The sequence below is a fragment of the Aethalodelphis obliquidens genome, unplaced genomic scaffold (assembly GCF_003676395.1).
Source record: "Aethalodelphis obliquidens isolate GAN/ISIS:26980383/991018 unplaced genomic scaffold, ASM367639v1 scaffold14, whole genome shotgun sequence".
Classification (NCBI taxonomy): Eukaryota; Metazoa; Chordata; class Mammalia; order Artiodactyla; family Delphinidae; genus Aethalodelphis; species Aethalodelphis obliquidens.
The window spans coordinates 25,455,827-25,599,585 of record NW_020837958.1 but is presented as its reverse complement, the minus strand read 5'-3'; the positions used below and the strand labels follow the sequence as shown (position 1 = coordinate 25,599,585).

Below are 143,759 nucleotides of genomic sequence, written 5' to 3'. Positions count from 1 at the left end.
TGTCACAGCCCCACATAAGCCCATCATATGCTCCAGCTCTACTGCTCATTTTTTAGCTAACTTTCCTGTCTTTTCTTCTTTGCTTTTATCTAAGGTATTCTTCTACCTAGGAAACTGTTTTTACCTCTTTCACTTGATGAATTCCACTTTTCCCTTTATGACCCAGCTTATTTCTGTAAATCTTTCCTCTTTGTCCTTAGAAGGTTAACTGCTCTGTTCTTCGTTCTTCCAGATCAATTCATGCATACATCTGTGTTAGAACATACCAGTGTGTAGGGTAAAGGGTTCTAATAGAAGATGAGTTGTTTGCCTCTCTCACCTCTTTTTTATCTGATGTAGTATTTGGCATATTAGAAATATCCTGCTGAACGAATGAATAAGTACAGTAATATGTGTTGTCATTGAAATTAATTTCCTCTCATCACTGTGGGTGACACACGCCAAGGGCATTTATCTAGCTCCTGTATTTGGTTGCCCCATTTTGTCAGCTCTGATGTTCTCAGAAGTTTCGGCATGGCTAAAGAGAGTTCTCTGTTGTTGAGTTAAAAAGTAGTTTTTGACTCTGTATGGCATGTAAAATTTTTAGATAAAATTAAATAAAGCCAGAAGTCTAATCAGGACAATTTGCTGTGTATGTACCGCTTATTTTACTGTCCAGAAAGTAATATGACAAGATTTTTTTAACAAATAAAATATTGTATACATAGCTGTACAGTTATTCTTCCGTGTGTGTGTGTGTGTGTGTGTGTGTGTGTGTGTGTGTGTGTGTTAATATCTTCAGTAATGATAAATCTTTTTTTGGGAATGGTAAATCTACCGTTGGGGGTAGACTGGATTTTTGGAAAGCAAGAAAAGACAGTGTGAATAGGGAATTTCTCAGACTAAGAATTTTACATTTGGCCAAAAGCACAAGGGAACTATAAAATGATGAGCCTAATTTGTTTTTGCTTCATTTTGGGTTTTTGTTGTTGTTGCTGTTTTCACAGCCTAGTTCTAACAATAGTTCCAAAAGAAGTACTCTACAACATTTGAGAACTTCCTGCATTGTGGGAGTTAAGAGACCAGACTTCCAGGATGAATACTTTTAAAGGATTTAAAGAACACTTACTTTAAATTCAGGATTTTTTTTTATTTGTTTTCCTTTAAAAATAATGTACAATTTTATTGTAAAAGCTTATGTGGCAGTATGTATTTTAAAAATTCAGATCTTTTTCTTGTGATTTGGCTTTGAAAAATATTATTAAAATCAGGCTGTTTAGTTCTCTTTATTATTAGTAAGGTCTTATGTGATGGAGAATCCATTTCTTTTTTTTTTTTCTTTCACTTTTTAACTCTAAGCTTTAATAGTGATAGTAATGATTTTTTATTTATCCCCCTTGTGGAGAAATGAAATTTTATTGCTCTGGAAGAAACTTAATTTTAAAAAACGACTAGGACAGAATTAAAATGAAATCAATTTTGTTCTTGATTGAACTGCACCGCTGCTTTGTGGTATACTAATAGCCGTCTGCCGATGATAAAAACAAAGTGATATAGCACAGTTCCATAGAGAGTGTCCTATTCAGCTCTCACCACAGTATACACACTTAACAGCATCAGTCATTTTATATCTATTTGACACTGATTAATTACTCTGATCTATTCTGGTATTATAGCCACTGACTTGGTACTTTAGTCAGGCTTGAACAATTGAAGTGAGTGCAGCAGTGTGAACTATGTATTTATTACTGTGACCCTTCGTGCTATTTAATTAACATAAATAAGTGCTGTTTGCACCCCCGTTTTGAAATTAAGGTTATTACAGAAATAGTTATTTTACTGGTATTTCATTTTAAGACATGAAAATTACAGCATCAGCTTATAAGACAATGTTATAACTTTTTAAAAAAAATAAATTTATTTATTTATTTTTGGCTGCGTTGGGTCTTCGTTGCTGTGCGCAGGCTTTCTCTAGTTGCGGCGAGCAGGGGCTACTCTTTGTTGGGGTGCACGGGCTTCTCATTGTGGTGACTTCTCTTGTTGCGAAGCACGGACTCTAGGCACTTGGGCTTCAGTAGTTGTGGCTCGCGGGCTCTAGAGCGCAGGCTCAGTAGTTGTGGCACACGGGCTTAGTTGCTCCGCAGCATGTGGGATCTTCCCGGACCATGGATCGAACCTGTGTCCCCTGCATTGGCAGGCGGATTCCCAACCACTGCGCCACCAGGGAAGTCCCTTAATGTTACAACTTTTTAATTATTCAGGTATTTTAATTTAACATTGGTGCTTAAAATTTTTTCTTTTGTGAAAATTTAACAAAATTATCCACTGCCAGTTCATCTTGAGTTGGGCTGTATTTTAAATTAAGGGGTACAAGACCACTTAAATATATTCTTTAAAGTTGAAATGCAGAATTAGATAACCTGCTTTATAGGCACCAGGGAACATTTCCATTTTGACCCTACGCTAAGGATTGAATAGGATAGTTACAAACTAGCCAACTTAACATTTTTTTTAACATGTCTAAAGCAACTTAAGGAGCAGCAACCATTAGGGCACATACACTGAAAAGAAATATTTGCAACAAAACCTCATATACATCAACAAGAAAATCACTAAAGGTAAATGCTCAGAGGATTTCTTTTTAGATGGTGGTTAAACATTTGAAATATTAATAATACCCATCACTACTGATAATCACTGAATTGCAAATCAAAGCAGATTCTGGTTGTTGTTTATCTAAATAACAAAGATGTTTTTATCATTTTCATTCTTTTTCTGTTGTTGCTTGGTTTCTAATAATGCTCAATATTGATGAAGATGGCAGGAGTGTAAAACTGGAACACACTTTATTCCTTTTTTTAAAAAGTATTCCACTTCTCATAATCCATCCTAAGGAATCGAGTGAAAATTTACTTTTTTAAAAAATCTTTGCTATTTTAAGCAGTGAAAGTAACGTTGTAATTTGCTTTTCTTTAAAGTATCTTTATAGAATTTTTTCATTTTTGTATAAACAAATCTTCAAACTTTTCCTTTTGGTTTCTGACTTTGGTTCCATACTAAAAAATTTTGTATTACTATATTTACACATTTCTCTTGACTCCTTTCCTCAGTGAGTTAAAATGCCCCATTTACCATGTACTGAATCTCCATAATGGATCTTTTGGTTTCTCTACTATATTCTGTTTATCTATGAATTTGTTCCTAAGCCACCACATTTTAAAAACAGCTTTATTTTATATCTACATACAGTAAAAATTCACACATTTTAGGGCTTCCCTGGTGGCGCAGTGGTTAAGAATATGCCTGCCAATGCAGGGGACACGGGTTCGAGCCCTGGTCCAGGAAGATCCCACATGCCGCGGAGCAACTAAGCCCGTGCGCCACAACTACTGAGCCTGCGCTCTAGAGCCCGTGAGCCACAGCTACTGAAGCCCGCGTGCCTAGAGCCCGTGCTCTGCAACAAGAGAAGCCACCTCAATGAGAAGACCGTGCACCACAACAAAGAGTAGCCCCCTCATTGCAACTAAAGAAAGCCCACGTGACAACAAAGACCCAACGCAGCACCCCCCAAAAAAATGTCCTCCTTCTAGAACTTGCAGTCTCTTAGAAAAAAAAAAAAATTCACACACTTTAATTGTACAGTTTAATGAATTTTGGCAAATGTATACCCCACCCTAGTTAAGACGTAGAATATTTATATCACTCTTAAAAGTTTCCTTGTTGATCCCCTCTGCAGGCAGTCATCCCCACTAGAGTTGGTCATCCCCAGCTTCAATTTCCAGACCAGGAGAACTACTGATCTGCTCTCTATCACTGTGTATTAGTATTACTAATAGTTAAGGCATTAGTATTCTTTTAGAATTTTATATCAAAGTTACTGTACAGAATATACTCCAGTTTCTTTGCTTTTAGCATATTTTAAAAATTCATTTGTGTATCAGTAGTTTGTTCCTTTTTATTGCCAAGTAGTATTCCTTTGTATGGACTTACCGTAATTTACATATGCATCCACTTGCTGCTAGACTTTTGGATCGTTTTCAGTTAGGCGCCATTATGGATAAAATAGCTATGGACATTCATGTAAAAGTTTTTGTGTGGGCATATGTTTTCATTTCTCCTGGGCAGATACCTAGGAGTGGGATTATTGAGTCTTATGGTAAATATATATTTAACTTTATAGGAAACTGGCATACTTCTTCACAGTGACTGTGCTTATTCAACATTCCTACCACTGTTGACGGTTCATTTGCTCCACATCTTTGTCAACACTTATATAAAAGGGCAGTCATTTTAAGTCATTCTATTACATGTATATGTAGTGACAGCTGTGTTTTTAATTTGCATTTGCCTTATGACTAATAATGTTGAGCATCTTCTCATATGTTTATTGATCATTTGTACATCTTTTTTTGGTGAGGTTTCTTTTAAAATATTTTGCTCAATTTTTGATTGGGTTGTCATCTTATTGAGTCATAAGGATCTTTATATATATGCATACAAGTTCTTTGTCAGATGTATGTGGTGCTAATATTTTTATTCCAGTTCCTAGTTTGTCTTTTCATTTTCTTAAGGTCTTTTGAAGTCTGTGCTTTTGTGTCCTAATTAAGAAATCTTTGCTATCTTAACATCAAAGTTTTTCCTTTATGGTTCCTGTAAAAATTTTATAATTTTGTCAGTACATCTAGGCCTATAATCTATTTCACGTTGATTTTAAAAATAATAGTTCATCTTTTCCCAAATGTGTATTAGGCTGTCTCATCATCATTTCTTGAAAAGACTATGCTTTTCTCATTTAATTATCCTGGCTCTTTTGTCAAAAATTAATTGACCATATATGCGTAAGTCCATTTCTGAGCTTTATTTGTTCCATTAATCTGTGTCTTTTCTTATGCCAGTAAGACACCTTCTTTGTAAGTTGATATAAGTCCTACTTTATTCTTTTTCAAAATTGTTTTCACTATTCTAGATCCCTTAAATTCCATATAAATTTAAAAATCAACTTATTAATTTCTGGCAAAAAAAAAATCCTACTAGGATTTTGGTAGGGATTGTGTTGAATCCATAGATTGCTCTGGGGAGAACTGACTTCTTAACAGTACTCTCATCCACAAGCAAAATGTATCTCCCCATTTACTTAGATCATCCTTAGCAGTGTTTCTTAGTTTGATGTAACTAAATGTTACATATATGTTGTTACATTTATCTCAAGTATTGCATGCTTTTTCAATGCTATTGTAAATGCTATTGTAGTTTTTTTATTACAATTTGTAATTCTTCATTGCTCACATGTAAAAATGCAATTAATTTTTTGTATTGATCTTATATCCTGAGATTGCTAATCCTTTCAGTTCTAGTAGCTTTATATTTTTGAATATTGCTTAAGGATTTTCTATTTGTTAAGACCATATAGTCTGCAAATAAAGACTGTTTTACTTTTTTTCCCCCAGTCTGTATATTTTTTTCTTCCCCCACATCTTAATGCTGTGACTAAGACATCCAACAGAATACTAATTAGAGGTGGTCAGAATGAGCATCCTTACCTCAGTCCCAGTCTTAGGAAGAAAGCATTCAGTTTTTCACCATTAATAATGATGTTATCTATAGTTTCTCATAGATTTTCTTTATCGGGTTGAAGAAGATTCCTTCTGTTCCTAGCTTACTGAAAGTTGTTAGAAATTAATTTTGTCACAATTTTACTCAAATAAAAAAAGAAATTAATTTTGTCAGATGCTTTTTCTACATTTGCGTGAGACAATCATGATTTTTCTCTTTTGTTCAAAGGATGTTTTTTTATTTCTTATGCAGCAAGTTCTTATTAGTTATCTATTTTATACATATTAGTGTATGTTCAAACGATTTTTGAATCTTTTTTCATAAGTGATATTTACCTGTAGTTTTCTTCTAATAAATTTATCTTCTTTTACACTAATATGTATAAAATGGATAACTAATAAGAACCTGCTATATAAAAAATAAATAAAATTTTAAAATTCAAAACAAAAAAAGTTATTTTAGTATCGGGATAATGCTGCCCTCAAAAGATGAGTTATGGAGTGTTCCCTCCTTTATTTTTTGTACATTTGGTATTACTTTTACTTAAATATTTGATAGAATTCCCCAACGAAGACCTTTGGGTCTGTCTTCTTTGTTTTCTAATATAAGCATTTCAAGTTATCAGTTTTTCCTCTAGGCACTGTTTTAGCTATCGGCCACTTGTTTTTACATGTTGTGTTTCATAATCATTCAAATCGAAATGCTGTCTAATTTTCTTTTAGATTTTTATTTTGATTTATGGAATATTTAGAAGTCTGTTTAATTTCTAAATATTTTGGGCTTTTTCAAGTATCTTTCTGTTACTGATTTTTTATTTCATTCAGTTTTCGTCAGAGAACATATTCTGTATGATGTCTATATGTTTATATGTATTAAGATTTGTTTTATGAACCAGTATATGATCCATCTTGGTTCTATAGATGTCAGCCAGGTCAGGTTGGTTAATAATGTTCAGGTCTTCCATATTCTTTCTGATTTTCTGTCTAGTTGTTATTATTATCAACAAAGGAGAGGCGAACTTTGCAATGATGATTGTGGATACGTCTGTTTCTTCTTATGGTTCTGTCAGGTTTGCGTCATGCATTTTGAAGCTCTGTAATTATATGCACACAGAAGTTTATGATGTCTCATTTATGAATTGAACAACTTATCAATTCGAAATGTCTTTATCTCTGGTTATTTTTTTTTTCCTTTAGTCAACTTTGTGTGAAAGTAATATAGCCATCCCAGCCTCTTTTATTTTGTGATACGCGGGCCTCTCACTGTTGTGGCCTCTCCCGTTGCGGAGCACAGGCTCCGGACGCGCAGGCTCAGCGGCCATGGCTCACGGGCCTGGCTGCTCCGCGGCATGTGGGATCTTCCCGGACCGGGGCACAAACCCGTGTCACCTGCATCGGCAGGCGGACTCTCAACCACTGCGCCACCAGGGAAGCCCTCCAGCCTCTTTTTGATTAATGTTTATGCAGACTATCCCTCACCTTACTATTACTTTTAACCTGTGACTTTATATTTTATTATTTCATTTTATCTCCTCCCTTGACTAATTAGCTATACACTTGGGTTTGTTTCTATAATGGTTGCTCTAGAGTTTCAAACATGCACCTGAAGCTTATCACAGACTAACATCAAATGATGTCATACCACTACATTTGTAGTTTTGACTCTTAAAACAATACTCTGCTGTTTACGCTCTCTGATCCTTTGTGCTATTTTTTTTTTTTTTTTTTTTTTTTTGCGGTACTCGGGCCTCCCACTGCCGTGGCCCCTCCCGTTGCAGAGCACAGGCTCCGGACGCGCAGGCCCAGCGGCCACAGCTCATGGGCCCAGCCGCTCCGCGGCATGCGGGATCTTCCCGGACCGGGACACAAACCCGCGTCCCCTGCATCGGCAGGTGGACTCCCAACCACTGCGCCACCAGGGAAGCCCCTTTGTGCTATTTTTATAAAAACATTTCACTTCCCCAAATGTTTTAAATCCCACAATACAGTGTTAATATTTTTGCTTTAAACAGTCAATTATCTATTAAATAAATTTTAAAAAGGAAAAAACATATTTACCACGTACTTACTATTTTCTAGCACTGTATTCCTTTGTGTAGATCCAGGTTTCTTTATGGTGTCATTTTCCTGCTGTCTGAAGAACTTCCTTTAACATTTCTTGTAGTGCAGGCCTCCTGGAAAAGAATTTCTTGCTTTTGTTTCTTTGAAAAAAGAATTTTTTTCTTATTTTTCATTTATTAACGATTTTTGCTGGATATAGAATTTTTAACAGGTTTTCTTTCATCACTTCAAAGATGTGTCCAGCTGATGAAAATTTTGAGATCACTCTTTTCTATCTTCCCTTATATGTAATATGTCTTTTTTTCTCTGAATATTTTACAGATTATTCTTTTCATCACTGGTTTTCAGGAAGTTAAGATGTGCCTTGATGTGTTTTTGTTATTGTTGTAACTTTTTTTTTCCTGCTTATAGGCCTCAATTTGCAGGGCTTTAAAAATCTATCCATTTTAAAAAGGATGTCAAACACTGGAAGCATTATTTTGCTGAATGTTTGGATTTTGGTTATTTTCTTTTAAAAAGTATGTGAAGTTTGCTTTGGCAGGCAACTAAGTTATTTAAAGATTACCTTGATCTTTACAAATGTTTTAAAGCTTTGTTAGAGAGCAGTGGTGTGGCCTTTACTCTTTGGGTGGTGTAATGCTAAAGCGTAATCTGGTGTCTCTAGTGAATCATCATAAGTGTTCAGCAGGTTCCTTCTATTCTGGCTGCTTGGAACTCAGACCTCCCAGCCTGTGTTAGCTCTGGGAATTGTTCGGCTAATTGCTCCCTAGGAGTTGTTCTTTGCTCAAAATCATGAAAGTTTACCATACACAAACAGAGATCAGTATTTAGTTAAAGTCTCAAGAGAACTCAATGAAGATTTATGGAACTCTTTCCCTGAAAATAACATTTGAAATTAGTTGTATCTCTTTTTTCCCCCGTAATAGTAGTACATCTGTATTCTTAATTTCTGTTTTATGTCATGTTGCATTGTGTAGAACATTCAAGAATAATGTTAAATAATGTAGTGATAGTGGTATTTTTGCTGTGTTCTCAATTTAATCTAAATGCTGCTGTTTGCTTTTTATCATATTTGCTCTCAGATTTTGATAAATATTCTCTCAATAAAGAAAGTTACACTTCTTATGTAGATAAGAGACTTTTTCTATGACTAGATGAAGTTTATTAGTAAAGGCCCATTTATCATTATATGGTAATTTGAGCATGTGTATGTCCTAAAATCCTGCAGTTTCCATCCTAGAGAAACTATTGTCTTATGGACACAACAGACATATATAACAGTAATCATAGCAGCATTATTTGTAATAAAAAAAACTAGAAATAATTTAATGGAAGAACAAATAAATAGCAGTCTATTGATACAGGATACATCTCTGTGAAGTGGAACTATTTTGAATAGGTAATGGTAACAAGAAATTAGAATCATGGTTACCAGTGGAGGTTGGAGAAGTGATGTGATTGGAGGGACATAATACGGGGTTTCAGTGGTTTGTGTAAGATTCCAGCCTGATGTTGGGTCTGTGGAGATCATTTCATTATTTTTATATCTCAAGTATACATTATCTGTCTTTTCATACATAGGAACTACTGTAAAGAAGCAACTAAATTAAGTAATTTACACTAAGACACATTGCTTATAAATAGGAAGGAATTAACAAGCCACTAATTTGTAAAATTCAACACTTGTTAACTTGTGTTGATAATTCAGTAACAGTAATTTAAACCTAATAACCAAGTTGGTAATTACTCTTTTCTGTCATATACTTACAAAACCAATAGCAGTTTATCATAGAGCAGCTACATTTCCAATTTTAGTATCAGTAAATGATAAGTTCAGGATATGACTGTTGGTATAAAATAACAATTTTTAAATGTTGGTAAAAAATAGAAACAAGAAAATATTGCCTATATATTCAAAAATGGAAAATCTCTTAGATTTGTTGAAGATACTTATGACTTCTTCCCTAGGTTAATGTCTTAATGGTCAAGAAAACATGTATTATAGCTTATTAAAGTTATAGAATAAAAATTATTATATAAAATTTAATATTAGTAAAATTTTTATAAAGTGGCTAAATGTTTTTACAAATAATGTCATAGAATAGTAAAATTTTGACTGTCTCATGTCCATTAAAGTGTATTAAAACTATAATAATCAATTTTCAGGTAGAGATAGGGAGGTACTAGACTGTAGTTGACGAACATGGGCTCTGGAATCAAAACTGCCTTGCTTAACATCCTGGTTCTTCCCTAACTGGTGGTATGACCTTGGGCAAATTGCTTAGCCTTCCTGAACCTTGTTTCTCATCTGTAAAGTGAGGGAAACGTACTTAACCTCACAGAGATACTTTGTAATCATTAAGTGAGATAAATCACATAAAGGCTTTAGAATAGGGCTAGCACAAAATAAATGTTAAATAAATATTAGCAATTATTGTCTAATAATTAACCTGAACTTTCTACAAAGTTTGTAGAACTACCTCACAGGTAATCTTTGTCAGGCTATTGATGAGCTTGGCGTGTGATGTAGTTTTTTTTTCATTTTCTTAGTAATAGAGGAATAGGTCAGATACAGAAGCCAAAGAAAGCCAGATGTACGTATTAACATAACACCCACACGTAAAATCACTGTTATATTAGGTTACATAGACTGCATCTTGGGCCACATTATTTTTTCCATGACTCTAATTCCTTAATTTTGTATTAAACTATATAAGCCTTGCCTTTTTTACAGGCTGTGTAGAATGTATCAGTAATGGAATCTTTATACTCTGAAGTATAACTATGAGGTGGTTCTGCTGTGTTTTACTGTGTTATTTCACTATCATATTGAAAAGCATTCAGATTCTTTAGCCCTTAATGTGGGGGATTTGATTTGCAGCGTTTTTTAAAATAAGATATTGATTCAGTATTTTGATAGTTTTATATAGATTCCACAATCATTTTATATGGAGCCTCACTGTATCCATCCAGATTTTCAAAGCTATACCTGATAGTATTTGCTGTGATTTTACTCTTATTAAAGCAAGGAATGGTGATCAGTTACAACTTAACAATCTTGTTTTTATTTTTAAATGGCTGTTGGTAAATAAATGAAAAAACTTAAAATGAGAAGTATCTATAATCAGAAAAGCATATAGATATAATTCCATTTTGGAGTGAAACAAAATTTGGAGCATACAGTATAAGTTTTTAGGGAATCATTCTTTGCCTTGTATTTTTTGTGTTCATTCTTTTACCTGTGTAAGCTCTGTTTTACGTTTACGGTGTGAGTACCTTAAAGGCCAACAGCCTTGTCATGTGCCTCTATAAAATACACATGTAAATTTTCGCAGCTCTAATTTTCATTTCCCCAAAATGCCATTCACCAAGGGCTCTCTATATGTGTTTTCTCTTCCTTAAAAGCTGCTCCATGTACACTCGTTAAGGTAACCTTGACTTTAGTCCTCAGATAATTCATCCATCAATTCTTGTGAAGCTTTGCCTTTTACTGCCTTCCGACCATCCCCAATCCTCACCTCCAGCACACTTTAGACACATACCTGTTGTATAATTGTTAATGTAGCTATTTCTCTTCACCCTTGACCATGAACTCTTTGAGGGCAGGGGCCATGTCTTTTTTTTTTATGCCCAGGACGCACCTTAAGGGCTCATATTGAGGAGTCCAGTAACACAGCCCCCAACCCTGCAGTGACCACTGTAGTTTTGCTTACTCTTTCACAAGCATTTGACACTTGTGCTGTGTAAGTTAGATCTGTTTTGTTCAAAAATTGAACGTAAAATTGCCCTAAAAAATTTTAAGTTAAAAAAAAATTAGTGAAACATTTCACACCAAAAAAGAGCAATACTAGGTCTACTCTTACTTTTCTGCTACACTGTATTCCTTGAATTCTGAAACACACTTTTTGCCTTTCTTCTATAGGTGAAGCCTTGAAGGGAAAGATCACAGTGCACAAGAATAAGAAGGATCCACGGTCTCTCATTGTGACCCTCACATTGGATAATTCAACTCAAACTTATGGTCTCCAGTGAAAAGGCCACAAAAGCACTACTTTGCAGTTTTTGTTGTAGGGGAGGGGTGGGGAGGGAGGGGAGGGAGGGTTTTATGTGAGCGCATGGATGATGGGTCCTTTCCTGAGCCTCCTCAGTAGGAGAGAAGAAGCATGGCAGGAATCTGAGGATGCAGCTAAGGAGGGCACTGCCTGATCCTGGTGATCCACCGCCTTAATCACATTCTTGGAAGTCTGGTCAGTGAGATTTAACCAAATGTAACCCCTACATTGAGTTTGCCTGTATTGAAAGTCATTTAAATTGGCCTAAATTTGGAACAGAGATAGTCTTTTGTTGTTTTAAATAAGTTTCTTACTATAAATTTTAAATACTGGTAATTGATTAGTTATTTGGATGTTGTTTTATTAAACTAGTAACTGTGTACAAGGTATTACATATTTTATTGCAGATTTCCTTTCTGAGGAGTAGTTTTAATTGTATTTGCTAGAATATCAGGCTATAATACATTAAAAGAGCAAGCATAAGGGACTAAAATATGGAAACGAGACCACACAAATTGTATTTGAAGACAGCTTAGTTGATTGCCACATAATTCTGTTCTCATTTTTTAGATTCTTCTCTCTTTGCAAATATTCTTGAGTCATATAGTTTTCTAGTATTGCCCAGGAAATCTAGTTTCAATGCATTTACCCTAGGTTTCATAAAAGTTTTTAAAGATTGGGATAAATATGTACTTATTTACTAATACTTTTTTCAAACTAGATTTATGTGCAAAGTTAAACATGTAACTGTTAATATACTTATATCACTATACAATTGTGTCATTTACAATTATTGACTCAGTTTGAAGCGCAGAACAGAAAACATTCAATTAAATATATACAACAACCATTAGCATTATAAAGTGACATTTCAATATATTAAAGCCTTTTATAAAATCAGAAGCATTTAAAACAAGTCTTAACAAAGGAATCATTTTTAAGATAACGGAAATTTTAAGGAGAAGTGGGTCACATGCTTCTTTTCAGTTCACCAGCTGGTTCTTTTTCAAAACAAGACACACACAAGGCAGCATAGTTAAGTGTTGAGAAGCATGCGCTCTGGAGCCAGTTCAGGCCTTGGCTGCAGCTCTTACTTCCCATGTAATCTTAGGTTCCTTAACCTCTCTCCCCCTCCATGAATGTTGCCAATTCATAAACTGATACATTTCAACTGTTGATACTTAGATCAGTGCCTGGCACATAGAAAACAGTCAGTACATGCTAGGTGATATTAATTATCATCATCATACAGAAGGGACCCCTTCCAAAGAATATATGACATCGACATTAGATCAGTTTGTGAATTGTCAACCTCATCAAATACTACGCTAGTATGTGTGTGGGAAGATTACAACAGAAATTAATATTTAATATAGGAAAAACTGTATCAAAAAGAAATTGTCTTTTGGTCTTTATTAGAAAATTGGACTTATAGCAATGGGAAGAATAACCCCTTCAAATTATGATATTTCAGATCTTAGTCTAAGTCTTCCTTCATAAGCATGATTTCTCTTGTCACTGGGCTAAACTAGTTAGCTTGTTTTCACCATGATTTGAATTCAGACCATTACTGGAAATGTGTAGTGCTGATAATATATAGCACAAAGTACTTTAAATTTTTGTCTGGAATGGCTTCACGTACAAATTTGAGTAGGGTGGGATGATAAAACAAAAATAAGCCCGTAAGATTTACCATTAAATTTTTAAAGTAACCAAAATTTACTTTTTTCTTTTTTATAAGTGCATAACAGATACTTTCTACTATTTAAAAGAATACTTCTCAAAAATGATTTCTTATTAAAACTCTTGTTTGATTTTTAGGGGATTTTCACCCAGTGGCTCTACTTATTTTCTTCTATTGGTTATAAGTAGTCCAACCATAGTTAGTGGATCTCTGTTCTTTTCAGTTAGCCTTTCCAGGCTGGAACATTCTAATTTGTGTAACTAAACATCTTATGAGATGTGAGAGTCCAAATAATAACTCTTTGATTAGAATTTCAGCCATTAAACTGTTGTGGAAAGTAAGTACTTTATAGCCCTTACAGTGATAAATGCAATTTTCTTTCATGCTGTGGCAGATGGGCATTTATGGTTAGCAGTTTGCTCTGTCCCAAGGATCTTATTCCCATTAAGAAAATACATTTTTCTCCTATTTTCCTTTGTGAAAACTAACATTATAATTTTGTAATGTGTGGGGTTCGCACGATTAGTCATCTCTGTTTAGTAGAGCAGTATTTTCTAAAAAGAGCATTTTGAAAGGAATGTTCCAAGAAAACAACTGAGAATGTACAGTGGTTGCACAGTGAAGGTGGTTAATACGTAGCCTCAACTGCTAGGAACACACTTTAGAATGAATCAGAGAGCTGTCAGATAACTTTGAAATAATTTCTGTTTGGGGAGGAGGGTAAGGCTCCACAGAATTATTTGCTTTCTTATCACTTAGTCTAGATTAACAGTCTGGTTCACCTGTGTCTCGCAGCATTCTACCTGTCACTTCTTTTCTTTTTTTTTTAAAGATTTGTTTATTATTATTTATTTTACTTATTTTTTGGCTGCATCGGGTCTTAGTTGTGGCACGCGGGATCTTAGTTGAGGCGTGCCGGATCCTTCGTTGCGGCACGTGGGCTCTTCGTTGCAGTGTGCGGGCTTCTCTGTAGTTGTGACAAGCGGGTTTTCTCTTCTCTAGTTGTGGCACACAGGCTCCAGGGTGTGTGAGCTCTGTAGTTGTGGTGCGCGGGGTCCAGAGTGCATCATGGGCTCTGTAGTTGGCAGCACACAGGCTGTCTAGTTGAGGCGCGCAAGCTCGGTAGTTGTGGCGTGCGGGCTTAGTTGCCCTGCAGCATGTGGGATCTTAGTTCTCTGACCAGGGATGGAACCCACCTCCCCTGCATTGTAAGGCTGATTCTTTACCACTGGACCACCAAGGAAGTCCCTACCTCTATCACTCCTTAAAAAGGAATATTTAGAATGTATTGTGTGACATTGCTGATTTGAGATCAGTCTAGACTAATCTCACCAATCAGGCTATCAAGTGGAGGAAGCAGGGTAACAGTACAGCTAAGATCATTCAACAGGAAAAATTAAAACAGGATGAGGCGCCACTTGGCTTCCACTGGCCATTTGGTAAGCTTCTAGGCCATAACATACCCAAAACGTCCAGGTGTTCAGATTTTCCTGTGTAGTAGAATATCTCAAAAATACATATCAAGTATGCAGTACTGTCATAGAGTTTCAATCCATTATGAAAGGCAGGGTAAGTAAGATAGCTGAAGTCAAGCATTGTCTACCTCAGGGTCGGTAAACTACAGCTTCAGTCTCAATATTAAGTATCATTCTCACTACCTATCTTTTATGCTCACTCTCTTTAGTATCCTAATTCCAGTAATCCTGCAACTGCACCAAGACCAAAATCCACTGATACAGATCACATTTTCACTGTCCCTCACCTCTTCATTTGTACATTTCCCACTTTGCCCACCTTAAAATCCATAATCCATCATTATAAGCACTGTTCTGCATGTCTCCCCTGTGTCATCAGGTTTTCCCTTTACTGCTCTGTGATCAACATACAAATAGGCTATTATTTATCCTACGTTAAAAAAAATTTCAACTCCACTTCTCCCTCCTGCTGTTGTGTCACTATTCTAGCTTCCCCTTTACATTGAGACCACTCAGAAAGACTTGTTGATGTTCACTGTTTTGTCTCTTCCCATTATTTTTAAGTATACAGTATAATGAGTTTTGACAAATGTATGCATACAATCAGCATTCTATTAATACTTAGAACATTTCCTTCACAGCAGAAAGTTTTCATGTGCCACTTTGCAGTCAATACTTAGCCCTACTCTCCTCCCTGGGCAAACACTAATCAGACTTCTATCAATATAAATTTGTTTTGCCTGCTTTAGAACTTCATATAAATGGAATCGTGTAGTAGGTACTCTTTCATTTCCAGCTTCTTTCAGCACAGTGTTTTTTGAGATTCATCCATGTTGATATGTGTCAGTAGTCTATTTTTTTATTACTGGATACTATTCCACTGTATAAATGGGATTCTGCTCATTTGTTTATCCATTCACCTGTTGTCGAACACTTAGACTGTTTCCAGGTTGAAGCTGTTACGAATAAAGCTGCTGTGAATATTTTTATAAAAATCTGTCTTGAGCCCACTCTCACCAGAACTTCTGCCTCCACAACTCCATTGCAACTGCTCCAAGGTCACCAGTGAACTACATGTTGCTGATTCCAGTGACCAGTTCTCAGCCCTCGTTTTACTTGCCTTACTAGCAGTACTCAATGCCGATGATCCCTCTCCTGGAAACGTGGGCTTGGCTTTCCCTTCCTCCTCCTTGGCTTTCTCTTCACCTTTGACATGTTGGCACCTTGGTCCTGGGATCTCTTTTCTGTCCATCTTCCCTCCCTTGGTGATTTCATCAAGTCTTATGGTTTTAAATACCAATATCTAAATGTGTATCTCCAGCCATCTTTCTTCCACTGCCGTCTGTATCCAGCTGCTCAGATGACGTCTCTAGGTGTCTCATGGGCATCTCAAAATTAACATTCAAAACTGAATTTCTGATCTTCCCCAAACCCTGCTGTCTTCCTCCATCTCAGTAATGGAACTTCATCTTTCAGCAGTAGCTCAGGCCAGAAAACTTGACCCCTTTCTTTCACTCCACATCCAAGCTGGGCAGCAAATCTTATAGAATCTTCCTTCAAAATACAGCCAGAACCAAAATAGATCTCACTACTTCCACTCCTGCCACGCTGGTCCAAACTGCTGTCATCTTTCATCTCGATCACTGGTTCTCAAAATGTGGTCAACACACCCCTAGTGACTCCAAAAAAACCTCTTACAGGAAGTCCAGGAGATCAAAACCGTTTTTGCAATAGTACTAAGACAGTGTTTGCCTTTTTCACTGTATTAATATTTACACTAATGGTGCAAAAGCAATTGTGGGTAAAATTGCTGGGCCCCTAGCACAAATCAAAGTACCAAACTATACTAGTAGTCACTGTATTCTTCACTACCACATGCTCTCATTAAAATGTCCTCATGAAGCTGTAAAAAATATTAATTTCATTAAATCTTGACCCTTGAGTACATGTCTTTTTAAATTCTATATGATACTAATAAAGCACTTTTATTGCATACTACAGTAACAATATTTGTCTGCAGGAAAAGCAGTTGTGTGATTGAGTTGTGAGCTGAACCAGTCACCTTTTTCATAGAACATCATTTTTACTTGAAAGAATGACTAAAAAGCTATGACAGATATTGTCCTGCAAAAGAAAAAAGTGAACTTACCACTTCAAATAAGACAACTGATAGGATTTGTTGCTAGTTTCAAGTTTTTAAGCTAAAATTAGAATTTTGGAAAACATTTATCTACCACCGTGAGCTTGAAGGCTTCCCAGTTCTTCCAGACTGAGATAAATGGTATAGGGAGGAAAACCTCTTTTTTCCTCTACCATTTTAAGTTCTCAACTGAGACTTCTGTAACAAAAGACAGATTAACAAGAGGAAAGCATATGAATGTATTTAATACAAGTTTTTATGAGACACACAAGCCTTCATAAGGAAGTAAATGAAGACCTTAAGAAACAATTAAACCTGAGTGTTTTTATGTTAGGTTTGATGAAGAGTGGGAAGCCTTGGGAAGATGTAGTAGGACAAAGGTGAGCTGAATTTAGTAAACCGGGAAACAGCAAGGCCCGATTGTTGGATTCTTCCGGGCAGCCCTGTGCCTTCAGAGATAAGGATGTGCCTTTCCTCTGGGTACAGGGAGGGCACCTATCACATGATGGTTTTATGACCTGCTTCAGGGGAAGGTCAGGAGGTCCTTCCTGAAGGTGGAAGAAATAAGAACAAATCAGTGTTTATTCTCATAGCCTCTGTTGAGCACTGTGGGTTCACCTGTTTGCTGAGAAGCAACAGGTCATAAGCAGACTAACAAAATAGAAAAGAAAAGAAAGAAAGAATCTTCCTTCACCTGCCATTTCTCAGATTTTTCAGCTTGAAATATTCACTGTGCCAAGGTGCCATATCTGGAGGCAGCGTGTTCTGAACCTGGACAGTGGTATAATGACTGATTTTTGACACTGTGTAATGAAATGTGTCAACATTTGGAAGAGCTGCATAATTCAGTGAACTAATATTCCCCACTCACCAAATTGCATAATGCTAATAATATCCATTCAAGGGGCAAGATAAACTACTTGTCATGTTTGGGTTTAGTATTGAAGATTATCTATGTGAGGCCATATTTTCTTCATATACCTCAACCAAAACAACATTTCATAGCAGGCTGAATGCAGAAGCCACTATGATAATCCAGCTATGTTATTCTAAACCAGATAATAGAGATTTGTAAACATGCTAAACAACACCACTCTTGTCACTAAATATTGTTTTGAAAAATATAGTTATTTTCATTAAAAAATGTTATTTCTGTGTGTGGGTTTATTATTCAGTGAATTAATCCAGGACTATAAATGTTTCTCAGTTTTAATTTCTAATATAATAGCTAGCAGTAGATGTAATCCACATAAACAAAAGCTCTCTGGGGTCCTTAATAATTTTTAAGAATGTAAGACCCTCCTGTTTTTTTCTGATTTTGACCCACCGCACCCTGCCCCTATCTGTTCTCAATACATCAGCTGAAGTAATTCTCTCAGGACGTAAATCAGATTGTTATTCCTTTACTCGAAACACTCCCAAGAAGCTTCTCATCTCCCTCAGAATAAAAGCATAAGTCCTTACATTCACCTGCAAAGCCCTACACAGCCTCACATCCCATCACTTACTTCTCTGAAGCATTCCCTACTGCTCCCCCATGGACCCACCTCCAGCCACCCTGGCCTTGCCCTCCTTCCTCACCCTCGTTCTCACGCTGGAAGGCACACTTCTGGCTGAGGCTCTTCCTTCTGCCTAAAAAGCTCTTCTCCCCAGTTGGTCCCCTGACTTATTCCCTTGTCTCCTTCAGGTCTGGCCTCAAAAGTCAGTTTCTCAACGAGACTTCTCTGGCCAGCCAATTTAAAGTTGTACAACTCACACTCACGCTCCCAATCCCCTCCCCCTCTTTTATTTTTCTCTTGGCTCTTATTGCCATCTAGTATACTATTTTACCAATTTATCTTTATTTTCTTTCTCCCTCTACTAGAATGTAAGCTCCAGGAGGACAGGGATTTTTGTCCGTTTTATTAACTGCTGTATTGTGCCCTGGCACATAGTAGGACCTCAGTAATTATCTGTTGGATTAAAAAATGAATGCAGGGAATTCCCTGGTGGTCCAATGGTTAAGACTTGGTGCTTTCACTGCTGAGGCCCAGGTTCAATTCCTGGTCAGGGAACAAAGATCCCGCAAGCCACACAGCCAAGAAAAAAAAGAAGAATGCAGCATTTACTGGCCAGTCATCTAAGACTGGTGGTTTGCTACAGTTAACCAATGATACAATGCTGGTTTATCCTAATTATTATCTATGAATTATTTTTGCCTTTCTGAGTTAGGAAACTTCTTGCATATCAGTTGTACATATTTAAATGTTTCTGTTTTTTCACCCACCCTGATGTTTTAAAATTTCAGAGCCTAAGACTATCATATGGTTTTGAGCCCACAGAAGAACCCTGGGTTTGCATAGGGATGAGTCATTTAGTTGACATATACACATTTACATAGTTTTTAATTGACTTGCATGTTCATCCTTTGCAAAAAGTACATAATTTTGTATATTTCAGAATTGTCAAAGACTAATTCTGCTGTTTGGTAAGTGTGTGGAAACTGCAGAGATATAGTTTAAACTTCTTTTAAAAGATCAAATTATTTCTAAAACAATGCTGTTTTCCTTATTTATGAATTAGTAGATACGGAAACAAGGACAAAATTATGAGTCACTCTCAAAATCTCTTCAATGCACGGCTACATAAACTAATAACATTCATAATAGGAATATTTTAGCTAATGAGAAATCTTGACCATAAATTTTCAAAATCTTACAGAGTTTTATAACAACAGTAACAGCAAGGATTTTTTCAAGTCATGTTTTTGTCTCCATCTCTATCCCAAAGGATGTTGAAAGAACAAAATGTCTTGTGTGGTTTAAGCAGTGCCTTTGGAATGTTTTCTGAAAGCAAACAGCACATTTTTCCCCATCGGTGACTGGAGCAGAGACCACATGAACGTGAATGTAGCCCCAGGTCATTCTTTCATTAGTGTGTGTGTGTCTCCAGTGACCCTCCTGCTGGGAACCCTAATAGGATTTCTTCCCCTTACACCTTTGTCTGCCCTGGCTTCTCACACTGTTCTATGGTGTTTGGTTTAATGAGGCAACTCCTGTGATTAGGGGGGTGGGGTGTGGGGGGGAGCCTTTTTCCTTAAATAGATACAAGGATAGCTGAGGGAATTCAAAATTATGTTCTGTGTTTCTTACCATTATATGTGACCCAGCATTTGATGACAGACCTGAGTATGCTGAACCAGGAAGATGACAGTAGTCACTTAATCTCAGGTCTCAGCCATGGCTGGGCAGGTTGCATGTCACAGAAGAGGCTCCATCTAGCCTTCATAATGTGGAAAGACAGAAGACTACCTGGGAGTGGAAAGAGGTGGGTGCAGAAAAGCAGAGGAGAAAGTAGGAACACTAACATTTTTCTGATGAAGTAAGAACTTGAAATACAATCTAGTGTCGATGGGATAAGCAATAAAATCTATGTGTAAGATGTCTGAAGTAACCAATTATGAAAATTGGAAGGGTAATAGATGCTGGGAAGGTTAGGGTAGTTTAAGTAAGTAAAACCCTCTTCTGCTGTAGAGAAAGGTAATAACAGATACTGCCTAAAATGGATGTATCAAAAATAGAGTTATAAATACATTATTTAAAGATTTAAAGGTGACGGCAAGAAAAATTTAAAACAAATTGTTTAACAAATTAAAAGAGGTTGGTTCTGGGGAGGAGGAGTGGGGTTGAAGAGGACTGGGAAAAGGGAATCTTGTTTTATTATGATCTCTTACAGTCTTTGATTTGATAACCAAGTATGTATGTGTAAATATATACATACATATCTGCTAAGTAATAAAAGTAAAACATTTGAAATTGAGCCACAACTAGTGACTTCTCTGATAGTCCGTGGAGAGGTGGAGCAGTGTCTGGGATGTCCAGCTCGGGTCTGATTCAGTACATCAGCTCCGGCTGTGAGCCTTGTTCAGATGTAAATGCTGCACAGAGGCTTCGAATGGCCTGCACTGATCCTGGTGTCTCAGCCTTGAGGTTGAGATTTGGATGAAAGACAAGTAAAAAAGGCTCATGATAGTAAAGAGCATTACTAAGTGCAATCTCAGAAAACTGAGTTATTTGCACATCCTTCGGATGGCCTAGAGAAATGGTCCTATCCTAGTTTGGTTACCTACAGAGAATTATGGACACAAAGTAGCTCTGGGGAGCAGGGAGACCCTTTCTCGGCCTCAGCTCTGTATCAAGTCCCACTTGGGAAAGAGAAATCTTGACTTTATGCTTGCTGCTTATGCTGGAGGTGGAAGAGAAACATAACTCTTCAGAGCTCGTTAGTCCAGAAATTTCCTTATTTTTTCCTGCTGGTGGTTTTAACCACTTGTTCCCAAATGCAGGTCCACGTGCCCTGGGGAGCTTTATTTAAAATGCAGATCCCTGGACATCACCCTGGAGATTCTCATGCTGTAGGTCTTGAGGAGCACTTGGGAATCTGTAGTGATTCTGATGTGCAGCCAGGTGTGAGAACAACTGCTTTAATCCAGTCTAGTTACGTAACCCTCACAAACCACCTGGAGAAATAGAAGATCAAAGTTCAAAGACATTGAGTCATTTTCTCAAAATTGCACTTACAGTGAAGTTAGTATTTTAAGCATATGTGTCTGCTGTGGTGTGCTGGTAAATGTTTAACAGCCAGTTCTACAAAAACAGACCTCCTCCCCTTCAAAAGAGCTCCGATTTGGAGCCCTTGACAAATTTTGGTGGTGTAAATACTCTTCCCATGGCTGACTTCAAGCTACCAACATGATGTCACTGAACTTGGAGGTGGGAAGAGATGCTTAAGAGATCCTAGATATTTTCACCATGTAGACACAACCTTAACATCAAGGACTTACTGTAAAAAATATATTTATCTATTTTAAATATAGCAGTATGTACATGGTAATCCCAAACTCCCAATCTATCCCTCCCTACTGTTGAGATTGGTATAGTGTAGGTCCTAAGAAGTGCTGAGGGAAAGAGACCTGATAACCCTGACCCAAAGTTTCCTTTTTTGTTTAACAGCATTCAGCTGATCCTGCAGAATCAGTGTTCCTTAGAATCCACTTGGGGACAAGCTGTGCATTTGGGGAAATTCTAGCAAATTGATTAAAGCACAGACTCTGGAGACAGACCACTTGAGTTTGAATCCTGACTCCACCATTAACTAGTTGTGGGTCCTTGGGCAAATATAACCTTCTTGTCTCACTTCCTCAGCCATAAAATAGGTATAATAATACAAGCACACCTTGGAGATACTGTGGGCTTGGTTCCATACCACTGCAATAAAGTAAGTCATATGAATATTTTGGTTTCCTAGTGCATAAAAAAGTTATGTTTACACCATACTGTAGTCTATTAAGTGTGCAATAGTATTATGTCTTAAAAAATGTGTATACCTTGATTTAAAAATACTTTATTGCTAAAAAATGCTAACCATTCTCTGAGCCTTCAGTAAGTTATAGGGGTAATATCAAAAATCAGTGCTCACAGATCACTATAACAAATATAATAATAATGAAAAAGCTTGAAATGTTGTGCGAATTACCAAAATGTGACACAGAGACACAAAGGAAACAAATGCTCTTGGTAAAATGGTGCCGATAGACTTCCTCAACACAGGTTACCCCGAACCTTCAATTTGTAAAAAAATGCAATCTCTTCGAAGTGCACTAAAGTGAAGTGCACTAACACAAGGTCTACCTGGAATACCTATTTCATGTGGTCGTTGCAAAGAGTAAATGAGTGAACGCACATGTAAAGTGCTTAGGGCAATGCCAGGCATCTAAAAAGCGATATGTAAATGCTTTTAGTGTCATGTTATTCTCATACCACTAGGCTTCCAGCCCAATCATTCCAGTCTCCCCAACTCTCAGGTTTCCTGTCAAGCAATCTGGAAGAAGGCAAAGGGATGGGAAGGAAGGGTCTCTTGACATCCTTTTCTGACATCAAAGCATCTCTAGCCACACTAGAGGGATATATGATTTGCCATTTTCTTCCCAGAACCTGCCAACTGGGACTGTGATTTTAGATGTACATGTATTTAAATAAAAATGCCCTTAACTAGAAACCATTTAGATATCCCATGACATTGGTTACAGAGAACTTTTCCCTTGCATTAAAAAGAATACTAGTGAGTTTGTACTAGGCCTCTTCCTTCTGAGTCAGCATCATCAGGAGCAGGAATTGTCACCCTTCACAGAAGACTGGTTCCAGGTTCCGACCTTCCGTAGCTATCTCACATCCGTAGCTTCTTCCCAGTCAGGTGAAGGGCATGAACCCTTCCATTTTTTTGCCTTCTTGCCAACTTAGCTGATTGTATTCTACTCAGTAAAGGGGATGGTGGTGAGGTAACAGCATACAGAATTCCATAAGAGTTGGCTTAAGAGAAGCTAGCAGTGACTTCATCCTACTTTTGTGAAAATCTGATTTTATTTGAAAAAGAGTGTGTTGAGGTTAAGAGCATGAAGAAGTTATTCAAAAAATATATATCTAAAAGACCAACAAACAAAAATATTTCTAACCTCACTAGTAATCAAAGAAATGTTAATAAAGTTAAGATGTCATATTTCTTCTATCAGAGCAAAGATTTTTTTTTAATTGTTAAAACCTAGTAGTGGCAAAAGTGAGGAAATAAGCACTTGATGCACTGTTATCCGGAGTATACAATCTTTTTGGAATAATATTAGATAATGTGCCTCAAGATGCGAAATGCATATGCACTTTGCCATAGCAATTTGACTTTAGAAATTTATCACAAGAAGGAATTGGACATGTAAACAAAAGTGTATGTTCAGAGAGATTCAGAATGGCTCATAATAATAAAAAACTGGAAAGGATACTAATTATCTATGTAATAGATTGAATGGTTGGTCTTCTTCACCCCAATCTGCACATGTCTTCATTGTAAGCAAAGTTTAGACTTGGCCACGTGGTAAGCTTTGGTCAATGGTACGTGGGCAGAAGTGACATTAAGCCTAAACTTTAAGAGACTTCAAGTGTTTCTGCTTTCCCTCCTGTGTTTTTGTATTCTCCCTAGCATGCCTCAGTTGGCTCTTTGGCCCCAGAAAGAGGATGAGAGACACATGGAGAAGAACCATCTTTGCCAGCCTATAGATAGAGCAGCTATAGACTGAAGCAGAACAGCCCAGCTGAGGCCAGGCTAGCTCAGCCAAACTCCAGCCAACCTGCAGACATGTGATATATGTATGGAATTTATATAGAATATGTATAATTTATATAGAATATGTATATTGCTTAAAATTGTTTTAAGCCACTGAGTTTGGGGATGATTTGTTATGTAGCAGTAGTTAACCAATACAGACCATCAGTAGACTGTAATATGTTATTATATGGTAAACCATACTACAAAACTGTTATAAATGGTGATATGATCTATATTTACTGACATGAAAAGATGTCTATTCAATATTGTTAAGTGAAAGAAATAAGATTTCAGAACACTATCTAGGCACAAATACACGCACAAACATACATAGATGTAAGAAAGGATGTTTTGCAGTGCTGACTTCTCGGGGGGGCAGTCAGGAATCAGGAAAAAATTGTTTTTCTTTTCTCTATAGTTTTGTTTATTGTTTGATTTTATTTTTCAAAGAGCATCCACCTGTTTTGTAATCGGAAATAGGGTAATGGCAATAAATATCATACGTACTGAGAGAACAAAAAGATGAGCCTTTGTAGAATAAAGAGAAATGCAGTTAGAGAGGAAAAGAGGAGCCCAGATTACATGCAGCCTTGAAAGGTGGCTAGAGTTCAGATTTGATGTATAAAGAATTAGAAGTAGACGTAATAATAGTTAGCATTGATTATTGCTTATGCTAAGTATGACGGTAAGTGTACTGTCTCACTTGGTCCTCATAGCAATCTTATGAGGTCAGAGTTTTAACTTTTCTTACTTTACAGAAAAAGAAACTGAGGTTCAGAGAGGGTAAATACTTTGCTGTGGCTCACACAGCTTGGATCTGAACCCAAGTCTGTGTCCAGAGCTCATCTTCTCTCCAGTATACACGCTTATTCTCACTGCATGGCTTTGAGTGGAAGGAGGACATGGAGGAGTGACCAGGAAGCACCAGGTATGGAATCCAAATACCCGAGGGACTGTGGGTAAAGGATAAGTAGAGAGTGTTAGAGGATATGTCACAGAATCAGCCAGAATGAGAGGTCAGATCCTACCGCTGCAGTTAGGAGCTGAGTAATTGTGCACCAGTTACTTAGGCCCCTCCAGCTCTGGCTCTATCCTTCCATGAAAACATAGAATAAATAATAAATGCCTTCTTCCTGCTCACAGGAATTACTTCAGTGCCTGGCATAGAAGACACCAATAAGTGATTGCTAATATTTTAACATAAGTAAAGGCACTTTGGAAACTGTAAAATGCCAGTCAGATACTAATAGTTGCTATCTGTAATTTGAATGATCACAATAGTTAAAGGAAATTGATCAAGTCGGCTGAGGAGAGATTGGAGTCGCCTGAGAGACGGCTCGCCTGACCTGTGAGTGTCCTGATGGGCTCGGGACGGGCTGGCAGTGGGGATGCCTGTCAGGCAGGGGAGACATTCCAGTGGAAGAATCCACAAGAATTGGCAACTGGCCGGTAACTGAAGATGCATGAATGTGACAAGTTTAAAAGGCTGCCAAGATTTCAAACCTGGAAAAATAGTGATGATCTTGATGAAGAAAGCTTCATTCTCAGTTTGTGGGAAATGTTTGAAAAGTCAGGGAAAAACTCTCTGTGAAGGATCTGTTCACTCATTCATTCATTCACAAATACGTATGGAGCAGTTGCCATGTGCCCGGCACTGTAGTGTACTCAAGCAGATTACGGTGTGTGGTAAGGGCGGCGGGGGACAAATATTAATCAAACAAGCACACAAATCAGTGTAAAATATGCCTCTGATACAGGGGGTGATGGAAGCACAGAGCTGGAAAATGTTTCCTGAGAAAGTGATGATTCAGCTGAGATCTGAAGGAGAGTAGAAATGTGAACAGAGTTTAGCTCAGGCTGTTACTTTGTAGATGCGCAGATCAGCTGTCCCAGAGGCCATTTACATCTTGCCGTGTAAATCAGAGGTTCTCAAACTTGAGTGTGCACTTGAATCCTGCTGAGGGCTTCTTAATACACCAGCTTCTGCGCCTTCCCCTCAAAGTTTCTGATTCCGTGGGTCTGGGTGGGGCCTGAACACGTGTGCATATCTAACAAATTCCCAGGTGATGGTGATGCAGCTGATCTGGGGGCCAGCCTTTGAGAACCGCAACGCTAAGTGAACAGCCACACCACCTCTTGCCAATTCATAGTTCAAAACATGAGCAACTTCTAACAAATGTTTCCCAGGTTGCTCACCACAAAAATCAATTTCCAAAGTCTTTGGGTTGAAATGTTTTTACACCAGGTTAAGCGTTAACATTACATGTTCAACCTTTCTCTTTACTGAAAAAAAATAAACAAAAAAACACGGCTGTAATCGTAGAATCACCCTGCAGTTAGCTCTGGGTGAACAAATGTCAAAGCCCTGCAAACAACTCTAATGGAATCTCTGAAGGGAGAAGATGAGTGCCTGGCCTCTGAGACCGTCCTGAGAGGCAGAGGGCTGTTTGAGTGCAGAGCCAGACAAGGCACATGCTGGGGGGAGTGGGCTGGTTTGGGATGATCCTGTAATTGATAGCGTAGGAGTTGTGTTCCTTGGAGGTTGGGAAAAGGGGAGCCTGCCAGCCACCAGCTACTCATATATTTTAATACTTAACAAAAAAAAACAGTCTTTAAGATTACACAAGTCATGCACAACTATGTCACCTTTCTGAAGAAACCAGAGCAGTAAAGATAAGGCCTCTCCAACACTGATTCTTCTCTCCCTTTCCCCAGAACTAATTTATATTGTCAATTTGGCATTTATGTTGCCAGGCTCTCTTCTATACAGTTTCTATGGGAACAATTGATTACTGTTTCCTGTGATGGTATCATACTCTCTTGTTTCACAACTTATCCTTTTTTCACCCATGGGTATGTGCTATGGATTTTTCCATGTCAGTACATATCTCCACCAGACTCTTCTTAATTTTTGCATATTACTGCATAACAGAACAAATGAGGTTTATTTATAGACCAGCATTGAAGTGGCTTCCTCTCCTTCCATTTTTTGTTGTTGTTTTGTCTTGTTTTTCAATGATGACAAACAGTGCCCGAGGCACCATTCTTTATGTGCCTCCCTATAGGCAGGTGTGGGTGTTCCTCTAAGGGACAGATTGGGAAAGAGAACCACTGAGTCCCAGTATTTGAAGGTTTTTTTAACCTTTTAACAGATACTGCCAAACTGCCTCCCCCTCCCAGTAACAGGGTCACTGCTTTTCCCTTCAGCGGGCTGCTCATGTCACCAGGTCTCACACAGTCCCATGAAAGCAGCTCTCCTAGCTTCTGCCTGTCCTGGAGGGCTCAGACCCGAGTCTGTGGGACCAGGCTGAGGATACAGAGCTGAGCAGACACACACCCCCTCACCTCCCCAACCCCGTTTTTCCCCTTCAACTCCAGCCACATTTCAGGATTAGGAAGCCCAGCTCATCCATTCATCACGTGGATAGCTGAATCCCATTTTTAGACTTTAGCTGAGACCTCTGGTGTACGTGACAGATAAAGGTGTCCCAGGAATTTCACTATTGCTGAGCCTGCACTTCAGAAAGAATCATTTTCACTGGGCCTGAGAGATAGCGCAGCGGTTCTCATTCATTCTCAGGACTTAGCCCTTGTGGCCCCGAAGACTTCCTGGCCTCCCTCCTCCAGGCAAGTCGAGAGCTCTTTTTGATCTTCAGACAGAGGATCTGTCTCCTGTCTGATTCGGTTGCAGCCATTTATAGTGCTGCTGCGCCCATCAGACTGGCTGAATCTTGAGAACAGATGATTCTGCCTGCCTTTAAATTCCCAGTTCACTGCCTGCCTTTAAATTCCCAGTTCACTGCCTGGCGCTTTTAGGCACACAGAAAATGTTTGTCCAGTGATTGAATGAGGCAATGAGACATTGAGACCTTCTGGAAAGTGGAACTATCACTAGCAGATGGGTTCAAGCACAAACCGGCTTGGCAAGGCAGGTAACATGGGGGCCTCTCAACGTGCGCCCTGGGTGATGTTTGTCCCTTTCTCGAGGCTGTGTGCTCGTGACAACAAAGACTCCTCCCTGCTTACTACTGTATCCCCATACCTAGAACAGAGCTTGGGACAGATAGGCCCTCCATCCGTATTTATTGAACAAATGAACGAACTCCAGGTGTATTTCCATCTGTCTTCTCTTTAGAGACACTAGCTTGATTTTCTGGTTTTCTTCCCCTCCTGGGTAGGAGGGCATGGAGCTAATATTTCTTCCCCCATCCTAACATGATGGTGTATTGCAGATGCATTTTTGCAGATGTAAGCTTGAACCTCAATGTAGGTAAACCAGAAGTACACCCCGGAGAGCTGTCAACCAGAGTCATGGTAAGCTGTCACCCGGAGTCACAGTGAGCTGTCACCCAGAGTCACAGTGAGCCGTCACCCAGTCACAGTGAGCTGTCACCCAGAGTCACAGTGAGCCGTCACCCAGAGTCACCGTGAGCCGTCACCCAGAGTCACAGTGAGCTGTAACCCAGAGTCACAGTGAGCCGTCACCCAGAGTCACAGTGCTACAGATAGGCTGAGGGCAGATGAGAATTTGGTCACTGAACTGAAACTGTAGGGCAGAAGGTAGAGGGTATTATGCTATATATATATATATTTTTTTTGATGTAGTGCTTTTGTAAGAAGTGGCCCATGTACCCAGAGAATGACGAAGATAATGTAAAAATCACTACAGATCCTGCACTCCTAAGGCAGCCACTGTTAACATGATGATGAACATCCTTGCAGGAATGTGTCTAGGCACATGCACGCCCGTGTGTGTGTGTGTGTTAGGTTATGTTTAGCTAACAATGACGGGCAACCAAAATAACGATGATGGAAACGTGATAGCAGCTCATTTCTCTCTCACCTGCAAGTCTGGGTGGGTGGTTGGGGACTGGCAAGGTTCTCCCTGGTGTCAGTCATCCAGTCGTATGCTATCTTGTCATTATATTGTATATGGCCTCCACCTCATGGTCCAAAGGACAGCATCTGCATTCTAGAAAGCAGAAGGAGGAAGGAACAAAAGAGAGAGAGGTTGAGAGAGAGAGAGAAATGCCAAAGGAATACACAATATTTCTGCTTATATCCAGTTGGCCGGAACTAAGGTACATGGCCATACCCAGCTGCAGGGGACTTTGGGAAATGTAGTCCTTGTTATAGCAGCCATGTGCCCAACTAGAAATCCTGTTACCATGAAAGAATGGAGAAATGGATATCCAGGGGTATCTGGCAGTCTCTGTCATAATGTTTATGCAACATTACTTAACAGGATCACAGAGACGGTAGAATATAGATTACAGGCTCTGAAGATGACTGCGGGCTGAAATCTGGCTTCACCACTTACTTTTCAGTTTACTTGTTTATAAATTAGGGATCATAACAGAATAAACCTATTTCATAGGACCAATGTGAGGACTGAATGAGCTAATGTATGTAAAAGGGCTTAGCATGGTACCTGACAGTAAGCTCTCAGCACGAGTTATTAATTAATCTCCTGCTTTTTCTTTTTAACGCTCACCAATATAATATGGATAAGGTTCTGTGTCATCACCTGTATATCTCCTTATATTATCCTTTTCAGTAGCTGCTCAGGATTTCATTATGTGGCGAGAACATAATTTATTTAACTAGTCCCTCATTGATCACCATCTTAGGTTGTTCTTAATTTTTTGCCTTTATCAACAGTTCTTGGATCCACATCATTTTGTACGTGCATGAATATCTCCTTAAAGTAAATTCCTAGATGTGGGATAGATGGGTCAAACTTAACGCATATTTTAAATGTATTGACATATCGCCAAATGTGGGTATCATTAACAGGTGATTTCTGAGGACACTGGAGTATTCCATTTTGACCACACGTTTTTGAGCACCTACTACATGCTGAGCCTTTTGCTAGTTGCTACAGAGAGCCCAGAGGTAAATAAAGCATGCCCTGCCATCGGCAAGGAAGTAACCAATCAGGATTTGTGGGTAGGAAATTCAGGATGCTACGAGTGCTGGTGACCAGGGCTTGAGAAGGTCTCCCTAGGGAAGTGCTATTTCACCTTGAACCTGAGGCCCAAAACATGTGTGGGTGTGGTGGGAAGGGGAGAATTGGAGAAGGAGAGCATGTTCTAGTGGAGAAGGAATGTGGGTTGAACAGTATAATGTAGAGGTGAAAAGCATGCATTCTACAGCTAGAGTGTCTTGGTCCAAGTCATGGCTCAGCCACTTATCACCTGAGAAAGACCTCTATGCCTCAGTTTCCTCATCTTTACAATAGAGATGATAGTAATAGTAGGGTGGTTACGAAGATTGAATAAGTAATGCACAGAAGTACTTAGAAGAGCTCCTGGCTGATAGAAAGCACACTGTGTCCCTTATTATTAATACTTTCATCCCACCTTTGCTTAAAAGTCTTAACCCAAGACTGTGAGAGTTCCAACAGTCAGCACCAAAGCCCCCTCTTCATTTTCCCCAATGTTGAACTCATCCATTCAACAAATATTACTGAACACCTCTAAGGGAGATGGTGTAAGCAAAATACTCCCAGACACAGGCTTCAAGGAACAAACTGTTTGGTGGTGAAGATATTTTAAATGAAAAATCCCATACAAACAGAAGCCCAGTTAGCTACAAAGCAATCTGTGCTGTTTCGAGAAGCACGGGGTGATCTGTAAGAGCCTGTCAGGGGCTTTTCCAGTGAGGATGTGACAAAATGACAAAGAAACCAAGACCAGGGGGTTGGGGAGGCTTCAGCCAAGTGGAGGGGTGAGGGGAGAGAATAGACCAGGCAGAGGGAGAGCTTATGGAAAGACCTTGAGGAGGGATGTCTAGCACATCAGAGGAAATAAGTAATTTTTTATTATTAAAAATTATAAATAATGTATAATAATTATTATAAATAATTATAATAATTATTATAATTATTTATAGGGGGAGGGTGGGGTGGAGGGAGTGAGGGTAATGGGCAGAGCGAGTGGGGGGAGAGGTCAAGGGTGAAGTGCAGAAGTAATCAGGGCTGGGTCACATGGGGTCTCCAGCTCTCAGACAGAGGCGATCCCTGGACTCTAACGGTGAGTATGGAGACTGAGTCCCCTCACGAACAAGTTTGTAGCCCCTCCAAGGTCTTAATTCCTGCCAGCCGAAAGGTACCTCCTGTCCAGTAGTTCCTCAAAACTTTTCTTGCCCTTGGCTCCCAAAGAATCCTGAGACTCAGCAGAAAAGTTCTCCACACCAGCACTTTTTCAGGAAAAAAAAAGAGCATTTAATGAACACCTATTATGGGCCAAGGAATGCCCTGAGCCTTTTACCCATCTTACCTCATTTACTGCCCAACAATCTGCAAGATAAGTAGTATTACCACGAAAACAGAGACTCAGCGTAAGTAACTTGTCCGAAGTCACACAGCTATCAAATAGTAGAGTCAGGTTTCTGAAGGCAAAGTCATGATTATTGACTCTGTGTTGCTGTGACCATGAGGCAGGCATGGCCTGTTTCACACCAGCTTCTTAGAGTCTCAGGAAGCCACTTCCCTGTGCAGTGTGATACATTTTCAGGCAGCAGTGAGCTGAAAATTACAGGAACCTCTCTTCAACCAATTGTAGAGTTCATTAAGCTGCAGGGAGCTCTTACTATCTTCAGATATTTCAAGGCAGCTCTCTGCTCCAGGAATAAAGGAAAGAACAAATACCCATCCCCAAAAAGGTGAATGAAAGCCTTTGCTAACTAAATACTGCAGATGAGCATCTTCCTCATTTGGCTACAATTACCTCAGTCCCAAGTTACATCATTGCTAGTGAAATGATTAACAAAAAATGGTAATGGCACCGATGGTAAATTAAATGGAAATAAAAGGAGCTCAGTGTACTGTTCAATTTCCCACTTGGAAAATTTCCTAAGTTGTGTTCTTCAGCTTCCCACCAGGAATTTTCACATGTAAATAAATAGGCCTGATTGAAACTGCAAACCCAGACCTCTGTGCGTGGCTAACACTGAACTGGAAGCCTGGGATCGCTTCTCTCCATCCCAAGGCTAATGTCAGTGAAGATGGATTTTCCCCTCGTGAAATGTTCTAATGAATTATGTAAATAGAGACAAACACCTTATAGGACTGACCTCTGCCATGGAATGTGACATCCTCCTGCCCTAGCCAAACCAAGTGGAACACTGGATTTAAAGAAGAATCAGGACTTCATGACAACTCAGATGCTTGTGGTGTCTGGGTTCTCGCTGCCACAAATCAACACCACCCACCAAGAGAAATTACCAACAGGTGTGACAAGGAATGGGCATGACAGCTGGGGTCCAGTTCAAGTCATCAGCAGACTCCTATCTCGTTAGAAGCCCCTTATTAGGGTTTTAGGCATAATTGTTAGTTTTTCTAATAGGACAACCTACAAGAAGAGTAAAAGCCCTGGGTTTAAAACCCAGCTCCTCCTCTTACTAACTGTGGGATTTGGGACATGTTACGCAAAAATCTTTCTGAGCGTCCATTTCCTCATCTTTAAGGTAAGGGTAATAATAGCACCTATTTATTTTTATTTATTTATTTTACATCTTTATTGGAGTATAATTGCTTTACAATGGTGTGTTAGTTTCTGCTTTATAACAAAGTGAATCAGCTATACATATGTTCCCATATCTCTTCCCTCTTGCATTTCCCTCCCTAATAGCACCTATTTATGATGTGGATTTGAGAATTAGAAAGAGAATGCATGTTGCACAGTGCCTGACCCAGACTGATTGCTCAAGAAATGGGATCTGTTCTTATCATTATTCGCCTCAAATGAAAGGTTGATTCCATTTCAGGATGAATATAAATTGGGTTTTAGACTCTGACTTTTTAACATAACTTGAGACCCTTTTGGTCTTGAAGTTAGATGTATTTCAGGTTGTACAAAATTAAACTGTTTTTTTAAAAATTACTTATCTGACACTTATTAGCAATGTAACTTGGAGCAAATCCTACCTTCACTGGGTCTTAGTTTCCTTGTTGGTTTAAATGAAATTATTGAAGCTAAAACTATAAAGCTCTTAGAAGAAAACGAAGGAGTGAATTTTCATGACCTAGGATTAGGCAATGATTTCTGAGATATGACCAAAAGTGTACAAGCAATAAAGGAGAAAGTTGACAAGTTGGACTATATCTGAATTGAAAACTTTTGTGCTTCAAAGGACACCATCAAGAAAGTGAAAGGACAACCCACAGAATGGTAGAAAATATTTGCAAATTATATATAGCAGATAAGAGGTGTGAATCCAGAATATATAAAGAACACTTACAATTCAACAACAAAAAGATGGGCAATCCAATTTAAAAATGAGCAGAAGACATTTGTATGGTCAGGCCATTCAAGATGGCTGTTCTCTTGCTCTCTGTACATCCCCTGCTTGACCAGTCCCGCTTCACTCACATGACTATCCCATTCTCTTAATTATAGAGCTTAATTAGTCCCTGGTAACTAATGATGAGCCCACCTGATGTCAATTCCCCCCGTAAATGGTAGCCTCCTTCTCCCCCAGTAGCGAAGACTGCTGCCATTCCTGCCCATGGTCTGCCACACACAGTGGGGTGTCCCTCCAGGACCATTTGTGTAAGATCCCCTGTCCCATGAACCACTGATGTTTCTGTTGCTGTCTCCAGGCTCTTTATTTGGTCTCAAGGCTCAGCAACTACTAAGGCGTGAAGGCCTGTGGAGTGCAGCCCAACAACATTTCTCCAAAGAAGTATACAGATGGCCAATACAAAAGCATATGAAAAGACGCTCAACATCATTAGCCATCAGGGAAATACAAATGAAAACCATAATGAGACAGCACTTTATACCCACCAGAATGACTATAATAAAAAAGACAATAACAAGTGTTGGTGAAGATGTGGAGAAATTGGAACCTTTGTACATTGCTAGTGTTAATGTAAAATGGTACAGACACTTTTGGAAAAGTCTGGCAGTTCCTCAAAGGATAAACATAGAGTTACCGTAAGACGCAGCAGTTCCAATCCTGGTACCTAAGAGAAATAAAAAAGTATGTCCACACAAAAACTTGTACATGGATATTCACAGCAGCAATATTCATAATAGCCAAAAAGTGGAAACAACCAAATGCCCATTGACTGATGATGAATCTTGAAAACATTAGGCTAAGTGAAAGTCAGTCATAAAAGACTACATATTATATGATTCTATTTTTATCAAATGTTTAGAATAGGCAAATCTATAGAGACAAGTAGATTAGTAGTTGCCTAAGGCTGGGGGTGCTGGGGGGGTGGGCAGGGAGGAACTGGGAAATGACTGCTCCTGGGTACAATTTTTGTGGGGTGGGGTGATGAAAATGATTCAAAATTAGATTATGGTGATGGTTGGTCAACTCTGAAAATACACTAAAAACCGTTGAATTATACACTTTAAAAACTAAATGGCCTGGACAAGATGATTTGTTTGGATCTTGCCCGATTTAACATTTTCTGGACGAGAAGCACATCTTGGAATGGAGCCAGGCCCTACTGGAAAAGAATGACCCTGCCCATGTAAGTGCACCAAGAAGGGAGAAGAGGTGGATAACTTCGCCTGTGCACGGTGACAGGATCCCATCCCTGGACCATAAACATGAGCTAATTCACAAGTTATCTGCTGCATATGCAAATTGGTGGTCACATGCTCAATAACCACTAATGCTTGATAGGATACTTGCCACATGCCTGGTCCTAAGCGCTTTCCATGGATCTCATTTAATCCTCACAACAGCCCTATTAAGCTTCAGATGAGAAACTGAGGATCGGAGGGTTACAAACACAGGAAGTTGAGGGACCAGAAGCAAATACAGTTTGACCAGTGGCCCAAGGCCTGTGGTCCTAACCTCTCTCCATCCTGCCCAGCTTTCTCTCTACATCCCCCTGGGTGTAAGGAAAACGTGTGCTTCATCAGCAGTGAGCAAATAATTGAGTTTAAAATAACCTTATCATTTCTTGCTACAGTTCTTAAAAGCAGGGGTTATGATCATTTCATTTTTTAAAAGCCCTGAATTCAGCTTTCTCGCTGCTCTGGCAGGTACTGCTGTTTGCTTTGCAAGACACACACTCCTGGCTTCCCAAGGCTAGATGTGCACCGCTTATCTAAACCAGGCTGACTGTTCTCTCTTCTTTTTCCTTTGCAAATGTCTGTAATCCAGCAGCTTCCTGGCAGGCTCCAGGAGCTCCGGATTGCTCTACACCTGGGAAGTTTGCTACGGAAGGCTTAAAGGAGCCAGATTTTGAAGCGCCTGCTATTTGTTTTTCCTCTCACCTCCAGCCATAACGCTTTATTTGCACCCTAATGATTGTACCACCGCCAGCGATTCCTCCATCATAAACAAGAAAATGAGTGGGAATGAGGAGAGCAGTAGGAGATGTGAGTTGTGCTGCCGGCCTTTGCCCCAGCTATCCTGACATCAGAGCCTGGGCTGCAGGGCACTTGCCTCTAGCCCGACTCTCCCTGCTCACACAGGTGGCCCAGCTCTCATGCTGCTATCAAGCGGGGCCCAGGCCAAAGTTCAAACCCAACAGAGGCTGCACAGAAAGACCTGAATGTCTGCTTATAACTGAGAAACACCTCTCAGTCCAGCTTTGGAGCTTGCCATGGATATATGGAAGGCTGGTGCCCAGGTCTCGGAAAGAACTGCCAGGCTCCATACAAGCATTTAGGCCTCCACCACGTGGACAGCCCCACAGGTGAGGCGAGGCTGCCATCCTGCCCAGATCCCCGCCCTCATCCCTGCGCAGCCGCGAGCTAGGAGCGCTCGCCGGTTGCCGGGGCTCAGTGGACTGCCATGGGCACCAGAGGCCCCTTCGGAATGATGCTTCCTTTTCAGATAACTAGTGCTTGTGTGAACGAATTGCCAAGGTCTGTGTTTTATAAAAATTCCCAAACCTGAAAACCAGAGTTGTATGATGACCTCACCTGGAGTATCAAAACTGCCCGGAGTGCTGGATCCCTGCCCCTCCACATACCCCACTTCCAGTGAGGGCCCCCTGGGGGTGCTGAGCCCAACCCTGGGATTCCCTGTCTACCACAGATCTAGGGGTGGTGGAGAGTCCCAGGGCCATGCTTGGGCTACCTTCCTGCATCGCCTGATCTCCCAGGGTCAGATTTACTTCTCCAATGAATGTTCCTTTCTTCTTTAGCAAGGAAGCCTGAAGAGTAAGTAGAGCCTGACTGGGCACAGAGCCAGATCCAAGGACAAATCTACTGTCTCCAGTCCCTGCAAGGAGGGCCAAGAAAGCAGCAATAAACTTAAGGGGATGGCGATCATTCTATTTTCCAGGACTCCATGGAGGTAAGGTAACAGGCATGCTCTGATAAACCGCCTAAAGTGGGTGCAGGTGGTGAGACCTTCCAAAAGCACTGCCTGAGTAACAACAGGTAAGTGCTGCCTTCTGAGCTGGAAGGGTCGGTGGGAAGAAAAGTCTGGGCCAGAGCTGCTTGGGTCAGGAAGGAGAGAGATGGAGCCCTGCTCTCCGTGCTCTCCGTCTCAGCCATTTCCTGCACGGCTCAGGCTCTTCTCTAAACGACTAAAGAATGTCTGATTGAAGAGGTGTCAATTTAATTATCAGACTCCCAGGATCCCCCAGGCCTGGTCTGGCTGTGTGGCTGGTCCCCACCCCCTGCTCCCAGCCCTTTTCCAGGCCTCCCTTTCTGCATGTGGAGAAGGTGGGGCTGGCCCACATGGGTCTCTCAGGGTCGGGCCTGCGGGGTCAGCCTGAGTCTTGCTGTGATTCACTCTGAAACCCAGGTTGAGTCATAGAATCTGAAGCTCTTCCTGTAATTTTCATGATGGTTCCCTTGGGTTTGTTTATCCGTCTCAGTCTCCCTGATTCTGGCCTGAATCTGAATCTAGGCCACAGTGTGATGAGCAAAGCAAATGGTGCAAGACAATTGCTTAGATTTGCTGTTTGCTTCAAATCTGGATTACAGTTGCCCTTCTAAGTAAGCCTCTGTGAGCACAGGGTTTAAAAACTCACAGGTGTCAAGGTCCTTAAAAATCACCAGTCCTTCCCAGTTGGTCCTGTGACTCCCTTTCTATAAAAAAAAAATTTTATAATACCCTCTTTGCTAACCTAAAGTGCAACTCATAAATAATATAAGCCACCTGTATACGTAATTTTTTAAAATCATTATTATATCCTTATTATATTATATAATAACGATCCATGGCCCAATGTGGATGAACCTCAAGAAACGTGCTAAGTGAAAGAAGAGAAACACAAAAGGCTATATATATTGTATGATCCTATTTATGTGAAATTTCTAGAAAAGACAAATCTGCAGAGACAGTAAACATATCAGTGGTTGCCTGGAGCTGGGGGTGGGCATGAGAATTGACTGCAAACAGACCCGAGGGAGCATTGAAGGAGGATGGAAATGTTCTGAAATTGCCTTGTGGTCATGGTCACCCAGCTTGTCAATTCTACCAAATCACTGAATTGATGAAAACCCTATCTGAATTGGACACTTTTAAAGCGAGTGAATTTTATATTATGTAAATCACAACTATTTTTTTCTTTCTTATTGAAATAGAGATGATTTATAATATTGTGTTAGTTTTGGAAATCACAACTATTTTTTTAAATGTACTTTATCCTTGATTTACATGGTAACTCAATTTTTAAAAAATTCAGTGTGTGTATACTGGTTGTGAAAAAAACAAATTGTGTTCACATTTAAAGCAGAGCTAGATTCCAGAGTCAGAGAACTAGGAACAAGTTCTTCATCTACATGAGTATCCAGTAGGACACGTGACAGTTGTGTAGGGTATGGGATAATTCTTCACTGTGAGGGATTGTCCTGGATACTGTAGGATATCTAACATTCTTGTCCCCTGCCTACTAAATTCCAGAAGCAGCCTCTAACCATTGTAACACTGAAAAATGCCCCTATAGAAGTCCAGATCACCCCCTAGGAAGTGGCTTCACCCCCACTGAGAATCCCCGATGTTGTCCAGCATCACATGGGGAGACTGAGGCCAAGCGAGGGGCAGAGACTTGCCTGGGGGCAGAGAGTGAGCTGGTGCTTAGCTGAAGTCAACCCAGACGTCCTAAATCAGACTTCAGAGCTCTTTGGCCTATACCAGGCCTTTTCACTCTTGCTTGTCTTTCTCTCCCAACTTCGCTGTCATTCTGGTACCTAACATGTAAACAGCTTCATCTCATTCAGAGCTATGGAAAAGGCAGACAGGGGGGCAGAGCTTGTCACTATTATGCTAGCTCATGAAATTCACCCACAGGGAATCCAAGCAATGGGGACAGCTGGTTCTGAGTCCCGAACATGAAGCCTCGGTGAGTGTGTGAGCCCAGGAATATCAAACATCCACTGTACAGACTGCTGTTCCCATCCCCTCCCATGGTAGATAGTGCTAATCACTGATGACGTGCTTGCTCTCTGAGATTGAACGCAGACTCTGCCTCTTTCTCAAGGCAGCCATTGTCAATTACCTGAAACTTGCAGAGAGAGAAATCAAGTTGCTGTCCTAGGGGTGCTGTGTCTAAAGAGAGGAAACAGGCGGGGTGCAGAGCTGAACAAAGAGCCACCTTAATCCAAGAAGTTCAGTGCAGGGGCGGCGGAGGAGGCTTCTGGGCGTGATGAACAAAGGAACAGGCCAAACCGAGAGGCCAGGCAAGGGCACTGGAAACAGCGCTTCAGGCTTTGGTTGAGACAGGCGGGTCCTAAGAGAACAGATGCTCAGTAACTGCTTGACGAATGACCCCTGAGAGAGGAACAGGGACTGTCTGCCCTGGCTTCATAGCAACCTCTCGGTCAGAGCCCAAGGAGGTGTGTGCTGCTCCCCAAAGTGAGGCTGGAGTCCGGAGGCCTCTGAAGCTGATCTCATGGGCTAGACTCTCTGGAGGGTCTTTGCCCCTTATTAGATGTAATTCATCCGGGGCCCAAGGCGTTCCCCAGCACAGCTGGAGGCGATCACAAGAACAGGTTCCTCTTAAAGGCAACCAGAGAGACTCACGCAGTGTCTAAAATTTGGAGAGTAGAGTCTAGTAGCCAAGTGCATGGGCTTTGGAGTCAGACAGACCTGGGTTTGGATCCCAGTGTTGCCAATTACTAGCTTTGGGATCTCAAATTGCTTGACTTCTTGGAGGTCATTTTTCTCTTCTCTCCGTGGGACCTAATTCACAGAGTTTTGTGAGGGTTAAATGAATAGACATTCATTTGGCTTTTCAATGTCCATTCATCTCTCTCACTGTTTAAAAGTAGCCATGCAGTTTAGTTAGGATGGCCTGCATCCTAGGTTCCAGGGATAGACCATCACTGATCTACCCATTCAGGATAATACCAGCCCTGTTGCTACACTGATTGGTTCAGGGATGAGTTACTTAGGCTATGCCAACCAACATGTGGTTTTCTCTTGGTTAGTTCAGTTTAGTTCTGTTAGAATAAATCCAGAAGTGTTGTTTGATGGTAGGAGGAGGTCTCTCTCCTTCTCTCTCTTTCTCTCTTTCTCCTCCTGGATATGAGTGAGGGATTGTGTGTCCTCAGCTTCTGCCAGAAGTCATTTCGCATCCAACTCATTTCGCAGTCCAGCCTGAGGAAAGCAAACACATGGAATAGGGCAGAGCCGAATCACAGAGAAACCAAGCCAGACCCCTGATCAAACTTTACCTGACCCAGTCTGATCTGTCCCTGAACGTTTTTTTTTTTTTTTTTTTTGCGGTACGCGGGCCTCTCACTGTTGTGGCCTCTCCCATTGCGGAGCACAGGCTCCGGACGTGCAGGCTCAGCGGCCATGGCTCACGGGCCCAGCCGCTCCATGGCATGTGGGATCTTCCCGGACCGGGGCATGAACCCGTGTCCCCTGCATCGGCAGGCGGACTCTCAATCACTGCGCCACCAGGGAAGCCCTGTCCCTGAACTTTTAAAGCAAAATTTGGGCTGGAATTCCTGTTACATTTAAGTGCTCAACAAATGGTAGCAGTCAATACTATTAGTATTATGATCAAAAGGATTACTAAGTAAAGCCAAAAAAAGGGTTTGACATTTTCATTACAAGATACAGTACAATTTTCCCAGTGGTATTCATTTATTTCACAAATTCATCAAACAAATTAATTCAACAAATAATGATTTATTTATCCTACTATGTGTCCCGCCTGGTGCTAGGTGCGAGGTTAGAGTGATGAGCAAGACAGGCTTGGTACTGCCAAATGCTCAGATCCCATCCCCACCCCTCGGAGAGGTCTCCTTCTTGCTGAGCTGGAAGGGAGGCTGCTTGTTCACAAACGTGTGCATATTTAAAAGGAAAGCCTTGCAAAATGGTCACACATGTAGAAGCTCTACATCAAAGGCAAGTGGTTCTCAGCGTGAAGATGGCAGGATTTACTCTTATCTCTTCCTGCCTTCACACACTCCACTTCAGCCAGGTACACCCTCCTCACCTTCCTCTGCCTTCAAGACCCCACCGGAAACTCTGTAAGAGGCTACCTGGCTGATGTAGATGCTTGCTTTCCTCCTCCTGGGACCTCACATCTGTTTCTCTTTACATCTCACCCTGCTCTAATCTTGTAGTCACTCAGGGTCTCCTAGCTGTCAGCTGCCCACTCTTCTAGGTGATCGTCGCCTTGCCTTGCCCTCCAGGCCCTGAATTCTTAGTTTGTGTTTACCACCATGATTTCCAACCTACTGCTCTGTCCCAAGGGCCTGCTGTAAACCTGCTGATAGTCCCACTTACTCAGAGGTGTTTATAGGTGATTTAGAGGTGATTTATCTGAAGATAATTCAATTCCTATGTTTGTTTGTTTGTTTAAGATTTTTTGATGTGGACCTTTTTTTTTTTTTTTGGCTGCGTTGGGTCTTCATTGCTGCGCGTGGGCTTTCTCTAGTTACGGCAAGTGGGGGCTACTCTTCGTTGCGGTGCACAGGCTTCTCATTGCGGTGGCTTCTCTTATTGCAGAGCATGGACTCTAGGCACACGGGCTTCAGTAGTTGTGGCACGCGGGCTCATTAGTTGTGGCACACGGGCTTTGTTGCTCCGCAGCATGTGGGATCTTCCCGGGCCAGGGCTCAAACCCGTGTCCCCTGCATTGGCAGGTGGATTCTTAACCACTGCGCCACCAGGGAAGCCCCTGGACCATTTTTTTTTTAAGTCTTTATTGAATTTGTTACAATATTGCTTCTGTTTTATGTTTTGGTTTCTTGGCGGGGAGGTATGTGGGATCTTAGCTCCCCGACCAGGGATCGAACCCACACCCCCTGCATTGGAAGGCAAAGTCTTAACCACCAGACTGCCAGGGAAGTCCCCTCAATTCCTATGTTTTTGTACCTAAATTCCTGACTTCTAGTTCCTGGCTCCTGGCCTTGACTTGCCTGGTGCCTAAATAAATTCCTACCATTAACTAAGGAACTAGTGCCTGGTCCTAACTCAAAAGTTACATTGTAAAAAGGTGAGAGGGGAAATGCTACACTGCTATCCCATCTTCCCCAGCACTGCTTTTCCTTTTATGATATCAATATATTTTTAAAGCAAAAAAGTAGCACATGCTTAGGGGGAAAACTCAAACAGTATAGCATTTGGTAAAGTGGAACGTGAAAGCCTTCCCTCCACTGGCCCTTAGTCCCTCACCCCAGAGGCAGCCATGCTACCAGTTGGCTGTGTTGCCCAGACCCAAGGTGGTCCCTGGGCTCCAAAGGCAGGTTGCCTATATTCAAACCCAGCTCCATCATTTATTAGCCACAGACGTTGAACAATTCAGCTAACCTCCCTGTGCCTTGGTATACTTATCTATAAAACTAGGATAATAACAGGACTTGCTTTTGAGGTTACTGGGGGAAAATATTTTTTAATTTCAGTAAAGCACTTAGAATAGTGATTGGCACATGGTTAAGTGCTTAATCAAAGTGAATTGTTATCTACCTCTTTTTAAATAACCGTTATTAGGGTTCTGTGGTGTGGATGTCTTTGTGGTTTATAGATTCACTAACTAGTTTCATGTGGTTTATAGATTCACTAACTAGATTCATGTGGTTTATGGATTCACTAACTAGTTTCTGCAAACTCAGGATCCAATACCGAGAAGTTGGGGCCACATGGAACATCAACAATGTGTGGTTTTGGTTTTCTAACTTGGAACCCAGTAACATCAGAGCTTGCAGGGGTTCACCTGCTGGCCTGAAGATACTGTAAGAAACCATTTTCTAGCTGGGGTCACTTCTTCATTCTTCTAGACCTAATGTTCTCAAACCAGACATCCTTTCCTTCCTCCCAAGTTCTGTGTCCGGGGTAACCAGCACCCTGGACGATGAGCTCTGCTCTGAGCTTAAATTGCTACCAGTTAGAATTAGAGCAGTTTTTCTCTCTCCTCTTCAACATGCTGGGCTGGCAATACTGTGGCTTCCCAGCAGGTTAAAGTGATCACAAGTATCTTGGAATAGATCTCTTTCCTGGAGAGAAAGAAGGGAAACAAGATAAACCAGATGGATCTAAATTGAACACGCTTTTCCTGGCACTTAATTTCCCAAAAGGCATTTTGGTGGCCTCCTGGGAATACTTCCCAAGCAATGCCTGGAGTTTTAACCATTTGACAGCTGTTAACCATGTTGAACCTCATGGGGCTTAACTCCCCACCCACCAGTGAAGAGCACCAGCAGAAACTACCGTTTGCCCTGGGAAAATGTCCTATAAGTAGCACCAACAAATCTTCCCCCAATAAGAGCAGGCCACAAGCAATGCTGACAACAGTGCTCAGCAGAGCCTTGATCTGAAAATGCCGAGGAGAAGAAAGAGAAAGACCCAAGCTAGCCCCTTGGAAGCAAATTTTCCATCTTCCTCAATTAAGATGTCCATGCCTCTGTTGTTCCTTTTTGTCGGTGGCACTATTGCATAGCACTCGGGGGGTTAAAGGCAGATCAGTAGGAGGCAGAATTCCCAGACATTGTTGTTCTTTCACCTCTCATGTCTAACTAATCAGCTATGGGTCAGGTCTGTTCAGTTATGGGTCTTCCATCCATCCCACCTTGTGCATTGCTAATGTGTATTTCCTGGTTCAACAGAGTGTATTGGAACTATTGGGACTTTGTTGATACTCAGCTAAGGGCACAAATTCTAACAATTGTTGACCTCCAGGAAGCCACTTAACTTTGCTGAGTCTTGGTCGCAACGGTTAAAGGAGGAAACCAAAGCTGAATGCGACATTATTGTAAAAGTGAGAGTCGCATTACAAGTGCCCAGTGCTGCTGGTACCTGCTAGATGCTCAAAAAATACCTGTCAGGCTGCTGAAGTAGAAGTGAACGGAGACTTCCAGTTAAATGTGGTGGAACTGACATGTATGTGCAATTTTACTGCTTCCCCAAACCACAATAAAATGGTAACACAGGGCTAAAAACAAGTGTAAACGTATAAGGACACAGAGAACGAAAACAGCATAGCCTTGATCTGTGTGACCTATAATTCAAAGGGAACAAAAAAGAAAGCTTCATTGTAACACCTCTGTATCAGTTATCACACTTGCATAACAAACCATTCCAAAACTTAATGGCTTAAAACAAATACCATTTTATTTGCTTACAGTTGTGAGTCAGTGATTTGGGCTGGGCTCATACAGGTGGATCTTCTGCTAGAATTAACTAGCTCACTCATTTGCAGTAAGCTGGGAGCTGGTATGACTTAGGGCTGGGCTCTGCTGGGATGGTTTATCTTCTCCCTGCACGTGGTCTCACCATCCAGGAGGCTGGCCTTTGCTTCTCCACTTGGTGGGCTCCGGGTTCCCAGCAGCCAGAGGATAAGACCCAATGCACTAGCCTCTGCATGCCTCAAATTTGCTAATACCTCATTGGCGAGTCACAGATTCAGTGGCCGAGCCCAGACTCAATGTGGGAGAGATCTACACAAGGTCACAGATACCTTGGTTCATTCCTGCAACAGTCTACGACAACCTCTGAAGCACGTTTACCATCTTTGCCAATTAAGATGATCATGTCTGTGTTGCCTCTTATTAATAGAGATGCTATTCAATGGTGCTGACAGAGTCAAAGCTAGATCAAAAGAGATAAAAAGCAGGTGGACAAGAAAGACCAACTTAGCAGACCAGAGAAAATGGAAACCAAAGCCTGAAGTGGGGGACTGAAGGAAGCTGGTTCATTCTACAGAACCCTAGAGATTCAGAAATTGAAGCTACCAAGTATCAATACATCTGAAATTCAGAGTACAGGTGGGGCTAAAAACAGAATAGGCTAAACGTCTGTGTAAGAGGCACTATCTCGACCCTCTGCATCTTTGTTCCTGCCCCACACAACCAAGTGAATACCTTTCTATATCCCAGGATTGAGGTATACTCTGTGGAGAGGTAAAAATGGAAAGATTCTTATCTTGGGATACCAGGCATTGCTAAAGGTGGGGACACCATACTGAAAACAGGGAGATTACCCAGTTGACAGTAAAAGAACATTAATGAGAAAATTAATTAATTCCACAATTGATTAGTAGGAATTCCAAAGAGCAAGAAGACACAGAAAAAGAGAAGTGAAAGTTATCAAAGACTTCAATACATTTCAGTAAAATTTCCCAGAACTTAAGTAAATGAGTTGGAAAAGACCCACTGAGTACTTTGTGGCATGAATTTAAAAAGAAAAAACAACTAAGGCGAATCATTGTGAAATTCAGGATATCAGGGATAAAGAGAAAATCCTAATGGCGTCCACAGAGAAAAGATCAAACAAACAACAACAATGAAAACAGGTGACATACAAAAGTTCAGAAATCTACATGGCATCAGACTTAATGGCCACAGGAGATGCTAGAAGATAATGGAGCAATGCGTTCAGAATAATGAGTGGAGAGGGGACCTTCAAGATGGCGGAGAACTAAGCCATGGAGATCACCTTCCCCCCAACAAATACATCAAAAATACATCTACATGTGGAACAATTCCTACAGAACACCCAGTGAACACGGGCAGAAGACCTCAGACTTCCCAAAAGGCAAGAAAATACCCACGTACCTGGGTAGGGCAAAAGAAAAACAGAAAAAACAGAGACGAAAGAATAGGGATGGGGGGCTTCCCTGGTGGTGCAGTGGTTGAGAGTCCGCCTGCCGATGCAGGGGGCACGGGTTTGTGCCCTGGTCCGGGAAGATCCCACATGCCGCGGAGCGGCTGGTCCTGTGAGCCACGGCCGCTGAGCCTGCACGTCCGGAGCCTGTGCTCTGCAACAGGAGAGGCCACAACAGTGAGAGGCCTAAGTACCTCAAAAAAAAAAAAAAGAATAGGGATGGGACCTCCACCTCTGGGAAGGAGCTGTGAAGGAGGAAACGTTTCCACATACTACGAAGCCCCATCACTGGCGGAGACAGCGGGGTGGGCGGGGGGGAAGCTTCAGAGCCATGGAGGAGAGCACAGCAACAGGGGTGCAGAGGGCAAAGCGGAGAGATTCCAGCACAGAGGATTGGGGCCAACCAGCACTCACCAGCCAGAGAGGCTTGTCTGCTCACCCGCCAGGGTGGGTGGGAGCTGGGAGCTGAGGCTCAGCCTTCCTAGGTCAGATCTCAGGGAGAGGACTGGGGTTGGCTGCGTGAACACAGCCTGAAAGGGGCTAGTGTGCCACAACTAGCCGGGAGGGAGTCCAGGAAAAAGTCTGGACCTGCCAAGAGGCAAAAGACCTTGTTTCGGGGCGCACGAGGAAGAGGATTCCTTCCCTGTCTGCCCACAGAAGGCAGAGCACCACCTAAGTGAGCTCTAGAGATGGGCGCGAGCCATGGCTATCAGCTCGGACCCCAGAGACGGGCATGAAACGCTAACAGTGCTGCTGCAGCCACCAAGAATCCTGCGTGCAAGCACAGGTCACTCTCCACACCTCTCTCCCGGGAGCCTGTGCAGCCCGCCACTGCCAGGGTCCTGTGATCCAGGGACAAATTCCCCGGGACAACACACGGTGCGCCTCAGGCTGTTGAAACGTCATGCTAGCCTCTGCCGCCACAGGCTCGCCCTGTATTCCAATTCTAACTACCGTACCCCTCCCTCCCCCAGTCCTGAATGAGTAAGAGCGGCCCTACCCAGTGGCTGCTCATGTCGGGGTGGGGAGCAACGGCCTGAGGGTGACCTACACTCAGGTGAGGCCAAAACGAAAGCTGAACCCCAGGAGCTGTGCGAACAAAGAAGAGAAAGGGAAATTTCTCCATGCAGCCTCAGGAGCAGCAGATTAAATCCCCACAATCAACTTGATGTACCCTGCATCTGTGGAATACCTGATTACACAACAAATTTTCCCAAAATTTAGGCAGTGGACTTTGGGAGCAACTGTAGACTTGGGGTTTACTCTCTGCAACTGATTTGTTTCTGATTTTTATGTTTATCTTAGTTTAGTGTTTAGGGCTTGTTATCATTGGTGCATTTGCTTATTGGTTTTGTTGCTCTCTTTTTTTTTTTTTTACATCTTTATTAGAATATAATTGCTTTACAATGGTGTATTAGTTTCTGCTTTATAACAAAGTGAATCAGTTATACATATACATATGTTCCCATATCTCCTCCCTCTTGCGTCTCCCTCCCTCCCACCCTCCCTATCCCACCCCTCCAGGCGGTCACAAAGCAACGAGCTGATCTCCCTGTGCTATGCAGCTGCTTCCCACTAGCTATCTACCTTACGTTTGGTAGTGTGTATATGTCCATGCCTCTCTCTTGCTTTGTCACAGCTTACCCTTCCCCCTCCCCATATCCTCAAGTCCATTCTCTAGTAGGTCCGTGTCTTTATTCCTGTCTTACCCCTAGGTTCTTCATGACATTTTTTTTTTCTTAAATTCCATATATATGTGTTAGCATACAGTATTTGTCTTTCTCTTTCTGACTTACTTCACTCTGTATGACAGACTCTAGGTCTATCCACCTCATTACAAATAGCTCAATTTCGTTTCTTCTTATGGCTGAGTAATATTCCATTGTATATATGTGCCACATCTTCTTTATCCATTCATCTGATGATGGACACTTAGGTTGTTTCCATATCCAGGCTATTGTAAATAGAGCTGCAATGAACATTTTGGTACATGACTCTTTTTGAATTCTGGTTTTCTCAGGGTATATGCCCAGTAGTGGGATTGCTGGGTCATATGTAGTTCTATTTGTAGTTTTTTAAGGAACCTCCATACTGTTCTCCATAGTGGCTGTACCAATTCACATTCCCATCAGGAGTGCAAGAGTGTTCCCTTTTCTCCACACCCTCTCCAGCATTTATTGTTTGTAGATTTTTTGATGATAGCCATTCTGACTGGTGTGAGATGATATCTTTGTACTTTTCAATTGCATTTCTCTAATGATCAATGATGCTGAGCATTCTTTCATGTGTTTGTTGGCAGTCTGTATATCTTCTTTGGAGAAATGTCTATTTAGGTCTTCTGCCCATTTTTGGATTGGGTTGTTTGTTTTTTTGTTATTGAGCTGCATGAGCTGCTTATAAATTTTGGAAATTAATCCTTTGTCAGTTGCTTCATTTGCAAATATTTTCTCCCATTCTGAGGGTTGTCTTTTGGTCTTGTTTATAGTTTCCTTTGCTGTGCAAAAGCTTCTAGGTTTCATTAGGTCCCATTTGTTTATTTTTGTTTTTATTTCCATTTCTCTAGGAGGTGGGTCAAAAAGGATCTTGCTGTGATTTATGTCATAGAGTGTTCTGCCTATGTTTATCAAACTAAGAGTTTGATAGTTTCTGGCCTTACATTTAAGTCTTTAATCCATTTTGAGCTTATTTTTGTGTATGGTGTTAGGGAGTGATCTAATCTCATACTTTTACATGTAGCTGTCCAGTTTTCCCAGCACCACTTATTGAAGAGGCTGTCCTTTCTCCACTGTACATTCCTGCCTCCTTTATCAAAGATAAGGTGACCATATGTGCGTGGGTTTATCTCTGGGCTTTCTATCCTGTTCCATTGATCTATCTTTCTGTTTTTGTGCCAGTACCATACTGCCTTGATGACTGTAGCTTTGTAGTATAGTCTGAAGTCAGGGAGCCTGATTCCTCCAGCTCCATTTTTCGTTCTCAAGATTGCTTTGGCTATTCGGGGTCTTTTGTGTTTCCATACAAATTGTGAAATTTTTTGTTCTAGTTCTGTGAAAAATGCCATTGGTAGTTTGATAGGGATTGCATTGAATCTGTATATTGCTTTGGATAGTATAGTCATTTTCACAATGTTGATTTTTCCAATCCAAGAACATGGTATATCTCTCCATCTATTTGTGTCATCTTTAATTTCTTTCATCAGTGGCTTATAATTTTCTGCATACAGGTCTTTTGTCTCCTTAGGTAGGTTTATTCCTAGATATTTTATTCTTTTTGTTGCAGTGGTAAATGGGAGTGTTTTCTTGATTTCACTTTCAGATTTTTCATCCTTAGTGTATAGGAATGCCAGAGATTTCTGTGCATTAATTTTTTATCCTGCTACTTTACCAAATTCATTAGTTAGCTCTAGTAGTTTTCTGGTAGCATCTTTAGGATTCTCTATGTATAGTATCATGTCACCTGCAAACAGTGACAGCTTTACTTCTTCTTTTCCGATTTGGATTCCTTTTATTTCCTTTTCTTCTCTGATTGCTGTCGCTAAAACTCCCGAAACTATGTTGAATAAGAGTGGTGAGAGTGGGCAACCTTGTCTTGTTCCTGGTCTTAGTGGAAATGCTTTCAGTTTTTCACCATTGAGGATGATGTTGGCTGTGGGTTTGTCATATATGGCCTTTATTATGTTGAGGAAAGTTTCATCTATGCCTACTTTCTGCAGCGTTTTTATCATAAATGGTGTTGAATTTTGTTGAAAGCTTTTTCTGCATCTATTGAGATGATCAATCATATGGTTTTTCTCCTTCAATTTGTTAATATGGTTTATCACATTGATTGATTTGCGTCTATTGAAGAATCCTTGCATTCCTGGAATAAACCCCACTTGATCATGGTGTATGATCCGTTTAATGTGCTGTTGGATTCTGTTTGCTAGTATTTTGTTGAGGATTTTTGCATCTATGTTCATCAGTGATATTGGCCTGTAGTTTTCTTTCTTTGTGACATCCTTGTCTGGTTTTGGTAACAGGGTGATGGTGGCCTCGTAGAATGAGTTAGGGAGTGTTCCTCCCTCTGCTATATTTTGGAAGAGTTTGAGAAGGATAGGTGTTAGCTCTTCTCTAAATGTTTGATAGAATTCACCTGTGAAGCCATCTGGTCCTGGGCTTTTGTTTGTTGGAAGATTTTTAATCACGGTTTCAATTTCAGTGCTTGTGATTGGTCTGTTCATATTTTCTATTTCTTCCTGATTCAGTCTTGGCAGGTTGTGCATTTCTAAGAATTTGTCCATTTCTTCCAGATTGTCCATTTTATTGGCATAGAGTTGCTTGTAGTAATCTCTCCTGATCTTTTGTATTTCTGCAGTGTCAGTTGTTACTTCTCCTTTTTCATTTCTAATTCTACTGATTTGGGTATTCTCCCTTTTTTTCTTGATGAGTCTGGCTAATGGTTTATCAAATTTGTTTATCTTCTCAAAGAACCAGCTTTTAGTTTTATTGATCTTTGCTATCGTTTCCTTCATTTCTTTTTCATTTATTTCTGATCTGATTTTTATGATTTCTTTCCTTCTGCTAACTTTGGGGTTTTTTTGTTCTTCTTTCTCTACTTGCTTTAGGTGCAAGGTTAGGTTGTTTATTCGAGATGTTTCCTGTTTCTTAAGGTAGGATTGTATTGCTATAAATCCATATTCTTGATGGGAAGAATCAACATTGTGAAAATGACTATACTACCCAAAGCAATATACAGATTCAATGCAATCCCTATCAAACTACCAATGGCATTTTTCACAAAACTAGAACAAAAAATTTCACAATTTATATGGAAACACAAAAGACCCCGAATAGCCAAAGCAATCTTGAGAAAGAAAAACAGAGCTGGAGGAATCAGGCTCCTGGACTTTAGACTATACTACAAAGCTACAGTAATGAAGACCGTATGAAAGACTGGCATGAAAACAGAAATATAGATCAATGGAACAGGATTCAAAGCCCAGAGATAAACCCATACACATATGGTCACCTTATTTTTGATAAAGGAGGCAAGAATATAAAACGGAGGAAAGACAGCCTCTTCAATAAGTAGTGCTGGGAAATCTGGACAGCTACATGTAAAAGAATGAAATTAGAGCACTCCCTGACACCATACACAAAAATAAACTCAAAATGGATTAAAGACCTAAATGTAAGGCCAGACACTATAAAACCCTTAGAGGAAAACATAGGCAGAACACTCTTTGACATAAATCACAGCAAGATCCATTTTGACCCACCTCCTAGAGACATGGAAATAAAAACAAAAATAAACAAATGGGACCTAATGAAACTTCAAAGCTTTTGCACAGCAAAGGAAACCATAAACAAGGTGAAAAGACAACCCCCAGAATGGGAGAAAGTTTTTGCAAACGAAGCAACTGACAAAGGATTAATCTCCAAAATATACAAGCAGCTCATGCAGCTCAATTTCAAAAAACAAACAACCCAATCCAAAAATGGGCAGAAGACCTAAATAGACATTTCTCCAAAGAAGATATACAGACTGCCAACAAACACATGAAAGGATGCTCAACATCACTAATCATTAGAGAAATGCAGATCAAAACTACAATGAGGTATCACCTAACACCGACCAGAATGGCCATCATCAAAAAATCTACTAATAGTAAATGCTGGAGAGAGTGTGGAGAAAAGGGAACCCTCTTGCACTGTTGGTGGGAATGTAAATTGATACAGCCACTATGGAGAACAGTATGGAGGTTCCTTAAAAAACTAAAAATCGAACTACCATATGACCCAACATTCCCACTACTGGGCATATACCCTAAGAAAACCGTAATTCAAAAAGAAGCATGTACCACAGTGTTCATTGCAGCACTGTTTACAATAGCCAGGACATGGAAGCAACCTAAGTGTCCATCTACAGATGAATGGATAGAGAAGATGTGACACATATATACAATGGAATACTACTCAGACATAAAAAGAAACGAAATTGAGTTATTTGTAGTGAGGTGGATAGACCTAGAGTCTGTCATACAGAGTGAAGTAAGTCAGAAAAAGACAAATAAGGGTAAGCTGGGACAAAGTGAGAGAGTGGCATGGACATATATACACTACCAAATATAAAATAGATAGCTAGTGGGAAGCAGCCGCATAGCACAGGGAGATCAGCTCGGTGCTTTGTGACCACCTAGAGTGGTGGGTTAGGGAGGGTGGGAGGGAGACACAAGAGGGAGGGGATATGGGGATGTATGTATACATATAGCTGATTCACTTTGTTTTACAGCAGAAACTAACACAACATTGTAAAGCAATTATACTCCAATAAAGACATTAAAAAATACTGTTACACAAAGTTTTTGTTATACAAGATGCGTAAGTTCTAGACATCTACTGTACAACATAATGAGTATAGTTAACAATGCTGTGTTATGCACTTCAATAAATGTTAAGAGGGTAAAAAAAAAAAGTGATGAGTGGAAATGAATTTCATACCAGAGTGCCACGCTCAGCCAAACTATAATTGTGATGGAAGGCTAAGGATATTTTAGACATTAAAGATCTGGAGAAATATACCTTACATGCATTCTTCCTTTGGGAGAAATGAGGAAGACCTAGAAATCAGAGCAAAGGTGTGCCAGTTATTAGCTAATTGCCCGTTAGCTGCAAACCTACACTTCTATACTCTGCTGTGTGATGCTGAGGCCAAGACTGTAAAAATCCCTTTCACCTTGGCCCACTGGCCCCCTGTTAAGCTCTCTAATGGGGAGAGATTACTAGAGGGCGACAGGAGGGCTGGAGAAGGGAGAAGGGACTTTCTCCTTCCTGTTGGATTCCTGTCTACTTGTGGTTCCTGAGAGCATCACACTGGCAACCCTTCACCCCACAGAAACAGCTCCTTCCTGTAGCAACAGTTGAGTCCAGTCTGCAGTTTTCTCAACACTTGCAGAAGCAACTTTTCTGGGCCCTTTAGAGATACCAGCACCAGCTATGTCACCTCCTTCACCCCCAGCACACGCAGTTAAAATAGCTGGCATGGTTTCTAAAGCCTGACTGATATACAGGGGATCCAACACAGGATAAAAAGTAAAAACTCCAAGGATGATAGTGAGAGGAGATTCCAGGGCAATAGCTATGCGTCAGACTGGTGGCTTGCTTGAACTGATAGCCCCAGTTCGTGACCTTCCTGTATCCATGTTCTTTGCAAAGTGACTTTTCAGATTCTTCCATCAAGACGTGGAGTCTATTTCTGTTCTCCTTGATTCTGGCCTTGTGACATGTTTGGCCAATAAAATATGATGGGAGTCATGGTGAGCCAGCTCCAATCCTAGCCTCAAGAAGCCTTGCATATTTCCTTTCTCTCTCTTGGATCCTTATTTCCATCCTGAAGTCTTGTCTAACCTGCTGGAGGATAAGAGACCATGAGGCACGCCATCCAGTAGCCAGCTACCCATCCCCTCCCCAGGCAGAGATGCAGTTAACTGCAGATGCCTGAGGAAGTCCTGCCGAGACCAGGGGGACCATCCAGCTGAATTCAGCCCCAAATGCCAACCTGCAGAATTGTGAGCTAAATAAATGATTGTCGTTTTTAACCACTAAATGTTTGGGTGATTTATTATGCAGAAACAGCTAACTGATCCACAGACTTAGAGAATAACCAGTCCACACCGGACCAGGAGGATTGAAGGCTCACAGATGGATGAATTCAAGAAGCAAAAGTGATATCATTAGGGAAGCTAATATGTTCTCTGGAGGGCAGTGGGGTGAGTTGGAGTAAAGGCTTGCAGCTTCTTCTTGTAAGCCTTGTAGAAATATTCAGTGTGACCTACGTATATGTATAACAGATAGAAATAAAATTCAAATTTACAAAAATGAACGGACTTTGTGGATTTCCTTCTGTAGTGAATGTCAACTCACGATCGTGGACTTGAATCCCAAGGCGTGGTTTCAGCAATCTTGTCTTTTCATGACTGCTGTTTTCACTCGTGGACATGCAGGCAATATTCATCAGCAGTACTCATCGTGCTGCTTGGGCCATCACTCCCAAATCCAATCATCATCTCTGCTTCTACCTCCTAAATATGGCGGTCCACCTCTCTCCATTGCCATGCCTCTGCAAGAGCTCAGGACACCATCTCTCTCTTGGACCATTACAGCAGCTTCTGAACTAGTGTCCCTGCCTCTCTTCTTTCTTTTTTTTTTTTTTTTTTTTTTTTTTGCGGTACACGGGCCTCTCACTGCTGTGGCCTCTCCCGTTGTGGAGCACAGGCTCCGGACGCGCAGGCCCAGTGGCCATGGCTCACGGGCTCAGCCGCTCTGCGGCACATGGGATCTTCCCGGACCAGGGCACGAACCCGCGTCCCCTGCATCGGCAGGCGGACTCTCAACCACTGCGCCACCAGGGAAGCGTCTCTCTTCTTTCTTGTTTCCTTCAAATAGTCTTCACTGAGCTTCCAGAATGATCTCTCTAAACAAGTCATCTCAGCCCATGGCCCTGTCTAAAATCCTTTATTGATTCCCCTTTGTCTACAGGACAAAGTGTAAACTCCTTAGGATGGCATACATGGCCCTTCTTGCTCTGGACTCTTGCCTTTCCAGATTCACCTCTTGCCAACTGTCAAGCTTGTCTCCAGCCTTACTGAGCCTCCTGCCACCCCTCATTTTTGTCATGCTCTGCTGTTCTGCCAAGTTTTTGCACATTGGATTCCCTCTGGCAGACTCTGTTGGCTGCCTACTCAAAACTCACTCTTTTATTTTTGCCTGCAGAATCCTAGAAATCCCTTGGTCTCAGGGAAGGTGAGCCTTAGCCCTAGTCTAGAGGTAGACATATACCCTAGTTCTGGCTAATTATTTGTAAGAGGAAGTCACTATGGAACATATGGAAAGTTTTTCCCTTCCTGATAAGAGGCAGGTATGCCAGTCAAAACTCTCAACCCCATGGTCCCCTAGCTTTCTTCCCCAGAACTTGGACCTCCTGTAGACCAGTAGGAGAAAGGAAAGGGATGCTGACTGGAACCCAGACTTCATAGAGCCTCTGCACCAATGCTAGAAACCAGTTACCACCAGACATTTTGTTATGTCAAGAAATAACTCCCTCTTTGTTTATGCCACTGTTCACTGGGCATTTCTTGAAGCTGAAAGCATTTATGCTGGACATTATCTACCTTCCCAAACTAAATCCTTCTCACCCTACAGGACTCAGCAAAGTCACTACCTGGACCAGATTTAAAAACTCTGTTCCCTAACCCTATGTACTAGAGCTTCTTTAAGTATTAACATAATGGCAAAAAACACCAGCTCTGAAGCCAGACTGTCTAGGTTCATAGCCTAGCTCTACTACCTACTAGTTGGTAACCTTGGACAAGTTATTTACCCTCTCTGTGCCTCAGTTTCCTATCTATTAAATGGGGGTGAGACTATTACTAACCTCATCTAATTGTCGTAAGCGTTTATTGAGTTCATGTATGTAATGTACTTTGTATCTGGCTCCTAATAATCATTCAATTAATATTTGCTGTTATTAATACAAGCTTCATCATTCTCTGTTACAATAGCCTAATAGTCCTGTCCCTGATAGATTAATGAATGAATTTCATTCATTGTATGAATAAGGTTAATGAATGCAGAGGTGCATCTGTCAAGTTTATTGCATTCCCAGGGATACCTGGCCTAGAGATACTGCCCACTAAATATTTACTGAATAGATAAACATATGTCACACAATGTGAACAGTATATGAAGAGTAAACCAAGTCAAACATTAACCCAGTTGGGATGGCTTTTTTCACATGAAGCCAGGGAAGGAGTTACAAATCAGCAACTTAGTGAGTTCTAGAAGGCTACTACAGGAAAAATTCCCATAGTTGGCTCAAAGGACAAATACCCATGTGCTCATAAAGCCCCTGGGTATCCAGCTTCACTCAATCAAGAAAAAAAATCACTAGATCAGCCAAGAGATACTCAACAGTCAGTGCTGGGCTGTAGCATTTTGCCTTGTCCTGGTCCAAATCTGGCCTTCTTGAGATGAAGCCTGTAATCAAAGGTAGAACGTAGGAGATAACAATGAATCAAAGCACGCTGATTCCATAATCGTTTCCCCAGTATCTTTCTTGTTTCAGTTTGAATTACAATGCTTTTTCTCTTGCCACTCACACTGTTAGCAGGGCAACTTCTACTCTCTGGACTTTCGGCTCATCCTTATTCTTCACTTGGGCTGGAACCTCATGACAAAGCTATTCTTTGTAGCGTGTGTACGTGCTACATGTGCAAGCGTGTGTATTTGTGTAAAAGTAGAGAAGGGAAACCTAGCACAAGAATGATTGCATACAAGTATTTTCTGGTGCGTGTGCAGTTTTATTCCCTCATGTCTGCTGACAAGTGACAGGGAAAATACTTGCTGGGTCTTCAGAAAGCTTCTATTATTGCCCTTCGTGATAATTTACTTTATCTCTTTCTTTTCCATTCACCTTGAGCCATTATGGCTTCTTTCTTTGCAGCTCAGTAATTGGAAAACTGGTTTACAAATCTACTTTTTCTTCACTAAAGGATTTTTTCCTCATCACACATAGAACCAAGGGAAAGAGAAGAGAAAGGGGGAAAAGAACACACTTTAGTGAGATCTAAAAAGGATGAAAATTGAATTTATTTACTATTCCCACATATTATTTTTCAGGAAAAATGGGAAAAGGACACAGGAATTTGATACTTTCGATAACACAATGCTAAAGCCACACAAGGGATATATTTTTTAATGTATTTAAAAATATTTGTAGCCTCTGGATCAAAGACTTTAAACTACCTTCGTGGGAGGATGTCAGCTCCAGAGATCACTCCATGACAGAGAAATAACAATGACAATAATAATATTAACAACAGCTCACCTTGATTAAGGATTGTGCTAAATACTTTATATATCATACTTCATTCACTCCCAGCAAACCCAGAGGTGGGTTCCATTATTACCTCATTTTCAAAAAAGGAAACTAAAGTTAAGAGAGGTTAAAAATAACTTACCTGAGGTCATGGAGCTAATACATGGAGAGGCTAAGACCTCAAACTAGGTCTGACTCCAAAGCCTACAATCTCAACCAGCCTGAGAATTTACATAGCATGCATGACCAGTATGGGAAGGGTTTCTGGACCCACCGCGAAACTACCTACATTTTGTCAGGGGTCTCCCATTCAAGTTCTTATGATTTGAGAAGCCTGGTTTTGATCAAAAGGGTAACCAAAGAGTGTAGGCAGGAGGTAAAAAGTACAGCTGGCACCTGTACTTTTGCTTGCTTGCTCCAGAAGTATTTTTAAAGACTACGTAATTAGGCAGGTCTTTTTAATTTGCAAAAACAACCAAATCCCCTATACCTTTCCCGGAGCCCCTGTAAATGCAGAGAACCTCTGTGGAGGTAGACGGTGCAGTCAGACTGCTGGGAACATCACCCTCATCTGCCTCTCACTAGCTGTATGATCTTCTGCAGTTTCTTCACCTCCTTTTTCTTATCTGTAAAGTGAATATAATAATAGCATCTGCCTCAAGTCCTCCAATCTAGAGAATCATCCACAAGCCTTGAAATCTAATGGAATTTGCCCCTTGGGTTTTGAAATTTTGCAAGGGTGACCTCTTTCTTCTTTACATTTTCTCCCTTTGGAATGGGAATGTCTGTAACTGCCTGTCCCACCATTGTATTCTGGAAGCAGATAACTGGTTTTCTAATTTCATAGGTTCACAGGTAGAGGGGGATTTTGGCCCAGGATGTTATCCTACAGAGTCTCACCCCCACTTGATTTAGATGATTTAAGTGATGAGATTTGGGACTTTTGAGCTGATATTTAGATGAGATTTTTGGACAGGTTGATGATTTAATGGGTTGAAATTTGGGGGAATGTAGGGATGTGGTGAATGTATTTTGCCTGTGGGAGAGAAATGAATCTTTGGGGCCCAGAGGACAGGTAACAATAGGCTGAATAATGCTCCCCTACAAAAGATATCCCTGTCCCAGTTCCTGTAACCTATGAATGTTATCATATGATGAGAGAGAAAGAGAAAGAGAGAGCTTTGCCGATGTGATTAGGAATTTTGAGATGGTGAGATTATCCTGGATTATCCAGGTGGGACCTAAATGCCTTTTGTTTGTTTGTTTTCGTTAGAATTATCATTATTATGGACATTGGAAGGCTTTCAGGAAATAGAACTTTGCAAGGGTCCTTCAGTAGGGGTCTGTGGATGTTCTGGGGTAAATTATAAATTCCCAGAATTTGTGTGTGAAATTTGGTGTGTATGTGCATCTAGTTAGTTGTTTATTCGTTTCCCAGGACAGCAGTAACACAGTATCGCAGGCTGGGTGGAAGAATCTGTTCTAAGCCTCCCTCTGGCCTGTGGATGGCTGTCTTCTCTACGTCTCTCACAGCATTGTCCCTCTATGTATGTCTGTCTACGTGTCCAATTTCTCCTTTTTTCTAAAAAAAAGGGATTCATTTATTATATATTTATTTTATTTTTGGCTGTGTGGGGTCTTAGTTGCGGTGCACGCGATCTTTCGTTGAGGTGAGCGGGCTTCTCTCTAGTTGTAGTGTGCGAGTTTTCTCTTCTCTAGTTGTGGCATGCGGTCTCCAGGGTGCGTGGGCTCTGTAGTTGTGACACATGGGTTCCAGAGTGCGAGGGCTCTGTAGTTTGAGGCACGCGGGCTCTAGTTGAGGCACGCAAGCTCAGTAGTTGTGGCGTGCAGGCTTAGTTGCCCCACGGCATGTGGGATCTTAGTTTCCTGACCAGGGATCGAACCCGTGCCCCCTGCATTGCAAAGTAGATTCTTTACCCCTGGACCACCAGGGAAGTCCCCAATTTCTCCTTTTTATAAGGACACAGGTCATATTGGACTAGGGCCACCCTCATTTTAACTTGATCGTCTCTGTTAAAGACTCTGTCTCCAAGTAAGACCACATTCTGAGGTACTGAGGCTTAGGAGTCCAACATATTTGGTGGGGCGGGGAGCTTAACGATGTGGATGTTTCCAGAGCTTTCATCAGATCTCAAAGCATCCAGTACACACATTCATGCTTGCACAGGCACACATGCTCACAAAGATTAAAACCCTCAGAAAGGATGAAAGCCCAGAGAGTGGGCAGCAGGTAGTGAATGGTGGTGGGGAAAGGCTTCCAGGCCCTTGGATTCTCATCTCAGTAGGCAGATGCCAGCTTTGCTAAGCAACATTAAACCGTGTTTTGAAGTAGGCAGTTTATTTGAAGGCAGTGCATGGAGTGGAGGAAGCACAGGCTGTAGAATGAGTCCAATCTGCCTTGACATCACCGAGGCTGTGTTTCTTCAGGGAACTCACTCAACCTCTCTGAGACTGTTTCTTGGTCTAAAAAATACCATGTACCCTAAGGCTATGGATATAAAGTACCAAACTCAGAGTCTGGATCCTAGCAAACATGCAAAGACCCGTTATCATTATGGGTGGGGTACAACTAATGAACACATATGCTGCTCTGCCTCTGGAAGCCTAGCTCAACAGCAGCACAGAATAAAGGAATAGTGGTGGTGACTCACGCTCTGCTTTCAATCTGAGACAGACCATGCTTGCCTCGTGTACGTGACTTTGGCAGGCTGGGCTGACAGATATGGCTTTCAAGAAAATGGCTCATTGGTCTTCCAGTAAGTCAAGGAGGCAAGGAGTCCTTTAGTCGGTTGCATGGGCACTGCCTCAGTTTGACAAAAGACTTTTGCTCCCCCCTGGGGCAGGCTCAGGTTGATGTTGTGTGGAATGTCCAGTGTGTTAGCTAGGGTAAAGTCTGAGCTGCTGTAACAAACAGCCCCTAATGTCATCAGCTTAAACCAGATAAGAACTTACTTGTCTTAATGTCATAGCAGAGAGATAAGAGGTGCTAGGTTGATAGGCTGCCCTGCCATTCTTAACATGTGGCTCTTCCTTGTAGGCACAAAGTGGTGGCTCTTCATCTCTTAACTAGCAGGGAGGGAGAGCATATGCTCAAGATCTTAAGAGAAGACCCTGAGGTCACACATCATCAGCTTATGTCCTGTTTGGCCAGAAGTTAGTGACAAGGGCTCATTGAGCTGTAAGAAAGGCTTGGATGCATCATTGTTAACAGGGTTGCCATGTGCCCAGCTAAACTTAATTATTATGGGAAAAGAAGAGAACTAAGAGTGGGGACTACAGCCAGCAGATGGCCTTATCTGGCTCATGGCATCTTTTTCTCATTCTGGGACTGTCCCTTCCTTAGGTAAGTGACCTTGATTATGCTCCTCTTTAAGAAACACCCTCCTCCTGCAACACACACACACACACACACACACCCCTGTATGATTCAGCCCAGATGTGTGGGTGTCAGGCCCATGAATACTGGAATAGAGAGGTTCAAGCTCCCGTGCTTGCATGGTATTTTACAGCCACCTAGCTCTCTCCGTTCCATTATCTTATTTGATCTTCACCTCAGCCTTGAGAGTTAGGCACAGCAAGATTTATTATCTCCTTACAACTGCAGAGAGTGAGTCTCAGAGAAGCTAGTAATTTATCCAAGGCTGCACAATTCACTGGTTCTAGACTCAAGGTATCTGATACCTAATTTAGAGCATATCCATCTACAGCCAGGGAAAAAGATGGGAAATTGGAACTCAGTTCAATTGGAACAAATTCATTCATTCTCATTAGTGATTCTAGGGGAGTGATGATTGAAAGTAGTTGAAAAACAAGAGAGAAAGTTTACCTTTCTCAGGCATCTTTACACCTCCTGATACCTCTCTTCTGACAGCTCCCAGGTCCAGAATCATCATGTTCTCTTCTGGCAGCATGCATTTGTCTACTGCTGGGGGCCTCCACTACAATAGCTTATGGTACAACACTGTCTATCTACTCCTATCTTTGCTAACTAGGGTTTTCCTTTAAGGATACTTCATGTGTCAACTAGGTATAAGGAGGAAAGCCATATAATAAAGTTTACACCAGGATGTAAATGTGTAATTAGTTGTTCTAGGAGCATGTGAAATTAAAAAAAACTTGGTTATGATACTAAATGGACTTAGAATTGGTGGAATTTCAGGGGGGTTGGTGGCCAAGTAAAGATGGTTGAGTTTGGGAGGTTCTTTTGACATAAGGCCCCAAATCGTTGCCTGGCAGGAAAGTCTGCCTTAAAATAAGGTTAAGGGATCACAGCAACACATTATCATTAATTAAGCACCTACTATATCTCTGGCTCTCTCCTGGGCATATTACCTGCATGACCTAATTCAAGTCTATAACAATGCTGTCAGTAAGGTGTGATGGTCCTTATTTTACAGACGATAAGAGTAAGAGCTGCTATTTTGTTTAGCATTTACTACGTGTAAGTTAAGATATGAGGTTTTGTAAGATTAAATACATTGACCAAGGTCAAATACCTAGTAATAAGAATTAGAATTCAAACCGCAAGCCCTATGACTCCAAAATTGGTACTCTTTTTAACATTGCTTCCTCTGATGCCCGCAATTCTACCACCTAACACTTTTTCCTCTGGGAAGAGAGACTACTGGGGATTTCGTATATTCATCTTCCCAGTCCACTTTTTTTTTTTTTAATTTGGTTGTGCCAGGTCTTAGTTGTGGCAGGCAGGCTCCTTAGTTGTGGCTCACCTGCTCCTTAGTTGTGGTATGTGTGCTTCTTAGTTGCTGCCGGTAGGCTCCTTAGTTGCAGCTTGCGAGCTCCTTAGTTGCGACTCACCAGCTCCTTAGTTGCGGCATGTGAACTCTTAGTTGTGGCATGCATTTGGGATCTAGTTCCCCGACCAGGGATTGAACCTGGGCCCCCTGAATTGGGAGCTCGGAGTCTTAACCACTGCACCACCAGAGAAGTCCCCCCAGTCCACTTTTAATCAAATAATTTAGCACAAAAAATTTTAAATATATTGACTGATATATTTGATATATTTCTACAATATATTCATATGAAGTGTTCACTATATATTGAAGTGATTACATATTATTAAGAAAAAAGTGAAAGTATACATAGATGGCATGTTTCCAGTTTGGAAGGAAAAATGTATAAATAGATATAATCTGGGGCTTTCCTGGTGGCACAGTGGTTAAGAATCCGCCTGCCAATGCAGGAGACACGGGTTCGAGCCCTGGTCTGGGAAGATCTCACATGCTGCAGAGCAACTAAGCCCATGCGCCACAACTACTGAGCCCACGCACCACAGCTACTGAGCCTGCACACCTAGAGCCCATGCTCCGCGACAGGAGAAGCCACCGCAATGAGAAGCCCGTGCACCGCAACAAAGAGTAGCCCCCGCTCGCCACAACTAGAGAAACCCTGCGTGCAGCAGTGAAGACCCAATGCAGCCAAAAATAAATAAATAAAATTTTAAAAATAGATATAATCTGGAAGGATATTTACCAAAACATTCAATGGTTATAACCCTATAACAGAATTAAAGTTTGGAAGTGAATATCTTTTATAATTATGATGATGATGATGTCCATCATCTCTCCTGCACATATTCTGATATCTGTAATTGACTACCTCCCCCTTTGCTTTGGGAAATTTCTTCCCCCTCCACGTGCTTTGGATGGAGCTTCCACTCATGGCACGCTGCCCCACTGTGCCTAAGAAATGGACACAAGCCTGGACCAATCAGTGTCCTGTGTGATTGGTCTCAGTGGGGAACAAGCTAAAGTGCCGTTACGATGCCCCATCCATACTGATTTGTCCCATCTGAGTCTGTCGGCAGTAGTGCTGGAGAATTTCTGGGGTACGGACAGCTTCCCACCTCAGACATCCATGTCTGTTTCTCTATCTGAGAGTTTTTCCCGGTGCTATAGAAACTTGCCCAGCCCAAGTGCAGAGTGCTCACAAGAGCTGGGGGTTAACACCCTCAGGGATCATCCTCAGCCAGTTAGGGATGGGAGTCTGTGGACAAATCACCTTCTGGCTTCCCTGTCCCCTGGTGGGAGAATTCTGACTCGTGTTCCACGTGTTGCCTCTGAGGGACCCAGCAGGCCTGAACTCCAGTTGCCCACAGTGGAATCTCACTCACTAACACTATGTTGACTCTTCTCCCATCTGTTGAGCTTCCCTTGCTCCCTCACCTGTTTTCCCTGGTACCCTTTCCCAAATACTCTACCTGCATCAAAGGCCTTGTCTCAGGGTCTGGCCCTTTCCCCAAACTTCCCAAACTCAGGTAGAGACGTAGCTACCTCTTTCTGCTTGCATGATAATCCATGAGCATTAAACCCAGAATTCTGGTGGCATGACTTCTACAACATGAGAGTCTGAAAACATGAGACAGATGGACCAACAGAGTCCAAGACTCAGAGAGAGGGTCCTCATGCTGTGGGCATCCTGGGATCCAGCCCACCTTGAGGTCAGCTCCCCTCTGACCCTGATCTAGCCATTACTTGTTACCTTGAGCTTCAGCTAGTGTTGAATTGGGTTTCTGTCCCTTGCAAGCAAAAGAGTTCTGGTAGGATGATGTTTATTTTCTTTTTTTTTTTTTGCTTATGTTTTTCTCTGATGTAATATACAGAAACGTTTTAATGCAAAAAATATGGCAGAATAGGGCAGCTCCCTGGTGGTCCAGTGGTTAGGATTCCGCTCTTTCACTGCTGTGGCCCGGGTTCCATCCCTGGTCAGGGAACTGAGATCCTGCAAACTGTACAGTGCAAGGGGGAAGAAAAAGGCAGAATGACATTCTAAAGGGAAAAAAAAAAACCCACTGCAAATGTCATTGACATTGTCACATAAATAGCGCATGTGGGTGCACAGTTCACCTTCCTCTCTTAGTATCAGTGAAACCAGGCCTTCCTGAAACAATGGATTCATTGAACCATGAGTCTCCACAGGCAATCACACTCCCCAAATGCTCCCATGGTGCTGAATGACAGAGGGTGTTTCCTTTGTCAGCTCTACCAATCGCCCCGACTCTTAGAATGATTTGGATGTGGCTTCTCATTTGGCCCCAAAGCTGTGCCCAAGTTAATGACTTGGAAAAACATATCATCATCCATGTAATCTGCAGAAACCAGAGAGAGCCCTGAATTACGCATTTCCACTGCAGAGGAAGCATTCGCAAATCCTGCACATTTTAACGATGTTTATATTATTTCTCACAACTATTTAGTTAAATGCTGTATAAACAGATGGGCTTATTTGTTTGGTCCTAATAGTTATAAAATTTGAATATTGTGCATATTGACAATTACAAATATTTGTATTTGCCAAGTAATATTCTTTCCATTTAAAAATTCCTTTATGCTAAAGAGGAAGCTGGTTTAGTCTTTATAGAAACATACTATGGCTTTATGTTTCCATGGCTTTTCTATAACCAGAGGTATTCACAGATTGCTGGGTATCACTGGGAAGAGGAATGGAAATAAACCACAGAACACTGTCACGCTGTACTCAGAGCTTGGTTACATCTTCATACACAGCTCCATTCTATGTCTTGAGGCAAACATCAACAAAACAAAACTGGTGCAAATAAGATGGCTCTAATTCTCAAAAATGTGCAATTTCTTTAAACTATAATTCCATGTTTAGGAATTTGCACTAAGAATCCAAATTACAGATGTGAGCAAAGATATATATAGATAGATACGTAATGCAGTAGTATTTATAATAAATATTGGAAACAATTCAAATATAAAATAATTATTAAATTGTGGTGTATTCATATCATGAAAATCTGTGCAACAATTAAAAACAATAATGTAGATTTCATGGCAGTGGGGCAGAGCTATTTCAACAATATAAGTGAAAAAAGGCAGATTACAAAAGACTATGGGGACTTACCTGGTGGCGCAGTGGTTAAGAATCTGCCTGCCAATGCAGGGGATGTGGGTTCGAGCCCTGGTCTGGGATGATCCCACATGCCGCAGAGCAACTAAGCCCGTGCGCCACAACTACTGAGCCCGCGTGCCATAGCTACTGAAGCCTGTGTGCCTAGAGCCTGTGCTCCACAAGAGAAGCCACCACAATGAGAAGCCTGCGCACCACAATGAAGAGTAGACCCCGCTCTCCACAACTAGAGAAAGCCCGTGGGCAGCAACAAAGACCCAAGGTAGCCAAAAATAAATTTTAAAAAAAGACTATGAACAGCATGATCTCAATTTTATAAAAACAAAAACCATACCTTTATGCACATGAAAGTCTAGAAGGTCTTACACCAAAATATTAATAGGATATATCTGGAGGTGTTGGGAATATATAATTGTATGTTCTTCTTTGGGCTTTTCCAAATTTTCTGTAATGAGCATGTATTGTCTTTATAACCAGAAAAACAAAATGAAAAAGAATAAAAAGGCAGAGTAATATGATTTAGAGAATGCAGTAAGGTGACATAAGAAACCAAGAGGTTATTCTATGACTTTTAAGTCACTCATTCAAAAATACTGAGGGCCTACTCTATGTCAGTACGAGTAGAAATACAGAGGCTTTAAAAAAATCAAGTTCTTCTGCCTTTGAAGGCTTCACAATTTAGAACAGCACTGTCCAATAGAGTGTTCTGGAATGATGTAAATGTTCAGTGCAAGTAGCTATTGGGTAGTTAGTATGACTGAGGTATGGAATCTTACATTTAATTTTAATTAATTTAATCATATGTAGCCGCATGTGGCTAGTGGCTTCTATAGAAGAAAAGGCACACTTGGAAATAATTATAATACACTAGTGCTAGAGAAGCACGGAGCGTGGAGCTATTAACTCCGTTCAGAAAAAGCCTCTGAGAGGAGATATTTGGGCAATGAGTCTAAAGGTGTAGTTAGGAATTCACTCTGTAGGGAGGAGAATTTCAGGCAAAGTATACTGCAGATGCAAAGGCAGAGTCATGACTGTGCCTGGCCTTTTTAAGAAAGACAGAAAACAAAAAGCAAAGCAAACAGAAAAGGATTCCAGAGAAAGCTCAGAAAACAGAAAAGGACACCAGAAAAAGCTCATGACCCATCAAGAAAGATGGGGAGAATGAAATTTGGCCAACAAATCCAGTAATATTAAGCTCTCGAGGAAGGAGTCATTTTGTTACATTGCTAGCGGAATAGTGTTAATCAAACCCACTAAAACCCACTGTCTCACGGTAGGAAGAGCTCTTACTCTGTGCCAAGCACTGTACTAGACGCTTTCAAATGCTTAATCTCATTTAATTACGACAGAAGCCCCATTTTACTGAAAAAGAAAGCGAGGCTCAGAGAAGTAACTGCCCAAGAACACACAGCTAGTAACTGAACTTGGATTCAAACCCCTGAGTCGTCTAATTCTAAAGCCCTATTTTCACCATATCATGTTACCCCCACCTAGGAATATGTTTAGATAGAACATAGAAACACTCTGCAATGGAATGCAAACCCTAAGAGATTATTTTTAAACATATCATGGGTCATTTCTAAGCTCTCATGGCTCTAATGGTGACATCCCGGGGGCAACTACCATCATGATCAATGAACTCTGGGTTGTCTATCAAAGATAGTAGACTGAGCTGGACTCCTCCAGGTCATTGTTTGATATGGTCTCATGCTGTAGTGAATGCTGTAGATTACTAGAGCTAACAGTACCAAATTTGGTGCCAATGTCCATGGCCCCCTAAGCCCAATTTACAAGAGCACCACCAAATGACAAAATCATAAGGCCCAGAAACCTATCTATGCTGCCTGGCAGCTCCCACTCATGTAAAAGATCTCGAATTTTCAGTGTCCCACTTTCTGGACCGCTGTCCTCACCATCGTGTCTTTCTGTACCTTGCTCAGATTTGACTCAGTAGCCTTGAGTTAACTCCATCAGCTGCCTATACAGTAAAGCTTCCCAACATCTATTCTGCTCTACTTGTGGGAATTCCTGCTAGGTTTGCATGACATTGAACTCAAATTTTTTCCTCCACTAACTAGGACAGCAACAGAAGGCCAAGGGAAACAGGGACATTCAAGAAACAAAAAAAAAAGACTCTTCTTTGCTAACATTTAATAAAATGTCAATTCTCTTGTACCCCATGTATTAGAAATCTTCTATTTCTAATAATGAATATATTTGGGACCTGATCTCTCTTTCAAGGATGGTTTCCCCAACTTTGGGTTTGGGAACTTTGAGCAGAAGACTTAAACTTGGGAAGTGATTACTGGGTCGTTTTACCAAACATATGCAACCATTAAAGCAGGGCTACCAAAAGAATGATTTAAAAAAAGGGGGGCGGGGAGCAAGGGAAAGAAGTGAATATGTTGTTGGTCAGAAAAGTATCAATGTTGTCATTATGGAAAAAGTAGAAATCAGAAAAAATTTCAGTTTAGTGTTGTTTTAGTTTAAATTATTTTATAGTTTAATGGACATTGCAAGGATGGGGTGGCAGAACATCATCATATTTTCCAAAACTATGTTCTCTAAAGGTTTTCATTAGGCCCTGGTTCCAGCTCAGCAGAGCTAGGAGGCAGAAACAGCAGGACTTTAGGAAGGAGGATTAGCCAAATATCGGTAGCTCGGATCCTTAATTAACTGAATTCATTTCTCTGAGTTCTGCTCCTCAGAGAAAGACAGTCAGTTAGATGTAGGCTTAATACTTCCTAATGAAAGTAGCTCGTTTGGTGACTATCCTCATTAGTTAAAGCAGTAGGTTCTAGTACTGAATTTATTTTTCTTTTAAAAATTGTTTATACACTTTTCAACATAAATTTATACATATGACAATCAAAACCATTTTTAAGACATCTTTATTGGAGTATAATTGCTTTACAATGGTGTGTCAGTTTCTGCTATATAACACAGTGAATCAGCTATACATATACATATATCCCCATACCTCCTCCCTCTTGCATCTCCCTCCCACCCTCCCTATCCCACCCCTGTAGGTGGTCACAGAGCACCGAGCTGATCTCCCTCTGCTATGCGGCTGCTTCCCACTAACTAGCTATTTTACATTTGGTAGTGTATATATGTCCATGCCACTCTCTCACTTCGTCCCAGCTTACCCTTCCCCCTCCCTGTGTCCTCAAGTCCCTTCTCTACGTCTGCGTCTTTATTCCTGTCGTGCCCCTAGGTTCTTCAGAACCATTTAAAACCATTTTTTTTTTTTTACAGTACAGCCTTTTCCTTCTCTTTTCCTTTTTTGTTTACCTCTTACCCTCTCTCCTCTCCACTCACATCAATGCCCATGCTGCCCACCAGTAATCCTACATACTACCCAGTGTGTATGCTGGAAAACACACACACACACAAACACACATACACACACACAAACACACATACACACACGCAGGAATGATATTATATGCACTTCAGTGCATCTGCTGTTCTCATTCAATACCTCATGAGTATCTGTCCAAGCCAACTGTATGGCTCTAAACCATTCTTTTTAAGGCTACAAAATCATTTCATGCTTTAGACGTACTATTGATCTAATGTGGATATTTTCCCCTGAGGCTTCATTTATCAACTGTGCTATAATAAGCATTCTTGCACTGTAGTGTTGTTTCTTTGGGATAGATTTCTAAGAGTGAGGTTGCTACATCAAAAAATAGTGCAGTTGCTCTTTTTTTCTCTCTTCTTTTAAAAAAGATTATGCTAGACGTTCTTATTTTGCAAGTGACCTTGAGCACTCACCTCTCTTCCCTGGACCTCTGTTTTCTCACTGTAAAGCAGGCGTGTGGGACTATAGATGACCTTGAATGTCCTCTGCAGCTTGTTTTAAACTTCTCTGCGTCTGCACCTATGCCCACTGCTCTGTGTTTTGCTGCAGTGAAGTGAAAATCATCACTGCTGCTGACTCAAGAACAAGCGTCCTGCCTGTCTGAGTCTCAAGATTTTGGACCTACATTTTGCACACAGGCTAGTTACTTAGCTGAACCACTGATTTCCAAGTACAAACTCTTCTGAAATGCTATAGTGAGGGAAGATTTCCCTGATTAGTTTGTGTTTCCTTGACACCCGCGGTTCAAATGAGAGCTGGACAGTGAAGCTGATTGCAGAGTTCTAAGGTTCTGCTGTGTACGTTTAGATTTACCTTCATCTAAACAGGACACACTCCTAGCAGCCTCTTTGATTACTTTTTCAGGATGCTCCCAATTTTAATGAGGATAAATACTTGATTATTGCGTGACCACACCACTGAATGAGGAGGGAAAATGTTGCACAATGGTTATCTACTTTGTCAGGCTTTCTATTCTGTGCATGTCTACCCATAGTAAAGCTTCTGGACCAGGGAGAAAGAACTGTTTTATTTGCTAAATCTAAGGGGCTTCAAACAGATAATTCTTGCAGTCTGAGTAATAACAATTGCTTATTGCAAGAATACCACGCAGCCGACCTCAGTGTAGGTACTTCACACGCATACTCTCATTTAATCCACAAACAACCCTTGAGGGAGGTTAATACACATTCTTATTATCCTCATTTTACAGACTGAGAATTTCCCCGCAAGGTCACAGAGCGAGGAGGTGGTGTAGTCTGTCTGCAGAGCCCACATTCTTAACACAGAACAACACTGCAGTGGAACCCGGCAGTAGCAGACAAGTGGGACAAAAATACTGCATGGCTTCTTGACTGTCTTACCAATGTCACCTGAAACCCACACTGAGCACCCCGCACCCACCATCTATAGAAGTTTCAGATGTTTATGGCTCCCATAGCAAAATCATCTGAACACAGATCCAGACTGTGGACCGGAGTCAGCGCAGACCGTGGCTCAAATTCTGGCTCTGCCCTCTGACCTCAGGCAAGTTTCCTCGCCTTTCTGTCAAATTGGCCAGGCAGCTGTTTCTCACCTGCTGCCCTGAGGACGAGAGGAAGCTGGCGCCGCAAGCGACAGGCTAACACCGGAGCCAGGGCTTGTAAAACGCCGTTTCCTCTCCGTTTCTCTCCTCCTCTAGTGTGGAGGAGGGCAGCATCTTGAAGGCAAAAGGCTGCCCTCCAAGCCCTCTCCTGCCTGGGTTCCAGTCTGCCCCCTGTGTCTTGGCACAAACACTGGCGTCAGGGCTGCCACGGGATGGCCTCCTTTTCAGTAGACTCCCCTTCCCCTGCCCCCCCATTCTGCTGGGTGGACAGGGGGGTTCAAAAATAGCTATTTATTTGCTTAACTGCGGGGCGGGGGGAGCAGAGTGATCAAGGGCAAAATCAATTACTATTTTTCATCTTTGACAAAGTAATTAAGGCCATAGCGACTGGCTGATTCCGACCGAATGGCCGCTCAGTGACGGAGGCGGATTTACGGCCTGCTCGGCGGCGGCGCTCAGAGGCCGATATCACTCCAAACAGGCGGCGGCGCAGGGCGTGGGTGGAGGCCCGCAACCGCAGGACTTGAGCCTTTTCTTCTTGTTTTTCTAAATACTGCGGCTCACTCCTCGGCGCTTCCCGAGCGCTGACACCCAACGGGGCGCAAGGCCGCCCCTGGCCTCCTGCCCCCGCACGCTCTCTCTTGCCTTCGCCCCCTACCCGGCTGCCAGGCTGGTGCCCGCCACTCCGCATCCGCGTTGGCTTCAGAACAACCCCTCTAGGTCTCCCCGCTCCGCACTCTCCCTCCCCTCTCCACGCGGCCCCTCCTCTACAGAACCTTTCGACTGGAAGGGGGGGAAGGTGGGAAGCCAAAGCAGTGCCTCTGCCAACCGCCTGCAGCCTGCGCGTCAACCGCCTTTGAAGGACCTGACGCACGTCGGGCCCCAGGAGGGAACCGACTACGCACTTGGCGAGGGAGGGCCTGCGTGAGAAACGTCAGACCCGGGGGACTGACCCGGGGCGCGGGGCGGCGAGGACAGCAGTACTCCACCGCCTCTGCGCACTCCTTCTCGCTCCAGCTCGGGCAGGGAGGTCAGTGCGCCCCGGAGCATCGGTGCGCTGGCTGGACGCTCCGCTGGCGCCGGGCACTTGGTGTGGGCGGCTCAAATGCAAATTGCGAAAACTGACTTTCGAAGTCGGGACTCCCTCTTGGAAGTGGGCCCAGGGCCCGCCGAGGGAGGCCTACTCTGACCTAGGGGCGCGCTTCCTGGCGCGGAAGTCGGGGGGCTGCCAGGCCTGCCCTTTACAGTTCTCGCATCCTGGTTTGGCTCCTTGGAAACTGGGGACTGTTTCCGAAGAAGCGCCCAGCAGAGCCCCTCGGCTTTCCCCGTGGCTGCCAGAGTCCAGGGTGTTTTCGAGCGCCCACCAGGGCCGAAGCAAGCGCCCCTGTGGGATTCCTGGCCCCGCCTTCTCTCCTGACCTCCCCCAGCGAGAGCCCACCACAGTCCCACCCCATCTCCCTTCCTCCCCGCTCCCGACCTCGCTGGGTTTGCCTTAGAGCGGTCCTCTAGGGAGGGCGTGATCGGCCCCCAGACGGCCCTGTGGGAGGCTTTGGGAGATTCTGCAGGGCTCGAACGCGACTTTCTGAGCCTCAGTTTCTCCAGCTTTCAAACTGGGAGTTTCTCAAAGGTTGTTGTTAAGGCTAGATGGGGTAATTCATGGAAAGCCCTTCCACGATTGTTCGATATTGAGAGCTTAATAAATATTAAAGCGACAATACAAAGCGGCCTGAAGCCCTCAAGGAAGCTCACAAGGAAGGTCTCTTCAGGGAACCTGTCCTCCTTCCATAGTCATGCAGACCGTGGGTCCCTAGCCGGCTGCCCCCGGAGGGGCCAGGGGGCAGAGTCAGTGAGCTGAGGCATCCGCGTGCGTTCGCGCAGCTCGGAAGGAGGCGGGAGGGGCCCGGCAGTAGTGCTCTGGGCGCCCACCGCAATCTGCCGCCGCAGCCTCGCCTGCTGCCGCCGCAGCATTGTCCTCCCGTCGCGTGGGGACGGCCCAGTCGAGTGTGACGGAGCCGACCCCGAGGCAGTTGGCAAGGCTGCGGGCAGCAGGGAAGGGACAAAGTGCTTTCCGTAGCTCCCCATTTCCGAGGCCTGGAGTTGCCTGAAGGAGCCCGGCCAGAAAGGAGAGAAGGGAAGCGTTTTGATACGAATCCCCTATTAGTCTCCAAGCTACACCTATGTAAAGGTGTTTTCCCTTTCTAATGATTATAGCCATTGCTTTGTACCAGCAGGAAAGTCCATCTTTCTATCGCCACGGCCACCTCCACCCCAGCCACAGAGCAGTAGAACGTCCTCTGGTGGCATCTCGGAGGGCCAGCCCTACCGCCTGGTTGCAGCAGATGGTGATTTGGAGGGTCTATAACACCTTGTGCGTCCAAATCATTCCTGGCTCTGGTGAATTTTTATTGAGAGGGCTAGGAAGAAAGAATGGGTTTCCTTTGACTTTGAAAGTGACCTAAGAACCAGGTCAGTGTTGGAAAGAATTTCCTTTTTACTTATAATATTTTCAGAGGAGCTTAAAACATACAATGAGAATAGTGCTAATTTTACTCAGGGATTTCTCTTAATTGTGTTAATGGAGATAAAATAGAAATGCAAACACTAGACCTCAATTTTTAAGCGAAAACGTAGGATCTCTCCAACACTGGTTGGCTGGGAGGATGGGTTGTGGGAATCTGAAGTCCCACACGCAAGGTTGGTACAGGCTTATAAATGCAGGAACCGTGCGTACAGCCATTGCAGAACTGTGTCGCTTCGTGAGACCCTCCATCTCTTTATAGTAATATTGCGGAATCCGCTGCCTGCAGGTTTGGAGAGGTGGCAACAGGATCTAGCCGAAGAGAAAGAGGGAAACATGACAGTGATTTAACTCCTTCCTCTGAGCCCACCTCAGCAGCCCAAAGCGCTCCTCTGGCGGCTGCGCCTCAGCTTGGGTGCAGTGGGACGTGTCCCTCTCATGTTTCCCTTAATTAGGAGGAGGCAAACTTCTATCATTCCCTCCCGCCTGCTTCGGTTTAGTAATCAGACCCACATGAGTCACGCCAAACACGCAGCCCCCTCCCGACCGAGTGACAACCGGCCAGCGTACTCTCGGCTGTTGTCCCTTTAAAACTCGAATCCAAGGAGGTAATGATTTATCAAACTTGTCTTATCAAGAAAATGTCAAACGAAGGGCACCTTGCTTTGCACTGACGCAAACCTGGCCTTTCCCAAGGAGATATAGAAAGCGCCTCTCTTGCTGGAGCCGAACCCAGTCTTGTCAATAGCTGGTTTCACTCTCTGCCTTCAATCTATTGCCTGTTTCAGACATGGTGAGTGTTTGCTTTTGTTCTTTTAAGAGGAGAGGGGGCTGCGAGGGTAGGAAGGGCAGATTCGTTTTGGATATTTCTTTTTGAAATGTTCTGTGCATTCTGGAAGGCGAAGGGAGCGCACATTGTACTTGTGAGCATCACCTGGGGTCGGAAAGAGGTTTCCGAGGCTCTGGAGCTGAGAGGTTGGAGGTGTCTCCCAACCCCGCTATTCTGGGAACTGTCCTTGGTGCTGAAAAGCCAGGTGCCGGTACTGAAGAGAGCCGCTGTGGGTCCTAGAGGCTATTGAGATAAGAATGCTGGCTAGAACTGAGATACTTAGATTTGGTGCAGATTAAAGAGTTCTGATGTGTGCGTTTGTGAAAGAAGGTTAGACGAGAGGTGTGTGGTTGAGGTGAAGGTAATAGAATTATTCTTACAGTATAATAGTAATTATTGGAACGAATATTTACAAAGCCCGGAAAGATAACATGAGGGGAGAAAGTGGATGGAAAAAACACCGCTGACAGTTATTTTCATTTGAACCTCAATTGGGAGAAAGCAAATGAAAACTAGTCGTGAGTTTTGGTTCCCAAGCCAGTGGAGGGGCATGGATATTAAACTCGTGTGAATAGTTATTCGTGGGGAGTGGATCAAAAAACTTCTCAGGTTCTTTTACATATCTGGGAATCTAGAAATGAATGTAGGTTGTGTAAGATAACTCCAGTTACTACCTTGTGTTTGAAATCTGGTTTATTACTGTTCTTGTAGGGTTGTTGTTGCTGTTATTTTGGTCATTATCCTTATTCTTGCTTTTGCTACCTGGCGGGCGGGGGTGGGCTTTGGAGCACTGGGATTCGCACAAGCAATTTGGCCTCAAACACTCGCAGGTGCCCGGGCATCAGCTTTTGTGGCCGCAGCTTGTTTATCGCTTATTTAAAAAAAAAAAAAAGCAATGTGCATTGTTGAATGACAAAGGAAATGGGGCGGAAAATTAAAGAATCTTTCTACAATGGTGATGGGAACGTGGGCACTCTACAGTCGTGATGTGAAATCCAAAGAGGGCAGGGACCTCATGGCTGTAGGGTGATTTCCGCGCTCCGCTTCTCCCCCCTCCAAAAAACATTTCTGCCTCTTTTCTTAGTTCACCTTCTATCAGGGAGGAGAATATTAGTTTCTTTATGTCATCCAGTTATCCACAAGACGGACAGACTGAGAAATAATGATTACAGTTTTTCTTGGAGAAGGAAAAAAACAATCCAGATTCCAATTTGTTCCCTAGATATTATGTCTGGACCTGAGTTGTGAACACCTCTATAGGTAGATACAGGTATTTTTAAAGCTGCCGTGACTTTTTTTTTTTTTTTTTTTTGCACGAACTTCACATTATGTTTGCAGGATTGCGGTGCTCCCAAGGAAATGAATAAACAACCAGCCAACAGCCTGGAGGCGGCGGTGGCGCTGGGCCACCACGATGGCTCGTGCGCACCCAGGACGAGCCCGGAGCAGGGGCTTACCGCGGCCGCCGCCGCGCCGCCGTCGCGTGTGCCAAGGTCCTCTTCCACCGGCTCCCAAACTTTCCGTTTCCCCGACGCGCGAGCCTGCGAGGCCGAGTGGCCGGGAGTAGGGGCTTGCAAACTCGGTAGCCCGCGGGCGCCGGCGGCCTCGGCGGCTCTGCGGGACTTGAGCGAGGCGCACGGCGCGCAGGCCGCCCCTCCTTCAGGGGGCGCCGGGCCCGGCAACGCGCTGCATTGTAAGATTCCGGCCCTGCACGGCCCGGAGGGGGATGCGAACGTGAGCGTGGGCAAGGGCACCCTGGAGCGGAACAATACCCCGGCCGTAGGCTGGGTGAATATGAGCCAGAGCACCGTGGTGCTGGGCACGGATGGAATCACGTCCGTGCTCCCGGGCAGCGTGGCCACCTCTGCCGCCCAGGTAAGCAGGTCGCGCTCGAGCCGCGCCGCCTTCTGCTCCCCAGCCGCGCGAGAGGCGAGCCAGGCCGAAGCGGGTGCACGTGTGCTGATGGGGAGACCGGATGGCAGAGCCAGGTGATGGATGCGGGAGGCAGCTTTGGGGCTTCGGAAACTCGCACTGCGCTGGGGTCACTAGTTCAGGGCGCGAGGGCTGCAGCGAAGCTGCCAGAGGAACTGCGACCTCAGGACCTGCCGCTACCTGCCCCCTCCCAGCCTCAGTGGTAGCGGAAATCCAGGTGCAGACTCATTAAGCAGTTGAGGCATTTAGATTCTTGCCCCTTTCTGCAGACAGAACCCCCTCTTGCTAATGACTGGGTCTTCGTTTTTTTCCAAAACAATTCTTAATTTAAAAAAGGAGAAGAAAATACAGAGAAAAACCTGGGGGAATAATCACTTAAGTCCTGTAGGCTTTGCACTGCGAATTACATTTATCACATGAGAGCTCATTTGATGAGAGGTGGCTTACGTGAGGCCAGTACTGAAGTTTAAGCCTCAGAGCCTATATTTTCCAAAACCTGGTACCTAATTTTGTATATATATATATATTTTTTCTTAGAGTACCTCTCTCAATTGTATGAGCCTCAGGCCCCCAAAACCTGGATTCACCTGTGCATTTGATCCTTTACGCTCAACCAGAAGCATGAAAAGCCCACAAAGCAAATCCCAGTCCTGAGTCAGGGATGAGGCAGCTATTCCTTGTGGCCCCCCTCCCATATAGACTTTTGTCTTCTTCCATCTCCCTCCAGTTTCTCTCCCTCCTTCCATGATTTCTTTCCTCCATCCCCTTTCACATACTTTAGCTCTTCCTTTCCCATTGCCTGCCTCTACTGCTATCTCCTCTCCTCCCCTGGGCTCAAGGGCTAAGCGTGTGTAGCCAGTGGTGGGCTCTTGAAATAGAACATCTGCCTGTGTGAGATCTAGGGTATGTATAGCCCTTCTTAGTTACTCTAGTGTTTGTACACACACACACACACACACACACATGCCCACACAGCAAGAGCTCAGCTGTTACAATAACTAGAAATGGACATAAACTTAGGCTTTCCCGCTCGCCCTTGCTTTTGGGGTGCACCTCTGGAGCGTTTGACTGTGTGCATTAACAGCAAGTGACAGCATGTTCCCAAGAGTGTGACCTCAGGTAGAGGCAGAAAATTTGTTCCGCATGCCTTGCTTAACCTCCGCACTGCGGCAAAAGGGCTGGAATTCCCACCCTTCGTAGCCCCGGAAGAATTGAAGTGGGGTGGTGGTGACTGGAGGTGGTCTGTGTGTGGGAGGAGTGTAGTGGGGTTATTAAAGATGTTCAGTATAGATCAAGCCCTGCCTTTGCCTATTTTCAGCTCTGCCCATCTTTCCGATTCTCGCCTTTCTGCCACCCACCTCGACCCTCCTCCTCTCTCCCCAAGACTTCCTTCCCATTTGGGCAGGTGCTTCTTTACCCTCCATGGCCTGTGGAACAATGTGGACGTGCCAGGTTGCTAGAATGAGGTGGAGGGTGACTGAGGAGCTGGAAGCTGTGCGGTGGCTTGGGTCCCTGGCAGCTTTGTGTGGTGTCCAGGTGTCCTGAACATTTCCCGAGTTTATTTGAGGTGGTTTCACCTACAGTTTTTTCTGCTTACCAGTGAGGCATTCCAGAACCAGGGACTGCCCCCAAGAAAGCATCTTAGTGTGAGCTTGGAGAGGTGAGCTCCAAAGATCCAGAAACTGCGGGAGCTGGGGGGTGCCTCAGGGGACAGTGATTCTGAGCCCCTCAGTTTACAGATGGGGACACAGAAGCTCAGCAAGGGCCAGTGGCTTGCCTGGGGTTATCCAGCTGGGACGATAAAGTTTCGACCAGAACTCAAGGTTTTCAATGTCCTGTCTCTTTGCCTGTCTGTTTCTCCATTCTTCCTGTTGTTTCACCCCCACGTCTCTCTCCTTCCCACCTCCCTTGCCCCACTGCTGAAAGGTGCCCCCTTCAGTGAGCTGACCAGGCAGGTCCTGCCCGTAGGCTTTAGAGAAAGTGAGGCAGGGGCTCTGGCTGGCTTCAGGCATTGCAGCTCTCCTTCTGGCCTTAGCATGGGGTCCAAAAAAAGAAAGGGCTGAGTAAGGGGTGTGAGGAATTTTGGGAGGAGGGGCTGGTTAGGGACCTGCTTGCCGGGGACTCTAGGCATGATATTGGGGGCCTGCTTGCCAAATGAACTCTTGGTTGTGGGTTGGGGATGGAGGGACCTGCTTGCAATCCACCTACAGTTCAAGGTTTGGGGAAAGCTGCTTGCTGGTGTGATTTGACTGCAGGGAGAGAGGGGTTCAGGAGTCTATTTAGGGTGGCTCTTCTGATCAGAATTGGGAGCCTCCTGCTGACAGACTCTCTGCAGGGTTGAAGGGTCAGGGCCCTGCTTGTAGACGCATCCTCTCTTCAGAATTGGGGTCCTGCTTGCCGATGCATCCTCGGTTGAAAAGTGGGGGCCTGCTTGCTGGGAAGGAGCCTCAGCAATGGGGGAGGGGCGGAATGGGGCCTGCTTGCAGACCTTCCCCGGGGCTGGTATCCGACCATGTGCTTTTCCGCCCCCAGGAGGACGAGCAAGGGGATGAGAATAAGGCCCGAGGGAACTGGTCCAGCAAACTGGACTTCATCCTGTCCATGGTGGGGTATGCAGTAGGGCTGGGCAATGTCTGGAGGTTTCCCTACCTGGCCTTCCAGAACGGGGGAGGTATGGCTTTTCCGCTCTTTCCGCCTGCGGCGTGGCGGGGCGGGCACTTGTGGGTTGGGGGGTGACACAGAGCCCTGGGACGGGGACCGAGGCTGAGAGGGGAGGCTCAGAGCAGCCTCTTCACACTCCAGTTCGTCCCCTGTGGGCATCCGTGTGAAGCCGGAGGGCAGGAGCTATTGAAAGAGGTTGGCACTAGATCCAGGAGGCTTTTGTCTGGAGATGGAGCTCAGAGAAGAGATGGGTCCGCACGCTTCCTCACTGGTCCAGCTTGGGGGGCTGGGCCCTGATTCAACTGAGCCTTGGTGCAGGGAAGTTCAAATCCTAATTTAGCCCACAGGTATTTCGGTACCCGACACACTCCCCACACTTAAACAACTTTAGAGCCAGGAGCTGTGCGATCCTGGACGCTGAATTAAGGAGGCTTTAAGATCATAACCTGGAAATCCGAGCCTACATAGGAGACTTTGGGAATGGGCGCTTGGGTCGTGCAGAACGCAGGATGCAGGCGAACCAGGAGTGGGGAGAAGAGAGGGGCTGGGGGTTGTGCTGTTGAAAATCTATTAGAAGCACCCCGCCACACACATCCTCATGGGCACAAGCAGGGCATATTCTGACTTTAGCAAAAATCGTTTTGCAAAAACGGTTTCCGTTTCATTTGTCCTCACTGGGTGGAAGGAAAACCGTTTCTACAATGGGGAGGACGCCAGTTAGGCCTCTAGGATCCTCTCCCCTGCCCACCGAGGAGGGACCCGGCACATTCACGGTCTCCTTTGCAAGGCGGGGCTAAAGTGACAAGTCAAACCCCCTCTAGGAATAGGAATTTGCACCCAGGATTCCCTTTCACAGCTTCTCAACTGGACCAAGGAGACCAGAGCTGCGCCCCTCACTCCATCGGGTTAGGCAGCTTAAGTTTGTTTGTTTGGTTGGTTGGTTTTGTTTTTTGATTTTGGTCTCTCGGTGCGCTCCAGGCACAGGGACAAGGGACAGATGCAGCCCCACGTGATGATGAAAACGGAAAAATATGTTAATACCCTCCCCCTAATTCCAAATTAGGACACGTTGACAAGTATTTATGAGGAGCGCAGAGCGTTCGCAATCAGGGGTGCCCCGGAAACAGAAGAACGCATGCTGGCCACACACATATGGGCGCCCCAGCCGTGTTACCCCTTGGTTCTCTGCAGGGAGTCCCCAGACCAGGGTGCCGTGTTAAGCTTTACAGTACCAGGAAAGGGGGCGGGCACTCAGGTTGAGGGTGGGAAGGGAGTTCCAGTCCAGGGAGCGCGGCAACTTTGCAGCCCTGCTGCTCTCTCTGCTGGACAAGTCAAAAGGGTCCGTGCTTTGCTCGCCCGGGATCTGCGATCTGCAATCTGCGAAGTGTTGGGCTGCGCAGGGAGCCGGTCGCTGGGAGGGTAGGCAACTTCCGCACTGCGGCTCCGGGCCCCTTCGCGGCGCGGGTGGAGAGCTCGCTTCCTCCCTCCCAGCAGCAAAAGAGAAAGATTGCGCAATCTACATCTTTCTCGAAAACCCATTCAGGAGAGGATAAAGCAAGAGCCCTGGTTTAAAGCAAGAGCCCTGGTTTTGCCCCGACAGGAAAGGCCCTTCCAGCAGGAGGAAGAGACTAGAGAAAGATCAGCTTTCCTTCAGTGGAGCCCAGTGTTCTGGACTCTGGCATCTCGAGTCTGAATTGGTTCTGACTCTGCAACAGCACTCCCTTGTCCAAAGATCATGGCTATTCCCCAAGCCTCTACCGAACAACCTCAAAGAATCCTTGAGGATAAAGAACCCCAGAGAACCCTCAGGAAGTCTGCGGAGGCCTGCCAGCTACTGGTGCCCTAGACTGGGCGTTCTGGGGAATAGACGTGAAGGATCAACATCAGGGGCCCTCGGTCTAGATGAGACACCCACATAAATAGTGTCAAGTGCTTAGCGCCTGGGGAGAGGTACTGTGGGAGGACAGAGAAAGGAGGCTTCCTGAAGGAGGAAGCATTTGAGTTGACCTTGAAGGATGGAAGGGACTTCTAATGTGGGGAAGGAAGTTGAGACATGTGTGATGGCTGAGGCAGTGGGGAAAGGGATGTCCCTGCCACCCGTCTGGCAGAGCAGGTCCAACCCTGGTTGGCAGAAGGTATGCAGGTAACAAGTTGAGGGCTCCTGGAGTCCTAGCTTAGAAGATTTTAAGGTTTTGGAGGGCTGAGGTGCCAATGAGATTTCACCAAATCTGACTCCAGTAGTGAATCAAAGGTGTGGATTTGTTGAACATTAGAAGAGCTTAATTTGGAGACATTGAGGTACTAGAATAAGAAAGAGAAAAGAAGAGAAAAGAAAACTCACCCAGTATGCAACCCCTAGCAACCCATCCAATGGGGAACTGAAAAAAAGAATGTGTTTGCAGGGTACCCTTGTACATTTCAGAGGAGGGCTCTTAAATGTCCTGGGTACCTGTGGTTGAGCTGGAATACCGAAAGCTTCCTAGAGAAGGCAAGGGAGCTTCCTCCTTGAGGGGGAAGGTGGAGCCAGCTGGCCTGGGCCTCCCTGGGCTCTCACCTCACACTCTCTCTTTCCAAGGTGCTTTCCTCATCCCTTACCTGATGATGCTGGCTCTGGCAGGGTTGCCCATCTTCTTCCTAGAGGTGTCTCTGGGCCAGTTCGCCAGCCAGGGGCCGGTGTCTGTGTGGAAGGCCATCCCAGCCCTACAAGGTGAGTCCCCCCTGCCTTCCAGCTCCCTCAGCCCTCCCCTGCCCTCCATGGCACCACGTGGCCCCAGGGAGGGAGACCTGCTTCTGTGATCAGGAGAACCCGCTCCTTCCTTCTCCGTTTGATCGGTTTCACCACTGGGGCCCTCTGGAGAATGGCCCAAGATCACCTCTGGCATGGTTCCGTTCCTGGCAGAATGCCTCAGTGTTCCTGGTAGACACAGAGTCTTTTCCACTATTAGTGTATCCATCTGTAAGAGAGAGCCAAGACCTAGGTCCCCACCCTGTGCCCAACTGTAAGGATTCCGCAGGATTTGGAGGGAATGAATCCCTGGAACTTTTGCTTCCACAGGCTGCGGCATCGCAATGCTGATCATCTCCGTCCTAATAGCCATATACTACAACGTGATTATTTGCTACACACTTTTCTACCTGTTTGCCTCCTTTGTGTCTGTGCTGCCCTGGGGCTCCTGCAACAACCCTTGGAACACGCCAGAATGCAAAGATAAAACCAAACTTTTATTAGGTAAGTTTGGATATACCTACACTAGGTGAACTATTCATTCATTCAATGAGGACGAATTGAGCACATATTATGTTTGCCAGGTTTTGTGCTGGGGGCACAGAGATTAAAACCAACATCAAATGTACTTAATTCTAATATTTAAGGAACTCATGGCCTAGAGGAGGGGTAATCAAATTTTTGTTTGCTCATGAATAGCTAGAGTGTTTGTTTAAAATGTAGAATTACAAGTCCACCAAATAGTCTGATTTACTAGCTTTGGCTGGGGTCAGGTCCCCAGGTGACTCACATGCACGGTACAACTTGTAAAGCAATGGGGTCTAGCATCTAGGGGAGCGATGCTTGTGATCCTGGGTCCACACTTCACAAAATGCTGCCCAGTGCATGAGGTAAACATGAGAAGAGACACTTAAACTGAGGACCTGTGATAGAAGACCTAACCTAGAAGAGGGGAAGGCTGCCCAGGGAGGCAAGGCGTGTGCCTGGGGGAAGGCTGGTTCGGGCCTGAAATCCACTGGGACTTGAGGACTTGGGGGAACTGTCAGCTTGTTGGGTCAAGGGCAAGGGCGTGACGGTGAGGAGGAACAGCAGAGTGGCTGGCAAGGCTTCTGATCTGTAAGACGTTTTGCCCCTAATGGTGCATGTGTTTGTGTCAGGTAACTTCTCTCTGGATCTCAGTTTTCCTCATTTGAAAAATAGAACTACTAACAACATTCTTCATCCTACTTACCTCTGTAAGGAGAAAAGAAACGGAGGATATGATCGTAGTTGGAAAAACGTACAAATAGAAGGTGCTAGTATCAGTTGCCTTTGCAGGTGCTGATCATCTTAATGGACACCAATAAGCAAGTAGTTTCTTCTCTCCCCAGCGGAGCTGTTATTCCCTTTAAGCTGGATCTGGCTGAAGTCAGAATCTTGTGGTCTCTGTATGATTGGCTTTTAGTGTTGGTCCCCCAAACCAGCACTTTTGCCCTGACAGCCTGCACACTGCAGAAGTAGGAAGTTACTTAAATGCTTTGAGTGTGTAAGAGAGAAAGATGACCCATCCCTCCCACACCCCAGAGAGATGCACATCCCTAAAGGCAGTAATGCACACTGGAGTATTTTTCCACACATGTGCATGTATGCACACAACATGTCCAGCCTCCACCTTGAGAGGCTTTGAACGAGACTGCAGGAAAGCTGAAACCGGAAACGTGCGCCCATCAAATTCAAACCCAGTGCACCTGAGTGCTCAAGAATGGGAGGATGGGGATTTGTGGGGTTCCCAGGTGTGCGGCCCAGTGGAATGACCAAGAGTAAGTGCCTCTAGACTCTCTGGGCCTCAGTGCCCTCATCTTTACAATCTCCACGTGGACGGATTCTTAACTTAGCGCAGTGGTTCTCAGCCCAAGCTGCTACACAGGAGAATCACCTGGGGAACTAGCAAGTCAAGACATCACTTAGGGTCCAGCCCAGACCAGCTAAGTTGGACTCTCTGGGGATGGAGCCTAGGAATCTGTTTTTACAGTTCCCCAGCTGCCCCCAAGGGTAAGAACCACCAGGTTGGTGTTTGCCCACATCCCTTAATTAAGCTGCCCTGAACCATGTTTGGAATGGAGTGCCCACCTTCTTTGCCCTGGAGTCCCTACCAACTCAGGGTCACCTCTGCAAAGCTGCTGTCTGAGAGAACCCCACTCAGATACCCCACTTAAGGTAGCTGTTCTCAGATTCACAACCAATAATCTGCTACTGGAATGGATTCCCAAAAATGTCGTTTTGGCAAAGTGCATTTTCTAGGATGTGGGGCTGGAATGGAGAAAAACCTCAAGGTCATCCCAGTGCCCTGCCTGTCTTTCCCAGATTGTGTCTGGGATGGAAGTTACTTTCCAAGGGAGTACCTCTTCCAAAGAGAGCTGTTGCCTTGATACAGCCTCCAAGGAAGCTTCCCTGGACACTTCCCTCAGGGGGTCACGTGTGTCCCACAGCTGTTCCTCGTGAGGGATAGGAGTTCAGAAACACATTCTCCTCTGCCGACAATATCCACTAATATGTGTGCAGCACTTTAATAACAATAGCCAGCATTACTTACTACACACCAAGCATCATGTTAAACCCTTTAACTCACATTATCAACAGGGGCTTCCCTGGTGGCGCAGTGGTTGAGAGTCCGCCTGCCGATGCAGGGGACGCGGGTTCGTGCCCCGGTCCGGGAAGATCCCACATGCTGCGGAGCGGCTGGGCCCGTGAGCCATGGCCGCTGAGCCTGCGCGTCCGGAGCCTGTGCTCCGCAACGGGAGAGGCCACAAGAGTGAGAGGCCCACGTACTGAAAAAAATAAAAAAAAAAAAGATGGACAACAAGCCAACATATGGTTTAATTATTATTTCCATTTTACAGGTGAAAAATCTGGAGCTCAAGTTTATAAAGCTCTGTGGTAGACCTTAGATTTGACCCCAAGTTTGCCTGCCTCCCAAGGCCACGGTCCTAACGACCAAGTTAAATGCTCCTCAGTCTACAAAGCAGCTTCATAAATGATGTCTCTGCTATTCCTAATAAGAGCTCTATACGTCCCAAGGGGCAGGTGACGTGATCACTATTTCACAGGTGACAAAGTGGACTCTAAGCCTTAGAGGGTGGAAGTAGCAGGCCACAAGTCTCAAGGTAGAGCCAGCACAAGGATTTGGGTCTCATGACCCCTGATTCTCTGCTCATCCAGGGTTCCTGAAGGTTCTATTCTATCAGCCCTGGCAGAGTGACATCTGTCCAGTTGTTCCCTAACTGATGTTTTTAGCTGAGATTCTGTAGGTTTAAAAGAAAGCTCATTTAGGGGCTTTCCTGGTGGCGCAGTGATTGAGAGTCCGCCTGCCGATGCAGGGGACACGGGTTCGTGCCCCAGTGCGGGAAGATCCCACATGCCGCGGAGCAGCTGGGCCCGTGAGCCATGGCCACTGAGCCTCTGCGTCCGGAGCCTGTGCTCCGCAGCGGGAGAGGCCACAGCAGTGAGAGGCCCGCGTACCGCAAAAAAAAGAAAGCTCGTTTAAACAGTAGTTTGACTTAGTAATTCCACTTCTGGGGATCTATTGTTAGAGGAAAATCAGAGACACAGGTAAGGACTATTCGAGATTGTTCATTGCAGTCATATTTGCAATCTAGGAAAACACCGGAAACAGACGTGTAACAAAAATTCAATAATTCCATGGTTCAAATAAATTATAGTGCATCCATAGGATGAAGTATTCTATAGTCCTTAAAAGTGAATATTCATTAAACATAGGGAAATCGTCAGCATATCCTGTTAAATGTAAAAGCAGGATACCAATTTATAGTATAATTTCATTTTTACTAACAATATGTGCTGGCTAGAAAACATATAGGAAGGTGATACGCAAAATGTTAACTGGTAAACTTGGGGCCATTCTTTTTTTTCTACATTTTCTATCAGGGATGTGTATTTATTTTATAGTCAGAGAATATATATGTATATATATGTATGTGTACATGTATATATATATACACACACATATATATAGTGTGTGTGTGTGTTTTTTACAGCAAGCTGAGCACAGTGACTGGGCCAGGCGTGTGGGTGCAGGCCCCCCCGGGTTTTGTGGAATTTTTTGCCTGGCTCACAATATCCCAGGGAACATGAAAGGCAGAGTGAAAACATTAGACAGCTAAGCACCTTGTCGACTGGTATAAACCGTAAAAACGATGCAAGCTCTGAGCAGAGAGAGACAATGGACATTTTTCACTCTGTTCCCTGGAAACATATGGACAGGCTGGGCAGATCTTATTTCATTCTTAGCCAGTGCTTTAAAATTTTTTGTTTGTTTGTTGAAAATGGAGGTATCAATCCTTTCCCCTCTCTTAGTGGAGACCCTCAATCTGTCCTTCCCTGGGTTATCCTCACTTGACTGGGGCCAGGTATCCTTTGTGTAAGTATTGATCCTTTGGGGTCCTGGGGTGTCTTGGAAAAGGGGATGATGGCCTGACTTATAGAGACATGGATAGCTTTGTAGCCCCACTGCTCTGCTGGACAAGACCAGAGTCCAGACAGTCCCAGGCTGCCTCCCAAGTGGCCATACTGAGAGAAGCTTGTTTAGGAAATGGAAAAACTCCCTCCCCCAGGGCGGTGTTCCACAAATGACCTTCCAGGCTCACCCTCCCCCTTACAACCCCATAACCACCGTACCCTGTGTTAGTGGGAAGCTTGTCCCAGGAGATGGGGGTAGATTCCCACGCCATTATGACCTTCACTCATAGCAGGGAGGGGTTTATCCCATGGCCCTTCAGCTCTGCTAGGGACATACTGCCTGGGAGCCCTACCTCATCATTCAGATGCCAGGACCCTGTACCTGCTCCGGCCATGGGCAAAAGCCCTGGCTCCGTCCACCGTGGAGGCTGAGCTTGCCACACATTTCTCAGGTGTAGATTGTGAGAGAGGCTGTCTTCCTTAGGGGCATTCAACCCTCCAGGTATTTGTAATGTTGAAGGGCTAATCCATGGCCTGCCAAGTAAGACCAGCAACGGTTCTTTGAAATTGGGAGCTAGCTGGGTCATTTAAAATGCGAAGTGCACAAATATCATTTCTGTTTCTGGAATGGCTTAATTTTCATTAGAACCTTAATTCAGTGATTCCTTTTCTCCCCAGTCTTTCACATGCTTTCATTTATTCATAATTGCCCGCGTAAGGAGAATCTCATTCGAACAGCTTCCAATTCAGCACGATCCTTATCGCTGTTCTTTGTTCAGGGTTGCTGGGCCGCAGAGCTAGCCGATGACACGGCCCATCGTTCCTTCCGTTGCTGGCCGACCTGAAGGCGCAGTGTGCTGGGAAGCGCGCCTCTGCCGCCCAGTGGTGGGAAGGGATGTTGCAGGAGGCTTGAGGCTGCAGGGAGCCCTGCTGCAGTGCCTCAGGGACGCTGTGACCTTGCACTGCAGGGGAGAGCGGTGATCCAGAGACGCCCAGAGACGCTCTGTAGGGAAGCTGTCCATGTGCTTCTCAGTGCCAGTTTTGGAAGCAAGCGATTTGGCGTTTGCCCGTGTGTTAGCGATCTCGTCTGTCTTAGGGGACGTACTTTTGGGCAGGAGGGCGAGAAATAACTTCTGTGCTTGCTTACAGAAAAGGGCTATGGATGGCCCTTTAATTGTCTTCATTCTGGTGCCTGCTGGGGGAGACAAATGCTTCCTCGGTAAATAGTTGATAATTATGAGGTGAGATTCCCCCTGAAAGTCTCTGTTATTTGACTAAAGAAGATAGTTTTGAGTAAGAAGGTATTTTGAGGACTCTAATAGTGGTTGGTGGTTCTCAAACCTGGGAGATTTTGGCAGGAGACATTTGACAGTGTTCATAGACAGTTTTGGTTGTCACAACTGGGCTGGGGTGGGGTGGGGTGGGTGGATGTTCCTGGCATCCAGTGGGCAGAGGCCAGGGATGTTGCTAATACCCTGCAATGCATGGACAGCCTCCCACAACAGAGAGTTTTCTCGTCCCAAGTGTCAGTAGTACTGCTGTTTAGAAAAATTCTGGTCTAAAGGACTCATCAGAGGGAAGGGATTCTTTTAATGACTCTTTGCAGTTTTATCCAGTATTCTGAGATATTCTGGGGGATGTGTGGGAGGTAGTAGATCATTTACGGCTGGCAAGTGGGATTGAGAGGCGATGCTGAGGATTAGAGATGCTCACCCCATGCAAAGGTATAACAATGGCGATTGCATTGCGCCTAAGTTTTACTGAATCCAGCTGTGTGCTAAGCATTGCATGAAATTTTTCCATTCATGATCTATCTCACTTAATTTGGTTCTTGGAACAACCTTCAAACTAGATACACTATTATCAGAAAATGGAGGCTTGGACAGATTAAGGAACTCATCCAAGCTCTCAGGGCTAGTGGAACTCCTGAACCCATGGTTTTACCCACTTTGCTGTTCCACAGAGGGCATAAATTGGGAGTCCATGCACCAGATCTAGGCTGCACGTGCTTTTTTTTTTGGTTTGGTTTGGTTTCGTTTTGGTCCACAGTGCTTAAAGACAATTTGGCCTTATTTCCAATGTTTTAAAATGGAGAGATTTCATGTAAATATCCGGATTTTCTGCATCTTTTATCAGGACACCTAGCAAAGCATGGCACTGATTGGCTGGTAAGTCGTCCCTCGGTATTAATGGGATTGGATCCAGGAGCCCTTTCGGATACCAAAGTCTGCAGATGTTCACGTCCCTTATATAAAATCGTGTAGTACAATGAAAACAGTATTCAGCCAACCACCATCGAAATTTCAATCCGTGGTTGATTGAATCCATGGATGTAAAACTGCGGATACGGAGGGCAGACCGTACTCTCTGTTTGCCACCCCTTTTTACCCTCCATTTTATATCTTTCTAATTTGTGTCACCAGCCTGGCTTCTGAAGGTGTTTGAGTTTATGTTCCCTGCTCTCTGTTTCCCAGTAAAGTGGTTAAGAGCATGGCCTCCAAAGAGAGAGTGACTGTTTGCCTCCTGATTCTGCTGTGTGACCTTGGCAAGCAACTGCACTTCTCTGTGCCCAGTTTCTTTACCTGTAACATACAGATAATAACAATACCTACCTCGCAGGCGTGATGTGAGGCTCAAATTAGTTAATGCATATAAGACATTTAAAATAGTGCATAGTAAGTGCCATATAAGTGTTAGTTATTGTTGTTATTGTTACTTTTCATCTCTTTATAAATTAATATCCTTTGGCATTAATCCCGGTGGACTCTTTATCTAAAATATCCATCAAGTGATCATAGAAACATTGTAATGTGGTCAGGAAGACTTCAGTATCTTCCTATTTCAAATGAGGATCATCATAGGCACCTCCCAGGTCTTCTGAGGCTTCCACAAGATGATAATTGGTAAAGCGTCCAGCACGGTACCTGACATGCTAAGACTCGCCTGATTAGTTCCCTGCTCCCATCCCAGCCTAGGTCAGGCATTCTCAGCCTCAGCACTGTTGGCATTTTGGGCTGGATAATTCTCTGCCGTGGGGCTGTCCTGTGCATTGTTAGACGTTTAGCAGCATCTCTGGCCTCTGCCCTCTAGTTGCCAGTACCACCCTTTTCCCCAAATATGACAACTAAAACTGTCCCCCGACATTGCCAAGTGCCCCCTAGTGGACAAATTCGTTCGCAGTTGAGAACCACTGCGTTCAGTCCTGTTGCAGACTCACGAGCACATGCGAGTGTGCAGAAAGCGCGTGGCACACGTATCTTAGGGAACTTCTGTATGTCGGCCATTGTGCCAGGCAGTAGGTTCAAGGTGGGCTTATTAGTGAGCCTTCTGTGGTAGAGAGCTTCAGAAGTTTTACTTATGTCTGATTAAAATTCATTTCTGCAAGCCATTTATTATTTGTGGAGTCATAACAACCCGGCTTTGAATCCTGATTCTCTTCCTCATTAGCTGTGTGATTTTGGTAGAATGACCTAACCTCTGAGGCTTTTCCCTCATCTGAAAGACGGAGGCAATAGTACCCACAGCACAGGCTGTTGTGAGCCTTACGTGAGATAATGCATGTAAAGTGCTTGGCGTGTAGGGAGCGCTCCAGAAATGAGAGCCATTGTTGCCAGGACCGGGCACTGCTGGGGGGTACTGGGGGCTCTGGGATGAATAGCACACAATTTGGGGGTTCATCTGCGTCTAGCTTTGCTCGGTTAATACCCTCACAAAGCTACTCTCCAATATTTGGCAAATATGTTTGGCTTTTATTTTTAAGTTGCTAGAGAGATACACGTGTCTACTTTCTGTACAGATTTAACTGTGTTTTCGTTCCATCCTCTCCTAAACAGATTCCTGTGTGATCAGTGACCATCCCAAAATACAGATCAAGAACTCAACTTTCTGCATGACGGCTTATCCCAACTTGACAATGGTTAATTTCACCAGCCAGGCCAACAAAACATTTGTCAGTGGGAGTGAAGAGTATTTCAAGTAAGATTTTTAAAAAACTTTTCTAAGAGAAACCCAGTGAATTAGTGACTATCCAACTTGTAGACTAGAGGGATGGGTTGCCTCCCTCTGTACCTCCCTACCTACTCAGATGCTCAGGGAGGAAGATTTTTTTCCCTGGTCTGGCTTCTGGGAGCGGGTTACTGTGCCCTGTGGGCCTGGAGAGGAGAGTTGGCTGAATGCTGGTGGGAACAGAATTGGTGCCGCTGTAGTTCATGACGCTGATGCCAAAAACATTGCAAAACCTTCCTCCGATGCGATCTAAGCAGACCTTCAGTTGACTACGTTGTTTTTCGTTTTTACTTGTTTTATTTTTTTCCTTCTGCACTTGTGAGGGGAAGAGAGACAAAAATTCAGGAAAGTCAGGAAACAAATCATGATCAGTGATTTGGTTTAAAGAAGAACTAATTCTTTCCTTTTTTTTCTCTTTTAAACAGTTCTGTCTTAGTTTTCTACTTTCTTCGTCCATTTTGCCAGACACTGGGGATTGAGGTTTGGGGATTGAGGAAATCCTCAGCCACCACAGGAAGATTTAATAACGTTCAGGGAATTATTTCATAAGGGAGGTAGATGGAGACAGAGTTCAACAGAGAGTAGATAATGTTCTCTAGCTAAGCCTTAAGTCGGGGCTTGTAAACTCAAATGTACTTGGGGGCTTGGTAGGGAGGTAGAGGTAAGACGATAGAGAATGGTGGGGACTGTGGCCAACAGGAGGGGAGGTCTGCCCAGTGGAAGGGAGGCTGCTGATGCTCAGCTCCAACTGGCCCCTGTCTTATGGGAATTGTAGGCAGTGCTGCCAGAGCTTCCATTTTACAAGAGAAGTTGGAAATCAAATAGGAGTTTTTATGTGTCTCTCCCACTTTAAATGTTAGCAAACGAATTCAGATGAAACACTGGGGTCACGTAAAATGCATGTGTCAGGGGGCCCCTGGTTTGTGGCCTTTACTTAGATAATAGGAAGTGGTTACTACTGTTCCCACTAGTTCTTCCAAGCTTTCTCTCTTGTGGACTTAGAGGGCACATGGATGTTTCCTGTAGAACAGAAGGGGGGCACTTAGGCTGAATGAAGAAATAATCCCCTTTGAAGAAAACGTAGGACCAGTGAGGGTGGGCCTTGATTCACCCTGAGCTCTGAGAAAGGAGTCTGACCTCGTGGTGGGCTGAAATCTGATCACATAATCCATGTGGTCAGGTGTATTATGAAGTGTTTTGCAAATCTGCTTTTGGTGGCTTTGCTAATCCTCTGGGACCAGTCTTAGTTTCCAAGAGGGAATGTTATCAGGAGCTTCTTGGGGCCCATCCAACATCCCTTATTAAATCATGGAGTAGTTGAGATGGCCAAGGGGCCGTGGAATTGTTGGCTAGGTGGCCTGCCCATTGTAGGGTTGGGGGTCCTTTTCAGTGCTTTAGAAGTATGGTCCCTAAGGTTTGGTAGCCCAGGCTGGTTCCACCCTTGGTGACTTCTACTCTACTCTAGAGCCCAGATTGCCCCAGGAGTTGAGACTAAAAGAGCTCCGGGTTGCTCTTGTGAACCGCAAAACAGCCTCTCACAGTGTCGCTGGCTAGCTGGCCGGAGGGGTGCTGTCCCCTTCACTTCCCTCAGCAGGTCAGGACACTCGGCTGTCATGTCTGCAGTCCAGTAGAGTCTGGATGCTGGCTGGCCCTTGATTCAGGTCACAGAAAGACACCCACCTACATGCACAGCACTTTCATCCAGGCTATGTGACTTTATCACAGAGTTGAGGGGATTGTCCCCTCTGGCGTCATGACTCATGGTCTCTGAAGCTGCTTCCTGTCCCCAGGGATGAGGCTACCTGCTTGCCCTCTAGCCAGGGATGTGGGCGTCGCCACCTTCAGCTTACACACAGGTGCCAGCAGCCGCTACAGATGAGCGCCAGCCCCCTTCTGTTTGCGGCTGGTTGTCTGTCTTCGAATACGTTCCTTGAGTAAGGACCCGCCAGCCCTGCTTTTACATTTCAGCCAACCTCAGCCCTGGGACATGCTCATCACAACCTGAACCAAAATGCACAGCGGCATTTTAAATTCTTTTACCATAATGACTCTGTACTGATTTTTTTAAATTTAAAGTTGTACAAAAACTATTGGGATACGTTCCCACAAAAGAGTAGAACAATACAGAAACACACAAAAATCATCCTTGACAGTTCAGAGTTTCTGTTAGTGATGTGTCCTTATGGAAAGACAACAACCTCCATAATGCCCATTCCAGGGGCTGCTACACCAGGACCCCCGACGCTGTTGGATTTGTTGCACTGCTCCTGGGGCAGCTCCAGATGATGGTGGAGCTGACATAGCCTTGTTCAGAGCCCGCCCAGGGCCATAAATAATTTTTTTTAAGTCGAAGTATAGTTGAATTATAATATGGTGTTAATTTCAGGTATATAGCAAAGTGATTCAGTTACACACACACACATATTCTCTTTTAGATTCTTTTCCCTTATAGGTTATTACAAAATATTGAGTATAGTTCCCTGTGCTAATACAGTAGGTCCTTTAGGACCATAATTTTTTTTTAAATTTATTTATTTTTGGCTGCGTTGTATCTTCGTTGCTGCGCGCGGGCTTTCTCTAGTTGCAGCGAGTGGGGGCTACTCTTCACTGTGGTATGCAGGCTTCTCATTACGGTGGCTTCTCTTGTTAAGGAGCACGCGGCTCTAGGCGCGCGGGCTTCAGTAGTTGTGGCACGCGGGCTCAGTAGTTGTGGCCCACGAGCTCTAGAGTGCAGGCTCAGTAGTTGTGGAACACGGGCTTAGTTGCTTCGCAGCATGTGGGATTTTCCCGGACCAGGGCTCGAACCTGTGTCCCCTGCATTGGCAGGTGGATTCTCAACCACTGCGCCACCAGGGAAGCCCCTTTAGTGCCATAATTAATTAAAAGCAGGGTAAATTCAGTTGGTCTCACCGCAGACAGCTGTGGGAGGGAGCCCGGATCAGCAAATCCCTCACAACCTGATCTGATCAGGTCCCTGATGGGGAGGGTGGGGATGCTGGGATTTTGTCTGAGGCTCTGCAGGAAGAAAAAGCCTGCAGACTGTCACCTCCGCCAGCTCATCCTTCCCCTCCTTCCTCCCCTCCCTTCTCTCTCCTTTCAACTCATAGGTACTTTGTGCTGAAGATTTCTGCAGGGATTGAATATCCTGGCGAGATCAGGTGGCCACTGGCCTTCTGCCTCTTCCTGGCTTGGGTGATTGTGTATGCATCCCTGGCAAAAGGAATCAAGTCTTCAGGAAAAGTAAGAACTTGTATTTATCTGAGAGAAAGCTCTGGGACCCCCAGGGCTGTTTGTGTCATAGAGCAGCCAAAGGGCACTGGGATGAGAGTTGGGAGGCGTGGGTGGAATTCTGACTCGTCCCTGAGTAGCTGTGAGGCCTTGGACAAGTGACTTCACTGCTGTCTGTAAAATGGGATAATGATGCCTTTCTCCCCGGGAGGTTTTAAGGGTTAACTGAGACAGATGTACTCAGGGCTCCTAGTGGATGGCGGGAGCTCTGTGGTGAGTTTCCTTCCTTCCCTAGTGGGGACCCTTCACTCAGCAGATGGCACTCCCCGATAGGATTCAATCTCTCCCGAAAGTCTAGAGTTGGTGCTGCCGGCTTTTTGCTTCTTGGTCTGGCTGCCAGCTCAGTCACTGCTCCTCCCAGGAAGCTGGAAGAAGATCAGAGTTGTGAAGGGGATTCCTTCTCCTCACTCCTGACCACCCCGTTCTCCGCCTTTCGTGCCCTTTCTCCAACCCCATCCCAACACTCTCCCACCCCACGTGCCCCCAGCATGACAGGGCGATAATCCTGCCAGTGGGAGTTTGGTCGAGCACGTGCTTGGCCCCTCTTGCTAGATAGTCGCTTGGCAGGTCCTTTGGAGGTGGTGGGACACCCACCCCAAGCTCAGTTCCAAGGCACGGCAGGCACGGTGTGCAGGGTCCCTCAGGACACGCTGGATGTTGTGGTAAAGGTCCCAGTGTTTTCCCCTCATCTTCCTGCTGCTTTAGAAAAACCCCGTGAAATGGTTAAGCAACCACTTTGATGATAACCAATACGAGGTCATCGTCTGAAGAGTCATTTGCATGTCTCAGCATGAAACCCCAAATGTCTTTAAGGCCCAAGGAATAGAATGTGATGGTGGACTCTGAGACCATAGGTTGTGGAGTTCGGCTTGGTCCAGTCGTCCAGGCCAGGGTTTACTGTGGTCGCAACAGCAAACAACCCGTTTGGAAGGATCCGGCCTCACGGGGGTGAGGGTCCGTGCCGCCTCTCACCTCCCAGGCATGCTTCACAGGCCCCACCAGGCACCCACACCTGGCACCCAGCAGCTACAGAGAGCGGTCTGTCTTCTCCCTGGACTCATGGACAAGCTCACGAGGGCCGTCTGATAACAATTCCTTCTGGTGCCCTCCATGTAATCTGGTTCCACACGGGCTTGAATGGTGGATTCTGGCAGCTTGGTCAGGGTCACCTGAGCCAGTGGTGCCCTTAAATGACATCAGGTGGGGAGAGAGCCAGACTGGGGGTTAGGAGACCTGGGTTCTAGCCCCCCAGCCCTTCCGTGGTGTTTTCTGTGTAGGGACATCTCCGCTTGGACGATGAAACCTGGTTGAGCTTTGGATTTGCCCTTAGCTTTTATTTATTTAGCCGATAAGTGGAAAGCGGATTTTCTTTATCTTAGCTATTTCAGGAGGCTTCGGTTGTCTCATTTCTAAAGTGAAGGCAGTTGGATTGGGTGATGTCTAAGACCTGCTGGCTCTAACATGATTCTGTCAGAACACTTGCTGGGTGAGCTGGGGGTACTTTTCCTCTCTGACCTCTGTTTCCCCCTCTGTAAAATGAGAGCTGGGATTGAGGACCCTGCTAACTCTGAATGAGTATTATGAGACTGGAGCAATTGTTTTTCTAGGGCAGCAGGAAGATGAGGAAATGTTAACATGACCCTCACGGTAACGTCCTGTGAGTCCTGAGGTTTCCTGGGCTCCTCGCCTTCCGTGACTTGGAACTGAGCTTGGAGTGGCAATAAAGGGCCAGCCAGGGCTTCCCTGGTGGCGCAGTGTTTGAGAGTCTGCCTGCCGATGCAGGGGACGCAGGTTCGTGCCCCAGTCCGGGAAGATCCCACATGCCGCAGAGTGGCTGGGCCCGTGAGCCATGGCCGCTGAGCCTGCGCGTCCGGAGCCTGTGCTCCGCAATGGGAGAGGCCACAACAGTGAGAGGCCCGCGTACCGCAAAAAAAAAAAGAAGGGCCAGCCAGGTGGTGATTGTTTAGCAAGAGGGACCATGTCTTTGCTCAGCCAAAATCAAACTGCAGGACCATCACGTATAGCTAGAGATGGAGAGAGGGCACCTTCAACCATAATCGAAGTGGCCGGACAGGTCTCTAGCAGAATAGGCTAGAAGGTGTGATTGGCAGGAGAAGACGTGTTAGGTGAGGAGGATCAGAACAGCAGCCTTGTTGGCGACATGAGGAAGGATGGCCTGGTGGCTTTAGAGTCAGATCAGTCTGAGTTCAAATCCCGTCTTGATCACTTTCTAGTTGTGTAACTCTGGACAAGCTGTTTAACCATTGGAACCTCAGTTTCCTCATCTGTAAAATGGGGATAATAGTACATACCTCGTAGAGCTGTTCTAAGATTAGGTGAGAGAATATATATATATAGATAATATATATAAATATATAATAAATATATATAAAAAATACCTGGCATATGATCAGTTCTTAATTGACATTAACTCTTCATTTTTGTGATAATGATTGGCTGATGTATTGAGTGGATATTTCCCCGTGATGACATCTTGAAAGCAGTGGCTCTGGTGGGAAAATGGAAAGAGAAAGGGAAGTTGGTTGAACACTCTGTGTGCCAGGCACTCTGCTAAGTACTTCATCTGCATTAGGGCATTCAATCTGCCAAACAACCAGCTAGGTAAGGACATTTCTTCCCATTTTATAGATAGAGAAGCTGAGGCTCATCAAGGTAGAGTAAATTGCTGGAGGTCACACAGCTTTTTTTTTTTTTAATGGTGTAGTATTTACATATAACCTACTGACAAACTCCCGAATACTTTATTTTACTTTATTATTTTTAAAATTATTTATTTATTTATTTTGCTGCGCTGGGTCTTAGTTGCGGCATGAGAACTCTTAGTTGCAGCATGTGGGATCTAGTTCCCTGACCAGAGATGGAACCCGGGCCCCCTGCATTGGGAGCGCAGAGTCTTAGCCACTGGACCACAGGGAAGTCCCAGTCACACAGCTTTTAAGTGGCAGCGCTGGGATTTGAACCCAGGTCTGTCTCCCTTTAAAGCCTAGGCTCTTTCCACTACGTGACATCCTCTCCCAAGGAGGGGCTGTTAGGAATAGATGGAAATGCAGAATTCTGGAGCCATCATTTGCATCTGGGGGGATAAAAGTCCCCCCACTGTGAATCAGGACCCTTGCACTGCTACCCCGTCCTGCTGTCAATAGCTGTCATTACCAGCTGGGCAAGTCCCAGGAGGCATCCGGGTCCCATCTTCCACATCTGCAAATTCAAGGTTAAGATAAATATTCTCTAAGATCCTTCTTTGCTTATCAGTCTGCAGTTTTGGGGGGATGGTGTTAGGATCAGTTCTTGGCATTGATTTAGAATTTAATCCTTGGTGCTAGATTTTCTGGGCTCTCTCTCTCTGAAATGGGGATTTTTGAGTAGCCCTGAGCAAGTCAGCTTTTCTTTTAGATCTGCTAAGTTATCTTTCTGCTTCATTGAGCGAGGCTTCCAATTAGGGTTCAATGATGGATTTTCTTTTAATGAGGAATACCACCGGAAATAATGCCTCCCGGTTTATTATCCTGCCCTGGCTCGTGCAGACATTAATCACGGAGCTTTGTTTGGAAGCACGGCTGCAGCACCTCATTATGACGGGCTCCTTTGTGACCGAAGTTCCACCAAGACTGTCATTTCTAAGCAACAGAGATGTCCTTCTTCTGTTGCGGCAAGATAAACTCTGTTCCTCTTGTTCAGGGCCCTAGGAGACAAGAGTGGCCGGTTGCTTCCTATGAGACCTGAGTCTCCCTTTGAGCAGCTAGAATTCCAGAGGCACGGGCGACCAGCAGGCAGCCTGAAGGTCAAATGCAGCCCATCTGACCTCAGGGGCCGCTCTTCTGAGAGTTATGGCGAGGACACAAAGCCAGCTTAATTAGCTGGCACTGGCTGGGGTGGGGACAGTGGCCTTACCACCTGTTCAGGGCTCCCGTTGTGAGGACTGTGCTGCCAGGTGTCGGGCCAGCAGGCTCAGATCAACTCGTCATTGTCACTCCTGCCAAGTATAATTCATTACTGTTCAAGTTTAATTCTGCTGCCAGTCCATCCTGAAACAGGTACATTCTGAAGCCCCCGTGACACAGGAGAACTAGCTGTGAAGAGACCTCCACAAACACCTGACTAACACTTGACTCACATCGGAGGCATCCCCGGGATTTCGAAATGAAACTGTGTGCCCTTTCAGTTCACCGCAATCCCCATTGACAAAGTGAGTGCATCATTCCACATACCAGGGCCGGACCTGGTGAGGCAAGCAAGTGCCTAGGGTGTGAAATTTAAGGCGGCGCTCACTCCCAGGTTCCTGCATGTGCAGGCTCGGCCCCATGAGGGTGAGTGCTTCCTTAAATTGTGCACCCCGGGTGTTCCCTTGCCTCACTCTAGTCCCCGCCCTGCCTCACACGTTTCTGATCCTGTGGCCCAGCGAGTGGCATTAAAGGTATGGAAATAGGCTTTGTAGTTAGAAAGCTTCAAGTCTGGACCTTGGCTCCAGCTGGGAGACCTTGAGTGAGATATTTAACCCTTTGTGAGAGGCTTAACCTGAGCCCCAGTTTCCTCCTCTGTAAAATGGGACTGCAAAGAGCTGATCCATGGAGGGAACTCCAGAAATGCGCTGTCTCCCGCACTCAAATGGGAGCAGCGTCTCAGCCGGTTAGACTGGTGCCACTCTTGGGGTCTTCTTCCTGCCGGACCCCACTTTCTATGTCATCTCCTCTCCCTTGCCTCCTTCCACCCTCATCTCCCACCAGCTCCACATGGTCAGGAGGTGAAGAGGATATCCCTTAGTTGTCACCCTGCCCCTTCTGTCTTGGCGGGGCCCCACCCGGCCCTGTAGCGTTCCTCTCCCCAGCCCCATCCGACAGCTGGGAGGACAGCCCGGGTCATCCTGTGGTGGGTGATTTTCTCCTGAGACGTCAGATGCCTTTGGGTTTCCTACCGGCTGTGTGTGGAAGGGTTTCACTTAAGGGGAAGGAGAGAAGCAGCTTTGGCGGTGGATAGGAGGGAGCAGGGAGCCCCCCCTTCATGGTCCCTGGTAATTCCAGTGCCTCAGGGCAAAGAGTGAAGGGGGCTGCTGTCCTGGGGAACAGGGAGGAGACTCCTGGTCAGTGGTGGCAGCAGTGCAGAGAAAAGGAGACCAGCCCATCTCTGGTCTGTAGACAGGAAGACTTTGGCCTTGACGAGTAATTGGATTTAGAGGAAGAAATAACTCCTTATCTTTCCTTGACCTGCAGCCTGTCCCATTTCAGCTGACGGAAACTCTGCCCACCAGCTGCTGAGGCCACAACCTTTGGGGTCACCCTTGACTCCTGCCTCCCGCCCCCCTCACTCCACATTAAATTGGTCAGGACTTTCTGTTGCTCTTCCTGCACGGTGTATCTGGTTTCTGATCATTTCTCCTAACTGCCCTGAAACACCCTGGGTGGAACCATTGCTGTCCCTTGCCTGGACTGCTGCTGTGGCCTCCTAACCGCTGCCCCTGCAGTGTAAACGTGACGCAGCAAGCCGGCGACAGCTAAAATGTTAGATTGTATCACTCCTCTGCCCAAATCCCTGCAGTAGTTCCCCATCCCCTCCCCACCCACACGGGCCCACAAGGCTCTGCAGGATCTGTCCCTGCCTCCACCCCTACCCCTGCCTTCCTCTCCCACCTGTGCCCCTGCCCAGCCACAGCGGCTGTCTGGCTGCCCCTAGAAGGCTGGCACACTCCCTTCTTAGGGTCTTTACTCCAGCGGTTTCCTCTGTCTGGAATGTTCTCCCAGATATCCAGTTGGCGCTTTCTCACTTCCTTCAAGTCCTGGGCAACTTCTCAGTGAGGCCTTCCCTGTCCTCCCCTTTATTATGGCCATCGTCCCAGCCACCCTGCCCAGCATGTGCCTGGAACATATTAGATGCTCAAGAATATGTGTGCCTATGTATGCATATGTGTGTATTTATTGGATTAATAAGAAGTAACCCCGAGAGATTTATCTTCATCGCAACCCTAACTTTCCCTCAATCCATCCTTTGCAAGTCCTTGGATCAGTTCTCATCTCTTAAACATCCCAGTGCCTGCCAGTCGCTGCCGGGCTGGAGCCCCTGTCAGGCCATGGGCTCTGTGCAGCCAGCGTGTGACGGGGACTGTATCTCCCGCCCGGAGGCAGGTGTTCTGGCTTCCCCAGGATGGAAGGCTGGGGGTGAGCACAGAGGGGCTCTGAACCAACAGTGCTCAGCCGGCTGTCTATGCCCATCCTGTGGGTGAGGATGAGGGAGGGTTTGGTGGTCCAGGACAGGAGCTTAGCCTCATCCTTCCAAGTGTCTCCTACTGTACTTTTGGGATGTAACTGGCCTATGAGCTGAGGGTTGCGAGGGTTATTAAATTTAGGAGTCATTGGCAAGACAGAAATGGTACTTCCCTTTCCAGGGTCCCAGGCCTGTTCCATGGCGTATGCATCGTCCCATTGTGCTCTTCCAACAGCCCTGTGAGGAGTATGCTTTTGTTATCGCCACTGTGCAGGTGTGGACACTGAGACTCAGTGAGGTTAAGTCACTTCCCAAGGTGGCCCAGCTCATAAGTGATGGAGCTAGGGTTTGAACTCAGGCCCGTTGGAGTGCAGAGCCCAAGCTCTCCCAGTCTGCTCTTCTCTCTGTCTACTGAATCCTGGTCCCAAGCCCTTCCTGCATTCTGAGGTTTTTTTTGTTTTTTTTTTTTTTGCGGTACGTGGGCCTCTCACTATTGTGGCCTCTCCCATTGCAGAGCACAGGCTCCGGACGCACAGGCTCAGTGGCCATGGCTCACGGGCCCAGCCACTCTGTGGCATGTGGGATCTTCCCGGACCAGGGCACGAACCCGTGTCCCCTGCATTGGCAGGCGGACTCTCAGCCACTGCGCCACCAGGGAAGCCCCATTCTGAGGTTTGATTGACAGATAAGGAAGGTGCCTCTCACTGATCCCCATTCAACCACGGCCCCAAAGTTCTGCTGATGATACTTCCTAAATATTTCTTGGCTCTGGTCCTTCCCTCTCGTTCAGAATCCAGGAGTCTCCTTTGGCTGGTACTCAGGGCCTCCACGACCTGTCTCCTTCCATGTCTCTAGTGCCCCATTGCTCTTAGTCTCAACTGTGTGCTGTGCTCCTAGTGAATTTAGGGCCTTGCCCTCACCCCTGCCTTTCCCACTTTCTTCCCTCACCTTCCTATCTCACCTCACCTCCTCTGCGTTGCACTTGGCCTCTAAGATCCAACTCGCACGTCATCGCCATGCATCTTTCTGTACTCTCCTGGATTGAACCCAGTGTCTTCCCCAGGACTTCACAGTGTCCTGTTTGGAACTGCTTAGCCCATTATTCAGACATTGTCTCTGGGTCTCCGAGGTCGAGTTCCTTCACCATTATGCATCTAAGCCCTGGCACAGCTCCCAGGTCATAGTAGGCCGTGATAAATGCTTGTTGAACTTAACTGCATTGAATGACCATCTGTTACAAGTTAGGTGCTGTGCTAGGGGCCCATTTAATCCTCAATTATTTTAAGAAACGTGCTATTATCCCCAGTTTACAGCTGCAGAAACTGAGATTCAGAGAGCTGATTAGCTTGACCTAAGTCTCATAGCTACTCAGGGCCAGAGATGTGATTTTATTTGAACCTAAATATGTCTAATTCTAAGATCATGGTTCTCTCATGTCACTAGGCTGCCTCACTTAGGGTGTGTGTATAAACAAGGATGGAAAACTTAAGATAAAGAAATTAATCTCTAATGGTGGGATTTGGGGCCTGAAGCAGAGGGTGGGCTAGGAGTTAGGGAGGAGGGGGGCACATAACCTTTCTCTTTCAGTTGGTCCTTAGGGAGTTGTCCACTTCTGCGCTGCAGGCTGACTCAATCCACAGTCTTGGGTGTCCCCCTCAAGATTTCATTTCTGGGCTTCCCTGGTGGTGTAGTGGTTGAGAGTCCGCCTGCCAATGCAGGGGACATGGGTTCGTGCCCCGGTCTGGGAAGATCCCACATGCCGCGGAGCGGCTGGGCCCGTGAGCCATGGCCACTGAGCCTGCGCGTCCGGAGCCTGTGCTCCGCAACGGGAGAGGCCACAATAGTGAGAGGCCCGCGTACTGCAAAAAAAAAAGACTTCATTTCTGGCTCTCTCTGATTCACCTTTGGTCCCAGTGCCTTCCTTGTGTCCCCAGACCTGGAAGAGTTTGGGGAAAACTACCCTATCAGGCACTTGCGTCCGGGTGGCAGCTCACACTCTGCCTCTGTCGATCCTCCTTTGGTCACATCCCGTGTGTCTGCTCCTTCCTGCCCCCATGTCGGTGGCTTTTCCAGGTGGTGTACTTCACGGCCACGTTCCCGTACGTCGTGCTGGTGATTCTTCTCATCCGAGGAGTTACCCTGCCTGGAGCTGGTGCTGGGATTTGGTACTTCATCACACCTAAGTGGGAGAAACTTACGGATGCCACGGTGGGCTTCTGATTTCATTTATGAGGTGCCTGTGGGGGGAACGGCACATGGGGGTGGGTCCTGCTGCAGGACACTGTTTAGCAGAAGGGGTCAGACCTCCGCCCACAGGGCATTTCACTGTTTGCCTTTACAAACTCCTGATAATCTTGAAATGTTACACACTCTGGAAGTTTTTAATGAGAACTGAGCAGCTGGGGGTTTCAGATTCCTGGAATAGTTGTCCTATGCCTGGGAGGCTGCAGAGGCTGAAATGAAGAATGAAATTCCCTTAATAGCTTTGGGCTGCCTCATGCCACTTATCTGTTGCTAATTATAGTGTGTTGGAAATGGAGTTTTCCTGGTTGGAAAATAATAGCACCTAGGCAAACCGCAAGCAATTATAATTTAAAGGGCTCAGACAGATTTGAATACTTCTGGCACACCGAGACACAGAGCCAGCACACACTTACACTTTCTCTTGGCATATTCTGTACAGGCATATCTTACTCTAAAATTCCCAACCCCCAAAACTTCACATGAGGGGGTGATTGTTTAATAAGAAATGCATTTTCTCACCTTAAAGAAAAATCTGCTTTTCCAGAAGATTTTAAGAAAGCATAACTAGGATTGAGTTTGCACATAATGAAAAACCTCCAGATAATGGCAGCTTTAACAAAAGTTTATTTCACTTGCAGCCCAGTGGTAGATAGTCAAGCCCTGGCTGGGTGGCTCCACAGTGTCCCAGGTTCCTGTCTTTCCGCCCCACCATCCTCAGTGAATAGCGGCCATGTAGCTGCCAGAGCTCCACCCATCATGTCAGCATTCCAGGTGGCACAAAGCAGTGAGGGAAGAGACAGAGATAGGCATCTTCCTTCTCTTTAAAAGAGGAGAAAGCCCAGAAATTCCACATAACACTTGATTTTCTCATCATTGGCCAGAAACTAAGTCATATGATGATTTCCTCTCAGCTGCACCTCTCCTTGATTCTGGGAGTTGGCCATTTGGCCGGACATATGGCTGCCTTTAAATAAAACCACAGCTTTGTTAGTGAGGAGCGTGGGAGGACGGAGGTTGTGGTACGGGCTTTGCCAGCACACACTTGAACTTTCTCTTTGCATATGTTAAACACAATTTAAAAAGCAGTTTTAATTAATAAAAAGGATAGGAAGTCCATATCAAATCATATAAATCTATAGCTCAAACTCTTGAGTAGCTTTCTGGAGTTTAATGAGGACAATTAAAAGAAATCGCCAATGGGCTCCCCTGGCGGCTCAGTGGTTGAGAGTCTGCCTGCCGATGCAGGGGACGTGGGTTCGTGCCCCGGTCCGGGAAGATCCCACGGGAGAGGCCGCGGCACTGAAAGGCCCGTGTACCTCAAAAAAAAAAAAAAAAAGAAAGAAAAGAAATCGCCAAGATGACCAAGAGGTGTTGTCAGCCAAGTTCGAGAATGAGGAGGCACTGTAAAAGCCACTCAGCTGTGGCACAGAGCTTGCTTTACTTTGATGAGGGGCTACAGAATTTCAGATTTTTAGTAAACTGTCCTAATCTTTAGGAATGCCAATTTTGTTTTTTATTTTTGGGGGGGAATGTCAATTTTAAAAGGTTTTCATTTTGTACCCATGAATATTTTTGCTGTTCCAAATTGTTTTTTTGAGTGTGTTTCCAGCTAAAGAAGGGGCTCTCCCCTTCTGTATAGTTTTACATTGTAGGGCTTGCAAGCATGAAATGTGTACATTGCTTATTGAGTTCCTCTCCTTTGATTAGAATGAAGTTAGAGTCTCCCAGGTCATTTACTGCCTTTTTGGCTTCCAGTGCAAATGATGACGTATGTTTCTCGTTTATGTTGGTGCCAAAGTCATCTTGTCCTGACTGCCTTTTCCCCCGGGGAGATGGTGTGGCTTTGGGAGACTCCCCTCCCCTGGGCCAGCCTCCTTCAGTGACCTTAAATCTTCCCCTCTTTTGCCTCCCAGGTGTGGAAAGATGCTGCCACTCAGATTTTCTTCTCTTTATCTGCCGCATGGGGAGGCCTGATCACTCTTTCTTCTTACAACAAATTCCACAACAACTGCTACAGGTACGTGGAGGCACTTCAAGCCCTAGAGGTAGTGGGTGAATGGGACTAGGGCCTGGGGACAGAATCATGGGCTGTGTCATCAGACACGTGAGGCCATATCCTCACGCTTCACCCAAGGCAGAGCCAGACAGTTAGCTCTGGTGTAGGGGAAATCGCCTGCTAAGGCCTAGCTGCTGCCTTCTGGTGGCCTGGCTTGGACCCCAACTTGCACCCTGATTCTGACGCATGGGATGGAATTGAGTTTCTCTGGAGGTGCCATGCAGCTGGTTGTGTCCTGGAATAGTCATTTGTGAGCTATCTAGTCCATGGATACAGTTGTATGGTAGTCGCTGATGAAGTGTGGTCATTCAGTCACTCGACAAACACCTTTCTAGAGAGCCCTGTAAGAAAGGCAGCATGGTACAGTGGAAAGAATACCTTGGTGATGGATGTGTTAATTAACTCAATGGTGGGACTCCTGTTTCAATGCATATGTATATCAAATCATCACGTTGTACACTTTCAATATGTTAAAATGTATTACAGTTTTATCTGTCAGTTAAACCCAAAGTTATGCAAACTTTGAGTCTCCTCCCAGATTTAGGAAACAGAACATCTGGGAGGTTGGGCGGGCCTGGGAATCTACATATCGAGACAGGATCCTCAGGTGACTCTGGTGCAGGATGACATTTGGATAGTGTGATATTAGGGGACTCTGGAACCCCAAAGATGTGAGAGAGCCTGGACAGCTTCTGGAGGAGGTGACATCTGAAAGTTAAATCCATCTGTGACAAACAGTAAGAAAATACTGAGGGGCTGATTAAAAAAAAAAAAGAAAAAGAACCTTGGAGTCAGAGAGACTTGCATTTGTATTATGACTTCACCATTTTCTAAAACTCCAAGACATGGGTAAGATACTTCACTTCTCTGAATCTCTGTTTTCTCATCTGTAAAATGCAGATTATAATATTTTGTTGAAGGGTAGGAGATGATGTATGCAAAATTCCCACAGCAATATTTTGCACGTAGTAGGTGCTCAGTAGACAGCAGTAGCCATTCTTATTATTTTTAATATGCATGAGATATTTCGTGAACCAAAAGGAAGAGATTATAGTTAAACTGTGGCCTAGCCTGGCTGGGATGGCCTCACACAAGGGACATCTATGCTGGGCCAAATTTCAAAAGGTGTTAGGGGAGGAAGTGAATGTTTTCAGGTGGGGATGAGTGTGGATGGGTGTGATGGAGACGTGGGAGGGAGCAGGTTGATGAGACTGGAGCAGGTGTGTGCTCACCGGGCAAGAAGGAAATAGGGCCTGAGAATTGGCTGAGGCCAGACTGGAGAGAGCCTTTGTGCTAGTCTCCTGGGGCTGCCGTAACAAATAGCACAGAGTGAGTGACCTGAACAACAGAGATTAATTTTCTCGCAGTTCTGGAGGCTAGAAGTCCAAGATCAAGGTATCGACAGGGCTCGTTTCTTCTGAGCCCTCTCTGCGTGGCTTGTAGCTGGCCGTCTTCTCCCTGTGTCTCTACATGGTCTTCCCGCTGTGCACCCTGATCTCCTCTTCTTATAAGGGCATCAATCGTATGGGATTAGCGCCCACTCTCACGATTTCCTCTTAACTTACTCACCTGTTTAAAGACCCTATTTTCAAATGCAGTCACATTCTGAGGAACTGGGGGTTGGGACTTCAACATTTACATTTTTGGGGCACACAATTCAGCCCGTAACAGCTAGAATGCCAGACTAAGGTGTCTGAACTTCTTTGGTCATAGTTGCTTATTAACTTATGACCCGCGAGACTCAGTCTGAGCATCGTCCAAGGGGGAAGCATTGCTCTGTGCTTTGTTAGAAATGAGGCTGTGTGGTGTGGCTAATGGGCAAGAAGTCTGGGTTCAAATCAGAACCTACCATTATGAGCCCATTACCTTCCCCTGGGCCTCAGTTTCCCCATCAGTAAACTAAGGTCCTGGACAAGGTGGACTGTATCCTGAGCACTTGCTCTGTGCCAGGCTCTATGCGGTGCAGGCCTCATCTGGTTCTGTCCTCACAACAACCTGTGAGGGAGGTGGAGTCATTGCCACCATTTAAAGTCAGAGTGGAGAGAAGGGAAGCCTCCTGCACTGTTGGTGGGAATGTAAATTGATACAGACTATGGAGAACAGTGTGGAGTTTCCTTAGAAAACTAAAAATAGAACTACCATATGACCCAGCAATCCCACTACTGGACATATATCTGATGAAAACCATAATTTGAAAAGATACATGCACTGTTTATTGCGGCACTGTTTACAATAGCCAGGACACGGAAGCAACCTAAATGTCCATCAACAGATGAATGGATAAAGGAGATGTGGTACATATATACAATGGAATATTACTCAGCCATAAAAAAGAACAAAATAATACCATTTGTAGCCACATGGATGGACCTAGAGACTGTCATACTGAGTGAAGTAAATCAGACAGAGAAAGACAAATATCATATGATATCGTTTATATGTGGAATCTAAGAAAAGGGTACAAATGAACTTATCTACAAAACAGAAATTTTTGTAGAGTTACAGATGTAGGAAACAAACTTATGGTTACCAGAGGGTAAGAGGGGGAGGGATAGATAGGGAGATTGGGATTGACATATACACGCTACTATATATAAACTAGATGACTAATAAGGACCTACTGTATAGCACAGGGAACTCTACTCAATACTCTGTAATGACCTATATGGGAAAAGAATTTAAAAAAAGAGTGGATATGCGTAAAAAAATAAAGTCAGAGTGGAGAGGAAGTGACTTGGTCAAGGTCATGCCTCTAACATGTAAGAGAATTTGGCCTCACGGCTCCATCTAGCTGTGACCCCTCTCTTGGGTCTGGGATGGACAGGGCAGGCCGGGAACGGCAGCCATTTGGCCAGCAGAGGGCGCCGGCACCGAGGCGCTGGTCTCTCCTCTCCCCGCCTCCCTTGCCCTTCTAGGCCCCTGTACCCCAACCCCAGGCTGTTCTCATGCTTGATGGCATTTGTTGGTCCCACCGCCTTCTCTTCTCTCATACGTCGTTCCTGTCCCGGACTCTGCAAAAGGCCTCATCCCCTCAATTTCTGCTCTGATGGACAGACTTACCTCTGCCACTGCCAGGAGGGGAGATCCAGTTCTCGGGCAGGTGGAACCAGAGCTCTGTCCCAGAGGCCCTGGAGCAGCGCTGTTAGGGGAGGGAGAGTTTTTTGAGTCTTTTGGTGCTTATCCACTTGGCCCAAGAGAGCCTGCAGTCAGGACTGGTGGTTCCTTTCCTTGTGAATAAGAGAGAACAAGACCAGCCTACAGTGAGTACCTATTTAGGAATGGGCATGTGGACATGGGCACACAAACACGCGAGCACACATTCATGTGTCCCTCCCCTATCCCTTCCTCCTCACAAAGCACGCCTATTGGCAAACTTGTCTCTTCCTCCCAGGGACACCCTCATTGTTACCTGCACCAACAGTGCCACGAGCATCTTCGCCGGCTTCGTCATCTTCTCCGTCATCGGCTTCATGGCCAATGAACGCAAGGTTAACATCGAGAACGTGGCAGACCAAGGTACAGTGCGCTGGTCACCCTGCTGTCGTGGGGCAGGTTCCAGGTTCACACCCTGAGCTCCTCATTCATGCTATGCTAGGAAGTTGGCCTTCTGGAACTGGCTGGAGAGGGGGACAGCCTAGGTCCCCCTTTGCGGAGAGACCCAGAACAGCTGGAGTCTGAAGCTCATGCAGGGTTCGATCTGGCCGGTCCTTCCCCAGAGGTGTGGCTATAAAATTCCCTTTCCTGTTTCCCTCTCCTTTCCTTCGTTTTCCTGTCCTCTCTTAACTCAGCTCCAGCAGAAGTAAGGTCTCTACCTGTTGGGCGCGGGGAGAGGATTCTCTAGGCAAACGATGGCTCCTGCAGCGGATGTAGGCACAACCTGCTTCCGGGTGGCTTTCCTTGCCGCGGACTCTGTAGGCACCAAACACTAATGCTTAGCGAGCGCAGCCTTTTCCTGATGAAGCACTTTCCTGGTTGTCAGGTCAGATGTGTTCTCAGGGTCTTCCGCTTAGTTCGCAATGCAGACCCTGCAAATCGTTTCCCCAGTGGGTGGAAAGGTTGGACGGTGGTGGTGGGAGGGATGTGGAATACATGTTTACCTTCTGCCCGAGCGATCCCTCTATGAACGCTAATGTTTGTGTGGTCCCTCTGGAGTGTACAGAGAGCGCTCCTTTTTTATCTCATTTAATCCGTATTTCTAGCGCAGAATCTTGCAGAGAGTGTGTAATACTTTTAGTTGACTTTTTACTTCCACCCAGCCTTGATCTACAGAGGGTTTGGGTGCTGAGCAGGCCTCGGTGATGGAGGGATTTCATCGTGGCGTCGTGTATCATGACGGGCATTCTCTAATCAGGCATTTATGGGCTGCCTTGGTGTAGGGACTGTGCCAGGGGCTGTGGGGACAGGGCTGTGGGCCCGGACGATCCAGAGTGTGGACCTGTCTGTGACTTCCCTGTGCAGTTATCTTTCTTCAAGGAGCTCACTGCAAGTCTCAGGTAGTGGCTCAGACGCCAGCACGAGAAAGAACTAGGCCCTAGCAGTGTCATCTTCTTGGTGGGCTGCTGGCTGTCTTCTGGCTCCCTAAGGATAATTAATTACTGCTTCAGCGGCGCTGATGGTGCACTGCAGGCCGCAAAGGGTTACAGAGCCAGCTTGTTGGTGGGGGGGAGCTACCTCTCCCTGCAGAGGGTGCTGAACCCCCAGGGCTTTTGGTTCTGCAGCAGTGCACTAAATTAGAGGTCCCAGAGCTGAGCAAATGCCCTTCCCTGGTTGAAAAATTTAAACCTTCTGGGGAGCAGGGAGGTGATGAGGGGGAGGGAGAGAGTGGCAGAGGCTTTGTTTTGGGAGTGCCTATACCACCCGCACTGTCCTCATTTCCCTCCAGCAGCGTAGCTGGAGCAGGTAGGCCCTGCTCCACCTGCCAGCAGATCTGAGGTGTTCTGTTATTTTTGTGACATTACTGAGCTCCTTGTGAACCAGTGGCCGAGTGGCCAGAGATAGTGATTCTTAAGATGTGGGCCCCATTCGTTAACTCTTCTGAGCGTTTCCTGCCCCAGGAAAGGGATTTGGGGGCACAAGTTGCTAAAACCCAAATTAAATTTTGGTTTTCATTTATATAAAAAGCATCAGACAAATGGCCTGTGTTTCCCTCTGAAACTTCCCCTTTCCAGAATTTTTTCATTTCCTCTGATTTTAACAGGGAGAGAGGAGTACTTCTCACAGGTTCTAACGTGTTGCGTTCATACAGTTGACCCTTGAACAATGCAAGGGTTTAGGGGCGCCGACCCTCCACGCAGTGAAAAATCCGTGTTATAATTTAGAGTCAGCCCTTCGTAGATACAGTTTCTCTGAATCTGCAATTCCTCCGCATCCTTGGATTCGACCAACTGCACATTGTGTTGTACTGTAGTATTTATGATTGAAAAACATCTGTGTCTGGGTGGACTCGTGCAGTTCAAAACTCTGTTGTTCAAGGGCCAGCTGTACTTGGTAGTTTCTCATTGTCAACAGCACAGGGACAGTGGGTCTCATCTCCCACAGGGGAGGGGCAGTGGCCCGGGAGGTCTTCTCCCAGACCCGTGGGCAGCTAAACCTGCTCATCTGAATTCGCATACGTTCTTACATGTGATTAGCAGGCTTGTCTGATTTCCCCCATTGTAATGGAGGCTCTGCAGAATACAGAGATCGGGGTCAGGCCTGCATCAGGTACCAGCCCCAAGCTCTCCCAGCTGGGCGACATTGGCACGTGGACATTCAGTTCATTTTTGCTGACCCAACATTAGTACCTGTGCTTTGGTATTCAGTCAAAAGCAGGTTCTCTTTAATGACCTAACACTAGTCCATTTCGTGTACAGCCCCCTTGTAAGGGAGGCTCAAAGTCATTACCCCAAATCTAGGCCGTATCAGAGCTTCTGGGGGCTGGAGGGTGGGGTTGGTGATGAGACCAAGCTGTCCTCTGCTTTTACGATGGGCACAGGGAAGGGGGCGTGGTCTTCTCAGGCATCTACTCCAGAGAAAGAGCTTGCTGGGAAGTCAGCCTTTTAGAGTCATCTCCCAGCCAACTGCTGCCTGGGGAGCACTGACTCACGGTCAGAATCCAACTCAGAGCCCTACCAAGATGCTCACCCACTAGCGGCAAGACTGGGTTGGACCACAGCAGAGGAACACAGGGGTGCGTATTGCATATAGAGTCCCAGGTCTAGGTGGTAACTCAGGTAACCAGGCCACTAGGAAGTTCTGCCCTGGCTCCCTCACCCCCTCATAGTTCAGAGACCCTGCTGATGAAGATGAACGCTCTCAAACTGGACTGACCGTCCCACCATCTGTCTGTCACCTGGATGCCAGTCCTTCCAAAGGCACAGGAAAGGGTTCCGGTGTTGCGTCCTCCGAGAATGCATCCACATGTAGTGGGTTTCTCAGAAGAGTAACCACTCCCCGTGTGCTGCGGGTCGTGATGGGTCCATTGACCGGAGCCCCTGGTTCTGTCTTCAGTGGCTCTCTAGGACCAAGGAGGCTGTCACTGTAGGTCTCTGGGGGCCCCACCCAAGATGCTGGCATGCAGAACCCCTTTGATCCCCTCTCATGGGAAGAGTAATAATGGTCTATGCTTACTGAGTTCTCGCCATGGCCAGGCATGGTTCTGAGCCCTTTACTTGTATCAACATGCTTAATGCTCACAGAAATTCCCTGAGTGTAGGTGCTATTATTATCTCCATTGTACAGATAAGGAAACTGACGTTTGTCCAGAGTCTTACCTACGGTCCCGCAGCTAGTAAGAGGCAGAGCCAGTTTTCTGGTCCATGGGGGAGAGAAGCCTGCGGTCCACCCACTGGGCCTTGCTGCCTACCAGAGGGAGAGGAAAGAGGCAGGACTCAGCCTCCATCAGACACGAGGGCCTAGCCCGGGGAAAACACCTCTGTGGCTCGGACAGTCCATCTTTCTGAACTCTACAAAATGTTCTAAAAACGTATTTAAAAAATCCACTCTCTAGCCATCTTGGATAAACAGAGTTTGCTGAAGATGATGTCTTTACCCTGCATACTTTAGGGAGGCCGCTGAAATGGAAACAGGACGAATATTTTGAAATCATTCCCCTCCCTGAGAAAGCAGTAAAGCCCAAACGGCCAGAATCCTGTTAAAGCAATGAGCCGAGGTCCTCCGGCAGTGGCCATTTGAGGACCTTCTTGTCCACTTTATGGGCCTAAACTGAACTGGCTTCCTCGGTGTTCAGGGCACTGAACTGGCTTCTTTGGTGCGTTGCATTTGAGACCTATTTTGAACTGTAGCTTAATACAGATTTTTCTTTCATGGTTCACTCAGGGAGACTTCAGAGGCTGTCTCTACTGTCTGTTCAATAAATGCATCAAGCAGGGGTATCTTAGGCATTCCAGGCTTTATGTTTTAAATACCCAAGGCCCTAGGCAACACTGGGAGCTAACAACCTGATGAATTCCAGTTTAAAAAAGTGTCATTATGCTTGAGTTATAAAAACTCCAGGAGCTACGATTTCTGGCTTCCAGACGTGCGCTGGCCGTGGATTACCCCGACGTTCCCTGGTCTCTGCCCCTTATCATCTAGGTTTCTACCTACAGGGGAATTCACAACTGCCAGGTCTTTAGCCATCTTCCCAGGGAGGCTGTGAGGAAGACAGGAACGGCTGGTGGGGCTTTCTGTTAGTAGAGAAAACTGCAGGTCAGACATCCTCCACCAAGACCACACGCGATATTCTTGGGAAAACCGGAATCAGAGCTGCTAATTTCCAAGTTCATTGTCTACCCCTAAGAAAAGCTAATATTCTGTGAGTGCTGAAGACGTGCAAGGCACTGGTCTCAGTGCTTTACCTGCGTTTCCTCATTTGTCCCTCATAACCGCCCTGTGAGGAACTATTGTTATCCCCATTTTACAGATGGGCAAGATTGAGGCTTACAGAAATTAAATAACTTCTCTAGGGTTGCACAGCTGGCAAGTCATGGAGTCTGAATTTGGACCCAGGTCTGTCTAACTATTAGAGACCAAACTCTCTTAACCCTTATATCATGCTTCCCTCTTCCCCACTTAATTACCTGTGGACTGATGTAGCCCCATCTTTACCAAGCCTTTATAGGGCAAGTTCCTAAAAGCGTTGGACTGATTCATGTTTTATGTACATGGCTTCTCCTGGAGGAGTGACTAGGAACAAGGGTAACAAAATGGGGAAACGATGTCATTCTGGGCATGTTTAACCCTTACAGCAGGGTTTCTCAACCTCAGCACTCTTGACGTTTGGGTAGGATAATTCTTTGTTGTGGGGACTGTGCCATGCATGGAAGGATGTTTAGCAGCATCCCTGGCCTTTACACACTACACACCAGTAGTCATCCCCCATAACATCCCAGTTACGAGAATCAAAAATGTCTCCAGACATTGCCATGTGTGCCTAGGAGGGCAAAATTACCCCCGTTCTAGAGGGTAATTATTACATTCTCCCCCAACTTATGAATACAAAGATGGAGGTTTTCATGTTATTCGCATGGGATACAGCCTGGCCTTAGAGTCGAGTTGGCCCCGAGTCTCTGCTTTGGCACTCTTTTTGAGCATCTCCTCTGAGTTCCCTGAGGTGTGGACCTAATTCCCCTGGTCTTTCCCTCCCGGGAGCTTGAGGTCTAATTGGGGAAATGGATAGGGAGGAGTAAAAACATAGCAAATAGCAGGAGCAGCAAGTGATAACTAACAACTCGGGGCTTCCATGGAGAGAGGACCCTGTGGGCTTCCAGGAGGAGGGGGCCTTGAGCTGGACCTGTTTGCAGTCATGTGTCTTGTTCCTTCCAGGGCCAGGCATTGCATTTGTGGTTTACCCGGAGGCCTTGACCAGGCTGCCCCTCTCCCCGTTCTGGGCCATCATCTTTTTCCTAATGCTCCTCACTCTTGGACTTGACACTATGGTGAGCCCCTCCCCGCTTCGATCCCTGCTTCTTCTGAAGACTCCTGTCCTGGGTCCTGCATCCAGCCTGCAATGGGGTTGAGCTTAGTGGTCCTTAAACGTTTCCCTGAGTGATGTAGGGGTGGTGAGGTACCTGTCCAGGGCTCAGGATAACCTTGCATTTGTGGGTGACTCAGGGGATGGGCAGAGGAGCTGTACTCTGTCCCTCTCTGTTCTCCATGCAAGTTTGAGCCTGTGTACTTCCTGCTTTTGGTGTCATTTTGCCAAAGCAAGTCCTTTGGGGCTGAATAAGGGAAAATAATATGAGGTCAATTTTAGGGGAATTGCTCTGGGGCTGAGACTACTACAGATCATGGTGACAGGCACTCAGGGTTTAGTAGTTGGGTGCAAAGAGGGTTTTCCCTCAAGCAGAAGATCAAATGCGATTTAAACGGGAGGAGAGGAATTTACATCTCATGAATACAAAGTGAAGCTTAAAGTGTCCTGATGGATGGGTATGAGTGCAGCCTCTGGGGGCTGGAAACACTGCTCTAAGGCCTACATCCTGCTTGAATTCCCCTCGCTGGCCTTGTGGGTTGGACCCCAGCAAAGTCTTTCAGGTCCATCGAGGGAATGCAACCCTAAAACCCAAACCTCATACAAATACCACTTGGCCTGGTGGGAAACACAAAGGGCTTTTTGGAGCCTTTGGGGTTGGGCGGTGTGTCTCAGGTGTCGCTTTGCTGGCATCATTCCAGTTTGCCACCATCGAGACCATAGTGACCTCCATCTCGGACGAGTTTCCCAAGTACCTGCGCACACACAAGCCGGTCTTTACTCTGGGCTGCTGCGTTTGTTTCTTCATCATGGGCTTCCCCATGATCACTCAGGTAAGCTGCCTGCTGGGCACAGGCTTGGGATGGGGGCAGGTTGCAGGGGCGCCTGATGGCTCTCCAGCCTTTTACTCTTAGCTCCCGGACCTTATAACAACAGCCAAATCATTGCCATTTCCACGTAGGTGGAATCAGTTCATTAGGGATTCTGACCACAGATGGAAATATGTCACCTTGGCTGCTAATGATACTTCTAGCATCTTCGTAATTGAGATGTAGCCTTCTTGAGCCAACGAGGCAGGTGTGTCCTACTTTAAGAAAATGGAATACATGAAAATACTGACTAGAGAAATTGATTACCTGTAATATACAAGACTTGTAGCCATTTGAGTTCCTTCTAGCCCTGAGTGTCTGGTAAGTTGAGTATTAGCTTACCTGATATGTATATATATATTGCTGTCCCTGTGACCTTGAGCGAGTCACTACTTTGGGCCTTGGTTTCTGCATCTGTAAAATGATAGATTGAAAGGAGATGGTCTCTAAGCCTCATCTATTGTAGAGAGACTTAAAGAGTGAGCTGAAAATGCAGGGGGTTGCTTGAGGAATGCCCAGAGACACCTAAAGGTCATATGAAGGTCAGTCACATGCAGGTATATGGATAGAAATGGTCATCTATTTCTTAAAGCAAAAATGAAGCAATCTGGCTACTTTCACGTATACATCTTCAGATGCTGACTTTGCCCTTTAAGAGTAAGATGTTGGATCACTTTTCTGGGCTTGTTCTATTGATTAGCTCGGAGTCTTTCCAGGGACTGCTTTGCTAACATGGCAAGGCCCCCAGCTTACATACCTGGCCAGCGTTAGGTTACTGATGTCAAGGGGAGGGGAGATCTTTTGACTCCTGTTTGCACCTGACCCTGCTCAGGATGGAAGGATTGACTGCTAGAAGTGGGAGAGAGCCTAGATCCAGGCCTATTGATGTCGGTTGTTTCTCTCCGCTACCAGGGTGGAATTTACATGTTTCAGCTCGTGGACACGTACGCTGCCTCCTACGCCCTCGTCATCATTGCCATTTTTGAGCTCGTGGGGATCTCCTACGTGTACGGTAAGGGAACCACTGTGCCTCATGCTGAGGCAGAACTTAGTGTCTGTTGCCAAGCGTCCAGCAAGCAGGTTTCCCATATTAAGTAAGACAATGAAAGGGCTTCATTACAGCTATTTAGGAAACATAAGAGAGCCGCACCTTTATTTCCAACTTGCCTCCGGACCGCTGGGGTCTAGATTTAATAGAGAAACAAAAGACGGCTGGTGGTGAAACTCAGTAGTCTTTGTACCAGAAACTACTAGGACCAGGACATGCCTCTGGGTGTGGTCTGGCAAGCGAACCATCGTTAATGCCTGAGGACAATGGCCAGATTGGGTGGCGGGGGAAGGCTTCTTTTGTATTTTGAGGTCTTGGTAGTTGCAGTCTTCCTGTAGCTTGAGGTGAGGAGAAGCTTCATGGCTGATGCCCGGATACTTTAGTGAGAAAAGAGAACACAGGCCTCACAGATCCTTAGGAGATTTTGTTAGCATCATGGGAGCCTGTGATACAAGATCTCAACCCCAGATTTTCCTAGGAAGAAACTGCCTGTTCCCTTACAGATTAGCCCTTCTTAATATCACCATAGCAACCTGCATTCCATAATCAGCAGGGCCATTATCTAGAAGAACAGGAATGGTAAGTCAGCGGATGCTATCTTTGCCCTTCAGTGGAGGTGTCTGTGGTGCGGGGGAGGGGTCTCACCGGGTGATCTCCTGGGCTCCTTGTGTGCCCCGCCAGTCGGCACAAGCAAGTCCTATTGGATTCAAGGCACTGCTGACTTCCCTGTGCCTCGAAGTCTCAGAATCATCCCTAATATAGATAAGGCCTCCTTAGCAAATACCAGGAAGGTGAGAAATGCCAACTCAGGTGATCCATCAGTACTTCAAAACCAAAAAGAGATGGTAAAAAGGAAGGCAGGGTATCACTTGGAAGCAGGATGTCCTTGGTATGAGCATCTTGCTTTTAATGTAACTGTTAGCCTCCTGTCCATCAGGGTTCAGCAGCTTCTTGCTTGCCTGAAAAACACATTAAAATGGAGGGTGATGGGGAATGAAAATATAAAAAGGAAACCTCTCATGTAAACGTTAGGTGCCCTAGGAAGAGGAAGATACTGTAGTCATCGTTAGGTGTTGGCAGAAGGGAACTTTGTCTCAGCTGGAGATTACATCCCCACTGCAGGGAGAGTTTAGTTTCTGGCCAGAGAAGTGGGCAGGCATGCCAGCTGTCGTCATGGGATCAGAGGCCAAACTGCCAACACTTTGGGCTGATGAGACAGCCTGGAGCCTGCAGTGACACTGTGATTGAGGACCTGCATTTAGGGTGAGGCTACAAAGAGCTTCCTACCTGAGCAGAGAGTGGCAGAAACCCAGCCAATCTACCACAATCCTAACTTTCTGCCCAGATACCAAAGGCTTTGCCATGGAGAGGCCTCTGGGGCCCTCCTTTGGAAACTTAAGCCCTCATGGGTGCATATATAAGCTAAAGTCACCAGATAGTCTGTTGGCAAAGTCAGGAAAGCTCTTCGTTGCAGCACTGGCCCAAGTGCAGGTGGCCATATCATTGACCTCCTCTGCGGTCTGTATCCTCAAAAGACACATTTGCACAATTCTTTCCGATAGAACAGGGCTGTTCAGTGTGGTTTACAAGCATCATTAAAACAGAAACTTTGGGCTTCCCTGGTGGCGCAGTGGTTGAGAGTCCGCCTGCCGATCAGGGGACACGGGTTCGTACCCCGGTCCAGGAAGATCCCACATGCCGCGGAACGGCTGGGCCCGTGAGCCATGGCCACTGAGCCTGCGCGTCCGGAGCCTGTGCTCCGCAACGGGAGAGGCCACAGCAGTGAGAGGCCCGTGTACCGCAAAAAAAATAAATAAATAAAAAATAAAAATAAGGAAAAAAAAAAACAAAACAGAAACCTTTTAACGTCTCTATTTTTAGAACTTAAGTAGCTCCCCCCAGCCTCCATATAAAACTGGTGTAGATTTTTTGGTTCTGAAGGAAAAAATAAGTCCTGAGTGCTTCCGTCCCTGGGCTCTGCTAATCTTCCTAGGAGACCACCCAGGAAATCACCTGGCCTCTAGAGGGCTGGTGCTGGGCCAGCTTCCAGGTCCAGGTGGACTCTGTGCTGAGCTTAAGGTGAACTTGACTCCTGCTGTGTCGGTTGTGGGTGTGAACCTCTGATTTGGACCTGGATGGAATTGTAAGAAGGGGCTCTTAGAAGAAATATTTGAAATAAGGTAACATAATTGTTAGAGGTGAAAGCAAAAGCCTGCACAAATATATAATGTACGCTCCAGAGGACACTGGATTCTTTACTGAGGTGATGAGGCCCCAAACAAATGCAAGGTTAGTTTAAGGAAGTTGGACATGAACCTGTGAAGAGTGAAAATGAACCCGACTGATTTGATTCCCCCCATCCTGGCTGCTGAATTTGAAAAATAAGTAGCTGGATTGCAGACATTTGTGTTTTCTTCTTAGTTCTAAGGATCTCTAGATTCTAGAGGTTGCCATTCAAACATTTAAAATACAGTAGGTACAATTTTCAAGTTTTATCTTTTGATCATAATATCTGATTCAGGTTCTCAAGGCAACACTCTTCAAAGGCCAATATTTGGGTTTGAGGTAGCTAGAAAAGTGGAACTCCCTGAGTTTGGTGTAGGAACAATCCCTTTAACAGGCTGTTACCTAACAGAGTCGCTTTGAAGAAGTGATTTGCATTTTCCTGGGAGCCAATACAGGGACTTTCTGGCTGCGGGGACCATAGGACTGACCTGCCACCACAAAGCCCTGCTGCCTGCTTCTCTGCTTGGCCCCACACTGTGCATTTCCCCCAAATCACTATATGCTCAATTGTCTTGATCTGTTTTCTTCCGTGTTGATCAGTTACTTGTTTCACGTCCTACCCCACTCTGTCTTTCTCCACATCCTTGTGAGGGATGTTGGAGTCACACAGGCAATGACTTTTACAGGATGGAATATGTCATTCTCCAGTTCTGGCTGTCCATCCTGCAGGCTGAACACCTCAAAGTGTTTTTGTTTTTAGTATAAAAGAAAACAAAATAACAAAACAAAACACATGATCTCTCCGGAACCCTACAAATTCAAGCTTAATTTTATTCCTCTCTGGTCCCCCTCCCTGAGCTCCATCTTCACATATGTTCTTGGCTGAAATGTCACTGTCCACCTCTCATTCAGGGTGTAAGTTCCCCCAGCTCCATTTGCTGGGGTTCAGAAAACATTAGGAACAAGAGGTTTCAGTCCATTCATAACTCACATAGGTAAATGCCTGTGTTTAAATGTTATCTTTTTAAATTAATTAATTAATTTTTGGCTGCGTTGGTTCTTCATTGCTGCGCGCAGGCTTTCCCTACTTGCGGCGAGTGGGGGGCTACTCTTTGTTGTGGTGCGTGGGCTTCTCATCGCGGTGACTTCTTTTGCTGGGGAGCACGGGCTCTAGGCGCGCGGGCTTCAGTAGTTGTGGTGCATGGGCTTAGCTGCTCTGTGGCATGTGGGAACTTCCCAGACCAGGGCTTGAACCGGTGTCCCCTGCATTGGCAGGCAGATTCTTAACCACTGCGCCACCAGGGAAGTCCTCAACAGGTATTTATTAAGTGTTCACTGTATGCCCTGCATGTGGGGAGGGCAGAGGTAGTTTTCTATATTCACGGATATTTCCAACTAGCTGCCGGGAAGAGCGAATCTACTTCGTATATTGAGAAGAAGGCCAGTACTAAGCTGTGCATCCCAGCTGTGCGCTTTTGCTGCCCAGAGATAAAGGAGGGCCAGGGTAGCCAGAAAAACTTTGAGAAGGTGGAGTTTTGGAGATAAAAGAATATAAAAGTAGATAAAGACGTAATTTAGTGTTGAGTTTATTGCTAACCAAGGCAGGGAAATTCTGAGCCCACACATAGGGTTTTGGCTCCAAGAGATGCAGGCAGAACATTACATTAACTGTAAGAGAATAATATTTGAGATACACACAGGACTGGAGACCTCATTTGTGGGACCTAGTGCAAAATGAAAATGTGGAGCCCTGTGTTAAAAAATTGTCAAGAGTTTCAAGATGGCGACAGGAGAGATTAAGATTAATCCAGGGGTGGCGCCCTTCTGAGCACCAGGCCCTGTATGAGTGCTTGGCTCACAGGCTAGGAGGCTGGCCCTGGCCACACAGTGGGGAGAGCAGCCCCTGGAAGATCATACTCAGACCAAGGGCAAGGGTATGGTTCATAAAGACAAAAGCCACAAAGTTGCATGGGTGAAAGTGATCGGTTGGTTGAAGGAGGTCCTTGACTTGCAGTTCAGGATTGGCTGGTTATACGGAGGTTGTGGTGGGCACATTTCTGGGCACCAGATCTGTTGGTTTGAATCTAGAACAGTTGCTATGAGTTCACCACTTTTTTTTTTTTTTTTTTTTTCTGCTATTTTTCTGCTAATTCAGTGAGAAACAGTTGCTCTGATCCCTTTTGGAGCTCTCTTACCCCTCCAGGTTCAGGGTCATGCCGCAGGCAAGTCTCCATGCACATGCTCCAGGCCCCAAGATCAAGTCCTCTGTCAAGAGTTAGCCTTCTAAATGGGAAGGAAATCCAAAAACAAGGGGTGTATGTATATGTTTAGCTGATTCACTTTGCTGTACAGCAGAAGCTGACACAACAATGTAAAGCAGCTGTACTGCAATAAAAAAAAATAAAAAGAGTTAGCTTTGAAGAGGGATCTGGACCAGCAGGCAGGATAGAGCAGGCAGAGGAAGCCGTATGAACGAAGGCGGGAGGGGAAGGTAGACACTGAAGCTGTAAGGGACTCAGGTGGGGGCGTGAGTCAGGGCGTGGGCGGGCTGTGCTGGGTGGGGACTGGAGCAGCCAGAGGATGGAGGGACGGGAGAGCCTGGCTCAGGAATGAGCAAGGGGCAGGAGGCTTGCCTGGTGGCTCCCAGCTGGGGGGCCACATTTGTGGAACAAGCAGAGCAGTCAAGGGACCTGGAGCCTGTTGAAGGCAGAGGCCTGTCGTCCAGAGCCCTCGCGGAGGCCCACGGGGAGAGCTGACCTCCAGGGCTGGAGCTGACTCTGGAAACCAAGCCGTCTCCCCTTCAGTCCCAGCACTGCTCTTCAGCATCAAACTGCCTCTTGCTGCAACTGGGCCCCTGTCATCCACCCCTTCCTACAGCTCTGGGTCCAGCTCTTCGTCCCCTCTGGGGGAGCTTGAGCACTTCTACTGCCACCCCCTCCTCCCGTAGGAGGCTATCTGTATGTCTTCCTCTGTCTAACCTTGAACCCTGTCAAATCGATTTCCCCAGGTGAGCTGTGCACCGTCATCTCCTGGGGATGATTTAATAGCCTGGTAACAGGATTGATACTGATAATAGACATTTTTAGAATTTTTTTTTTTGCGGTACGTGGGCCTCTCACTGTTGTGGCCTCTCCCGTTGTGGAGCACAGGCTCTGGACGCGCAGGCTTAGCGGCCATGGCTCACGGACCCAGCCGCTCCGCGGCATGTGGGATCCTCCCGGACCGGGGCACGAACCCGCGTCCCCTGCATCGGCAGGCAGACTCTCAACCACTGCGCCACCAGGGAAGCCCCATTTTTAGAATCTTTTAAGAACTGAGGCCTGCTTTCAGGATCTCATGTGTGCTTCTGAGGGCCTCATCTTTGACCTTTGTCTCTGTTTTTGTTCTCACCCCTCACTTATGCCCAGAGGGTCTACTGTCCAGAGGCCACTCGCTTGAAGGTGTTTGATGACATGAAAGGAGACAAACCAACCAACCCAAAGATGGTCAGGTCAGCTGCTCAAAGTGTGCAGTTCTTGCCTGTGGTGGCCCGTGATTTGGGGCCACCAGTCAGAACCGCCGACTATGAAAGGGCTTGAACTTGGGGCCCTTTCAAGTGCCTTCAGCATAGCGATCCCGCGGTTCTGAGAAAGCCGTGCTTCTGATGAGCTCAGGAAACAATACAGGAAACCGTTCCCTCCTCAAACATCCTCTGTCGCTTTTCCTTTCAGAGAGTGGATGCTGGTTACATGGGGTCCTGAGAATAACTCTCTTGTCTGCTTTTTACTTTACGTAGTTATGTTGATCAGCGACCAAGAAGATCGCAATCCTCTGAGTTCCAACAAAGTGGGTGATGGCCACGTGGCATTCACTTTGGTTCTTGCCTGCCTGTAGCATCTTACATAGAGCGGAGTTAAACTGACTATGGGAGAGTGTCCTTGTGATGGTGAGGGGTAAAAAGCCACATACAGCGAGTCTCCCTCAAAATCCCAAGGCTTTCCTAACACACTGTGCTTATCGATCACAGTCTTAATTGGCTTTGTCAGAGTTGGTTGCTGAGCCCGTGAGCCTACCTCCAAAAGCAGCCGCACGGGTGACCATGCCAGGCTGTGGCAGTGTGGAGACTCCCGGGGCAGGCCGGGATGGAGGTTTTTAGATGTCATGGTGGGATGACATCTCACTTTGAACTTCACTGCAGAGGGTGTTTACTATCTATTTAAATGTCCCATTTGCCTTAATCTTCCCGGCAGCGAGTCATTTGTCTGATGGTTTCCTGCATAAATAGGGGTCACGTGGACACCAGGATGGGGCCGTCCCAGCCAATGGCACTCGAGTGAGGGGCTCTCGTGCCGTCCCCTGCCGTGGCATCTCATGCTTGATCTCCGTTGGTCTCTTTGCAGGCTTGCAGAGGTTCTGTGAAGATATCGAGATGATGATTGGATTCCAGCCCAACGTTTTCTGGAAAGTCTGCTGGGCGTTTGTTACTCCAACCATTTTAACTGTAAGGACCGTGTGCTTTATTGCATGGGTAGCACCTTGCGAGCATATGTGATGCTTTATGTTGAACAAGACCTGTGCCTGTATACAGAGGAGCCTGCGGAGCTGGTAGGATGAGTGTTACTCGTGTCTTTCAGCTGAGGAAATGCAGATTTGAAGAGGTGAAGCACCTTGCCTAAAGGTGCTTGACTGACCGGGTGCAGAGCTAGGATGCACGCACAGTTTGGAGCATCCCTAGGGAACATTTCCCATTATATCTGTCTGCCTCATGTGATCACATTTCCCATGTGCTAACTGGGGTCCACGCTCTGTGCACAGTGCTTTATATTAGGGGTTCCCAACCCCTGGGCCAAGGACCGGCAGCGGTCTGTGGCCTGTGAGGAACCGGGCCGCACAGCAGGAGGTGAGCGGTGGGTGAGTGCGCGAAGCTTCAGCTGCCGCTCCCCATGGCTCCCCATCGCCCGTGTTACTGCCTGAACCATCACCCCCATCTGTGGAAAAATTGCTCTCCACGAAACTGGTTCCTGGTGCCAAAAATTTGGGGGGCTGCTGATTTATATGTATTACCTCATCTCTCCCTCACAGCCACTCTGAGGGGTTGGTATTATAATCATCTCCATTTTACGGATGGGGAAACTGACACCCAGAGGTTCTGTGACTTGCCTAGGATTGTACAACTATAATTAGCAACAGCCTGGGTTCAAACCCAGGCAGTCTGGCTCCAGAACACTTAATCCTAAACGCTGCTCAACACAGCTACTCTACAACGAATATGTATAGCAGAAGTTAGACTTTTATTGTTCATTTTTATTGCTTTTGGGGACTATCTTATCATCCTCAAGTGTGATGATGACATTTTGAGATCATCTGACATTCATCTTCTTAAAGATCAGAGCCCTTCATGTGTCAGTAAATCTGCATAGGGACTTGCAGGCATATCCTGTCACCGCCTTTATTGTGCCCCAGCTCCTGGCTTTGCCTCCATCTACTCTCCAAGCACAGTAATTGACAGAGACCTTGCCTTTCCCTCTCTTCCTCCCTGGCTTGAAGGTGTCATCTGGGCAAAGGCTGCAGGAAGCTGGCTGTAGCCCCTCCTGGGCCCAGCAGGTGGCACTAGAAACCAGATTAAGACCCTTTTACTACACTATACCAGCTTCTTTAAAGGAAAACAAGACAGTAAAATTGTAGAGAAAACATATATTTTCCTAAAAAAAAAAAAACCCAAACTGTCACAGGGTGAGTTTTAATCAAAACATCTCAATTTCTTTCTGAAAAGACAGAAGTTTAGACAGAAAAACCATTCAGCGTTTACCTCCCTCTGCATTGACAGGAAGACATCATACAGAAGCCCACATCTGTACTCAAATTTCAGAGGCTGTAATTTGTCTGAAAAGTCCCACCAGATTTGGGGCATGAGAGTTGAAAAGGACTAAGGTAGACTTTTCAGTTTCATGAATCTAGGACTGAAGTGTGTGTGAAGGATGGAGAATTACCCATCTCCTGGGAGGAAGACGGGAGACCCCCCTCCCCGCTGTTCCCTATCTCTGCTGAGCTTTGCCATGTCCCTCAGTTACTACTATACACAATTTATTCTTGGGTGGAATCAAAGTTAGAATCTGTTCCAGATTCTACCGACCTTTCCCTCCTGTCTTGGAAGAGATTAAGCTTTAGAGAATCTTATTATATTCTGCAGATGCAGACCACGTAATAATAATCAGCAGGATGACTTGTGGTAGCTGCTTTAGTAAGTATGTCTCTCAAGCTGCCAACCACTCTGATTGGTGGGTGATTCTTCCCCCATTTTACAGTTGCCTGTGCTGAGGCTTGGAGAGGCTAAGGAGCTTGCCCAAGGCCACACAGCTTGCAGGGGGCAGAATAAGAATGGAACCCAAGGCTACCTAGGCTTCAAGATAACACATTTCTAAATACATTTCTAATACATTTCTAAAAGCCTAGTTGCTTTCATCTCCAAGTGGAGTTTGGCCAATTCTGGATTAAAATAATCCTAATCTTCTTTAGGAGCAGAATGTCAGGAGAAAGGGATTCTAGGGCCTTGCTGTGTTTTTCTGAGAAAGTTCCTCAACTGTGCTGTGCTTTACTCGATTTCCATTATAAAACTCACCTCAGAAACCTGTGGAGAGGTCCCTGGCTCGGTGGCTAAATTATCCTTTCTCCTGGCCAGGTTCATCTGAGGGCAGGGTTTTTGTCAAACCTGACTTGGCAGAGGGAAATTGATGGCAAGACCAAGTTGGCACAGATAAATTTGATGTGATATTTGTGTCATAGGAAATGGGTATCAAAGGACCAAGGCTAACCCTTCTTTTTTTTGCCACTTGCCCTTCTGTAACATGGCTATCTTGTAGTAGGCTAGAATGAGCTGAGATTATGGGTTTAAATGACTTCAAAAACCCTGAAATGAAATTGATCATTTTTATATGTGCCTTCATGGAATTATAGAGCTATAAATATTCTGCGTGCCATTATTGTACACATAGGCGATCATGTTACTGAATTATGCACACACATAAGCAGATGTATTGCTGTTTATATAGTAAATGAAATGGAGCAACTTACCATAATTACATGAGGCCATGCTTCCAACAGACTGGTTAATAAAGCTTGTAACTCTAGGGGCCGATATTTAAAAGGGGGCCTAGAGGAGATATCTCTTATAGGAGCAGTTTTCTCAACCACTGTCTTCAGTCTCATGTTGCTTCGAATCCACATACTGAACTGCTGTTGCATTGAAATAATCACTTGCCCCGGCAGCCTGGGCTTTACAGCAATCAGGCAGATGCCTTACATTTTTCTAAGCCTTCACACTTTCCCCAAACACTTCCATATATTATCTCGCCTGACATAATTCCCTCTAATCATTTTCAGGCAGTTCTTTTACTGCTTAAGATAGAATGAGAGAGCTGGGGAGGAGGGAAGGACTTAGGCAGGTACATTGTTCTAGGCGGAGGCTGGCATAGGCGGGATGAATACAGGGAAGAACTCAATTTTCTGAGGGCGGTGCCCCCTCCCCCAGCAGAGGCTTGACTAGAGCGTTAGGACCCCTCTTCTGTCCTTTTCGGTGCCTCTTTTTCCAGCATATCTGTCGCCTTGTTCCTCCTCAGCTGCACTAAGACTTCAGAGGGTTTGCGTCACTGTTGCCAGCCAAAGTGTGCGGTGATGGGGGAAAACGGGGGGGCTCCTGAGTAAATACCAGACTGTTGTTCCCGGAAAATCCCTGTGTTGTGTACCTGGTGTGAAGTGGATCTGTTATATAGCAGGGAAGTCTGAGACGTACAGGTCCCTCAGCCAATTAGTGGTAGAGCTGGGATTAGCCTGCCCGTCCCCGGCCTCTCGGCTCACGGGTTGCTGACGAGGCCCGTTCACCTCGCATCAGTTGAGGGGTGGGCTGGGCCTCCACTCTCTTTGTCCCACAGCTGATTACAGGACCAAACTTCCTGCTCAGCCACTGCTTGGGGACCTCTCAGCCGGCCTTAGAGGCGGCTCCTGCAGATGGGCTCTTCCCCATTCAAGGTGAAAGCAAAGTAGATTTTATTCATTTTTCACATTAATCTAATGGATTTTTTCCTTGTAACAAAAGCTTGATTATCCATTATAGACAGTAGAGACACCCCTCTCCTTAAAAACACCCACCATCCCCTCTCCTGCCTCTACCCCTCCGTCACCTCGGTGTATAGCCTTTAAAATCGTCCTCTCAGCCAGTCTGTGTATAGACACCCATATGCATTGCTCAGTTTTTATGGGATGGCGAACGCAGCATCAGCGGCTCAGTGTGTGTCACGTTCATCTGTGTGAAATCCAGTTTCTTCATTTAGAAAATGAAGTAATAATACTTCCCCTTCAGGGTCGTTATTGGGGTAAAATGAGGTGATAGACAAAGAAGCAGCCAACTCACAGCAGGCGACCAGTCCATGACTGTTGAAGGCATACTTCACATCCCCACCCTAACACGTGTGTTTCTCTTTTCTTCCCAGTTTATCCTTTGCTTCAGCTTTTACCAGTGGGAGCCCATGACCTATGGCTCTTACCGCTACCCTAACTGGTCCATGGTGCTCGGATGGCTAATGCTCGCCTGTTCCGTTATCTGGATCCCGATTATGTTTGTGATAAAAATGCATCTGGCTCCTGGCAGATTTATCGAGGTAATTGTATCAGCTCCCTCTCCTGCCGTCCCCTCCCAGGGCAGAAGCTCCGAGAGCTCTGTGCTTTAAAAAAACAAAAGATTTGGTGAACTTATTCTAAGGGGAGACATGGTGATTAAGTGGTTACAGTTGCTACCGTTTCTATTAAACCCATTTTTATTATGTATTAGTCCTCTAATGGAGGGACTCAGCCAGTCCAGTGGCTGAGCAGTGGCTCTGGGGAATAAACGATCAGAGTGTCGCCTCTCTCCTGGTGCTTCCCCCTCCTCTCCCCTCATCCAGAGCTTAAATCCCAGTGTTTGGTTTTTAACCACACATCAGATTCCCCCTTTCCTGACGTTCCTCTCTGTACGAGGTGCCTCCCCCCGAACACCTATTACGATTACGTTTAAAATCACTCCCCCTTCCTGCTATGCCTGTGTTAGGCATGGCTGAGGGGTCCAAGCCGATTAAAATGTCACCATCCCCGAAGGATGTAATGAAAGGTCCAGGGCATGCCTGGTATAAAGCATGTTGGTCGTCTTTGTCGGTTAGTCCCTTGCTGGACCCATTTCCCATTTCTAATGCAAAAAACTCCCCACCCTCACTCCAGAGAGGATGGTAAGGGGACTGCCACTTGCTGAGCCACCAGTGAAGTGTGGTCAGGCTTTTGTTATTCATGAGAAATCACGTGCTCAGACGTGTTAGGAAGAGATCGGCACTGCCTTGCCTTGGCGGTCCAGAGAGCTGCCATTTTGGTCTGGCCCAGGGACTATGGAAATGCAAACGATCGGGCTCCAGCTCTGCTCCGCTGAACTAGACTCTCAGGGAAGTAGAACTCTGGCGTCCATTGTTTAACGAGCCCCCAGGTGATTCTGATGCAAATTCAAGCTTGAGAGGCATTGCATTAGACTCAGGCAAAGAAACACCTGCTGATGAGGGTAGTGAAGAACAGCTGGGTGGGGTTTGCTCTTGGTCAGCCAGATTGAGGAGGAGAGGGCCCTGGAGCATCTCTCGCAGGCTCGGGAGGGGAGAAGCAGATGGGAATAGAGCATGTGAGTAAACGCCTTACACACATGTCCACGCGATGAGGAGGTGGCCTTTGTGGGGTTTTTTTTTGTGGGTTTTTTTTGCGGTACGCGGGCCTCTCACGGCTGTGGCCTCTCCCGTTGCGGAGCACAGGCTCCGGACGCGCAGGCTCAGCGGCCATGGCTCACGGGCCCAGCCGCTCCGCGGCATGTGGGATCTTCCCGGACCGGGGCACGAACCCGTGTCCCCTGCATCGGTAGGCGGACTCTCAACCCCTGCGCCACCAGGGAAGCCCTGGCCTTTGTTTTTTATTGGACTAAAGATGGAGGCAGAGTTGACAAAGGGAGATGCAGGAGTCTTCTTACTGAAGCAGTGTTCCAGTTTCCATCCTCAGGAAATTGTTATCTCCTTAAGGTAAATTGACTCAGCCCTCTCGCCGCCAGGGATGGCTTGCCCGAGCCTCAGATGGACCTCCTACCCACTGACCCAGAAATCTCTGTCCCTCTGAACAGAAGCTGCTTTAGCCTCTGCTACTTTTGTCTTAGGCTGAAATCCTCTAAACTGATGAGTCGGCAATATACATTTATTATGGTTGGTGCGGGACACGAAGGTTGCAAACTGATGATTAAGGGGAGATTAAACTAACAGCTATAAGAAGCATCTTCACTTTAATAGGTAATAAACACATACCTGTTGCCTCTTATGTAGTCAGAAATATGTTTTCTTTCCTTTTTCTAGAAAATGCTCCAGTCAAATTATGTTTTCCATGAAAGGTTCAGTTGACGGATTAGAGACATTCCCATTATTTTTAGCTTGCCTGCAAGAACCCACACTTCTGAACCAAGTCAGAAGCGTGTATTTTTGTCAACAGATAATTAAAATCTTTGCTCACTCCTGGCAGTGTATCTTTGTGGTTGAGGGTTTTTTTTCTGGCCATTTATATACTTTGGGGAAATATGCTAAACAAAACCCAATTATTTTGATATAACAACTCACTGTTGAGGCTACAGAACAAAAGTGAGTACATGTTCTTTGCAGACTGCGTTTGGCAGTGGAGAGAGCAGCTTGTAGATCCTCTCCATTTGGAGGGGAAAAATGTATAATTAAAATCTGGGCCCTTTATTCTCTATTAATCTTGTGCAAGGCAAACCCTGGGCAACTGTAATATTGCTTGCAGGGTGATATAAATAATTTCCAGTGAACTGAACTAAGTCTCCTCTTAACTGCATCCCTGGCCTTGTTAATTAATGGGGCTGATCTTCCTAACTGCTTCTCTTGGTGGGGGACCTCTTGGTTCCAGGAGGCGTTCTGGCGAATGTGGTCACACGCAGTTTGGGGATGGGTGGGTGGTGCCTGGGGGAAGAGGGTGCTTTGCTTCTGTGACCCTGTGTGTCTTTGGCTTCTTTGCAGAGGCTGAAGTTGGTGTGCTCGCCGCAGCCGGACTGGGGCCCCTTCTTAGCTCAGCACCGTGGGGAGCGTTACAAGAACATGATCGACCCCTTGGGAACCTCTTCCCTGGGACTCAAACTGCCAGTGAAGGATTTGGAACTGGGTACCCAGTGCTAGTCCGATGGCATGGGTGGCCCAGACTTGATTCCGTTTCTGCTCTCTGCCTTCCCCTAGTGTTTTCCCCAGCTCTCTTCCCATTTTTCTTCTTCTCTCTCCCCACATCTCGGTTCATACCCGTGCACGAGAGTGGTGACTTAGAAAAGTAGGACATAGTGTCGCATGCTGTAGCCAGGAGCTAGATGGACCACTTGAATAGCGGTTTGCCTGTGTCCATGCTGTCAGTTTCTGGTGGGGTTTACCCCGCAGGCTCGAATCAACTAGGGGAGCGCTTTCCAGCGAAGTCTCAAGTAGATGTGCGTGCGCTGGTCAGTAGAGAAGCGTCCTCTGTGGTCGTCACTGGTGGTGCCGGTCAGGCTTATGCAGCAGGATGGCAGGATAACCAGACCGTTAGTTTGGACTCATCTGAGCAACGTAGTGATTTCATTCTGACACCCAAAGTTCAGGACTGGGTACCTTTGGAGGGTCAGCAGTGGTCAGAAAATGGTTTTGAGTAAGACGAGCCGGTGGATTTGGACACCCCCGAGGTGGTGAAGTTCCCATTTCCATTCATGATTGGGGCTCTGTTTCCTTCATCTGGACCAACTGTCTCAAGTGTACCAAGGACTCAGATGCTTTCTCTCTGCAAACTGCAAATCTCAGTGAAGAGTTGGTTCTCTCCCCTCAGTTGTCTTTTGTTGGAATAACCATATTTGTGGATTCTTTGGATCCTTTCCTCCACCTCTGCATTGTATTTGTGCCCAAAGTTGTACATTCATAGCAGAGTGCCCTTTTTGTTTCTCCATGACGTCTAGCACTGTGGTTCAATGTCACCATTCCATGTTTCTTCTCTTCTAAATGTCTTTCTATGAGCTGTAGCTACCTTGTCTTTCAGCCTCTGGGAAAACAAGACTTACCCCGGTTCTGTCTATATATCATATATATAAGACACAAACTCTTAAAAAACATAATGTCTCGGTTTTTACTCTTCATTTTTTCATTCACAGTCAATGCCGATTGTGGCCATAGAATCAAAGAAATGGAGAGTTGAAGAGAAAGCGACCACAGTATTCACTGCACTGGTAGCACATTTAGGTCACTGTATTTACAGAGATTTCTGATAGGTACAGGTTAGGTCAGTAGCAAGTGAGCTAATTAAAGCTATAGCTTTTAAGACTACATTTAGCTAATTCAATTGTAAGAGTTCCCAATTCACAGTACTCATAACCACACTCTAATGAGAGCGAATCATAAGTCCGCAGAGGTTGGTGAAGCCGTAACCTTTATTATCTTCTTGTATCCTGAACATACATATATGAGATTTCTATAATGTGATATGTGTTCACGTAGTGTGTACTCGCAGTGGTGTTTTCTGTCTTTATAAATATCTTATTAATCACTGTAGAGATGGTGAGTGTAGGATAGTGTAGTCTGCGTTTGTTTTTTTTTTCCCTTACAGTGATAATATCTAACCCTAAAATTGTTTCCTTAGGGGAGACCATTTCAATCATTTTCTTATTTGTCTTCATACTACAGGGTCTCAGGCAAAGTTTTCAGTTCAAATCTTGTATACTGGTGTGCCATTTCCATCCTGTTGAACAGTAATGAAACCCAACAATAGACCTTAAAGTAGCACTTTTTAAAAAATGACTTCATTTGTTAAGGAAGAAGGAAAATCTCAACTCATCTTACCGAGCTCTCCCTTTTCTGGGGCAAATATTGTTGTCATTTGCCGGCACTGACGTGAACTTCCGGTTTTCAAGAGCAGCCTGTGGAAACTTTCAGAAAAGGAGACAAAGATGGGTTTTGAACTTTAGGTTTTTCATCTCTTTTGTCTGCAGGGCACGTTTGTTCTTCCCCCTCCTCGTTCTCTTCTTCTGCTTACCTCCCAAAGCTAGAACTTACTAGAATCCATCACAGAGACTGAATCCTAAGCTTCCCCTAGACTTAGCTTTAGGAAGCTGAGTTGTGGCTTCCCCTGTCCCAGTGTTTCCCATAGTGACCTGTCTGCCATTAACACTGGTTTCCCCAAGAAAGCCATATTGTAGAGAAGCCCCCTTTGCTGTAGCAGATTCTGCATAGTGGTACCAAAAATTAGCCTCTCCAGTTGATATCTGATGAGGTGGGAGAGGAAGGAAGCACTAACTTAGGTTTGGAAATGTTCTGCAGCCTTTCCCCTTTGAAGGTTGAAGAAGAGAGCTGAAATCAATTAGCATTCTCCCATAGGACTGGTACGTTTGTGTCAGGATGAGTGGTTTTTGGCTTTCCTCTCTTGCCTCTTGGCTAAAACTCGAGTCTGATGCTGGATGCCAACCCAGTTTCTGTTAATTATTGCTGTTGTGATTAAAAGAAAGGGGGAAAAACTCATGGATGCTGCCAGATTTGTTTTGTACACACTGCAAGTTAACTTAATTGTCAGAATGGGGACAGCCTCACTAGCTAGTGTGTTTTGCATTTGGGGGCAGCGACATCCGTATTCATTACAATTTGTCCAGTTAAGACCCAGGACCTGTTCCCTGAGCAGCTGGGTTTTTGTTTTTTCTTCCTTTTTCCTACAACTTTCAAGTTTTATGTACAGTTTCCTTAAAGGTGGAAGGTTCTAAGCTTATCTGGAAATAGTTACCTTGTGAGTTTAGTTTTGCCAGTTTCTACAGTCGTGTTTAACTTTTGAGGCTTTCCTTGTCAGAGATGTGTTCAGTATCTGAGCTGTTTCTAGTCATCACCAATCTACTCATGCTGCACGTCCCCTAGACTTGGCTGGGACGCTAAGAGCTGAGATGCGTATGACCAGATGGATGTTTCCATGCTATTAAAATGCACAGTCAAGTGGAAGGGAATAAAATGAACGAATAAAAATAAAATGAGCAGCATTGTCATAAGGTACCACTTGAGATTTCCCCTTCAAACTGAGGCAAAAACCGAGTTGCTGAAGAAAGACTTTCATTGGTTCACTGTGCAGAATGGTGGGGTATTTTCCACTTGTGAGATTATTTCCTAATACCAACAAATGCCAGAAACCCATCCAGAGGAAAAAAAAAAAGCCATATGTTAAAAACAGTAACGCTGTAATATCCTTAAAGGAGAAAAAAATGTATATGTCTTAACAATTGGTGTTGTGGCTTCTTAGGCAAATATTTGTCTTGCATATTAGTAACTTTTAATCTCTTTAAGGCTGTGTGTTTGCCATGTACAAATGTGTCCAGTCTGGTCTTTTTTCTCTTTTTCTTTTATATTTATTTATTGCATGAAATCTGTGGTCAATGCAAAATCTCGATGACCTCAACATCTTTGAAATTTCCAATGTGTTTTTAGTATGTCAGAAATGGAATCAACTTGTTTTTCAGTGAGTGGCACTTTAAAAGGACACTGAACGCAATGACCCGGAAATGGATAAGACTTGGGCTGTCTTTGCTAATGTTGCACTGGAGTGGAGTTTTCCTTTAATTAAGTTCTAATTTTGTTATCTACATGTGCCTCAGTGCTTCTTGATAACCTTAACCTGTCAGCATGGTTTTCCCATGCCTAAAATTAAGATATTTTTCTTTCCTCTTTGTTCCCTTGGCTATCGGTATCGGTCATCATTCTCTCCTCAGAGACTTGCACAATAACTATTACTTAAAGTAAGTGTGATGGCAAGATCCTACTGCTGCTGCACTTGGATTTGGGTCTGTGACACGCTTCTCTGAGGCAGATGACTCGAGCAAGGCAGGCTGGGTGGTAGGTTATCTTGCAGAGAAATAAAGACCAAGGCCAACGAGTGGAATGCGCGTTACCTATGTTTCATACCAGGTATCACGCAGAAAACCTCCAGGCTGGGAGCAAAGGTTTGGGTGATTTAATCTTGATACTAATTTCTCTGCAAAGTGGCCCTAGGATTTGCAAAAGTGAAGCTTCCTATCTTTCCTGGATTTTGCTTCAACTGTACAGAAAGGCCAAGTCATTTTGAATTGTGGTCTCTGCTCGGGTCACCTCTGAGCAGCCTGCAGCGAAAGAGGAAGGGTTCTCGGATTGGGCGTTCATCGCCTCTGAAGAGCAAGCAGTGGTTTGATTTGCCTGCTATGGGTTAAATACATCTTCAGGTAACCGTTTGCCTTATAGGTGTATTTTATTGTTAGGGTGATGCCTAGTAACTGACTAGGAGCTGTTTTGTCTCTCATTTTTTTGGTCTTTTTTTGCACTTTATATGGACCTATCATGGAATAGGTTTACTCTTAAATTGTGTACTTGGCTAATGTCCTAAATGCAGGCATCTTACATGGTCCTGTCGCCTATGAATAAAGATATGTTCCGTAATCAGGTCCTTATATTTTTTCATTAACTGTACTTGAAGAAAATATATTACGTTATAAATGATGCATCATATATATATATATATCTTATAGAGTACATATTATATACTGTGCATTATTCATTTAAGAAGTCATTATTCTTGAGGCCCTACCTCAAATTTTGTATTTATGTGTACAAATGCAATTTATGGTATTATATATTTGCCTATTATATACTGATATAAATTAGAATTTATCCTAATAATGTATGAGTTCACAAAACCCTAAATAAATGTCAGTGTTTAACCTGATGATTACAGAATTGTGTCTATTTCAAACCCGTTACCCACATTCTTTCTTTCTTAACAAGTGGCCTTCAGGTATTCCCAGGATTGATCTGTTTTGTTGGGAGAAACCTGGAACAGAAATGGAAAACTGCCTTCTTGGGAAAATGAGATATTGCACTGCTGCAGAAACAAATATCAATGAAATTGTTATATTCTTAGCCATCGGAATACACTAATCATCCCTCCTGGAGAAGGAGAAGGAGGGAGGGAGAGAGGATCTGAGTGAATCTGAACAGAAGGATTGGGCAAGTTAAATCCTTGGGTGTGTTTTAACAACCATTTTGTCAGTCTTCAATTCAACTTTATTTCAGTTCTGCAAACATTTACGTTGCTCCTCCACTGAGTCAGACCCCAAGCAACACTGAATAAAAAATAAAACAGTCCCAGAGCTCATGGAACACAGAGCTTAGCAGAAAGACTACCCATATTAAACCGACACACAAGCAAATAAACGTCATTCCTCTCCTTTTAAGTGTGTGGAGCCCGCACATTCCCTGCCCAGGGAGGGGCCCTGAGCTCTGGTATCATGTGTAGAGACTGGCAGCTGGACACTCCTGTCTGATCATGTTAACCCGGAAGCTTGACCCTGTCCTCCTCCAATAAACACAGACACTCGCATTCCACCTCCAACTTCAGCTGCCACGTGGGCAGGCTATGGGCATGAGCTGCACCGCTCTTGGTGGGAAAAGAGATGCCCTCAGAAGCTGATGCTGCAAACCCCAGGCCACGGGCATAGGTGTCCATCCTGTGGTAAGGAGACTTCCACACACCCCCTCAGGCTTGTCCATAATACTGTGCTTCAGCAGGCAGATGGAGCCGCAAATACTAAACTCAGTGAAGACCTCATCTTGAAAGAAGAACGCTCCGTGGCATCAGAATTTGGTGCTGGCTTGTCATCCTTGATTTCCTTCCTGTGATGTATTTGCTCAGTTGTGTTTTAACTTTTTCTGGAAAATTCTCAAGCATATATAAAAGTGGAGAGTGTGGAAAAATGAACTTCCATGTCCACATCACTCAGTTTCAACAATTATCAACTCATGTCCAAGTTTATTTCATGTATCCCTCTCCCCACTCTGAACTGAAACTTTATTTCTTTGGTGTATTTCAAAGCAGAGCCCAGACACCATGGAATTTCACTTGGAAATGCGCTGTTGTGTTTCTATAGCCCTATAGTATTTATTTTTTTTATTAAAGTATAGTTGATTTACAATGATGTGTTAGTTTCAGGTGTACAGCAAAGTGATTCAGTTATACGAATGTGTATGTGTATATACTTTTTCAGATTCTTTTCCATTATAGGTTATGAGAAAATATTGAGTTCAGTTCTCTGTGCTATATACAGTGGGTCCTTGTTGGTTATCTAGTTTATATATAGTAGTGTACTATGTGTATGTACTCCTTTAAACAGTCTTTCCCTAAATGGGGATAATGCAATGTGGGAAGCTTAGCGCCCACACATCTGTAGCAGGTTGATCTACTCTGGGCTGTTAAAGAGGGTACAAGGATCTTTCTGGAAGGAGCTAACGGTGTTTGCTCTGATACCTCCCCTGGCTTCCTGCGTCCAACCTTTCATCTCGTTTTCATTTGTTTGGGGACTATTCCTCCCCCTGGGCTTTGTGGCTATTTTCCTAAGGAGCTCAGTCCTGCCCCTTTGTTCTCTGCTTTTGTTCATGCCTCCTTCCTGCATCTCCTCAGATGTCTCTCCTGGAGCCAGACATTCAGAATCTCACAGCTGCATAGAAGTCCAAGGTCATTTATTCCAGCATCTCTGATACACAGATTCTTCTATGACAGTCTGTTTTGTGGGAACTGGATTTACAAGGCAATGCAAGGAGGGTGGGTAGTCGCTGTCTGAAAGGTTCACCATGGGAGCCTTTTACAGGAGAAAGCTCCTCCCGTGCCTTTCTCAACTTGACAAAAGTGGATTTACTTCTCTGAGTTACACATTCTACTGCATAAACTGAGACTGTGTGTGGTTTGGGCTGCTCCTTTCTTGCCTTTTAGTGTAATCTGTAATTTTATGAGAATTTTCATATTGTACGTCATTGAACCCAGCCCCATTCCCTTTTGCAGAAAACTTCTCCTGTTGCTTGTAGGATGAGGAGAAAATAACATCTGGAATAGAGTGTGGATCGGCATTGAAACAGAATCACATTTTCATCATTATTGATCCATTCACTCATGTATTTATTTTTACACTCGACTCAAGTGTCTTAATTATGTTAAGATGTTAATATAGTTCCAGTACCTAATAATTTGTGACACAGTAGGTAATAAATGCATTTTTTATTCAAATGAGCAAATACTGAGTACTGGCTCTGTACAAGGAACAGAGCTCAGTGTTATAACATGTAGGAAAAACACGAGTAAGACTTGGTCTCTCCCTCCGTGTTACTCAGAGTGAGTGGGGCTTTGAGACAGGTACACACGTTGCCATAACACACGGTGGCAAGTACCAAGTGCGGCCACAGGATTTAGGACAAGAACATACTGAGGGGATGCAGAGGAAGAAATTCCTTCTGGCTGAGAGGATTAGGCAGGACTTCAGGAGATAGGGACACGGGGAGGGTTTTGACCATGAGGAAGGTATTAGGATGAGCTTCCCAGGTGGATGAAAGCAAGTGAGTGATGGTATGAGGATAGGACTCTTTCAAGGAAGAGTGGTGGGCGAAATTGGAAAGCATCACATATGCTTGTGGAAGTGAGAACTAAGGCTGAAAACAGAGTTTAGGACTTGACAGGCAGGTGCCTTCAGTGGCAACAAGAAGAGTTTAGAGGCTACCGGGGACGGTTATTCAATCATGGAGAGAGATCTCCTGGCAGAGGCATCCATGATGCCAGAGACAAAGCACTGTCCCGAGTTCAAGTGCCAGCTCTGTATCTTATTAGCACAGTCTCAGTTTTCTTACTGGTACAGCTGGAAAACATACCCATCTCACACAATTGCTATGAGCATTAAGTTAAAATCTGTATGTGCAAATTTAACACCACAGATAAATGTTGGATGTTTACTGTTATCGTCAGATCTGTGCATTCGGAATATTGACCTGGTCACAGTGTCAAGGATCGGTGGAAGTGGGGAGAGACCTGGGGCAAGAACACTGGTTTGATTGTGCAAGAAACCAGCCTTTTCAAAATGTTAGAAGAAACACCAAGACACCAGGTCGTAAACCTAGAAACATAGGGGTCTGTTTACCGGTAATCTCCTTTCTGACTCATGTGACTGGGGCCATCAGCGGTTATACTTAAAAATGTGAGCAATCAGCATGGAGATGACACCAGCCAATAGGGACAGAGGCTGGAGCATGGTCCTGGAGACTCTTGCCCTGCCAGGTGCTGCCATGTTAGTTTCTGGATCTTGGCAAATTCTCAGAGTCCAGGGGAGGTGCTGGGATAGGGGTGGGGCTTTGAGGAGGGACTCAGGATTCTCAGGACAGCCTGGATGTTCTTATCCCATTACTCGGTTCCTCCTGCTTTCTCCTCTCACTCAGGAAGGGGAGGCTAAGGCATTCTGTGGTTATTTATGAGGGATACTCATTTGTACCATTTGCAATCAGACTGCATGCCATCTGCATCCCATGCTGGTGTTGGGGAGAGAGGCACCGAGAGAGCTTTGGGTGCTACCTTCCAAGTTTGTATGAATTTGATCTTTCTTGCCTGTGGGTTTTGAGAAGAGACCATAATAAAAAAAATCACTCTGCCCCACTTGCTTGAAAGTGGAGAGCACTGCTAAGCGTAGGCTTGTGACAGTCTTGGTGTGCGGTCCCTCTCTTTTCCTGCCTTCAGGTGAGTGTTTCTTATACACCCTGTGTCTTGGGGTGAGGGTAAGAATGATGATGAACTTGCACTAGACCAGTATTGGTATTTTGCAAAACTGGAACAAGGTGAGGGAGTGCCACAGAGATAGAATTTCTCTGAACTTCTGTTCTTGCCTTCCTCAGGAACATTTCTGACTTTAGCTAGGCTTGTCACCCATTCAAAACATGACGTTCCCTAGTTCCCTTGCAGCCAGGTACGGTAGATGGACTACCGGCTCTACTTGTCTTCACCCCGATCCGAATCACACCCGGGGTTTGTCCTCATCGTGGACGGATTGTACTTGTCCCTCGACTTTACTAGCATGTAAGCAGGAGTGCCAGTGTGCCTTAGGAGACCTGGCCTGTTTTCACATCCTCTTTGTGCTATGAGAAGAACATGTCCTGACATGTGGGACAGAGTCGTTCAGCTGACACACAGACCTGCTGTGAGAAGTGGGATCAGCCCAGCCACTGTAGCCTGAAGCACACATGCCTGAATGAGACTGAATGAGCTGAATCCTCGCCAACCTGCAGATGTGTGGGAGTAAATGCTTAGTGTTGGATGCCACTGAAATTTAGTGGTGTTTGTTATGCTGTAGTAGCTAACAGATACATAGGGAGTGACCATGTGACTAGGTTCTGCCGAAGTTTGAGTGGAAATGATACATGGGGCTCCTAGGCATACCCTTCTCCTTCTCATTCTCTTCCATATTTGCTGTCTGGAATGTGGATCTAATGGCTGGAGTACCAGTAGCCATACTGAGCCATGAGGGCAAGAACTACGTTCTAGGAATGATGGAGCAGAGATCTGGGAAGAGCCTGGCTCCCTGTGGACTTCATAGAGCCACTAAATTAAACCTGGTTCATTCAACTCTAGGATATTTTTTTTGCCTGAGAGAGTCTTAAACATCTCTTATGTAAGTTATTACTTGGGAGTTTTTCCTGTTATATGAAGGCAGATAGAATCCTTACTGATATAGGTAATAAAATGAACTGGGCTGACTGGAAGGAGACCCAAGGAACCGCTGGGAGATGTGGGAGAGTTTAATGTTGCTTTGTTGGCGAGGAGAATTTTCATGGCCTGTGACTCTGGAAAGCAGTCTTAAAAGCGTTGGAAATGACCATTTCTGTTTTATGTATTGTAGATGGGCAGAGCCAGTCTCAAGAATTGATGTGATAGGTTGTTGCCTAAAGTACCTAGAGCAGGCTATCCCTGTTCAAAAATACCTCTCCCACTATAGCATCCCACGGCCTGAATTTCCTCCAGTAGATATTCATTGCTTTGTGTCAACAGGCCAGCTCATTGATGTGGTACTTTAGTGAGGGATGCCCCATCTTCCCTAATTCAGTGTAAGTACAAAAGGATGCCTTCCTCCTAATTTTCCTGCAGAGTGATGGTAACACTGTGGAGCACATGGGCCTTCTACCAGGCATAAAGGATCATTTTCAGCCCTGGAAAAGAAGGCTGGGTGAGCACTTTGTGGGCAGCCCAGGGCCACGGGACAGTAGAAGGAGGCTTTATGGAGGAAAGTTTGAGAGTTGATCAAGAGGATCACATCTTCCCCAGTATTTTGGTTTCCATGTGAGGGATTTTCCTTAGACCCTCCTGGCCCTTTACTACGCTCCCTACTCTCTCCTCTTTTATAGAGGAGGTGGATGGCCACTGGTCCTCATTTCTCAATGAGCTCTCTTTCACTTTCTTTCTCCACCCTGATCAGTGAGAGCAGACGGCTGTGCCAAGGTCCAGCCTGGAGGGAGGGCAGATGGCCAGTCCGTTCTGGCTTTCACACGAGGCTGTGCTCTCCCAACACCGTCTCTATATTCATAAAGGCCATGTTTGGCCTCCTGTTAACTCTTTTATTTCTCGGTTGGTCAGAACTCATGCAGGAAATAGGCCTGCTTTGTATTATTAATCTCCCACAGGACCTCATCAAGGAGACTGAATCCACAGGCTTTAGCCCAGGAGAAGCGGTATAGCTCAACTGTTAAGTACACAGATTCTGCAGTCCTACTGTCTGGGTTTGAAGCTTTGCTCGGGCATATGTTTGACAAATGGCTCAGTTTCCATATCTGTAAAATGGGTATAATAATCCCACCTACTTAATTGGGCTGCTTTGAGGAATAAATCCATAGAAAGCACTTGGCTCAGTAACCCACACCTAGTTACACTTAATAAATGGAGCCATTATCATTCTGGTTAGTGTTGGGGCCAGGTCTGCCTCTAGGGCCTGTTAGACGACAGGGTTTCTGCTCTCCCCTGGTTATAGGAATGGACATGTACTTATATAACACTGAAAACCTGGATATTGTGTACACCTTGGTCCTTATCCTCAGAAACTCAAAACTCAGATTATTGATTTTATGGATTAGGAGAGTTTCTTCCGAAAGAATTATGAGATGCCTTTATCTATATGTCTATGTACAGATTTTTCTATGTCTTCCTGCGGACTTACACCTAGCTTTGTTCTAAAATGTGTTTGAAGCTGCAAGACAGAAGGACAATAGTTATCTTCACAAAATATGGGTCCCTCTAATCTGGATGTCATTGAAATTGATTGTAGTAATTGGAGTAGGGAATACATTTTTTGTGTGTAGAATTCTTATATTCATATTGAAACAGAGGTATGGGCGTGAATATATTCACTCTACCCCTCTTTACGATTGCACGTGCATTTCAGGAAATGAAAATACCCACCCAGGTCCAGGCGTGCATAGTTCTAGAGAGTTTGGGGCTTGCTGGGTTTGTGAAGGAAACTTGGGGGTTTTTGCACTTCCCTGGGCTCTGTCAGCAAATTGGCACTTGTGTTAGTTTCCTAAGGCTGCTACAAAGCACTGTAAATCGGAAGGCTTAAAAACAACAGACATTTGGTCTCTCTCAGTTCTGGAGGTTTGAAGTCTGAAATCAAGGTGTTAGCAGGTCCATGCTCTCTCCAAAGCCTCTAGGGGGAGGATCCTTCCCTGCCTCTTCCAGCTTCTGGTGGCCCCAGGCACTCTCTGGCTCGCAGCCCTTCAGTGTCTGCCTGTCACATGCTGACATCTGTTACATCTCTGTCTTCACATGGCATTTTCCTCTTCCTATAAGGACACCAGTCACATTGAATTAGGGCCCACTAATGACCTCATCTTCACCTGATGATGTCTGTAAAGACTCAATTTCCAAATAAGGTCACATTCATAGGCACTGGGAATTAGGACTTCAACATATCTTTTTTGGGGGACACAATCCTATCCATAACAGCACTATCCTCTATTCTCTCCAGTTTTACAAGGAAATGTGTTGTGCACCCATAAATATGAAGGTAGTTGGAAGGCTGTTTGGACAAAGGAGAGTGACTTATGGAGGGGACTGGAGGGCAGTATATGAGATGGAGAGTTTCTCAGCCTTGGATACTAAGGAGTCTTCCTCATTCTTCCTCTCTGGAATCCGCTGCCCTACATAGAGTCAGCAGTGGAGCAGCTCCGAGGGTCAGTGGGACATGGCAGTCTCACTGTTGCCTTGGTGATGGTCAATGAGAAATGTCAGTTCTCTATGCTGCTTCCTGGGAGAACATCCGTTGATTCATTCAGCAAAGGTTTATTGAGCTCCTAAAATGTGCCAGGCACTGTTCTAGGTAGAGAGATATGGCGGTGAACAAGGAAGACGAAAATCCTACTCTTGTGGCATTCTCTGGGGGGAGACAGAATAAATGTCAACAAATCAATTGATATTTCAGATAGTAATAAGCACTATAAAAACATGAAGCAGGGTTAGGAGACAGAGAGCCATGGGCGTGAAGTGAGAAACTTCTTTAGGCAGGTCTCCCCGAGGAGTTGACATCTGAGCAGAGATGTAAGTCAGGTAAAAAGTGAACCACACAAAGATTTATGGAAAGAATGTTCCAGGCAGAGGAAGCAGCACATACAAAGACCATGAGGAGGGTGTGAACTTGGAATGTTTGAGGAATAGCAAGATGCTGGAGTGAATGAAGGGGAGAGGGAGAGAGAGCTGGGAAGGTGGGCAGAGACCTTGTAACATGTTTGGATTTCTTCAAGATATGATGGGAAAATGCAGGGGAGTTTTGAGCAAGGGAACGTGATCTGATACATGTTTTACATGTTTACATGCCTGCTGGGGGATGGCTGAATTGTCAGGGGCAAGAGGGGAGGCTGAGAGAATGATTGAGAGTCTAGGGCAGTAGCCGAGGGAAGGGGTAGTCATGGATTGGAGGAAGGTGGGAGTAGTGAAGGGTGGTGAGAAGTAGCTGATTTGGGATTTTTCTTTAGGTCTAAGGGAAAGCAAGTCAAGGATGACCCCACGTCATTTGGTTGGAATACCTGATGAAGGCTGGTACCATCTCCTTAGAAGGCAGCAGGAAGGGAGTTTGGAGGGGGGGGAATCAAAGGTCCTCATCTGGCCACATTACAATTTTTTTCATGATCATTAACAAAGTTTTTTAAAAACAGGTTTATTGATATACAATTCACATATTATACAACTCACCCATTTAAAGTGTACAGGTCAATGGCTTTTAGAATATTGTGAATATCTGTGAGAGTTTTACGTCCATCACCACAATCAATTTTAGGACATTTTCATTTCCCCCCAAGTAAACCCTGCGTTCCTTAGCTGGCACCCGCCAAGCCTTCCTCCCCCTTCCTCCTGCCTTAGGCGACCAAGAATCTGCTTCCTGTCTCTATGGGTTTGCCAATTCTGGACATTTTATATCAATGGAATAATACGACGTGTGGTTCTTTGTGACTGGCCTCTTTCACTCAGCATAATATTTTCAAGATTCATCCCTATTGTAGCATGTATCCGTACTTCATTCCTCTTTATTGCCGAATAATATTCCATTATGTAAATATACTGCATTTTACTTACCCACTCGTCATCAGCTGATGGGCATTGGGGCTGTTTCTACTTTTTGGCTATTATGAATAATGCTGTTACGAACATTTGTGTACAACTTAGTGTGTGGCCATATGTTGTCAGTTCTTGTGTATGTACCCAGGGGTAGAATTGCTGGGTCACATGGTAACTTTACGTTTAACTGTTCGAAGAACAATTTTACATTCTTGCCGACCAGCAGTATATGAAGGATCTAATTCCTCCACTTCCTTGTCAACATTTATGATCTGGCTTTGTGATTTTAGCCATCCGAGTGGGTGTGAAGTGATACCTCATTGTGGTTTTGATCTGCGTTTCCCAGCTCGTTAATGATGCTGAGTATCTTCTCATGTGTTTACTGGCTGATTGTATATCTTCTTTGGAGAAACGTCTATTCAGATCCTTTGCCCATTTCAAAACTGGGTTACTTGTCTTTTACTATTGAGTTATACTAATTTTTAATAAATACAAGTTTCAATCAGATATAGGACTTGAAAATTCGTTTCCCATTCTGTGGGTTGTCTTTTCACCCGTCATGATGTCCTCTGAAGCACAAATATTTTTAATTTTGATGATGTGGCCATGTTACAATTAAGGCACCTGATAGGTAGTTGGGTATGTAAGCCTGGGGTTCAAAGGAGAGGTGGGGACTGGAGATACGCATGTGAGAATTATCCATGTGTAAATAGTAGTTAAAGCCAGGAGGCTGGATGGCAACACATAGGAGTAAGTGTGGCTGGAAGAGAAGAGGACTGGGGACTGAGCCCTGAGTCTCCCCAGTATTTAGGGGTCAGGAAGAAGAGGCAGAGGCATGATCAAAGGAAGCCTCTGGTTCCTGGAGAGACCATGGAGGGAGGCCATTCAGAAGGGCAGAAGGTCAGGGTGGACTTGGGATATGGTATTGGGTAAACCAAGCCTCATCACTGCTTTCACTGAGCATGGATCCCATTGCAAGATCCCAACATCCCAGCCACGTGGTCCCTTAATTGACACCACAGAAATTTGATAGGCGAATTCTGTAAAGGTTACCTTAGGCTACACACTCCAAATCCCTACTCAAAGGCATTTATAGGAGGAGATTGAAGTACTTAGTTATCTAGGAAGATTTATGACCTTGTTAAGATTAACACTTGTTACTGCTAATGGATGTGATGCTGCAAAGCTTTGACAGAACATATGCCTTGCTTTATTTTTTAATGGAACATGCTAAAAGCTCCATCCCACAGGACCAACTAATTACACAGAAGCTTTAACAGAGAGAAAGCTCTAAAGGTCTGACTCAGACTACCTTTTCCCTTTGTTGGGGTCACTGTGACTTCTAGGATTTCTGAGATCAATAAAAGGGCCTTTAAAACAACAGTTCAAAGCCACGAAGGGCTGCTCCTGCTGAGGTGTATTTAAAATCCGTGGAGAGACAGGGGGCATGGGTCTCACAACACAACATGGTGTAGGGGAGTTCTCGTTCATTAGGCTCAACTAAACTTGGGGAATCCAATTTTCTGAAAGATGTGTGATTTTAATGTTAGCTTTAAATGTAACATGCTCCAGGTAGAAGGAAAAAGTCCTGACTCTGTAATGAAAACACACAGAGAGAGTCAAGGCAGACAGATCCCCTCTGGGCTGGAGCTGATCCCAGAAGAGATGGAGAATCAGTTCAGCCTTGACGTCAGTTTACCTCAATCCTTCAACTCAACTTTGGAGTGGCAGTACACTTCTTTGTTGGCTTCCCTTCTTCTACTTCAGCTGGTAGGAGCTGGAATTTATCTCTTGTTCATTTCCTTTTTCATCTGCTAAGGGACCACAATGCAAAGGGCCTAGTGGGACAGTGGCTTGCATACAGAAATATCCAGAAAAATAGGGCAGAGATCAGAAGAGTATGCAGATAAAACCTCCTCTTAAGGGCTTCCCTGGTGGCGCAGTGGTTGGGAGTCCGCCTGCCGATACGGGGGACACGGGTTCGTGCCCGGGTCCGGGAGGATCCCGCATGCGCATGGGAGGATCCCGCATGCCGCAGAGCGGCTGGGCCCATGAGCCATGGCCGCTGAGCCTGCGCGTCCGGAGCCTGTGCATCCGGAGCCTGTGCTCCGCAAGGGGAGAGGCCACAGCAGTGAGAAGCCCGCGTACTTGAAAAACAAAAAACAACAAAAAAAAACACCTTCTCTTAATAAACTGTGTTGCAAGTTTGGTGACCTTCAGTGGTGGATCCTGGGATCATAGCGATGTAGGGGTTACGAGTACAGGGAGTGAGAGGGGGCACGAGAGGTGAGAAGGGCAGATCCTTATTAGTGAAGAGGATTCTGGAACGTTGGAATTGTCTCCTGGGAAATAAGGGAGGGTTGTGTTCAGAGAAGTTTCCCTTTCCTTCTCTGGGATCCCTGTTGCCAGTATCAGAGGTGTGGGGTGGACTCGGAGAGGGGACCAGTGCGAGCAAGCGGAGGAGTTTTAAATCACGTGGGGCTCATTTGGTACAAATCAAAGGTTCTGTCATGTCTGATTTCACGACTCTGCATCCTAGTTATAAATAACATTCCTGGATGGAAGTGTGACAAACCTGGGAGCTATTTCTAGGGAAGGCTCTGTTCCAGAAGGGGGTCACATAGAAGGAGGAGGACTTGAGTTCTTTCCCACACTCCTAAAACAAAGCCCAGCTTTTCTCTCCGGGTAATGGTGCTCGGGAGGGTCCCAGAGGGACTGCGGGACAGGCCTAAAAGTGACTATGATGGCTTTTGACAAAACCATCGAGAAAGTCACTCAAGAAAAAAAAAAAAAAGGTTAGGAATTTCCCCAAAGTGGCAGCATCTGACCTGCGGAACCGGAAGGCTTGCAAGTAGACCCCCCAAACCCCACCGTGGCTCGCTCGGGTTCAGCGACCCTTTTTCTGGGCCCCCTGCCTCAGCGTCCTCTCCCTGAACCTCCAAAGCGTGTACCCAGTCAGAGGGACCCACCGGGGAGAGGGGACAGAAGGTGCAGGTGGCGAGCCGCGACTCGGCCATCATTCCCCTCAGTGCCCTACTCGCCCCTCGCCAACCAGTTGCCTAAGCAAATCCCGAGTAATTGTTTTCCGGGGAGGGGCTGGGCGCGCTCTTTGGCGCCACCTGGGTCGGGATTCCCCCTGGAAAAAAACCCACCCGCGGGGGCTCCGCGGTTCTCAGTCTCGACCAAGATGAACTAGGGCAACTTCTACAGTCTCCAGCGCGGCACGGAGGCAGAGACAGCGGTGGTGGCGAGGCCGGCTCGTCTCGGCTGGAGAGCGTGAAGCCGAAGGGGTGCTTCCGCCTCCAGCTCCTCCCTTTTGCCCGCGGGTCCTGGGACTCCAGCTCCGGTGCTCCGAGTGGTAGCGGCTGCTGCGCCGTCCGCCCGGGTCTTCGCAGCGGAGGGGAAGCCGCTCCCAGCGCCGAGCGCAACCTGCCGGAGTGGCCGAGCCCCGCGCTCCCGCTCCAGCTCCGAGGAGAGCGCAGCCGCAGCGGGGGCCGGGGCCCAAGCAGGGTGCCGCCGCCCGCTCTGGGGGACGGGCTGGGGGCGGGGCGGCCGGGGCCGCCTTCCTGGGCGCGATCCCCGAGCGCAGCACCCGGCGCTGCCGAGCCACCTCCCCCGCCGCCCGCTAGCAAGTTTGGCGGCTGCGAGCCCGGCGCGCCTCGGAATCGAGGCGCATTTGTTTCCTCCTGGCTTCCGCGCGCCCGGTTCGGCGGGGACCCTTGGGAGCGATGCCGAAGGATGTGATCTTAATTGTGTGGTTTTGTGTGTGCACCGCCAGGACAGGTAAGCACGGCTGTGGCTGTCGGAGGGATCCAGGGATAGGGGGGAGCCGCGCCGCTGTGCCCGGTGCCCACCTAGGCGTGAGGAGAGCTGGAGCTGAGCTCTGCACTGGTCCGGGGAAGGGCGTGGATGGGTCCCTCGAACCTCTCTGCCCCGGTCCAGGTGAAAGGGTGAAAAGTGGGACTCACAGGCTGGAAGATGCCCCCCGAGGAGTGCCCCCTTCCCGGAGGACACGGCCTGGCGGACGCAGGAGTGAGGGGCGCGGCCATTCGGGCGCACCCTCCTGCTGCTAGTAACCGGCTTCCGGGTCGAAACCCACAGTAGGGCGGGTCCGCGAGCCCCACACCCGTGAACTTGACAGGTGCGGTGGAAACCGCTGTCCTTGCGTCCCGCCGGGCCGCAGAGGGAGCGCTTCCGGCCGGCGGGCGCTGCGAGGGCCGGGAGGGCGCGGCGCGGGGTGAGGGCTGCGGGCGATCCTGGGATTCCGCGATCTCTTCCTCGTCCCCTCCTGACTCTTCCCCAGGGGAACTCCAGGAGTGGTCTCTCTTGCCACCCCTATCCCCCCCTCCCCCAGAGGGCAGGACAAACTGGGGGGAATTGGAACTGTGGGGGCAATCCCGGGGAGATTCTCTCAAGCTCGCACTAGTTTTCCCGTGCTATAACTGCACGTTGGGGGTTGTAAAGGGGAGGCAAGGATAATTGGCGTAATTTTCTGAAGTCCCCACTTCTTTCTGCCTCCA

General features: G+C 45.2%; 3 protein-coding genes and 2 long non-coding RNA genes across 12 annotated transcripts in view; all 5 read left to right on the top strand.

Moving 5' to 3' along the window:
• PRMT3 (protein arginine methyltransferase 3) overlaps nucleotides 1-12,416 on the top strand; it is a 136,841-nt gene extending 124,425 nt beyond the window's left edge. For 5 of the 6 annotated variants that reach the window (XM_027115186.1, XM_027115183.1, XM_027115182.1 and 2 more), the window contains one exon: nucleotides 11,515-12,038. In XM_027115186.1, the coding sequence (XP_026970987.1) occupies nucleotides 11,515-11,624 (110 nt within the window). In that variant the 3' untranslated portion in view covers nucleotides 11,625-12,038. Of the gene's footprint in view, nucleotides 1-11,514 lie in introns of all 6 variants that reach the window. The other variant, XM_027115180.1, reaches the window with a different exon arrangement.
• A 6,547-nt stretch (nucleotides 12,417-18,963) lies between these two features.
• LOC113624912 (uncharacterized) lies at nucleotides 18,964-27,853 on the top strand. Its single transcript, XR_003434509.1, has 3 exons — nucleotides 18,964-20,249; nucleotides 24,833-25,002; nucleotides 26,138-27,853. It is a non-coding gene; the product is annotated as an uncharacterized LOC113624912 (long non-coding RNA).
• A 6,476-nt stretch (nucleotides 27,854-34,329) lies between these two features.
• Nucleotides 34,330-70,502, top strand: LOC113624911 (uncharacterized). Its single transcript, XR_003434508.1, has 3 exons — nucleotides 34,330-35,742; nucleotides 36,196-36,347; nucleotides 68,402-70,502. It is a non-coding gene; the product is annotated as an uncharacterized LOC113624911 (long non-coding RNA).
• Nucleotides 70,503-71,810: 1,308 nt separating this feature from the next.
• Nucleotides 71,811-126,201, top strand: SLC6A5 (solute carrier family 6 member 5). Its single transcript, XM_027115179.1, has 16 exons — nucleotides 71,811-72,084; nucleotides 73,459-73,995; nucleotides 76,585-76,723; nucleotides 79,289-79,420; nucleotides 79,769-79,942; nucleotides 87,727-87,868; nucleotides 91,006-91,138; nucleotides 99,476-99,610; nucleotides 101,560-101,663; nucleotides 105,094-105,218; nucleotides 110,508-110,620; nucleotides 111,357-111,488; nucleotides 112,437-112,536; nucleotides 119,178-119,278; nucleotides 123,264-123,431; nucleotides 125,850-126,201. The coding sequence occupies exons 1-16, from the start codon at nucleotides 72,082-72,084 to the stop codon at nucleotides 126,003-126,005; spliced, it is 2,394 nt and encodes a 797-aa protein (XP_026970980.1). The 5' UTR covers nucleotides 71,811-72,081; the 3' UTR covers nucleotides 126,006-126,201.
• A 16,592-nt stretch (nucleotides 126,202-142,793) lies between these two features.
• Nucleotides 142,794-143,759, top strand: part of NELL1 (neural EGFL like 1) — an 867,563-nt gene continuing 866,597 nt past the window's right edge. For all 3 annotated transcript variants that reach the window (XM_027115178.1, XM_027115177.1, XM_027115176.1), the window contains exon 1: nucleotides 142,794-143,022. In XM_027115178.1, coding sequence (XP_026970979.1) covers nucleotides 142,968-143,022 — 55 coding nt within the window. In that variant the 5' untranslated portion in view covers nucleotides 142,794-142,967. The remainder of the gene's footprint in view (nucleotides 143,023-143,759) is intronic.

Excerpts from the sequence above, each read along its gene's own strand:
- SLC6A5 (XM_027115179.1), top strand. Across the intron at positions 111,489-112,436 it reads GCTTCCCCATGATCACTCAG|GGTGGAATTTACATGTTTCA; the intron begins GTAAGCTGCCTG and ends CTCCGCTACCAG. Across the intron at positions 112,537-119,177 it reads GGGGATCTCCTACGTGTACG|GCTTGCAGAGGTTCTGTGAA; the intron begins GTAAGGGAACCA and ends GTCTCTTTGCAG.